Consider the following 144,179-nt stretch of genomic DNA (forward strand, 5'->3'; position numbering starts at 1 on the left):
CAATTTTAACGATATCAAGCATCTATCAATGTTCAAATAAGTTTTTATCATTGGCAAACTTAACTATCGATTTTGTACCTCAGTGATATACTGTATATAGATAATACGCGTACATAAGTAATTAAAACAGATGTGAGCAGGATAGTACCTTGATGCTGAACAAATTCAAGAAGTTGTGCCCTACACGTGACAGAAACGATTCAGAAATCACTGGAAATATTTTTCTTGTTACTCAATGTGACCTACAATATTTTTTGATAGAGTAAATACTAGTGTACAGCAGTGCTTTGCAACTTCCTTCATATCCAATCCGAAATCTAAAGTCATTACAGCTCACCCAATCTGACTCAAATCCTAGATACGGGCTTATAGTATTTTCACTATGAAGACATTTTAGAAATACTACTAGCCGAATCCGCACACCTCGCTGTGCATTAAATGTATAGGCACCATAAATGAGTAAATGTTATGCAGACTTAAGGTAACGTGCAGTATACATAGTACGTAACTAGATAGGGAAATATGGATGAAGGTTTTATCATAAAAAATAATCATTCATCAATACCATAATCCGTGTATACATCTTTTATACTATATAAAGTAATAAAAGCAAATCGATCGTTCGTCATTAGCCAAGTAAAATGGTGATGCAGGCATCGCCATAGAAACTAGCTTTATGAAAACTGTACGTCAATAGACAAGTTATGTTGAATGCTGACTTTGTGATAGAAAACACGTCAAATAATACTTGCTAATCAAGTGAATTGATTATAGCAATAAAGTCGTGATGGTTACTGATAATACCAACATTTTGTTGTAGATAGAGAATATCACCAAAATTGAAATTACGTTTTAATTCATAAATGAGTGAATAGATAAATAGTTTAGCATCAGGAAGAAAATGCAATTAATTTGTTGTTGATGGGGTATAAATCCGATAGCAATAGATGTAGAATAGGTAAGCCCCATCGTTTTATTTATAATTCTAGCGTAATTTCAAAGCCTTCAGCTGTGTTAAAGTGCTACGAGTATCTTTAGCCGAATTGATCAAGTCTGCTAGTGCTGCTTTTTCCTTCTCCTGCAGTTCTTGAGGAGCGTAATTCTGATATTTTAAATCAGAAATTTTTCGCTGCAATTTCTCAATCTTTTTCTCGACAGGTTTTAGCTGTTCGTTAAGCCGATGGATTAATCTGTTAAAGTCCACAATCGACTTGATATCTTTAAAAAAAGTTATTTATTGCAATACAATTAAATAGATAATATTAGAGAATGGCAAAACTGAAATCTAAGATCATCAATAATAACAATGATATCATTGTCATCAAATGTTAATTTTAATCTTTCTCTTACCAGCATACATACTGCAACTTTCGTCAATGCTATGACATATGTACGTTTCCTTATCGCGTAGGTCATCTAGGGATAAATAATTTATGAGTAGCGAACTAAGCTATCGCAATAATAATTTAAAATTATACTGAGGGAATAAAGCGATAACAAAAAATTGGCTTTATATTTTTTGCACTGTATTACTGAATTTACCGCGGTATTCATCCAAAAATCAACCATTCAACAACTATACATATTTGTAAAGATGACACTATATGGCACAGTAGCTATTCTAATCTAGCATGATATAATGAATCATAAAAAATTATTACTGTCTCAGTACCTATAGAGTTACTATCAGTAAAGTCATGACAATATCTTATTTACAATTGGTACAAGGTTAATACTGACTCTATTGCAAAGGTTTAAATAGATATGTTACATTGCATCAAGACCACTACGTTAATCTTCAATACATGCATATATACAAAATGGAAGCAGATTGAAAATTTATTGCAGCTTGTAAATTATAGTGTTCGATTATTGTATTAAGATGACTTATGAAGTATTCAATGCTAGTATTATAGAGTAAAACATACAGCGTACTTTATTAATACTTTACCTATAAATTCAATACTCGATATTTTCAATAATTTCGTTATAGTGTCAATATGTTCTTGTAGTATCGATTGAACAGAGCTGTCAGTAAAGTCACTATGAAATAATATTACCAACCATACGTAATTAGATAGATGGCCATTTCTAGCAAGTAATTCTATAATTCTACATACGTATGTAACTGTAGAGAGAGAAATACGGTACCACAACTAGTGTTATTACATAAAACTTTAATAAATACTACTATTATTTTAATGTTGCACGACAAAATCGGGAAGGCTGTAAAGGTAAAGCAATTCATTGAATCTACCGTATCTATAAACGGAATTGCGGTACATTGATACCTTAAAATAATTCTGAATGGAATTGACCACGGCAGCTCGTATTCGTTTCTAATATAACGTCCAGTTCTAATTAGAAATAAAACAGTACACAGATAGGAATTAATTTAATTATATCACACTAATCCGATGATAGAATGATTGCTGGAAGCCTAAAATTATCATTACAATGCCTACTTGAGAACATTTAATGCTAAGTATACATTCTTTTCTGCGATGTCATTTCTAGTAAAGTTAAAATTTTTCACATCCGGAAAGGGAGCCAAGGTAATAGATTCCTGATGCATCAAACAGTTAATTATTCGTCAATTACCGTGTCAGTATTGCATAAATAAGGCAATACAGCACTGTATATAGGTAAATCTTCCCTTGGATGCATAGATTTACCGCAGTATTAGTTTCGCTATAATCTATCATACTGAAAATACTAATTACAAACCGAGATATTACAAGCGTTAGGTAAGAAATGCCATAGTTCTTCCGTAATGTGAGGTATTGCTGGATGCGCTAAACGTAGGATATTGCTTAAGATGTGGTATAGAACGCATTTACTCCAGTAGCTACGTAGAGGAAAGTTAAACAATGGTGCAATATATAAATTAAAAAGTTAAATTTAAAACAAATATTTAATAGTGAAATCGTTACCTGGATTCAGAACTTGAATCCCTAATAATCGAATACTTCATAAATTCAATATATACATCACAAAGCTCATTTCTGACTAAGCGAATTAGACTTTCAGCATACAAGTCCTAAAATAATAGTGCTAGCATCAAGCAATGATATTATACAAGAATCAATAACAGAAAAGCGCCAATTACTGATCAAGGTATGATCGCACCATTTTAAAATTCTGTAAGCCATGTGTGCAGGCTTCCGTTGCTACTGTTAGCCGGCTAAGCATCCATAGATCGAGTTGGCTAAGATATTTCGAATTAGATTTTAGTTCCTGCAACAGAATCATTTCGTTTGACGGGCTGGCTTGATGTAGAAAATACAAAGCTTTGAGCTATATGAATTCTAAATTATGATAGAAACCTGAGGACGGAAATCATCTCCCCATAAACGACTAGCAAATTTGGCTGCATTCCATAACTTATTACAAAAATTTCTGTTCGAAATGAGTTGACTATTGGATAATTTTTAATCAGTTGTGGTCAGTTTCTAAGTTTCATCTAAGAAAATACGACGATATATTATAAATAAATAATTGTCTTACTTTATGTTTAGATTAATTCCTGACCCTTGTTTCTAGAAAAAATTTACAAATCAGTAAAATAAAGTCATCGTGTATTAATATAACAAATTATGCCGGATAACCTACCATATACAGTAGCAGAGTCAAACGTAAGGCATCAGCTCCACATGGAGCAATACCTTGGGGAAATGCTTGGCTTAGCTGTTGTTTAGATGTTCGAATTTCACTTGGAGGCAGGCTACTTTTGTCCAGGGCTGACTGTAAGGTATTAAGGCTGACTCCATTCTGAGTGGTACATAGTAAGACGAATTTTTATACATAAGATTTAAATTAAATTTTTTTGATATAGTTATAGTCTTACGATAACATGCAATGGATCGATTGCATTTCCAAGGCTTTTAGACATTTTACGGCCCTAACAGATACAGTAGCGATAAGTATGCTATGTAGATTTAAGTTTTAAACTAATAATGTTAGCATTGATAGAAATGTTACCAAATAGAGTTCTAAATTTATAAAGCTACGCACTCTAGAATCGCGCACGATAGGGTGTAAATAAACAGTAGGAAATGGGGAATCATTTCCATCAGTAAGTTCACTGCACAACATAACCATTCGAGCCACCCAGAAATATAAGATATCGGCTCCCGTTTCCATAACTGTATAAAAATATTATTTAAGATCTGATACATCCGTGGCAAGTAATAATTTTGAGTAATTATGATTATTACTAAGGCTTAGTAAAAGCAATTAACTTTATCGCAGGAATCAAATATTAAAATCTGCGCTTGTAAATACTGCACTTTCAGTATGGTATGTTGTAACAGATTAATAAAATAATTTACCGGAAAGAGGGTATTTGTTCATTCGCTTATTATTTGGCCAACCATCAGCCGATAGCGGAAGTAAAGCAGATGAAAACCAGGTATCTAAAACGTCTATGTCTTTCTCTAGCGTAAACTACAAAAAATACACGTAGCATTCCAATGAGAAGACTTATAAGATTAAATACAACCCTTCTTTGTATGCTATCAGGAACCTTAGAATTGTATCCCTTTTCCTGTAAAAACTCTTTAGCTTTGGTGTAAGCTTCACGTTCACTTCGCGCAATAAACCAAGATTGCTGATCTGAAATTTCAAGATCTGGAACTGTTAGCCTCCAAGCTGGAATTTCGTGTCCCCAACACAATTGACGAGAAATGCACCAATCTCGCGAGTCCTCTAACCATCTTTGCAGTCGGAAATTCAGGCAATAGTAAGTGGATATAAAACAAAGTAAGATATGTAAAAAAGTATTATTCTGCATACTTCGTAATGAACATTTAAAGATCTATTTCTAAATCTGTGTGATTAATTATATCGCACAAATTTGTTATTATTGTTCGTGTAAATAAAATACAAGGGGTAAGTTTATTAGGCTTAGTCTCTAATGTGCATTTTGTATCAGTTACATGTAAATGGGATTGTTTTAACCGAAAACGGTATGAAATGGTTAACCTGTTCCATTCGTTAACGTAATTTCTCGGTACAATATTTAAGAGGCCGTCCCTGACAAAGTTCAGTGCCCGAGTTGACATGGTATCACATTTAATGTACCACTGAGGTTTCAACATAGGTTCAATTATATCGCCAGATCTTGAGCATCTTTATAGTATATATAAGTGGTTCAAATGGATTAATTTGTTTAAAAATGCTTAGCATGATTATTAGCTTATTTTAAAATTTTTAGGAATTGAACTATATTAATCCAAGTACTGTTCATATTTACCTGAAGACAGTTGAAGGGTAAGATATACATTCAGCATATAAACCTTTTTCTTTTAACTCAGAAATAATTTTATTTCGTACTTTAAAACGGTGTTGGGCAATAAAATTTTCGCAACCACATTTATCATTCTACACCAGAAAATGCGAAGACATTCGATTATCTATTAGGTATTCCTGTATAAACAAAATGAAATATCCACCTATATGACACCATGAAACATCTGAAGCCTACCATAGTTCCGTCTTCATTCAAAATTTCAATAATTGGAAGATTATGTCGTTGACTACAGGCGTAGTCGATTGGATCATGAGCTGGTGTTATTTTTACCGCACCCGTACCTTTCAAGTCAGGTCATAATATAGATTTATATATAAGAAATAAATTATTTCACACATATATCTATCAGGCAGTAACAACCTTTGTTAATGTCGACAAGCTCGCGGTCGCATATGATAGGTAATCTTCTATGGTTGAACGGGTTTATTACAAACTTGCCGTGCAGGTTTCTAACAACAAATGTTATATTCTGCTTATTATCTGGTTTGTTAACTCAATCATGGAAATGTTAGCAATATCCTAGTATAGATTACGCAAGATACAACAGCATTTACTTATATCGATCATCGTCTGGGTGCACAGCTACAGCTACATCTCCAAGCATTGTTTCAATACGAGTAGTAGCAACTGGAATACTACATTGACCATCTGCAACTGGATAATGAAAGGTATGCATTTCACCGACGGTGACACTTTCTCCCAGTCCTGGAACTGCAATTTTGGTCGAACGTTCAACAATATCGTGGTCAACCTGTAATAGAATGATGAATATATAACGACGTAAAATCAATTATTACTGTATTATATGAGTGCTTATAAGAATTAAACCTCAATATCGGATAACGCAGTCTTTAAGTGGCAACTCCAATTAACAAAACGTAAATCCCGGTATATTAATTCTTTCTATAATTGAGAACAAGTATTGGCATAAATAGGACAGATATAGTGAGTTACAGTAAACTTTAACTCAGCACCAGTTTTAAATTATAAATATTATAACAGCTTTTAAGGCAAGTTTACTTCATAAAGTTGAACAAAAGCTTCAGTGACTGCTTCAGAATGATTATTATCCAGTGTAAAAATGAGTTGACTCCTAATTTCGTATAATTTTCAATTTGAATAACAGGTTATACTGTAGATTAAATTTTCACAAACAATTTCAGTATTTTCGTAACTAACCAATCTAGGGAGCCACCTAGGTGAGAAAGTTGCTCTAGAATAATATTTCTATGCTTATCTTTCCATTTTGTGATGGCTTCAACAGTATCTTGTCTTGTCTAAAAATGCATAAGAATTGATTAGAACTATGCTTTATGATTGAATAAATTAGTAGTTGTTATTATAGCAAAGAAATAAGAGTATCGTATTATTTCTCGTATGTATCTGCAATTCATTTTCGTGATGAGATCGTACAAACCATTTGGTGAAGATTTTTGCCCTGAAAGAGTAAAATAAAATGAGTACGAAATCAAATAACTATGTCAATGCTATCCGATATACGTAGATAACATAATCAGACAAGTTAGCATTGTTTTAGCATAGACGGAGTATCTTGTAAGTTCTATATTTACTACACACATACAACACGCGGTTGTAAATTGTGAATAGAATATACGTACGCATTTACTACAGTATAATAATGTAGAAGTGGTATCAAACTATTAGTTAAAGCAAACTTTGTTACAAAGTATTTATGTCAAAGCTAATAAGAAATGCCATATACTTGTGCGCAATCATATTTTAATACAAAGTTCCTAATAACAGAATCAGTGATATAATTTATACCTCTTTCATGAGATCTCTTTCAACTACACTTTGGGTAGCGATACCGGCATGATCGACGCCAGGAATCCATTGCGTTCGCTCGCCCTTCATTCTATGCCATCTGACGAGTGAATCCTGTATTGCTACTGTTAATGCATGGCCTACGTGTAATTTGCCGGTCACGTTGGGTGGAGGAAGCAACATGGTGAAAGATTCCTTACTTTCAGTTTCTATATAAATGTTTAATTGAAAACATGGCGTAGGATAATTTAATACTAGCTATTTGAGAATTGTAATCAAGGCTAAGAGCCTACAATCTAAAGCTACTCTTAGTTATCATATACTGGAATATTCATTGCAGTTATAATTTCCAATTAGTCAAGAATAATAATAATAATGTAAAGATGAATCATTTCTAGAAGAAATAACTAAATTATTAATTGATAATGTAATGTATCAGTAGGGCAGTCAGTAGGCCAGATTCAAAGCTTAGTAAACAAACATACGGGTACTTGCATGTACATGATGTCGATATGAAAGCAGCAAGGTGATACAAGTATGCATATGCGTATACCACTGCAGGCATTATTACATTTGGTTTAGCGGCATATTTTTTAAGTTTTGATTGTACTAACGTCGATATCAAGCTAGTACGAATACAAGTATACCCATGCAAGCTTTATTGCGGAAGAGAAACTTTTTAGTACACACTATGGCATCTAATGTTGATGTGATGGAAGTGTGCAAATGCATCATCGTCACGGCGGTCATAACTGCATGTTTAATTAATGAATATTGTGTATATGCATGCCTGAATGCTTGCATTTTAGGGATATACGAAAGCAGTATAAATACTCATAACCCACTACAGGTATTGCATATGAGCAATTCCTAGATTGCCTGCTATGGATATGATAACATCAATATTATGCAGATTGATCCTATAGTAATTATTTATTATTGGATTTTTAATATAATATTTCAGGACACTGACGTATTCCTAGAGGTAGAGTAAGTGCTGTACCATCAGCTCGCCGTTGCATATTACCTTTATCTTGAAATAAATTTTTCTTGATCCACCATTGGTACCAAAATTTATCCCTGCTAGTACTATCATATTTATCAGGTAAAGAACAGAGTAGTCTAGGATAAATTGTTCTCGATATTGACGACAAGGTAAATCTTTTGGCATAAGACAGCATCATCTTCATCTTGTTGTTAGCCAGTCATTCATTCTTGAAATTGGAATTTTTCTTGAGCTCGCGAGGATACAACCAGTATCAACATCGAACAAAATCCTACATATCAGTGGAAATACAGTAGACTAATTTTAGACCTATTAGCAAGATCTCATCAGGAAAGCAACTCGAAAACTAATTCTAATTCATTATATATAATTAAAATTAAATGAATGATGTTGGCTGAAAGCGTAAATTTCACAACACGGTTGAATGCATAAGCCTGATGCAGGCCTAATACCTCTATCTTTTCCTTCAAATGGCTACCCTTTGTGGCATATAGCCATGTAGTAGCTCTGTCTGCAAGGTTTTAAGCAAGAAAACCGCTACGAGAATAAAAGCTGGATGATTAGTGTTAGTTTAAAGCTGTTGACGGAACATGAATTGAAGTTTACCGAGAAGTCTCTGCTTTAAGGTTTAGTAGAAGTCCTCTAGCTTCTGCAGGCTGTTTTCGATCGCATGCTCCCATCCTGTACCAGTACGCTTATACCGCTCATTCATCCTACCCGTAGTAGCTAGTGAATGTATATTACCCTTCTCTAGCGTTTCAGCACTACTATCCCGTATGTATACATTAGTACCTGCTACCGCGCAGGTACATTTCAATCTGGATAGTCTTGCAGATTGTTGTCCATTTATCCACTTTATTATCATTTTAGCTACAGGATAGCAGGGGAAAATCGATATAAATATCAATATGATGGCGATAGCCAGCCGTATTTAGCATAAGAGTTCCCTTAGATCAACTTATACCTTTTGTTATTATAGTAGATCATATTTAATGACAGTAATTTTGATACATCAGTGCATTACAATTAATTATTATCCATGAGCAACGACGATACGAGGTAAGTAAAGAAACATTTCCAACAAGGATGTATTTCGCTCAGATGACATATATATATATATAGATATCAATTATAAGGGCGAAATAGAATTATTGGTGTTGCCATGATAGTAATTTATTTTATCAGCCTGTTTTTTTTTTCTATTTAACGTTGCTACAGTGAAAGGAAAGAGCTCCAATCGCAGTTTAATCGGTTTACACAACAATACAATTTCTTACATCGAGCAATTGTTGAAAAAGAACGAAACATCGCTCAACTTCTACAGGAGATTGATTTAGTCAACGAGGTAATAATATTACACACTTAATGTTTAAGCAATGCTATTAGTGATAAGGCATCTTAACTGAAGGATGGCTATCAGTTAACTCTTGTTTTAATTATTACCTAAAATTATCATGGAGAAGCCAATTGACATAGTGCATGATTTTATTATCATGCAATGGATCGAAAATCTTCAAGCCCATCAGGGCTATGAAGTTATATTATTATTATTATTTATATACTCTTGGTTATCATAGTAATTGAATACATATGAAGTTATTAGAAAATGATATAGATATTATATCGATAAAGAGTGCAGTAAGCTGTACAGTAAATAGTGATAAAACAATTCTATATTAACTTTAGTTAACGGACTAAAAATGAAACGCCTTCTTGGATAGGATAATCAGAATCTAGTAATTGAACACGTATGAAGTCATTAGAAAATGATATAGATATTGTATCGATAAAGAATGCAGTAAGATGTACAGTAAATAGTGATAAAATAATTCTATATTAACTTTAGTTAACGGACTAAAAATGAAATGCCTTCTTGGATAGGATAATCAGAATCTAACGGCTAAGAAGCAATGGCTGAGTCAAGGCAGGGATTTAGAAAGAGAAGCGAGAAACATTGCGGCAGAAATAGATGGCGATTATTTAAAGTCTAAAGGTATCATATAGCATTTTAGCCTCGCTTTTACTTCTGTATTGACATGTACGAATTTAGTAAGTACAATATTTAGAAAGTTATAACGTAGATTGTCGAAATTGCAATTAAAAAGCGAATCAGATGACTATACAGTTTCCATTTCATAGTTTATTGATTCAGTAATATCTTACTCATCTATAATTCTACAGTTTTTATTGCTGGGATCCATCAACTGACCTAGTAATCGCATATTAGTGTAACTGGCTAATTAAATTATTAACGGGGTATATTCGTTATGCTTTCTCGGGCCACATTAATAATGTAAGTAAATTATTTCATTTTCTTATAGACGTTATGGAAGAATTAAATCGTACCAAAACAGTTTTAACGCTGGAATCGAATATACTGATGGATAAATTACGACTGCAATTGAAATCACAAAATACCTAAGAAAAATACTACTGTGAATTATGCATTGTATTATAACCTTGCTACGTATGTCATTGCTACAACCTATAATTCATGCAAAATGGTACGTAGTCTTGTAATTTATTGAACAATAAAGAATATTCTCTTAATAACTTGTATCAAAATGAATGGGTCATTGCCCCTTCCACGAATTGAATAGTAATCCTCCGCTTATATCAGGGACTTCTTCTTGAAGTCCTTGCTCATACATATAGTGATAAACTATTAATTATTAATTGTTAGAACATGTTGGTATTTTTTTATCACATGCTAACTAAGACCAAAACTTTAGGCACAATCTTTAAATCATTTGCAAATTGATTCGGTATTTATTTAGCTCAAAATAAATGTATACAACAACGCTATTTTGCATAATACAATGCAATACAAGGATCGAATACAGTCCATTAACCTCATTCGTTTGAGTAAGTCTGCGCTATAATTCGTTGATAGAAACGATCCTTGATAAATTGTTGAGCTACTTAAATATTTTTCCCTGATTGAATTTTCTGCCACCGAAATCTCCTTCCCATAACAAATACTCGTTAATCAGCTTTTTGTCGTCTGACTTGTCAACATCCAGTTTAACGAATTCGTAAGAAGGAGCATCGATATTCCAATCTTCGTCGAGCTTCGCATTACAAATATTTAAAATACATTACGTTACAATAATGTAAGCTAAAACACAAAATTGTAACTCCTATTAAGATCGTATTTTATCGTAAGTAACTTACATTAAAGATTAATTCTTGTCCGCGCATTATCCAGATTCCTGAAATAGTGCTATCACCGTCTTTACCGAAAATGCAGACACTGCCAAACGCATGCTTCTTCAACTTTTCTATTCTTTGAAACATACCGCTAACTAAATTGCAAGACATAAATATCTTCTTGAGATCTTCTGGATATTTATATTCCCCCTTCCAAATTGAGAACCCTTCTTTGTCGAAATTTTCCCAAAAGTACGGAATCGCAACTTTTTCTGTGTCCTCGTTGGAATAAACTCGTTTGAAAGCATCAAGTACGAAGGCACTAGATAAGTATCAACATACGTTAATTACACCATTTCAAAACTTTTCGTCATATTGAAGTGATAATTTAGGCAGAGAAAAAATAAAAAGTATTATGATACCTTTTAGCAAGATTGGCAAAAGGATCAGGTTTCTTTGATTCTTTTGGTTTTTCGTCATCATCATCTGCTTGTGGCTTGGGTTTTGGTTTCGCGGCCTTTGTCTCCTCTTTCTGCTTTTTCTCTTTTTTTTGGTCCTTCTTATCTTTTCCTTGGTCCTTCTTGTCTTTTCCTTGGAGCTCTGCAAATCTTTTAGCTATGTAGTTTCGACGTTATTTTATGTAAGATAAAGAGTACGATTAAACAAGCAGAACTATTATCAGGGAGTCAAATTACGTATAATAGACTACCATCAAATTGTGCCATTTTTTCACAGAACTTGAATTCTCCAATCACGTTACGGAATTGAGGTTGATTTACAAGCGTAGTAAACCATCGGTTAACGTTGGGGTAAGGTGCTCTAAATGCAGGATCAAGGACCTACCAGTGTATAGCATATAACAATCAATTAGCGGTGTGTCCATTTTGTTTTTACTCGTTCTAAACATAAATGATGTTTCTAAATAACCTGTTTAAACAAGTGATACAGATTGCACGCCAAAGAGATATCAGCCAAGGTTACTCTTTCTCCGACCAAGAAAGTCCTTGTGGACAAGTCATTGTTGAGGACCTTTAAAATAGATGAGATCACTTCCTTGGCTTTTTCGGTATTCTAAAGAGATAAATCAAAAGTTGCTATTCAGCAAGATAGCATGAAATCTATAGACTTTATTTCATCATTAAAAGGTAGAGAGATGTTATTTTTTAATATAGCAGTCTCTAGCACACAACTACAACGATTACTTGAGTTAAATGATTACTGATATGAAGTGAACTACTAAGACTTGCCTGTTTATTATACTGCATTATCCCGTAAGTTGGAAAAACCCAAGAGCAAGCATGAGGCAAAACTTCATTGTCAGCTAGGCTTATATACTGCATAATTTTGGCAGCATCGGTTTTGGTTTTGCCATGTAGTTGTGCATTTGAAACTAGAATATACAAAATTGTTTCAATTTTTGGAATTATATACGAACATAACTTTTTAAAAAAGGACCCATCATCATGATCTACTTGAAATTTCGTTCCATGTCAAGATAAATCACTTTCCAATTATAGAGTTGTTGAGAAATTGAACTTGTACTACCATTGCCCTGCATCTGTAATGGCATTACTCGTATTAAGGAGAGGCTGTTACAGTAAAGTATGAACCTGGCAAACATGGCCAATACTGTACTAGCTCTTTATCAAAAGGTAAGTAGGTTAAGACGTTAACAAGCATCTGTTTAATTCAATTTAAATCTCCCTGGAATTGTCTTATTGAGGTCTATACAGCAGCATGAATAGTACAGCATGAATAGTACAGCACGAATAGTACAGTACAAAGTAAGTAAATAACAAAGTCCTATTAGGGGGTAATTCAAAAGTAGTCGCTGAAAGTAACAAATCCTATCAAGCTGATCGGTGAGAGATCGAATCGATCAAGTTGAATACTGTACACATACCATAGTAGGCAATAGCGTTAGTTTCGTAAATGCAAGTTCCATCTGAGCCTTCGAATGCAGGTACCTACGCAATGTATTTTAAGTTCAATGATTAGAAATGTTAAAGAATCGATTAATATGAAGTTGTAGATGACTGCTGTAATAGTAGCTCATTAATTCCATAGTTGCAGTGTAAAATATTGAATCATTATTGAGTATCAATACTATACGTCCATAGTGCTCGATGTCGCATCAATATCAGAAAATACTAAAGTAGAATAGCACTGAGGCATACATCTACAGAGATACTCGTATCATTTCTTTCAACTATCCCAACAAATTACAGTATATTACGATCTATAAAGATATACAGTAGGTCCAATGGGATAAGCACATGCGTCATTTGATCACCGTCTTGGGAGACGAGATTCGAGAGATGCAGACAGAATGAACTATGGCCTTTACGTAGCCGTATAGGCAGTTATCCAAATTATTCTTTCATTTTTGTATCTACACTATATCCCTAACTCTAAAATCATTTAATTGAACTACCTTTCCTAGGGGAAACTTTTCCAAGAATCCAGCGCTCTTATTAGTCTCGCCAAGGACAAATTCTGTAGGTTCGGAAATCACCTTGATATCTGTATTGCTGTATTGGGCAGCAACAAGAATTTTGTATGCACGGAAATTATCCGGATAGGTGTACAAAACCTATAAATATGATATAAACAGAAATTAATTTACACTCACTAGTATGCTGTACTGTATACTAAAATGTTAGGTAGTTGAAAAAAATAACAGTTTAATAGAATAATTTGCAGATGTAGACGATAATATCATGATTGGAGTCGTAGTTGAAAACTTACACCGGACGCCATTGTGATTTATCAGAAAAGGATCGTACATGCGCAAACATACGTGACAAATACTTTTGCTTGGCTATCCACTGACAGCCATGTAAGCGAATAGAACAGTTTGTACCAGTTTGATAGGACTGTACAGAACAGAGGTGTAAAAAGTATAGCCTACGGCATAACAGATATACTGTACAGCATAATAATCCCTAGTAAACGCTATATTCTGTACACGTATTACTTGTATTGAGCAAGACCGTCGTTACTTTCTTTTTACCTGTATGGGGCCTAACAACCACTTATTTATACTTTACTATGAGAGGATTCAGCTAACGATGGACCGTAGAATATATATAGTAAATCATTATTAAATTACCGTACTCACTTCTTTTTCTCTAACATAAATTATAACTACATCAGAGTTAAGAATAAAATTTTTCAACGTGGAGTCATACTCGTAGACGCAAGATATTCTAATCGCTTGGATGCTCATTGCTAACTGTATTAATTATAGATGATAAAGTAATGATGTAGACTTTAGCAAAGAGTAAAAACATACATATTTATTATCTAAGAATTGTCATCTCAGGTTATTATCAATAAATATCGCTACAGTTTACAACATAAACTGATTACAGACGGTGTTTTTAATCAGCATACAAAGAGTAACTGTACTATTTAATTAACAACGCGGTATGTCATTCCTAGCCATTAAAAGTAACTTTACAACTGTTTATCTCAAACCATCCAGTTATAGAGAAGATATTTTAGCAGAATATTTCTCTTGAGTTGCATAGTCTATAAATTGTTAAATCCTATAGCATTTTGCCAAGTATTCGCATTCATCAAATTAGATGAAATGTAATATTGCATGAAAACAAGATTGCCAAACTTGTATACTACCGTATGTATTTGTGACTGAGAACTTTGAATCTGCTATTGCTAAACTTAGAGTATCGGCATTATGATAGATAGTACATAAATTTAAAGCGTTGTTCACTTTATCTGACGTACATACTGTATAATATATATTTAACCTTAAAGAGCAATTAATCGAATAAATAATGGAATATATCTTTTATCATTTCATTCACCAGCGCAACAATTACTTTTTAAAAGACATCATTTGTCATAAGACAGATACATATAATAATTTCTTGAGATATTTAAGACGCTATAGTATTTACATTATTATATTATAATAACTACATTTAATATTTATAGTGGATATTAACATTCACAGGTTAATAAAGGAATATTCTTATTAATTCGTGAGTATTCTGTTGTGGTATTAGCCGTTCAATTTTAATAAATTTAAATCGTCAAACTCCATGTCGACTAAAATTTCTTAAGATTACATACTGTAATATCAATTTAAAGTCAAAACATACGTTTATGATTTTTTCTGCATAAATCCATACAAAGGCTAGCAGGTTAAGTCATATGATGACAATATATACTGTCATTAATTTTTTTTTACATTTGGTACTGCACTTTATTCATAGTCCATATTGTCTTTGTTAGAAGAGATCATCTTAATAACCGGTAAAACTCGAAGCACCGTCTCTGCAGGTGGATTTCCACCAAATTTCATAAAAAGGGATAATAAATCAGATGGATATCCTAGAAATAAAAACCGTTTATTTTAGATTCATAAAAAATAAACTAATTAAACCAAATTAGCATATAAATCAATTAATTTTAAAAAATACATATAAAGAATGAATCAAAAAGATAAAATTGCAGGATAGACTTAGGTATACCTCCATCTTCATTTATGCCAAAAATCTGGTATGCTGGCGGTACGTCATACAACTGAAGAAAGCTAGCTAAATGCTCCAAGGTGCCTAAGTTGGCCGTTATCAGCTTAGCGCCATCTTTCACGTATTCTAAAAATGTATCGGGCTCTTTAAAAGTACCTATAAAAACATATTTGCACATTATGAAACACATAAAGCTAGCAATTAAAATATACGAATTCATAATTATATAATAACTTCATTTTACTAACCTGTAATATCATCCAACATGTAGCACGAAACGTAAGATTTTATGTACTCTAATAGTTCGTTGCTTATCAATGTTTCCTAAGACAAAATCATAGTCCATAAGATTTATTACACTCTAGTTAACGTAAATTTTATAAAATAATATTAGCTAAAAATACCGTAACGGATTGCTTTATCCACATTTCATAGAAGGATATCATGAGATTTAATTCTACGAAATTCAACGGATTATATATTTTAGCACTTAGTTCGTGCAGTATATGATATATTGTCATGCATATGGTTATGATTTCGGTTTTTTCTTCTTTTACACATTCAAAAAGTAACGATGAAAATAATGCCTTTAAATGATATTCTTGATCCTGTGAAAAGTCATTTATACAATATCTAGCTAACATTTAATCTTGAATTTCAATTAGCTATTACTTATTAGATCTAAATCAAGGGCATAATAAAAAGGAGTTCACTTATCATACAGTATCATTCTTAGTATTATTGCATAGAAATTCCGCAAAAGCCAACAGGTTTTTATTGGAAGTTAAAGACTTTATCTTGTTTATCTGTATAATAAGTGAAATTTAAACACAATTTATCAGTTTTATGGTTATAAAAGCAGCGGTAAAGGAGATTGAAAATATTACTTTTGATGGTTGACAAAATAAGCTTTCTTTTTCAATGGAGAAATCTCGTGCCAATGCATTTTGTAAGCCCTGCAATGTGAAGCAACGATTATGAAAATTAACAGTTGATAACTGCGATAAATGAACTGTATTAAAAATATCTAAGATCTGCCTACCTTTGGATCAGACTTGTAATTGAGAAACCCAGCCCGTCTTTTAACAAAGACAGTACCATGATTATCTAGTAATGCTCTAAAAGGAGATAGAAATTGCACCGTAAGATATATTTAATGTTTTAAGCTACTATGTACGGTATGCACTCTACGGTACTTTTGCAATTTCGAATCATTTTCTAATTCTAGTCTAATTGGCCAATATCGAGGTCCTTCGATATTTATCTGAAAAGCAAAGAAAGTTAGTCAGTGATCTAGGGCGAATAGTGGCACTTACTTTAAAAGGCATTTAAATGAGTACTGATGACAACTATTGGTCTTTACTTGTTCGATTAGGTGTAACTCAGGAAGCAGACATGGGGTGGTTAAATTCAGCTTACATCGTTGATAGTTTTCAGTAGCCTTATGTACAAATAAGATGAAATCGTGTTCAGTTTATATAAAATAACATAGATGGAGCTCAGATATATTACACAAGGCGATCATACTTTCAGTGTGACTGATATCGGTACGTATACTGGGTCTCCATCGTCAATATTTCGTGTAACCATAATTCGTGGTTGTGAGGCTAACGCATAAAGATGACGAAGTGCTTGAAGATGGTATTTATTGTCACAGCTGTTGGCTGGAAAATAGGGATAGAGAGAAGCTACCAAATATGCTACAGATTCATTTGTTGTATTTAACGTGTATCTAAGATATGGAAAACATCAATGGCTTGTTTAGTCTCAAACATAACGACATACTGTACACATTTCGAACAGTGAATAGTTCCAATACCGCGAAATCATAAAAATTACAATACTTATTTCGACTGAAGTACCGTACTGCATATTGACTAAAATTATTTACGGTAAAGAATAAGTAAGTTATGGCGCCTGGACACTGTTATATCATTCCAAACTTTATAAAGAATCAGTCTATGATTTATCTATCGCCATTAAAATATGATTGAATTCAGTACGTACCGTCCTCCACCAAGAAATAATAATCCTATAGACATATGTATCGCCATGTGTCTACCGTAGTTGATTTCGGTCGATCCTAATTGAGAATGTAATTTTCGTAATGTCTTTAAAACCGTCAAATTGCCTGTGCCAGACATAACCTGAATATCAAGTCATAAAATCGTTTAGAAAAGATTGGACTTTGTGCGAAATGCCATTTCAAAAAGCAAAGATGTCACTAATTGTATGGCAAAAATTTATCAAGTTTACCATAGCCAGCGCTAAGCATATAGTCCCAAGACACATTTCTATCGTACACTTTCCAGCCTCTTCAGATATCCTCGGATTTTGTTGTAATTTTATTACAAAGTTCAGATAATGTGTCTAATTCAATGCATAAATATAACATTAATTTCAATCAGCGTCATTGATAGCGTCAACTTTTATACGATAAGCAATTCTTGCCATCTCATGAAACACAAGGGCTACTAAAGCAATTTTAGTAAAATAGCAACTTTTGGCAGAGTTAGTTTTCATAGAATGTTCATTAAAATATATCTGAACGTATTCGCGAAATGAGCTATAAAATATATTACATATGCTTTACCAAAGTAGAGAATGCTTCTGCGTTAGCAGATCCTGCAAATCGAAATCCAATAGCCATACAAGCTCCAGCAGTAATATATAGCTTAACTTGACTGATCATATTTATAACCAAGATTAAATTTAGTTTATAACAATGATCATAAAGGTCTATCTTAAAAATAGTTACACACCTTAATAACTCGTAATCTAATGTTTTATCAACCTTCACATTAGAAAAGCCGTGCTCTTGTGCGATCTATTATATTCAGAAAATTTAATGAGATAAGATAAGGAAGATAAGTTGTTCATACTAGCCTTACCGGCGGTATTTGATTTTCAACCCAAGCTGTTGTTGGAAGGATCGAATCCCACATGATCAAATACCTACTCCAGGTCTGATTTACGCGTGATATTATTAAAATGAAAGCTGTAGAACCTAGGCGACTCGAATCACTAATTGCTATGGAACTGATCTATATTGCCTTTACCTTTAAGAGCAAGAAATCTGGTCGACTGGCCTCTAGCAAGGTTTGAGTTTTGGGAGCAATAAACCAATCGGCAATGGATCTATATACAATACCGAGATAAATTGTGTTTACGAAGGAGATGACTAACGATAGTGAACAATTTTCAAGCAAGTACTTTTACCGATTGTTTGTCTTCAAAAACATGAGACCAAGACTTAAAATTGCTCCCGGCGCTGTTACGTTCACGTTGATATTTACACCCTCCTGCCGTTAAAATTGAAACCTTGATATGGAATCATTTTAGCAAATTATTGTTATTCCAGATTTTACCTTAATAAGATAGCTTGACGGCGAAGATTTTTCATCGATAGCGCGTTTCTGAAAAGAACATTATGATCGTTATATGCTTATTGCTAAAAGTTTCACATTATTATGTAGTATCATACAGTGACATCTTTATTTCCGCCAACAATATAGTTGTATAAATAATCCGATATTGTCAAATCAGATAATCCAGGAGAACAATCACCACGCTAGTAAACAAAGAAAATGCCATGTCAACTACATAGTTAATGCGAAGCATTTGCACGATGTATAAATTTAAAAATATCTTACACCCAATGTGATCATTCCGAGAGCTATTCCAGCAGCAACTGAATAGGATTCTCTATCAGTACAATTATCCATCTCTGGACCTGGTCCACGCCCTATCAAGAAGACAGTTTAAGTTCGTAATTTCTTAATAGCTTTCATTTACTTATTTATGATAAAGAAAATCACACTGAAAGTTAGAGCAGACCTATTTCTATTAGGAGCATCTTGACCATACTTCTGTGTAGGGATCCTTCATATAGTAAACCGATACCAATCAACGATGCAATTTGAACGTCTTGTGAGATATTTAACTCCGCTGAAGTAGGTGGGAGAAGGGCTCGGATATGAACACTGAGCATTTTAGTGACAGCCAAATCCATCGTTCCACGTCTGTAGTAAGATTAGAGTTTTATAACATCAAATGACTAAACAATATTATAGTTCGATTGAGTTTTAATATTATATTACTTACTTTGCGGCAGCTATACCTAGTAATAAGCCAATGCTAATCATCGAATGTCCCTAAAAAGTAATTGTGTTGTTATATTTTGTATTTACAAAATAGATAAAGTTACTCTTACCATTGATAAATAGTCATGAATACTCGTAGCTTTTAAGTTAGATAAGTGCCCACTTAGTCCCAGAGCCATAAGAAAACCGGCATGTTCATTTGTTGATTGTTCGTTTTGAGGTTTATTGTAAACAATCCATGTTGAGTCGATCTGAAATAATCATAAAATAAAGCCAGTGTGTAATATCGTAGACGTAAAAATGATCATAAGGTAGAAGTTATAATCCATAGCATATTCCAAAAACATACATTAAACAATTGATTTACAGGCAAGCGCAAATATTAAAACTGAAATTGTTACCTGTGAGAGACCAGGCATAATGCTTATACCAGCAGCTACTCCGTTATGAAAAAGTGGCCAGTCAGTTAAACCTGGATAGTTACTCATTTCCAACTTAATGATCGCATTTCTAAAAGAAATAATTCTCTATTACGAAATTTATATGTTATGGGTTGCGCTCTAGATTATCTTAATCACATCGGTAGTTTATTTACTTTGGAGGAATTCGACCAGTTAAATTTAGAGACGGAATTGATACAACTTCAGCGACGATAGGGGAAGACTTGAAAAGAGTCAGCATACCCCTAATAAACATTTACAGCATACTCGTAGATAAGACTTTCAAATCTTTAATAGTATCAATAGTTTCTATGTGATAAAAATAAAATTTTTGAGTAACCTTCCAACTGGTAGTGCCATAGTTCTTTGACTGATGGTGTACAACCATTCTTCTTGTTGTTCAATGTACTCATGATCGCTAAATTAATATTTTTATAATCTTCAATCAATATACATAAAATATAAATGAATTTAAGATTTAAATAGATGACGCAACAGTAAACTAATAAGTAATCAACGGTAAATGGACATTAACCTAGATTCAGGTTTTCTAGCTACCGACACTGGTACTGGTTTTGATGATCTCAATAATCTGCCGACCTCCCTGAGCCTAAGATCTTTGCCGAAGATAAGGTTCGTTACCTGCCATATAGTTGTTATGATGATAAAATATTAGTGACAATTCGAGGCTACTGCTGGGTTGTACGTTACTAATAAGGAATAAAGCGAATATATAACTTTTGCTATTATACAAAATCAGATAAAAGTCTACCTTGTTGGATACAGAAGTACTTTCGTCAACATCTTCTTCTAATATTTCATTTGTAGCCTATTTTAAGCGTAATAAACGTTAAGATTTTGCCAAATTTAATATCAAAACTAGCAAAGATTAAATAACATCACACTCGTAGGTCAATAGTGTTGACTTATCGTAATGTGATTATTTAAGATATTTTTGCCCATCCTAACTTTCGTTTGGTCATCGCTGAAGCGTTGTCTATTACTACGAAGTTTAGTTTGTCCTATTAAATCTTGTCTATTAATAAGTTCATATGCTAATTTTGGCCAACTTCCAGATGGATTACGGCGACAATCATTTAAAATTTGATGAAGGATTATCTGTACGCCAAATGTTAGCGAATGCAATTTCCACGATCTAAAGTCTTTAAATTTTGATTAAATATTACTTTTATTAGTATTGTACAGTATAAAAATATTACTTGATATCTAGATACAAACCATATGCGACAAGCAGCATTAAGCATTGTTCGGAAATCGTGTTCCCACTTTGCAAGTAGAGAATACGGAAAATAAATTCAAGTCAATGACAAAAATGTAACATGAAATGGTCTTCTAGTTTGCAGCTTACATGTAAACATCAGATGAATTCAAAATTTGATCGCGGTTGTTTATATCTATCGTGAAAGAAAGCAGTGAATATAGTTTTGGGGCAATAGATCTTACAATACATTACGAAATGCATATACCAAATATGTAGTATTCATAACGGAAAATAGGCTCAGCAATAGCTTCTTCATTGCCAGTAAATTTGGTACAGATCTTTAAAATAATAAAAAATTTGTTTATATCTGTAATCTCTAATTAACTAAAAGCTACCAAATTCTCGAAACCTTTCCAATCAATTCTAATCGACTGCAAATCCTGGGTATGTAATATAATTTCGTATCTTGCTATAAATTTTAAGAAAAATCTTAGAATCATATTGAGAGAAGTACGGTATATACAAACACGTTTGATGAATTAATTTTACGAGCAATTACCTTCAATCGACGGAAACACTGGATCATCCAATTTCTGACATTGATGGGATACGACGTAATATAAGACGGCATTGTTTGTGATAACCGCTCTATTAATCAAATGCAGTAACAATAAGAAGGTTTACTCATTACTATCCAGTACACGAACAAAGCATTGTCATTTTACAACTTTGAAATAATTGATAATCCCACCTGTAGGTACTACTTCCTGTAAGTTGTAAGTAAATAATTTAGGGAAGTCGCGGCGGTAGTAATCAAGATAAAATTTTGCGTCTAAAATACTAATGTAACAGAATTATAAGTAGTTTTAGAAGTTATTTATACCAACTTTAAAATAAAATTTATTGATAAGACACTTGATTACCTGGCACAGAAGTACAAGAATTGAGCTAATGGATAAAGTGAAGTAGCTGCAGTACTATCTAATTTAAATTCCTAAGGTATCGGATATCAAAACAACATACTTAGGTAGGTGAACGACCAGCATTACCGTTACCATTAACGACGAAAAACATAAATGATATGATAGATATGATTTATAAAACTAACCTCATAGATCAGATGGAGAGAAAATAAAATAGAGGGCAAATGCTGATAACCGATCCAGTTCTTATCAGGTCTACGATTCCGATGGATTTGTTAAGTAAGTTTTTTGAAATTTTAAATTTAAAATAGTATTGACATAAAAACTTAATTGCCCCTAAATGTCTAAATATATCAGTAACTAACTTGATACACTTTGTTACTATAACGTCAAGCAGATCTTCTTTGGTATATCGAGCATGAATTGGTGTTTGGAGGACCGCTGACCATATCTAATAAAGAATTTTTGGATTATAAAACTGCAATCTAATTTCAAAAAGCACCTTAGAAAAAGATGATTTAATTCAAGTTATCAATATATTAGATAAGAACGACTTACATCAGTTCCAATCCTAGTGCCAGTGCCCTGTAAGGTTGTCATCCAATTCAGGCATGAAATTTATCAGTTATTAAAAAAAACCAATGTCGTATTTATGTGAGCATATCAATATACATATGTCAATCGAATCTTAATTAATAGTGTATATTGCGCACTGTACTTACGCTTACTTCTTCTAGAGAGCCTTTTTCAGATATAAGCCATAATAGAAATCTTACAAATACTTCCAGACTACATTCGATATTGTCATAAGATTTGTTGACAGATGCTTTCAAGTACTGAGCTAGTATTGTAAATCCAATTTCTTCCGGTAGTAATTGATGCAAAGCAGCTAAGGACGATTTAACTGCGAGATTTTATCAAAAATGTAAAACGATTTTTAATTTGTTGACTACGATCTGCTTCAGATCTCCTGTATTATCGCTACGATATGTACAATAGCACGCTCTCACCGATAACATTCGATGGCAGCTTCAATAAAGGTATACGGAACATTTTCCCGTAGTTATTAGTCTATACAAAAGATATAATACATTAGTACTAGATTACACGAACTAAAACTTCGTACTACCGTATCATAAATTGCATTCATTATTCATACCACTATAAGTGTATCAAACGCCCATTGATATAGGAACTGAATCGATCCTGTACATATTGTTAAATCAGTTATTAATTCTAAGAATCAGCAGAATGTAGTATTCGTAATATTTCGTCATACCTGGAATTTTCCAGAGATCGAAGTTCAGCTGACAAATCTAGCGGAATCGAGTAGTCAATTAGGACAATGTCAGATAAAACTAACTGAACTTGTGAAATCTACCTGTAGAAGGCCGTTATAAAAGTAACCATTTGATGCATTATCTAAAACAGCAATTATACCAGTTTCCTATATAAAAATAACGTCGATGAGTTACTTATACCATCAATACCGTTTAGCTACTGCATTGTGTACATAAAGTGCAATCTGTAAATCCATACGTAGGCAAGCATTTACCGTCATGCATGCGACATCCTTGCTCTCTATTGTTAGCTTATATTCAAAATTCATATCATGATATTGATAAACTCTAGAGAATAGAAAAGGTGGGGTTAAAATTACGAATTGAAACTAACTGATCATTCAATATTTAATGACAGTAATCATTTTAACGTCGCTAAATGTACCTTAGCTGATCTCCTACAAGACAGTAAAAATATTTTCTGCCGTAGAAATCAGTAGCGAAGAAAGCTTTCTTCGCAACCGAAGCCAAGCAGCTAAAAAAATTTGATTTCAAACAACAACTATATTAATATGTATTTTTTAAGGCCACTGATAGTATAATGAACTAACAGTTAATTTATTACTAATACATCATTTAATACACACATGTCTTCTTCCCATATTTTAGATAAACATATTTCCGATAGTACAGGTTGTAGAGGCTCAGTACTATATATATTTGTTTTGACGAAAGAAAAATCTCGACCTTGGCGATTTAGTGAAAGTTGAATACTGGACGCGGTTGGCGTTTGGTGTCCGATGGTCGGATGCTGTTGCAAACGGTTTATATCGTCCCTGCCCTGTAGAGGATGAACTTGTTGAGCAGGCATGTGTGGTATTAGCGTAGAAACTGGCGTGTTTCGATGATGCGAAATTATACTAGAATTGACAGGTGGAGGAGTATAACTTCGAAAAGGTGATAGGGCTGCGGAATGATGGAGATTCTGTGATTTTGTCGTAAGATTATGCAGTCGCTGATCGGTAAAATTAACGGACGCTAATGGGTCTGTGTTGAAGGAATCAGATGTATTCTATACAACAATAACGAAGATAAATATAATTACATACTATATATAAATTTAAAGAAAGGCAGAATTACACGCGCTAACCTCAGTTTTTAATTTTCGTGGTTGCCAAAGAGAATGCTTATTTCTATTTTTATCAAAAATAAGAATGAACTCAGGTTCTCTTATGGTGGTGACGACTTGATATTCAGGACCATAAAAATATTTTGATTCACCGCCTAAACAATAAGAGAATCATCAATAAATTTAAATTACTTAATTTTTTAGCCAGAAAAAATTTATGAAATACACTTGTACAAAAATATAAAGTTAATACAGGGCATTGTGATAGCTGCAAAAAAGTTAGCTTACTTTCAAGATTGATGAATACCGGATGAGGTTCGTCGATTGGATTTGAGATCGTGTACAACTCGGGTATTCGTTTACCATGTCTATGATATAGTACAATAGCCAGATGTATTTGCATTATTATAATACGGAAAGGTTAAATTGGATAGTGAATAATTTTAGCACTCGAGCTACAGAATGATGTATGGCTAAGACTAAAGATATTGAAATAAACAGTATCTATATTACTTTTCATATTCTGATTCTGTAAATCGTCTTTGTATTAAAAGGCCGGTGGATATATTCCAAACGTGTTGTACCTATTTAAGTGTTGAAGATTAATGCTTTAAATTGTAAATTGATGTACAGAAACGAATTATAAAATACCAAATTGGACAATTCACAAAGACCTTACGTAAAATAAATACTATCAGCTGCATAAGCTACGGTAAATCGATAAAGTTTCTGTCAGTTTTTATAAAGTTCCACAGAGTACTTACCGGAAAAGGCGTTGAGCTGGTAAAGAAAGATCCATCCTCTGCGTAAAAACTTATAAAGTTTTGCTCAATAATGCATAATTTTTGATTTTTAGCCCCATGATGACCTAAAGAGAAGTCATTCAATAATCGTTTTAGCTATAATGATACAGTTCATCAAGTATGATCGCAGTTAAGATAGAAATTTTTCATTTAACTGCAATATATAACGTTTATAGTGATAAAGTACAGCTATTCATACGTTTTGTATTTGTGTCTTCTGAAAAGGTACACCAAAGCACCTATTGAATATAAAATAGTCAAAGTATCAAATGTAATAAATTTAGCATACTTAAAGATAGCGTCTTACTGACGTCGATTATTGGCGTTTCCACGGTAAAAGTTTTGACGATTTTGTTCGTATCGCCTATGCCACTAAAGCTTAGGACAACAGTCTTATCGCATACATAGATCTAATACAAGTATATAATAAATTTCGTGACCACATTGCAATATATTTGCTGAAGAGCTTTAATTTGATAAGATCACACTGGGATGACCTAATAAATTTTCTTCTTGATTTAGCATCATAGTATTTTATTTTAACTACTATTATATGCAGCTTTAATATTTGCATAATTCTTTCTTTTAATATTGCTTCTAAATACATACGTGTCTGTAATATGTGCGCACATGATGATATTTTTAACATTACAAACGCTATTCTCATAAACATATTCATTAAATTAATAAGATTAGATTATATCGATGACGTACTTCCTTCTCTGTAGCTACATTCCCTCCATCTTGGTCGTCTGCGTAACATGTAACTTTCCAAAAATCCTAAATGAGCGTTGTATATTGATAAATTGACTTTACTGTATATATAATATTAGACTATGGAACTATCATAAAAAAAATTATCATGGTTTATGGTAGCCAATGAATCTATTTCCATAGCTAAGATCGAAAACAAATAACTTGTAAATTCCGATTAACAGTAGATTTTATGGATATTTTGATGGGTTAAAATGACCTTCACTGCTTGTGACTGGTTCAGTTGAAATTTGTGCACATTTACTTGAATAGTACTGTAACGTACACGAATGTGGTTTGAATTATAATAACTCAGATTGATCGTTTGCAAATAATGGGTTAGAAACTCTGAGATTCTAGATAGAGCTATAGGGTTCAATTATATTATTGGGTATAAAAGTCATTCGCCGTACGCATGCTGTGCCCATAAAATTTATTATACGAGTATGAAACTATAGTACGCAAATATTTTACTAATCTGCAAACTTTTACAGAAAGATGAAAGATTTTTTCAGCACTGTACAGTATTACATTCAAGTCTTTCGATAGCTATATTCATTACTTTCTGGACAGTGTCCGAATATTGCAAAAGTACATATCAATATTGAATCGGTATACTACAAGAACAAATGCAGATGCAAACATACACGTACATTATCTTATGCAAGTGATGAATGATATGTTAAAAATAGTATCTATCTACACTATATATACGTCATATTTATTTTGGTAGAAACCTTCTGTTCTTGGTGACCGTTTTCATCGTTTTTACCAAGCGGATGTCGATCTCGATAGTAAATCTTTCCATTTGGTATAAAGTCTTCCATCCTCGTTAATTCAAGCACAAAGGTCTATTTGTAATGGGGTATTTCTCTGTTCGAGATTTAAGAAAGTAGACAACAGAAAATAGCTTATTAGTGGATTAGCATTAGCGCAATGTCAATATGCTATAAATGAAATCTTGCAGATAGAGCTTGCAGTATAATAGAAAAATAGGAAGTCTAACCAGAGCATAGAGTACCATTACTGTATCTATCAGTATACAATACTGTAGATAGTATAGTACAAGTCACTGCTGGTATTTTTTCTACTGTGCAAAAATCTAGGCAATCATGGATGGTATAACAAACTTCTTGGAGATTCAGAACAATGATATGTAAATGGATAGTCAAACATGAGACACCTCCATCTTTCAACTTTACGTATTTTTATGTGGTAATATTTTATAGTCCATCGTTGGGAGTTGGGATCAACTTATGAATAAATTGGGAAATTATCTCCTACATATTGACTACTATACAAGTTTGACACTGAGGTCAAATGACCTCATTGTGTTTATAAACTCTATAAAGATGTCTTTCTAGCTAGTAAAAAGACATTAGCAGATATCTAGTAGGAGCATTGAAGATGTAGTACAATTACAGGTTGATCGAGTTCAAGTGAAAATTTCGATTGGTACATGATACTAAAAGATTGAAAGTGCCCATTTATGTATGATTCTAAGAAGGAAAGGTAAAGATCTTATTGAGTAGTCATTAATAATAATATATTGTACAGTACTACTACTGTACATTGGCATCTATCTGTAAGATAAGCAAAAACACTTTCTGCAATGATTAACTTGGTGGTGCTCTATCCAGATAGCTCAAAAACACAAATATGATTTCAAAGTGGTAATATTAATCTACAACTGGGTAAAAACAGTAGAAATAGCCAAGACATACTCTAGATAATACAGAAATAACAGTCATTTATTTATTGTAATCATGGACTATCTTAAGTTACATTGAATTTTAGTCAATAATCTGCACAGTCGCACAACTCTACTTTCTACTGCTTGTAGGTAAAACGTTGCCAATTTGCATCACAAGAAATCAACTCATTGGATAGTTGATATACGTACCACGCAGCTAGTCCCAATTTTTCCGAAGTAGTTACGGGTTGCCTTTTAATTGAATTTTATGTTCTATGGCAAGGGATTCAATTTGCATTCATACCAAGAGCAATGTTATAACCTGGAAAATGGATCGATTTGGAAGGCGAGAAAATCAATCTCCATTCACAGCTCATTGGTCGATCTAAAGGACGATACTGTATTCTCTACCGTACTATACCGTAAAGATTGGGGGGGGGGTACTGTACCGTCAGTACAGTATAGTGCACTGTTTCAGTGAGGAGTCTACAGCTAGTACAATAGTACAACAGTCAGATAATTTGATTTTCGCGCCAGATGCAACCTTTCAGTGTGTACAGTACTCTCTTACGATGTATGTACTGTGAAGTAGTACTGTACACTGTACTGTCCACTGCCAACAGGTACAGTACAGTACAGTACAGTACTGTACTGCATTGTACTGTACTGTACTGTACTGCATTGTACTGTACTGTACTGTACTGCATTGTACTGTACTGTACTGTACTGCATTGTACTGTACTGTACTGTACTGTACTAGCATGGACCTCTACAGTACAGTACTGTACTGTACAGTACTGTACACTACTGTACTGTAGGTCTACAGTACTGTAGCATGGGCCAAAGGCCGTATCGGTACTGTACTGGTACCGTAAATACGATACAATTTTAATCTTCAAGGTTAAAGCGGAACCTGTACTGGCAACGATGAGCAACGATGAGCTCTAATGTTAATAGCCCAAAACCCAAGATGTCATTTTTCAGGTAAGCAAAGACATATTATTCTACCTCTGGCATACTGGTCTTGTCGAACAGAAGTACAAATTTCATTAAAAACTGCTACAAACAAGCACTACTTTCATTGTGTCTTGTGTTAGCCTGAAGCAATGTCTGTATTGTATACATTATATATGGATATACGAGTATGCGGGTATACAAAGTACCAGTATGGACTCCTACTACAAGAGCACGAGCATCGGCCATTGCAGTCTATAGCTAAGATGAAATGAAGCATTTAGGCAGATATTTAGCCATAGTTAGCTAGATACCATATGATTACAAAATAGGATACTCAAGCTTGATTGTGATAGTAGACACAAACATCAAACTTGTAGAAAGGATGAAAAGGAACCTGTTGGCAAAGTAGGCTGTTTTGAGATATCAAGGATGCGAGCCATTCTCTTGACAAATTCATTTGCAGAAGTACAGTGTTAATTAATTGTAACTAGCATACAACCCACTCTCTATAATAATTAGAAAGTAGTAAAATGACAAATCTATGACTGGTGAAATGATTGCATTTAAAAAATATGTACACAACTTGAATAATACAATTAGTCGGGTAACAGGATACTTCATGCAGTGATCGTCAATTTGTTATGATGGAATGATCTAGGCCTTGCAGTCGTCATCAAATCTTTCCCATCCTCTGTGGGTGTAAAGGCTTTATTTACACCTAATAGTAGGGATAAGCGTGGTAGTAACTCGTTCTACACATATTTATTTTCGTAAAATTTTGTTAATATTATACTGTACCAATAAATTTCCTGTTCAGAATTTTGCTCGTTGCACGCCCAATACCGCATCGAAAGTGATGACTATCATCATTTCGATGAAATTATTTACTGTACTTTGGCATCTCGCTGATTCATTCCTATGACAATAATTAATGGAAATTGACAATTTACAATTCGAAAACTCATCGTTTCTTTTCGGACTGTATAATTTAATGTGCGTTAAATTATTTACAATCAGTAACCAAGATCTGAAGCTTTATAGTCATAGTAAACTTACTATTGATATACGAGTATTAGGGACTGCTAGAGGTTGCTCGAGTATATTGCCTCTTAATGATATGGTATTTATTGACTTTTAATACGCATTGGAAGATTAATTTAAAAATTTCTTAAACAGATATATAGGGTTGGGTATCGTTCTTTCCTCAGCCGTATTATTCTTACTTGTCAATACCGGAAGTATCGTCAATAAGCCAAAAAATTCGATTAAATCTACAGTAAGAAATTTATTGCTCTTTCCCCACTAAACGTAAATTGCTTTAAATTACTGAAGATGTAGAGATGAAAGCCATTAGTTAAAACCTAATTAAAATATTTTAAGTGATAATATCCACAATCGTGCTGCTGTGTTAATGTATCAAGTGCTTAATTATGCTAACTATTTAGTCAGTTTTACTTTCAGCTTTATAGTTATTCATTTCTTTCTTTCTTAAAAGCAAAATACTTCAAGATGGGATGAATAAATCATTGGATCCTTCCTTCCTTTCAATATTTTAAATGGAATCACTTAAGCTTTCTTCTCCGTATTGTTTGAAAAAGTGTGATACAGAAAATGAATTCAATCTATAATTTATCTGCTCTCACTTTTACGATATGAAAGCTATTAGAGTAATGCATTTATCTTTGATGTTATCCGCTATCTATCTCTAATGTCTTTTTATTCCCACTAATTTATAATTACATCGCTGAAGGCTAAATGTTGTAAATACTTATTGTATTGTGTCTTCAATAAAATGTGATAACAGCCCTGCAACTAGTGTTCCACATTCTATTCGATTTGACCATTTTGACATAAATTCGATTCAATTCGAAATTTGTGCAAGTAAAATTCGGTTTATTTTTACGTGAATATACAATAAATAGTCATTTGAAATTGTATATTTGTAAATTTATTGGCGTATACCATTATAATATTAGTTCTATAGAGAGAAAATAAAGAATTTCATATCAAGCAACTAGTAAATAGACATCATTTATGACAGATGTTAAAACGTTCATTTGCAAAATAGCCAATGTGCCGTGTTTGGTAAATGCCCGTGTATGTCAAAACGCTATTAGGACCACTATAATTTATAATTGCAATATAGAATTAATAACAAAGGTCAAAGATACAAATACAGGATAATATGTTTAAATCTTGTTATGTAACAGCGATAAATACTACGATATATCTAAATCTTGCTACAATTCTGATATCTTAGTATGTTTCAGTCTTAGCATAATTCATAATGCATGTTTTATTTGCAATCTTAGCTTAACTCTTATACTCTATGATGTGTTGCAATCTTAATACTCTATGATAAGTTGAAATCTTTGTGGAGTTCTAATACTGAGCGATATTTTGTAATCATTGCGCAACTCAAATTTGTCGCAATCTTAGGGTACCGTACCCTGACACTCTGATATGTAGCACTATTAGTGCAACTCTGATGTATTACTATGATTTAGTTCCAATTCATTTTATTTCAACTACTATTACATGCAGCTTTATTATCTGTGTCTTTCTTTTCAATGTTGATTCCATAACGTGCCTATCCGTGACGTGCACACAAAATTATAAAATTCTTAATATTAAGAGTAGGATTCTCATCAACATATTCATCAATAACATTAGGTCATATCGATCGCGTATTTCCTTCCCTATAGCTATATTTCCTTTATCTTGGTCGTTTACGTAATATACCCTTAGCTTTCAAAAAAATCCTAATATATTGTACATTTATAAATTGAGTATCTTAATATATGAAAAATTCACTTTATTGCATAAAATAGGTTCGTCTTATAACTACCAAGAAATATCTGGCTACAATCAGATTATCTAAGTTACTACAGCAAAATTCATCATTGATATATGTTACAATCAGCTATAGAATTTTTTTAGCAACACAATGAATTTATTGTCATAGTTAAGATCGAAATAAATAACTTATAAATTTTGATGAATTGTAGATTTACGTATATTTTGATAGATTAAAACGGTCATTAATGTTTATGAGTGGCTTAGTAGATACAACAAGAGTATCATTAATTGAGGTTGGTGTACATTTACTAGAATAGTATTGTATGTGTATGTGGTTTGAATTATGATAACTCAGATTAATTGTTTGCCAATAATGGGGTAGAAATTTACGATTCTAGATAGAACTATAGGGTAATAATAGCCTCTGTGACAGATTTATTGCATTACATCTATCTAAATGTGTCATATATGATATGTACAAGTATGCAATCAACGCTTGTAACACTTCTATGTAGATCTTTGCATCGTTCTTAAAAATGATTGCTATATGATGAATGCAAATTATTGTAATCAGTAGCTTTCACTTTACAAATAAGAATTACTATTTCAAGTCAACAATATCTTTAATTAATTAAGCATGTACAATATTCTGCACTATATCAACTACGCACAATTTTATTATAGCCAGTTAGAGGTACAACTACAGCTCATCTTAACACAATCTGACTACATTTTACAGTTAATTTCTCATAAAAAGATTTTTTAATTAATAAATTAACCCAACTTCCAAATAATAATAAACAACAAAGCAACTTAAAAACACGTTTGAGAATATGTTAATTAAACATAATGATTGAGCCCAAATATTATTGCAACAGTTACCATGTTCATAATATCAAATTAATTAATAAGCTATATGATTATCGTCGCTCAGTAGTAATATAATTTAGACATATACAAGTACTAGAATGCGTATATTAGGACCGATTGATATCACAAGAACAGGGACTAATTGAAGTTTTTAAAGTTTAGTTATAAATTTGGATATTATTGCTATTAATCTCAGATAAATTTATCGCCCAGATTTCTACAAAGTAGAAAGACAGTAACAACATACTGCATGGTCCTAGTGCAAAACAAGATTTCATTAATATTTACATAGCGCTAATAAGTTATTTTCCTTCGTCTTGTTTCTAAAATTTTTAACAGGAGGAATACTCTAGCTCTACCTTAAAGAATCGATTGTTGCACCTAAATTAACGAGGATGGAAGGCTTTATACTGAATGGAAAGATTTACTTTCGAGGTCAACATCCCTTTGGTAATGCGGTGAAACTGTTCAACAATGTCCAATAAATTATGTAGCGCTACAGGCTGCACCTTATTATTAAGAGATAGATTTCTGGACGATAAACTCCCAATAAATAGCCCTCGATGAATCTTATCTTCTGTATAACGAATTACAATTGGAAATTTAGCAATAGTATATACTGTACATATAATTATAAGATACAATAGATACAATTAACAAACGAATTATGTATGACAATGAATAATGCATACATATTTTAGGGGTTAGTATGTTTATTTAGGACTAAATCGTTTGAAACAATTCATGATTTAAACAGTCGGACATCCTCTTAATCCCTTTGGGTGAATTACATGTCTATGAGTATTTAGAAAAGAAATAGACTAGAGCCGAATCTAGAGTTAGAGTTGCTACGACATGTGCCATATATCCATGAGAATTAAACGCTTGCTCGAACTGGGAGCTAATTATACAGTGCACGATACGTAGTTGTCAATCATTAGGAGTTCTCGGCTTATCAAATGTCAATCATTTATTGACGCCTTTATGATCAACTCTAAGAAGCAATTAAGTATGATTATTAAGTTAATTGAGTCTAAACTGCTATCTATTAAACATGATTGTACACTGTTTCAGTTAAAAGTCCATTAATAGAGATTGGTACTTATATTGGAAAAATCGAAGAAGTTTATTTAAGGGTTAACCGATAAGAACTCGTTAAGATTGGATCAAGATGAGTAGAATGGCTCATATTTTGATAAAAGATCTCACCATGCAGGCCTTTGTTGGTATTCGCGAAGAGGAATTTCGCAATCCTCAAACTGTTGTATTATCCCTAAAAATATTTACAGATATTAATTTAGCACGGCAAAAGGATGATATTCACTATACTCTGAACTATGTCAAGGTGATTGAGGAAATTAGATTAATAGTTAAAAGACAACACCATAAATTATTGGAATATCTTGGGGGTGATATTATCTCTCATCTCTTTGCTTCGTTTGATGCAATCCAACATATTGAGCTAAAAGTAATAAAACCGAAGGTTGTTCCCGATACAAAAGAAGTCGGTGTTTTAATCAGTCAAGATCGAAGCTCATATGAAGCGCAGTGAAATTTTACCACGAAAATCATAATGGTCAAATAAGATCAAGTGCAATGCAGAATCTATTATTTGCTCGATTTTAAGAAGTTTTGAAATAATTTTTTGCTATTTAGCATTGAACCTCGTTTTCAAGTTAACATTAGAAATTAGAACAAAGGTAAATTAAAGACAGAAGTTATACCTCCTGTCATACGTAGAAAATAGCAAAACAAAGCTAGATATTGTAACATAATATACAATCACATTCTGTTTAGCACTGTGTTACGGTGTTGCCTTGTCATTAGGATAGTTTAATAAGTACAGTAGTAGCTAGTATGGAGAATATCCATATTTGTAGTGCTAGGTAGATAAATAATGCCTTAACGTGGATGTTGGTTGTAATAGTTCATTACATACTTGATATTGATTATTATTGTGTGATAGATAGCAGTAAGATGATTTAAGTTCTTGTTGATGATAGTTGAATTAGACAACCTACGAGCTTAGATTAAGATTAAGCATGAGTAAGAGATTCAAAATATTTACTGATAGAAAAGCTATGTAAGGAACATCTCAGTTCGAGATGTTTCTCCTAGTAAGGTATAATAATAATACTGTTGTTGTTTAAAAATTAGACGGTTCCTATATAAACGGGAAAATTGAGTTGAATGGTGTGGTAAGAAGTTGTAGATGTATCTTTGCTAACAAAAGTTTCATCTTTACAGTCCTTTGCTTTGTGTGTTTAACGTTAAGTAAAAGGGCGTTTAAGTCAGTAGCTACTTATAGACTTTTACTGTACGTTACCTTGTCGCAGAAGTGAAATTGTGACACAATGATACCATATTAACTGTAAGTAAGTTATGTGATAGATATATTATACCAGCTAGCCAATCACTATGTAGCATAGGCAACTATAAAAGAAGACTGTCTAGCGAATATTAGTTAGTTACGCATTACACATGAATACGGGCGAGTTCGGCTAATAAATACTTTATATTTGTATCTATTGACTCCTTTTCCTGCCTTTAATTTACAAAGCCAGGGAATATCATTACAGATATCGAAGAAAATCAAATTATACTGTATTTTTAAGACGGAACGAGATAAGAAAGATGGAAAAGCTGGAATATTCCGGATGGTTACGATATCTACAATTCCGTGTTATATATATTAATAAAGTTTTTTCTTTGAGATCGTTGCATTGGGAAGTGATACCTTAACCAAACCATCGACAGGTGTAGGTGTGGTACGGTTTGGTGAGCCTTTGAGCTAAATATGGTCCTTGCAAGAACAGTTCGATCGAGACAATGTATAATCGATTGCCGAATGTGCTGCACACTACATATACATTACACACGATATCTATAAATCAATGTAATTTACGAGGCTAATTATAATGCTATCTGTTGTGTATTTTCGTGGGGAACAGGTTCGAACTCAAAGAAATACACGTGCTTCTTTTTCTAGGCTACAAGCTAACTTTATTTCGCATTACTTCTGTATACATATTATCGTTTAACAGTATCTATAGATACGAACCGAGTCAGTCAAACAGTGCTACCTTACTATACTAACATTAACTAAGTCTAAGATTCAGATATATGACACTATCCTGTAGCTAGCTAACATTCACTGTCCTCGTCCTCGCCAGTACCTTAAAACAAAGTTATGACTATTTTCTCTAAACACTGATCCAATCATTGTGTGCTTCATTCTGTTGGATCTATTTCTACTGAGTAAGTAAGTACAAAGTAGCGATCTCTTTTAAAGAGGCATTAATCAAAAACAATTTTCTTCTGAGGATATAAAGTAAATCTTAAAACTTTACTATCTTTGGCACTATGTGGCGAACAACTCCAATTGGGCAAGGTTATTATAAGGCTCCGATCCTAATAATAATACAAAACTATGAGATCAATTTATCGGACTTGCATAACGTTTTGAGTAGGATTAAGCGCTTGTTTTCAATTATGTGTGTTAATAATTTTCATAAACGACAACAGGTCATTATTAGACTAACAAAATCTTCGTAGATCAGCATAAAAAGCAATTAAATTGCTGTGCTTAAATACATTACATTCATCTTTATGAATACAATAGTTAAAACAAGGCAGAATGGGGCATATTTTTCACCTGGAACACAGAAGATACGTCATACTGTACTATGAAAAAAAAAGGCCTAATCATTTACGTCCTAGAGATATACTATCGCCGTGGCAGTGCAAATATCCATATCTTGATAACAGCAGTCCCATTCTTCTCCAGAAGTAATTGCACGTTTGATGTATCGTTTTAAATATCATGTATTAGGGGAATATCTCTTATCCGACTTCAGTTTTGCAGGCCAATAACTCATTCTCTAATTGCAGAGAAACTTCCATATTTAAACAGGATATAAAAGCTCAGAAGCGAAAAAACTATAAAAATTCAGCTGTTATATTTAGAGATGGTAGATTGCTTAATACGATGAATGATTAACATCAACAATTTGCAATCCAATCAGCAATTGTTTCTTTTCAAAGAATAATCTGATGTACGATAAATGAATTATTTACAGTCAGTAACTAAGATTTGAAACTTCATAGTCGCAGTAAAGTTGTGTCTCGTATTATTGGTTAATTGCCATGCAATGAAATGATCTATTGACTCTATGCTTTGTAAGCTAATTTAACAGTTTATTAAAGATAAATATGTGGAATTGGATATCGCACTTTTCCCAGTCTTTATTATTGCTTATCAGCATCGAAAGCACAGTCAGTAAACCAAAATATAAATAAATAATGCTATTATTTAAAATCTAGCTAAAATAAATTATATGATGTGATAAAATTTGCAATCATGCTGTAGTGCTGTAGTTCCAGATACTTAAATTTTTATTGAATTATCATTGCTAATTAATCGAAGTTATTTTTTAGCTTTATACTGTAGTCATAAATATGTTTCTTAGTAGCAAAATACTTCAAGACGGAATGGATAAATCGTTGGATTCTTCCTTCCTTTCTTTCAATAATTATAATAAAATGAATAACGTAGGCTTTCTTCTCCGTATACAGTAGTTTGGAAAAGTGTGATACAGAAAAATGAATTTAATCTATAATTTATCTGCTCTCATTCTTACAGTATGAAAATTATTAGAGTAATGCATTTATCTTAGATGTTATCCACTAACTACGAGTATCTCCGATATCTTCGTATGTGCAGCTAATTTACAATTACTTCCTTGGCAAGGTAAACGTTGTAAATACTTATCGTATTGTGTATCCAATAAAAGTAATGACAGTAATCCTAACCCTAATGACACCTTATTTTTACGCGAGTGTATAATAAATAGCCATTGAAATTGTATATTTGTAAATTTATTGGCCTATACCTCTATAACATTAGCTCTATGGAGAGAAAATAAAGAATTTCATATCAGGCAACTAGTAAATAGGCATCGTTTACGACAAAAGGCAAAACGTTCATTTCCAAAATGGCCAACGTGCCATGTTTGGTAAATGCCCGTATACGTCAAAATGCTATTAGGATCATTATTATATATAATTGCAATATAGAATTAACAAAGGTTACAGATACCAATACAGTATAAAGTATGTATCATTTAAAGGATTATAGTTACAAATATAAACTAAATAAACTGCGTATCTAGTCGGGAGCTGATGCATACAGTCGGTTTAAGAGAAATTACGTAGATATTACAGAAATTAATTCTAAGGAGATTTAAGATATTACATCATTATTACCTGGAGCAACACTAAAATACAAATTCATAATTACTTTTTATTTAACATTTTACCAGTAATATTTCCTACTATGAATAGGATACGATATGATGTCTGATAGCGGTACTAATAATTAATATAATAATATTAGTGATATATTTAGAAGAAGCGATTATACAAGCATCATAAGCATACAAATGCATTGATTAGACATCTACAACCATCTTCTTGTGAATATCTGTTGAGGCTACGACCTAAGACAATATCGAACAAATGAATAACAGAAGTCAGTACAAAATGTTTATTATTAAAATAGAAATGCACCTTTCAAATCAGACTTATAACCAAAATATTACAATTAATCATGGAAGTGACAAAATTTTTACTAACTTTGCAAAATTCATCGAACGATATTTTTCCATCTCCATCCGTGTCGGCATAGATAATAGTTTTGTCAACAATTTGTTGTAACTGTGTATCTTTGAGGTTGCTACCAACCATCATTTTTAGTACACGAAATAATTCAGTATTCGTTATGTAGCCATCTTTATCCATATCATATATTCTAAAGGCAACTATATTGTATGGCAAATTAGTATCATTTTGAATCAAACTCGCTATCTCAAGTTAACAATGGGAGTGCATTACTTTAATGTAATCGTAAAATATCTTAAGAATCAATAATAAATCGTAAACGCTGATATACGAGTATATTAAGAGTGCCAAATATACAGTACTTACACTTCAATTTTGATTCCCTGTCGCCTTTAACGCTAAAGAGTGAGACGCCGTGGATAAATTCTACCAAAAGTTAAAATAAAAAATAGACAAATAGACATGACAGAATTAAAATTTCTTATCTGGTTGTATTTGATAAATAAGCGAACAGTAATCGATCTTATTAATTATTATTATGTGATGCATTTTTGCGGGATGCAAATTGTAATCTAAAAGGAATTCAAGGCCTTTACTGTACAGTATGTTACGGAAGTATCTTTGGATAGCTTTTGTACAATATATACAGTAAAAGAATCATCAACTACTTTTTAATAATTACCATATCGACGATTAGATATGAGTTCGTAAATGCATTAATAGATAGGGCCACTATTTTGAAGACAATGGACAAATTTGTAAATGCCCCTAAGTTTGACGTAATATTTTTAAACCATTTTGCTATTGTGATATGAGCGTTATATTTAAACACGAAATCCTGCAAGTTTGCATATATTTTACAGTAAAGAACACAAATGATCTTTCATCATTACGTTTACAAGTAAGTTACGAAGCTGAGATTAAAGAATTTTCAGACTATAAATCCAATCAGGCTAAGTACTACATACTGTATAGCTGAATGATATCAGTTACGATTCTACTGTATGTAGAAGTATATACAAATAACACTTGCTTTGCAAAGAAAGACTACTACATGTATGAATTTGAAATTATTGTCTAAGTGAAAACTACGTGTGTGGTCAACTAAGTAATGGAATAGGCTAGCTCAATAAAATTCTTGAAAAAGGTAATAAAATCGCTAGAACTAAGGTGGCTGTTAATATTACTATAATAGCAATAAATTCCTTTAGTAGCAGAATAATAGGTTTAAGATATAGCGCATCGCAAAAATGTGTATACATTTCATACCTTTGAAGTCTACTTCACCATTGCCATCTTGATCAAAAATATCTATCACTCTTTGTACTAATGGATTTTGCTGCAATTCTGGTAAATTCATAAATTCATCAACCGATAGAGATCCACTGTTATCCAAGTCCATCTTCTTAAATCGCTTTCCCAGACGCTTGACCTCGTCAGCGTCAACTACAAGAAAAGTGATTGTGTATATTTAGCAAGAATACTGAAATGGTGATCATACGGGAGATCGAGGACTTTTTAACGAGAGCTGATGCGCTAGTTCACAAGTGTTTTAACAATAAATTAAGAGGATTACCCTCACGCCTATAATATATCGTTATAATATACTTTATCTATAGTAATACATGTCCTTGATTGCACTTTCGCTTACTCGGCTACGATAATATCATAACTGTACGTTTACAATTAACCAGAGGAAAGAGTATATCTATATATACATGCATCCTTAATTAAAGCAAAAACTTTACTACAAGTAATACAGTCAAGTCGGTCGAAGGTGTTAGCTAAACTGTGTATTACTTTATCGACTAGGACACTAACGATATTAAATTGGTATACAATGTATATGTCATGACATATATATATACAGTAACAAGTGTTGTTTGTGACTGTGTCAATGATTCTCTTCAAGTATGGTAAATGTTTGTACAAAACTAGTGATCTGTGGCTACGGCAATTTGCTCATACTTAGATAGACAAATAGTAGAATTAATTCAGTAGCTGGCACATTCTGTACTGCTATCGTTACAGCGAAATGTAATGATTTATTAAGTCTTTTTCACCCACGTACTCGTGTTTTACAAGCAAAGTTCGTTACAAGTGCCAGCTTCTTTGTAGCGATATAGAACGTTATTAAGCTAATGATATTAAGTAATTTGTAACTACCATATGTAAATGAGTTGTTGTCCACAGGGGACAATGAATAGTTTTTTAAAGACTATTATAATGAACTCATGAAACAATCAATGTAATAAATGGAATGTTGGTATCGCTGAGATCAAATGTCTATTCAATACGATGGGCCGGATCCTTTGTGAGATAGCTCAGTTCGTCTATGATTCCGTTTACAGTTCATGCTATGCACAATTGACATGGCTATGCACCAATAGTAACGTAATCTCTCGAGTACAACAAATACTAGTGTAAACTCATCCACTGCACATAAACATGTACTATACAGACTAATACGATAGTAAAATAAAAATAAGCAAAAAGCTATACTATACTTACAATTAGTGATCATCGGTATCGAAGCATCGTTTCCCTATCATAACAAATAACAATAACGTGAGGAAAATTCAAAAATAAAAGTTCTATCGGTACTTAATATCTTTTATAGTATCAGTATGTATATATCTATATCTATATAATACATTGTCCAGAATCTTTGAAAGGAAGCTGATATGAAGGAGGGTTTTATAAGAAATAATAAACAAACAAATAACAGGCAATAAGCCAGTGCAATAACACGTAATAGACTGTCCATCATCGTTCACTGGTTTTCTAGTACCGTTTGTCATCCACACAAACAAATAAAATAAATATCGAAAACAGCCACTTACCCTTGTGACTAGGTATAGTTTAGACTAGAGCAGACTGTTCCGTTCCCATACAGGGCTGTATGGTTCGGGTTTTGCAAAAGGCTACAGTACAATGCACTGTAGTTTACAGTGTTCAGTAAAGCTATCACGCGAGCTACGCAAGACATCGTGCAAACAATTGTACAGTAATCGAGTATGAGGCTAGCAGAACTTCAAGCGTTACAGTTGCTATTACAGTACTATATTCACGTTGCATACGCTTGAACGGAACACAATACTGTACTGTACTATGGATGGACTGTCAGACTATGAGTGTGGGAACTACTGTATTTGGCTGTCGCGATCTGCACGGTAAATAAAAAATAATATTCTTCATTTCTGCATGCATGTATTGAAAAAAATTTGCACCTACTTATAACTTTTAAATTATCAACAACAAGAAATAAGCATATCAGAGATATCATTATGTCAAATAGATTGACTCAATTTGATGTTTTGAACAACAGTAGTATAGTATCGTGGTTTGCTACTCATGTAAACGGATAGACGGGCAGCACTCCAAAAGTTAGTGATCGTTCAATTATTGTACATGGCTGTAACAAAATTTGGGTTCATTTACTTTTTACACCTATTATCAAGAACTGGCAATTTCTTCTTTTAAGCAATGAAGAAAATGTTATATTATACTATCATAATTTGACATTCAAAGTATTATGCCATATTGTGTTGTGTAACCTATAGACTTGTCGATAAAGAACGTTAATTAACGTTCTGGCTAGCATGTTTTTACTGCTTACGTCGACATCCTTCATATGTATTCCCACAGCATTCACCTGCAAGCAGTAAGTAAATGACTGCCTGAATTGTGCAAATGTGATTCTATAAATTGAAATGCCCTAGTTCACTTCATTGCATAAAACAAATAAATTTAATGTTTAAATCAACCATTTAAGCCACATCGAACGCTTTAGTCACTGTTACTCAGGTTCCGCATAGTAGGCTGATCAATATCAATGCGTACTGTAAGGTACTATGAGCATTGTAACCATTGACACGCATAATGACTAGGCCTAGCGACCAGTAAGTCGCATTAGCGATATTGTCAATAATAAGTTATGATTTGGGTAATGGCTACTTGCAATTGCACGGCGATAACTTGATAGTGACAAGAGTGATGGTGTAATTTCGATATTAACGGAAGAAGATACGCTGTAATGAGCCAACGCCGATTCAATTTTACAGCATTATATCTTATATCATACGTCTGATGAGTTAGTTACATACATTATCGTTACTGTACTCTACTTGACTACAGTATTCACAAGTCAAGTCAAGCAGGGTCAAAACCGTGTAAAGGAAAGAGGCGAAATAAAAAGGACAACGTATGCAAAAACGGAGTAAAAATTGGCAACCTGACGATAAACTAAATAATAATTTCTTTTACAACTCTATACGACAGTAACTAGGGTATTATACGTTCTATGTGTTACCATCTTGCTGATTTCTTCTAATTTTCCTTTCTAGTTCCGTTAACATACGATAGAGAAAAGCCCACTGGAAACGTCCACCGCCTGTAAAAGTAGTCTTCGATCTTAAAATGCCACTTTGTACTGTAAGGTACAGTGCAAAGCAGCGTACAGTACAGTACTGTACTGTAGATGTGTCGCCAGCATACTGTACTGTACTGTACACTGTAAAGTACTGTAGGCATACGATACGGTACTGTACTGTAAACTTTCTTATGGTTTCTAGTCTTCCTCTTTCTTAGTCCCGGTCCCGTACGGGACCGTGATGCTTATGCTAGCTTACGGTTTTGAATGGTATCAGGATCAAGGGCTATTCGAGAACAGACCAAAGTCTCAATTTTGGCTCATTTCTATCACTCTGAATACTAGTGAATTGCATTTCCCAAAGTCAGCAACTTTAACCCTAAGTAGGTACTGTGCTAACGGTAAATACCCAATTATTGAATGGATACATCAAATATTAAATTATACAGCAGTTGTCTACGAATGCTGATAATTATAGAGGTGATAACTGAATACAGTATTGGAGTGTGGCTACTATATTTTCATATGTATGCATATTATTTCATTTTTTTTACTAGCTTAACCCGCACACCATGCCGTGCGAATGAAACTTTTTATACTACTGTATATTATGTGTAATTTACAGGCGATGACTTATGCAGAATTATACAATAACAATACGGTATGCGCACAATGTATAGCATATATAAGACAATGCGCGGCCACAGCACTGAAAAAAATTGAATTGATTAGCTCAGCGATATACTGTACTAATTTACAGTATTTTAGATCATCGACTACTAAATACTGCATAGTCAGATATACATACAGCGTATGTCTTAACCAGTTGATTACTACTTCCTCGCGCTGTAAGAAATAGTCTTATACTACTCGGTGGGCTCAAAATTAATAAACTTGCATTTCTTCATTATCTATAAACTATATAGTATTTTGGAAAGAAAACTTTGAAGCACTCCACTCAAAATTTCCTGTTCTACACTAACTAGTAGCACTGTGCCAGTTACATAAATTGACTATACGTACAGTATAAAGCCATTAAATAAATAATTCAATTACTAATTGCCTGTACTGTAACTGGTAGTCAGAGTGTGTGTGGCGGCAGCTGCAGGGTACCATCAAAACAATGTTAAATTAGCACTCTAAACCTAGCACAAAGGTGTTAGGATATGGTATTACTCGTTTATTAGAATAATTAAATGACATCGAGCATGAAAAATTGTTCAAGACACCCACGTGTTGACAACTTTTAGAACAAAATGGTACCACTTGTACGTATGACTCGTAATTGATTACGCTACTGAGTACACTCTCTTCATTCAATCCTACAAATAATGATAATTCACAGAGCACGCAAAAATGCACAGAACTAAAGCCCAAAAATCAAAACACATAAAATATTATATTGAAATCCATTAAAATTTAAAATTAATTTCCCAATCGTCAACTATATTCACTTCAGGTTTCTTTACAGTTAAGCGTCTATTTTCGCGATCATATTTAAACTTCAATTTACGAGGTGTGGAATCTGTAAAATTATAAACGAAACTGTAAATGACAATCTGTTTTGATACTGCAGTTAAAATTTTGACAGAAATTACGGTAAACTTACTTTTTCCAGATACAGATATTTTAGACGGTTTATTTTTCATTCCTAAGACAACAATTTTCTCTAACCAGGAATTTGTCTTATAATTCCCATACGCACTGCCAGGCCTACAAAGTTAATGACATTGATATCACGAACATAATTATTATTAAATATTTCCTCTAACAGGAGAAACAAATTCGGATCTTGATATCAAAATCGCGAATTTCTCTTAATATGTAATATATAATTCATCAATTTCTGATGGTATGCGAGGATTACCTCGAAGAGAGGACGTTGTCCTCATACGTAAATTTTCGTAGGCTAAATTCACCCTTAGAATAATCAAAACTATGGCCATCATCAATGTATAACTGTCCTAAAGCTTGAGCCTGCCAAATAAATTTGAAAGGAATTATTTCACACTGAACTTAACGATAATACTATGCCACATAATTTTAAGGAAATTTTATTTACTTTTCTATTAAGCGCGACTGTTAACGTATATGGGTCGTCGTACATCAAGGACGAACAACGCCGAATTCGCTCTTTCCGTGGAACAATACTTCCGCCGCGTTGAAAGACTGGAATCTAAATGGAACGTATCAGGATTTGTGTTTGCATTAACGTTACTTTAGATATTATAATGTTCCAATTTCGGAGATCACCCTTTATTGTACCGTATCATGATGACAGAAAAATAAACCCATACCTTATTAAGCGAAACACTCATAGAAATACTACGAGGACCAGTAAACCATTTATAATTTTCGATATCGTACCATAGCTGTGATCCATATTAGTTATATATTTTAAAATTAGGTGCATTTAGAGATAAAGCATTAAGCGATGGCCTTGTATCATTAATTATAGATAATACGTGTATACCTCGTTATTTCCAGGCAAGTATATGCTAGTACTAGATGCACTGGCATCAGTAATTGGTTTTACTAATAGATCAGATCCTGCAATATAATGTATACAGATAGGAAATTTAAATCAAAGCTAGCAACTGTAAAATCAAGTTCAATGACTACATTACAAACCGATTAGATACTCATCAGACATCGCAAATGTCGACACATCTTCTGGATACTCGGTAAACAAAGGTCTAAGATGGTCAAAAATTTCTTTAAATGTCTTGATTTCTAGTTAGCTAGGCAAAATATTGCGAAATATATCCAAAACTTGTCCATTTACATTAAAAAAATGATCTAACCTTATTATTGTTCCTCCCTTGACAGAAGCTTGATAAAAGAGTGTGTACCAAAACGGTAATAATGCATATCTAGTACGGATTGCATCACGTACGATATTCATATTCGCCTCAGCTAGCAACCACGGTTCTCTTCTACGGGTATCAATGTGTGCATGTGCACGGAAAAACGGTTGATAAGACGCTGTTTGATACCACCTGACAAGAAGTTCTTCATCAGGATTTTTGAAAAAGCCACCGACGTCAGCTAATAATTTAATGTTAAAAATTAATAATTTAGCATAACTTGCAATATTTTAATTAATTATATAGTATACGGTGTATAATTTTCGACAACAACGTACCACCAGCAAATGGTAATCCAGCTATACTGATGCTCATAATCATTGGGAGTGAGATTTTTAAGTGCTCCCATGAAGCGGTATTATCCCCAGTCCAAATAGCACCAAAACGCTGAGATCCGGCAAAAAAAGCACGCGACAGTACAAATGGCCTTTCTTTGAATCCTGATCGGGCAATTAAACCATCAGCCGTGGCTTTATGCTACAATATTTACAGATAGTAACAAAATAATACGATAAGCCGAAAGTATAATTAGGATATTAAACACTAAGGCTGTGACGCAATCAAATAATCAGATACCGCATAAAGTCCAAATATATTGTGGACATCGCGATGTTCCCAACCTCCAAAGTGCTTTGCATCTTTATGCATAGTAATCTCTGGACCGTTAAAAACTGAGGGCTACATTAAATTTTAAATTATACCGAAATTCATTCAATCACAATACACTGTGCTAGCGTTTTAAACTTTACGTATTTCATAAGTACTTGTAGGTAATGTACATCTATTAATGTTAGTAGACTATAGTCATACTTCATTCATATCGTTCCAGATGAAAAGCGAATTGGTTGAACCCTGTTCAATTGATCAATTAAGAGTTGCTTAAAAATTTTGCTGCTTTTCAATATGCAGTACCCTGTATATGACTTCACTAGCTAACGCATCAAGTTACGCTAAACAAAATATTTGCTTGATTCCCTCACAAAATAATACAAATATTTACCGGGTAATTATCAAGATTAAATCTGGAGGCCCACCAATCTCGATGTTCAGGGTTTATAAAATCAATCCACGATGATGATCCTGGCCAACACCAGCCCTCGTAAACGTTATCATCTTTGTTCTTTACATAACGTCCTTGATTCGAAGCATCCTAACGAAATCAATGATAAGTAGTAATCCTTTTTAATAATTAGAACATACGTTTTAATCGAATTACCTGATCAATACCGTAACCACTATCCCTTTTAATATGTGGATCGACAATTGTGACCATCTAATTAGTTGAACGATACATAAAATTACAGAAATTATTATGTTGAAAAGGCAGTTCAAAAGTCTATTCGTGATTTACTAAGCTGTGAATAGTAAAACTTCGTATTTATGTTTCAGTAAAGAAATCTTTATATGGTAGCTAACCTTACGCCCTTTAGCTGCAAGACTTTTCTGCATATCTTCAGGGTTAGGAAATTTCGTAGAATCCCACGTAAAGTATCTATGAAACAGTTTGTAGAATTGATTAGTTACAAAATATTTCACTTTATACTATCTGAAAGACACATTACAATACAGTCGCGCAATAATTATAGGATGGTTAATGCAGCGACACTACAAAGTCTTGGTTTTTTAACCCACTTTTTTCCATCGGTATGTTCGATATCAAGCCAAAGAACATCATATGGAATATCATGCTCATCAAATTTAGAGTCCACACTTGAATAAATTAAATTATATCAAACATAAGCATGATTATTAAGGTATAATTTTTGATATTGTCGACTAACCTTCGAACATCTTCTTCATCATTATAGTTCCATCTTGACTGGTGATAAGCTATAGCAAATAACTATAACAAGCATAAGTAAAATTACGATACTAGGATACCGTTGATAACATTTATAATTCATAAGCTACTAAAATATTATTAACCGGAGGTAAATAAGTTGGTCCAGTCAAGCTTGCATACTGTTCAAACACATCATTAGGTCTAGGTCCAAACATAAAAAAGACGTCGATAATGCCACTTTCAGAAAACCAATGAGTGTCAATTTGTGGCATTTCCTCATTGCCTTTTAGCATAGACGCGAAGCGGCTTAGGATCGACTATGAATTCAAATTAAGAATGAGAGAAATAATAACAGATTAAAATAGGGATATGCACACTTGCTGTAGAAAGATACAATAGCAATATGGTTTAGCGTGCGAACATCTTTGGCTTTATTTGAATCGATATCAATCCAAGTTTCGGCGGCATTCATCCAGAAAAGTCCAACCGTTGATTTTGCACTAAAATTATCAAAACCCTAGTCTAAATATCTTGCCCTGTGCAAAGCAATAGTGTAATACAACTGCATCTCACCAATGGGCTAACATAAAAGGAATTGATCCATATAATGCCATAGGATTATCGATCTCATATTCAAATACATCCAAGTTATACAATCGATAAGGATCGCCACCACTAGAAGTATACAAATAATGAAATGTTCTTCAATTACGGCAATTTATACCTATTACTCATGAGGATATTGGAACAATCTGTAAGGGCACTATATGGAAAATAAATGTAATTTAATACACTGCATATGCATTAACGTACGAGGTCGATTTCAGCGCTAGGCTATCTGCATGTTCAGGAATTCCATATACGTGTTCGACTCCAGGAAATGAAAAATCCAAACCTACTGAACTGGGACCTAATCAAAGTATAAATTAAGATATCGTGAGTTTTGGTACGATTATCAGTTATTATTATGACGGCAAACGATAACTAGCAGATGCCATAAGCGTCAGTATAAAAGCTAAAATGATGTAGAATAGCATTTACCCTTCGGTTTTGAATCTGAATGGCTTTTAAAAGTTTCCTCCCACAATCCTTTCAATTCTTCATCTCTTTGGCCAACTTTATCGGCCAGATTCTCATCTACAGCGGGGACGTCCTCAGTTTCACTTGAAACTTGATTTACTGCCTCACTATTTTCACTACCTTCCTTAGTGCTTTCATCAGCTGGTTTACTCTCCTCCTGAAATGCCCTTAGTGCATGAACATAGATTTAATAATCATTATTATTTGCCTTATACGATCTGTCTAAAAATAATATGATTTTTGCAGATTTGCATGACGTAAAAAGTAGATTAGTATTAGCAATTGACACAAGCGCTACAGATTGGGAATACTCGTATGAACGATTATTTACTAACGGTATCATCAATTTCATAATGTACTTACTGCTTTTTTCTATAGTTTTCAAAGTTCATTAAACCACGAGAGTTGACACTTATGACCAAAGTGTTATTAACGAGAAAATCGATTCTGAAGGGTTTCAGTGTCAAAATAAGTTGTTTATCTCTGAAATTAAGCTGGATACCCTGATCATCGCGATTAGCCAAGACCCCGCTGTTAGGATGAAAGATATAATTTTAGTTATTAAACTGCTTATACGTATACTGTAATTAATACTCGTGACGTAGTAATATAATTTTAATATAAGTTCATTACCAGAACTATTAAAGAAAAATAGCTAATACTATAACGATGCATCACGTAAACGTCATTTACAGACAATTACTTACGTCTCTTCGTCCGGTTCTTTAATTAGAATATCTTCTACTTCGTATCTCGGATACATAGGATTCTTTTCCTTGATCCTTAATCTAGCCTTACCATTACGTAATACAGCAACAGTAGCTGCTAAAAGAGCATCATTTGCCTGGTTTTTTATATCGAAGCTTATTTTAGATCCCTGAATGCTAATTGAATCATCTACAACATTGTATGGAGATTGATTAGGGCTAATTTCTCTGTTGCGTCTATTGGAAAAATGAGTAAGCATTTAAGTTCACGCTTTCGTTAGTCTTTACGATACAAGCAAAAATTGCAACAGCTCAATATCTTTATTCGGTTCTTACTTGCAAAAACTACTATCGTTGCACGTTTTGAAATTGCTCCGATCTACTCCATTAACAGCAATGATTACAATAGCGGTAACCAATAATAACCTTAATTTAGAATTTAGACACAGAAAAAATAAAGATTGCATTATTATTTATATTTTTTCATACGAAATTCGTAACTCCTATTCCTGTTGAGATCGGGACAAAGTTCGATTGTGAGCTCATATATAGCATAATAAGATTTCCAGCCCATACCATGAATTACAGACAGTTATTGCGTAAGACTGGGTTTTAAGTAAAGTTTGTGCAGAATATGGTGTGAATTGATACATAGGAATTTTGATAATTCTAATAGTTATATACCCGTGGAAATGTCATTTCATCAGTTAATAAATGCTATAAGCGTATTTACTACAGAGTCTACATCGTTAAAATCAACTTAAAGGCTGAAAGAAGAAATTGATGTCATTGTTTGAGTAACTAATGGGGCTAGCCGAAGTTTATATTTGACATACGATCATTTATGTTCAAATTTAATGATTTAAGAAGCATTGTAACATTGAAGTATATTGTACGAGTATTTGATGTACTATGGCTGCAAAATTTCGCGCCAAGTAAACGAATGTAGTGCTGTTTTGGTGAATAGTAAATACACTATGAAAGGCTGCGTGCAATTTAGCGATTTCAGCTTGTATGTTGTCTAAATTTGTTGGAATGTAAATTTAGTCAGTAGTTATAGTTAGCAATGATTCAATTAATTCATTTTAGTGGTGGAAGTTGTACACTGGAATCACTAAGTAAAATTCGGCCTTGATATAAAACTTCAAAAAATTATAGAGATTGCGTGTTTGTATACAGCACTACTTTCCAGTTGAATGGTAGTGGTAGTTGTACCTTATATCATTAATTAATTCATTACTAGTATAACGCGTATACTACTCTACATATGATAAGTGCAATTCTAATACTGTACGCGTATATACCAGAACATAATTCAGATGTGCATGTAATATGCTCAGTCGGGGAAGTATCGTCAGCGAATTATAACGAGCGAGGGATATCTATGTCACGGTCAATGTCGCGATATGTTCAAAGAACTACAGGAAGTATTGCCTGATGAAAAGTTACTGCATACGTGAAGTTTGCACAGCTTATGCAACATTTATTGTGACATTCATCATATGCATGAACCTGAAAGCAAAGTCTGCAACTTTTATATTAAAATGTGCTAGATTTTCAGGGTATATATTAATTTATCTATAAAATGACACATGAATACAGTGTACAGTACTGCAGTAGTACGCATATATGGGTTATCAAGGCCGAGCACATGTATATTCGACAATGGCTATAGATAGCTTGTGATAGAAGAGCGGCAAAGCATAGACTACAAGAGCATACAAGTATGACGGTGAACGGCTAAGCTACAATCACAAGCAGAAAATTCTTCGATCTGAGCTAGATTAAGTTAATGTACAGTAAAATATGCATTACCAATTTCAATCTAATTTATTAAGGATGGAATGATAACACATCATACCTTATCCCATACTGTAAGTATTCACTAAATACGTCCATTAAGCCACTTGACTTAATTCATGATCAGAAACAACGGCAGCCTAAGTGTGTGTCTGCCCAATACAAGTTTACACTCTTTCTGACAAAGATACCAATATAGTAGACAATAAACACATAAAGTTTAATTAAAAAATAATAATTGAATACAACTACAGTATACGTACGTTAATCTGATCTTAATGATGCTATCTAGCACTGCATAGCACGTCTTGATGTTGATGTGCATGCCTTCAATATTTATCAATTGACCGAGCTCTGCAAATTTGTGAAGGCAAGAAGTAGTCTTTACGCTCGCTATTCTAAAGCGGTAAACTGAGTAGCGACGTTATGTTTAACGGATACCGACTGATACCTTTATCAATCGGAGCTTGAAATAAACAGTAAGATTACAATATCAGTAGATGCCTTAAAATTCTGGCTTAATTCTACCTATTTATAATTCATCATTATGGCCTAATTGTATTATTAATTGATCCATGTCTTCTCTCAGGCAATCAACGTAGTTACCTACGTCAATTAATTAGCTCCAATATGACAGTACCACACACACATACGAGACCCTAGTTTGCTTGTTAGTCCTGATACTGTACAGCGACGTTAGCGTTCAATCACACTGTAAATCTCATAATATATCTCAGAAGTTTTGAATAAAGCTGGTAATCATAGCAAATTGTGGTAAGAAATGGTCTTCAACGTGATGAATAATCACGATGTATAGTCGATTAATATTGATTTAAGAATGGTTTTAAGTTAATTGACTACAAATGCTGTTACGGTCAATCTATAATCTGTGTGCAAACGTTGTAATTGAATTTAAATCGCAGTCTACCAACGGGACGCGGTTGCTGCATGCTAGCATTACATCTACCAATCCATCGATAGAAATGGATAGTAATAGTGTTGCTTTAATATTGATCACTAAAAATTGACTTAAAATGATAGCTTCATGTTTACCTCATTGCTTTATGATAGGGCATGATGGCTTTCATCTCTCTTACAGCGTTGCTTTACTAAAACGTTCCCACTTAGAACATGAAGGAAGATCCAAACTGTAGCTTATTTTAGTCAGTACCGTCGCGGTACAATACACATACAGTGTAGGAAACTATCGTGGTTGAAGTGGATACTGTACTGTATGGCTTCTACTGGTTGAAGCGTTCACGTCATTCCTTCAACAAGTCCCTGATAGACTGATTGATAGACAGTGTCGTCCGTCCAGTTGTCTGGCTATCTGCAGCAATGAACATTGAACACGTATGCAGGGTGGCATGAACGCTTATGCGTTTGCGCAGTGAGGAAGCTTCCAGGCGGTACATCAAGGAGATCGAAGAAAAGAAAAACAACCTGCTCGAGTCGACTCGAGTTGGTCAGAACGAGTCAGAACTGTCGCCAGTAATGACTGTAACCAATTTGAATAAGCAGTCAGTTTAGATAGGTTTATTTTATAAAATGTATATTAAATTTATGAGTTTCTGTATCAGTGGATATCTTCTATATGCAGCAACTATCAACATTGGCAATGACAAATCTTTTCACATTGTCCGTCTGGTTTATAATGAACTAAATATTACATTAGTGTTCTATGGATTTGTATAGAACCATAGCTGCATCACTGGTAGTACAGTAAACTAACGCAATAGCAGTCAGTGATTAGTGAGTGACTGCCGCTACGAAGTAGGCTGTTATTGCTGTTTTGCATTGCAGTATTTCATCGATAAATATGATATTCTGTATGTCTGTATGGCTGCTGTATAAACTGTAAGGAATATCCACGACGCTAAGAATGCTCGAGGCCTTGGAGAAACTCCTACTAAAAGTAACAGCAGGGATTTCTACCAAAGCCACAAGTTACAGGGCTTTCAACTGCGCATGTACAGACACTATTCTTCACATCAAGGTTACACTTGGTTACATTAACGGGTATAATAGTGATGGGATACTATGTACTGTATAGTACTGGACAATGCACATCATGTTGCACTATCAGTAATCAGCACAGTACTGTACTGAGTATGACTAGGCGTGTGGAGCCTCGTTATGTCAACTAAATAGCTAGCTATTGTCTTATATTCATGACGTCATATCATTGAATGAAGTAACTCTTATTGTTATTGAACAAATGCAAAACAATAGATCGATTGTATGAATTGATCCGAATCCGTCAATACAATCACAGCAAGCGTTTAGGCAGTCTACGACTAAGAATGAAATTAAAGCAGCGTCCCCAAGCTTCATTACGTTTCAAGAAATAATCTCTTCTTTTATCTACCGAACTTACTTCATTTCCTCCAGGTAAGACTGAATTTTTCAACTTATTCTACCGCTTGATATTTTGTATTGGATAGGATTAACGTAAAATGGCATCATTAGTTGTGTATAACTTGGATATCGCGTTGACATCATTACTTATTCTCCCAAAATCAAGTAGGCGTTAATATTTTTTATTATTACCTTGTTTCTTCCTCTGTGAGCGTTCTATGTTATTACCGTAAATTAGCCACCTTTTTCCCCTTTTGCTATACTGTAGCTTAAAATGGATAAAAATATCTCCCTGATTTAGCACGATCTTCAATCATCTTGTCAAATTGATAATCTACTGTATTTTAAATACCATGCAATGGAGTATTACACGTAAACGTTACATCGCTAATATTAGAAAGAGCGTAGTTGATATCGTATCCAGTTCTAAAGCTGTTGTAGGTGTATCATTTGAAATCAAATACTCGCATTTATACTTGTAGTGTCGTGAAGAGGGAAAAAATACAATATGGTGCAAGATTAGCATGATTTAGAATTCTTTTCACTAATTTCCTACACCAACCCTATCGATCATGTATTGTTGCTATTACTCGTATTCATGTAAATTCAAATTTCGAAGAACAAACACACTAGTTTATTATCGATTTACCTTCATATTAGCCGTAAACTTTTTGACGAGGTTCTAAATTGCTATTGATAATTATAAAATTGTAATCTATTATTACAAGTACTCAAAAAATTAACATCACGATTGGATCAAATTCATACTCTTCGCTATGATACTTTACTACAAGTCTGTATTTTATGGCCGCACTTGATAATTCTACAAAAAGTAGTTGCGTATGTTATCGACGATTGCAGAAAGCGTATACAGTACAATATAAAGCTGCATTCACGTTCTGCTGAGGTAGAGGAGAAAGGTGTGGCCATCCTTTCTATTTCTTATTTTAGCATTGCTTCACTTGACTGTAGACTGTGTGGTGGTGCTAATGTATAAGTCACCAAGCATCACGGCATTATGAAAAGTAGCATTAAAGTACAGTATAGTATGTTAAATCAAGATATTAATGGAAAGGTGACTTAATCAGCAGCAAACTCATACAAACTTGGGTCAATGTTTACACACCTTCTACGCGTATACTAGCACTACATGTAATGTACTTTGTATCACGTAGATTTAATTACTATAGGCCGTTATTTATTATTTTTTGGTTACTTTACATCTATCTATCTTGCCAATCAGTTGAAGTGAATAGACTAATATCGACGATTTGTATGGCCAAATAACGAGTACAGTCTTATTTACTGTTAAAACTAAGTTTGATTGAAATTGAGATCAATCGAGCGGGCGACTAGATGGAGTATTATTGGCGTTTGATTGGTGTTGCGATAGGGTATTTGTATATTACTATTAACGAATTGGCTAATTTTTTCGAGCATATAACCGTGGTTGATAGCGCGGGTTAGCCCCAAAGCGACAAGAAGCATTTTAACCAGCTTAGTAACAGCGGGATTCCTCACTGTTAAAATAGAAAGTCCTAAGAGATTACTCTCTCAGTGCATGTCGTGCACGCGAGATGCCAACTAGTGAAAATTCACCGTACAGTGCGTACAGTACAGTACTACAGTCGCTTTGGCATATGAAATCCAGACTAAGTTAGTTTGCAATGCGAATGACTGGTACTCTTTATTTTATTTTGATCCTATTTCACAGATACAAATCGTATCCAATTTCTGTATCTGATTGGATCTCATTTTATTCCAATTAGCAGTATTTTTATTGATTGGTTTCATCGAGTTTTTTCCTGGCTCTCCGATCTTGCAGTCCTAGGTAATGGCGGTAGTATTAAAGAGCCACGGTACATACTGTACAGTGTACAGTACAGTAACTACAGTATAAAAGACATTCAGAAAAACCGGTTAACAGGTTATACTGTACTGCTTCATACTGCACTTTCAGTACGGCACGGTACGGCACGATACGGTACTATAAAACAAAACAAAGAAAAGCTTGATTAAACTGCCTTGACAGGGGTCGCTAACCATAGGGTCTTATTACCCCCCCCCCCTTTTGGCTTCCATGCAAAAAATATCTTCTACTTTACTTTTGGAGCAATATGCACTTGTGTAGTCCCTCGAGAGACTCTTACCGCATGGAAGACACTGTAGTAAATACATTAAGACTTATCCCAAGTTTAAAAGAATTGGTCATTCTGCGCAAGCTATCATGCGTCTAGCATCGTTATAAAATACCTTCGTTACAGTCCATCGAAATGAAGAAGTTATTACAGTAATTCAATATTTTAAAAATTAAAATTGATTGACCGAGTGTTATCCAACCTTAATGCTATTATGTACGCTAGCGATGACATCACGCCAAAACAAATCCCATCGCTTGCAATCGACCAACCCAACAAATCACTGTGGGCAAGAACAACACATCATATTGATGTTATTCGCCTTTCCCACTGCCGAGAGTAAAAATACTCGATGCGTATGGTGCAGATAATATCAGACATGATCACCGATAGTTTGAAGGTCATGATCGAGTAGTTTAAGATGATACTGGACCATGGACTACTACTAGGTATCAAGTAGCTTGTAATAATAAATACAGTATTCTCCATTCGTTCTTAGTAAAACAACATTAAACTGAGCTAACAGTGTACAAGCTGACTGAGGAAAAAGTATGCGACAATTCTAGTATTACAGGATAGCGAGGTCAATATATATATATAGTACAGCAGTACGGCAATCATGACTGATGTGCCTCAGCTAGATGCGTCTTTATAACTGACTGTAATCGTTGCAAGTAGTCATTAAAATTGAATTCTACCTTGGTGATCACTTCAGAGATTGTCTAGAGACCAGCGATAACCTGATAGATCATGGTAAAGATATTATTCAAGACATACAAGTACTGCCCATTGCACATTAGCAAACTTGGGCCATAATATGATACAAACTAAACGCTACTGTAGGAGATTATAGCTGTCCTAATTTTACTTCAATTCTACCAACTTCATTCTGCTATTTGCACATCGATCATGTCTCTCTCTCTATTCATCGTACAAGGTGTAACAATGTATTCACAGTTTATTTCATTTTTGGGACTAGGTGATCCAAAAAATCACAAATTGACCTACAGAAGGCTAAAATTGGCGTTGTTTTCGTTTTTTCTATTTTTTCCATCCAATACACTAGGTAGATGCTAAGCTACTGCACTGTACTGTATATGATAGATGTAGTAATACAACTGCGATATGCCCATATGTTGAACGGCATTAGCCGAGGGACGATAGTATTTCAATACATTACTTTGTAGGAATTAATTTCATTGTTTGCAACAAGATTTCTCAATCAGATCGTTTGAAACAATCAATCCGATCATGACAATTGCCCTTTATTGTTACAAAATTAAATTAATTTAACTAAAAAACAATTCATGAGCCTGAAAGGTCGCTGTAGATACAGTACTTCCTAAAGTCGTTTACTATCTCACTATCTACTGTATTTAATTGATTTTGTTTACGGAGTGCATTTGAACCAACTTGCAATGGATAGCAAATACAGTAGGTGTAAATTGATTATAGCTCTAAAATACCATTCTACTTCATAAAGAACAGTATCACTAATGGTAGCTACGTAACGTGGAATTACTCGCGATATCAAAGTTCTTACAGTTTCAGCTAATACAAACGATTAATGCTCCTCTTGTTGATGTGAAATTATAAATATACCTTACACTTCAATGTATCTAGACTGTACTGTAGGCAATGCCAGGTAATATAAGTGTCAAAATTTGGAAATTATCTTTCAACAACTATTGTAAGATGAATCATATCTTGCAATTTATACTCGTATGGAACGCTTTACGTACCAGTAACATCGAGTCGTGTGTACATGAATTCAATTCAATAGCCGTCAAAAGTCAAGAATATTCTTTCACGGAATTCAAATTGTTAAAGTTACAGTATGAAAGTACAAATTATTAAATAATGTCAACAATAGTAGATTATAAAATACATGAAACTTCCAGGCATACATTAATATTAGACCACTAAGGCTTTTCTTTTCCCTCTTTCTCGTCTTACATAAATAGATACTGCATTTCTTAAGCATCTGGATTATATCAATGAATACATCAACTGTTTCTTTAAATAATCAATTTTTCCATATTACTAGATTCAACTTGGTTCTAGTTCGACTGCCACTATGACTTCTCCAAGCGGTACTGTCAAGAAATACCTCAATCAGGATTACCAGAAAATTAAGCTGGATTGCTTAAATAACGGACAACTATTCGAAGATCCAACATTTCCTCCTACTGATGCCACGCTATTTTTCAGTCAAAAACCACCGCGTCGATTTGTATGGAAAAGACCAGGAGTAAGTTGAGATTTATATCACAATTGATTTAAGCCATAGAAATTGCAAAACAATCGATAAAATACCTCTGTGCTGGGTAAACTTATAGCCATTCTATATTGTCCCTACATAAGTAAAACAGCCATGGATGCATAAGCCATAATACTTCAAGTTTCATTTCAGCTGTTAGATAATCGGTGATATACCGTAGATAGCTATTGACTATATTAACTGTATTATTGTTAAAACTCACTATCTACTGTATCAGATATATACTATGGTCTAGACCTGGCATTTATTTTTCCAACTTAGTGAGTATCACTTTTTCAACGTTGCAATACTAGTTAGCACGTAGGGTTAATAGCATATCACTAAAGAGTTCGTTTCCTCATAAACATATTTATCTCTATGAATAGCTCTAATTCGACCTAATTAAAAGATACATCATTGCATTTTTCTATATATTTTTAATTACTAATTCAGCACGCTATGTGAAGATTGAGGGTTTATATTGTCAATTCTATTTTCATATTAAACATGTGTTCTTTACTAAACATATGAAACGATATTTTTACGATACGTGATTGACTACAATAATATAATATACTGTACTTCTTTCAATCTTGCATACGGTTGTTACCGGTATCATACTAAATACTTGCAATGATAAGCTACAGTATACTAATATGGAATTTGTCTGATAACAATAGGAATTGAGCAAAAATCCCAAATTGTTTGTCGATGGTGCAAGTCGTCTTGATATTTGTCAAGGAATGTTGGGCGACTGCTGGTTCTTAGCTGCTATTTCATCATTGGCAGGTGAAAAATCATTGCTCTATCGTGTTGTACCACCGGATCAATCTTTTAGTAGGAATTATGCCGGCATATTTCACTTCCAGTTTTGGAGATTTGGTCAATGGACTGATGTGATTATTGATGATCTCCTGCCAACATATAATGGCAGATTAATTTTTGTACACTCTGCTGATACGAATGAATACTGGAGTGCGCTATTAGAAAAAGCTTACGCTAAGTGAGTTAGCAATATAACCCATCTTTCTCTGTGTGAATTACCTTTTCTTTATTATAATTATAATTAACGTTTATTAATTTATAATTGTTAATCTATGATGTATTAAGATCATCACGTAAATACAATATACGCGTATTAATAATTGCAATCATGCTACAATATTCCTGTTTATAAATTGCAAAAGATATTATCGATTGAATGAATTTATTTCTAAACTTTTTGACTTTAATCTATACTTTTTCATGTATCACCGCATAGGTTGGCTGGTAGTTACGAAGCCTTGAAAGGTGGTCATAGCTCTGAAGCCTTAGAAGATTTTACCGGTGGTGTAACAGAAGTTATTGACCTGAAAAAACCTCCAAATAACTTGTTTGATCAAATTCTGAAATCTTTTGAGCGTCATTCATTAATGGGTTGTTCTATTGAGGTAAGAAATCTTGCTAAGTGTGATTCCTAGCGTAATTGTAAGCAAAAACATTGTGTAATCCTAACTGTTATATCTCGGTAGCTCCAGTAGATTTACTATTAATTTAGGACTTAAACCATTTGGAACTATCGTAAACTCTTGTTTACACTAGGTTTTAGTATTTAATCGCCGTCTTTAGAAATTCATGAACATTTATGACTCTATCTTGCAGGCATCTCCTAATCAGATTGAGCACAAGCTAGATAACGGATTGGTTATGGGACATGCTTATAGTGTCTCGAAAGCTGTTCGGGTATAGATAAGTCTTGATAATTGTCATTAGTTATTACAGTAGCAATTGATACTAATTACTTTTAAGTACCGCAACTAAGGTATACCTATTTGCGATAGGTTAAAGTTCGTGGTAGAATTGAGGAAGATCTTATCAGAATTCGAAATCCTTGGGGTAATGAGAAAGAATGGCGAGGAGCTTGGGGAGATGGGTAATAATCTCACGCAAAATTTACCCTTTAAATTCATACTTCTATATGTGTGCCATCCATTCTTGATAACACCCACAGCTATGAGACTTTTCCGAAATTATGCATAATAATATTACAATATACGAGTATTGCTGTATAAATGTGCTTTAGTTATCTGCAGCAGTAACATTTATGAATTATGGAAAAGTTTTCAAATTGTACAGCTGATTTCAACAAACTGAAAACTTAATATAAATTTAGTGATTATTTTACTGTTACTAAGATTGCCTAATGGATTTGACTGCTACTTTTATTTCTGTCTTCCTTGGTCTTATCTTGTTTTATACTCACTTCTATCCAATGTTAGCTCACCGGAATGGAAGACTATTTCGGAAGCAGAGAAAGCAAAGATGGAATTGTCATTCGATGATGATGGAGAATTTTGGTAAATATGCAATGAATTTTTATTATATATATTATCTACAGTTAATATTAATGAGATTACGACTGAATACCATATATCATAGAATATACTATATATCAATCTTTCAATATATTTAAATAGCTTTGAAGCATATCCAGCGTAGAAGTATTATCATATTTCTCATTTTCTCTAGGATGGCATTTAAAGACTTCTGTGCAGAGTTCTCAACTTTGGAAATTTGCATGTTATCACCTGACAGTGCTGTTGATAGTCGAAGTAGCAAAAAAAGATGGCAGATGCAAAAGCATAACGGCGCCTGGCAAAAAGGCGTATCTGCTGGCGGCTGTCGTAATTATCCTGATACATTTCATTATAACCCTCAAGTTGCCGTAGAAATTACGGTCAGTAGTATGAGAATAAATAATTATGTGCGCAGATTTAGATACCAAGTAATCTTATCATTTTATAGCAAGCTTTTAGTTAATTGACATCTACAGGCATTTTCAGTTTTTTTAATAGAAAATATTGTATCATGTTAGGATGAAGATGACGAAGAGGGAGCATCAGTCTTTATATCGTTGATGCAAAAGAATCGCCGTAAATTGAAATCACAAAATGCTAAGATGTTAACCATTGGATTCGCTTTATATAAGCTGGATCAGCGTGATGCTAGTAAAAAGCTAGATAAGAATTACTTCTTATACCATGCTTCGACAGCCAAGTCTAAAACCTTTATCAATATGCGAGAAGTAGCAACTCGATTTAACCTACAAAAAGGAACTTATGTTATCATGCCATCTACTTTCAATCCCCACGAAAGTGGTGAATTTTTACTACGTGTATTTACTGAAAAACCGGCTACTTGTTCAGGGTAAATAGATTGCACTTTGAAAAGAATGATTATTTCGTATCAGCTTTAACATTTGTTAAAAATTTTAATTAGGAATGTCTGCATTGAATTTTACAACGATATTTATGAGAGATACCTCTGTTCGAATTTATAATATTATCTTTGTATGCCACATGTAACTTTTAGCGAGGTAGATGATGACTGCCAATATGTTGCACCGGCTCCACAGGTGAGTTACTCAATTGGCCAGAATTACAGTAACTGTGCCATTGTACTCAGTGCCTAATAAACGTTGGATGCATATAATCCTGTAACATGATTGTACAATTTATAGGTTCAATCAAGACAAACACCTGAGGAAATGAGACTTGAAAACGCATTTCATGAAATTTTTGATCGTGTAGCTGGAACGGTAACAATGCATACCATTGTATATGATGAAATTCGTCGTAACGTGTTAATATAGTAATCATTATTATGTATTGTGTCATCGTGATTTCAGGATGAAGAAGTTGATGCTTTTGAATTACAACAAATCCTAAATCAAGGCCTCGTTAAAAGTAAGTTTGAGCTGGAATCTGTTACTTGCGATATCTAAAATACTACCACGAATTCGTCATGAGACACACATTATCTAGAAATTTTAACTAATGAAATAAATAATCATACGCTGTACAAAGCTGTTGAATCAATAACGCGACAATTGCGGTTTCATAACTTATTGTCATTTATGTATATGCGTGTATTACATATAGTGTTCGGCCAAAGTTCAGCAACATTTAGCTTGGAGGCATGCAGATCTATGGTCGCTATGGTCGATGTATCCTTGTCGAATCTTTAGCAACTACCATTTATATAATTTCTTGTTATTATCATATCACCTCATACGAGCAGTTATTTAGTGATTCTCAATATTAAGAGCTTCAAAAAGCTTACTTTTTTTAAACTCTATAGAAACTTTCAGTTTAGTTACAACTTAAATATGCTAGATAAATGCGTATTATTTATATTGAGCAAATATTGTCTACAATACGAAGGTTTGATTCCTGAACGTTCAAACAAAATAAATATAGCAAGACCGATCCGGAAAACTTAATTACGATGAGTTTAGAAATCTATGGCAAACTATTAAAAGTTGGAAGGTATTTAATCTATATTTTGAATAGAACATAATATTCCAGATGGATTTTATTTTTATAAATTCTTTTGTGTATGCTGATCTGTATGATTGGGATAACTGATGTGTGATTACGTTTTGTTGTCAATTCAGGACAATTTCCAAAAGTTTGATACTGATAAATCTGGTTCTTTTAGCTCATATGAACTGAGAGCTGCCCTTACTGCTTCAGGTACTATTTCTGTCTACTTTTATTTATTAATTACTGCTTCATTCATGTCTGGGCATATGTACTAAATTATGACAATGGTAGACTAGTTACCACTTTAACTTTTTCAGTTGAGTTTGTTCGATTTGATAGTTTTTTTGTTGAATTTTCTTTAACCTTATTAATGTCTGATAAAGAGTACAACAAAGTTCTCTCTACAGATGCCATTTTAATATTATTTCAAAAATCTTAAGTATAGCACTACATTTACTGTGAATACTATCTACAATTAAATATTTAATCTTGAGAATTTGCACTATTAATTTATTTTAGGATTTAGGCTTAGCACTTCTGTTATGAGATCTATTGCTTTGCGATATGCCTCCAAGGATGGTAGTATTTGTTTTAATGACTACTTATTGTGCATGATGAAAGTTACCACCATGTTTGGTAAGCCTTTGCATAATTTTGTTATTGCTTTTGTAAAGATTTACTTGTACATGGAACATTTATGTTTTTTCGTTTGAAGTAGATATAAATTTATCGCCTATTGTCAATATTATAGATATAAGATAACGAACTTGGTGTATTACAGTGATTCATCAACGTAGTGATAAAGCAAAAGACGGTAATATAGTGATCACAGTGCAGCGTAACAGTTACTGCATCCTGAGTATTACTTAGGTTGGGTCGATAGAAAGTACAAGTGTACCAACTCATTCCTTAGCTATTCTGACACTTATGATACTTGATTTAACCGTATCTCCAAACTATACAAAGCTATTATGCTTTATAAAATGCCACAAATCATCACAATGAAGACTGATTCTTGCAATGGTCTTTACAAATTAGCTGATTTGTAGTTAATAGAGTCTATACTACTGTCTACAGTGCTCGTAAAATGTGACTTCATGCCTCGTAAACCAGTAGATAATTAATTAATAAATACGATAGATTATTCAACGACCTGTGCTGTTCCGCAACTTATAGCACTTTGATATAGATTTATTAGCAAGTACAGCACTGATGCTGAACAATTCGCTACGGCAGGTATCATGCATCAAATAAATGTAGTGCTGCTGTGTCTCAGACTGGCATTGATAATTTGTCACACAATACAAATCCAATTTAAAAAACTTCTAGTATGTTAAGTGTCGATAAAGGATCTCTTATAACTTCAGCTTGTCTTCATTTTATTTAATTGTGAGACATTTAGTAATGCTATAACAACATCTAACCATCTGTATTCTTATGTGATGTACGCGTACAGATAAATTTATCGAACATGACGCATCCAAACGTGGGAAAGCACAATTTTCATTAGATCAGGTTAGTAAACTGATATTACTAACCACTTCGTAGATTAATGCGATCAATGCTTATGATAAAGCATTTTATAAATAATGGTTATTTTTTCTTCAATAGTTCCTATCGTCTACCATGCTGTCTTAAAAACAAAAACTGGGCAAACGTACATGTTATAATGCTGCACTTATTACGGTATATTTAATGAACGTGACCATAACACCCAAAGGCAAATGAATTACCGGACTTTATAACTCTATTCATGATATAAATGATATGAATTAAGATGCAACTTCGTCCTGATATTTCTTTGTTAACTGTAGCTCAGTAATTACTACTGCATTATGGCATTATTAAAACAACGAAGTAGAACAGTGTGTTTAAGATGGATGCATATATACCGATAATCATAATAGTATCTAGTAAGTACAGATTTTATTGTTTTTGTATACGGTAAAAACGAGTGGTGTTGAAGTGAATAGTACATACGCTACTTATTTAAAGGATATTAGTGTACTTGAAAGTATCGTAGTTATAAAAGTAAAATAAATAGCCTTTTGTTCACTTTTTTACTCTAAATTTTATGTTTGTTGGTAGTAGCGTTAATTTATAACATAACCGACGGCACATGCTTATATCTGTAATGGAACTACAATAGACATTATACTGAAATGTTACTTAAACAAGACATACAGTATCACGTTAACTCATGTTGTTGCTCTATAGGAATGCAGTTCTTGCATTGCCACTAATGGAGATGAGGGAATAATATATAAATAATTTGCTTACTGAGGATTGAATTATAATTGTGTATGTGTACTCGTTTGGCAATAATAATCTGTTCGCCTTTACGTATATAATAAATAAAAATATATGCACCAAGGGTGATGGCTAAGATCCAAATACTTTTTTAAGCATTCCATAACAATTTTTGACAAGAAATCCGTACGAGTTCAAGTAGTTTACTAACAGCTGAAGGATAAATACAATTGCAAAAATAAGTAGTCATTTACCTATACCAGTAAATGGGTGAAAATTGGAATTAGTTTAGCTTACAAATACAAATACTAGCTGCTACTGGATCAATCAGGTCAACTTAAAGGTACAATACTAAGCTGTACAAAAGTCGAAAAATCGTACTGCACCCATTGCTAATCAAATTACAGGTGTGCTCATTTGTAAACGGCAACATCACTGTTACATATTATATCATAATCACAAGGTAATTTTAGCATTTTTTAGCTAAGTTTTTAATAAAATTTGCTAACTACGTAATAACTATGTTAGTCGACACTATAAGTGTAGCATCATCAAAATTTGAAGTCTTTATATTTTTTATTTGTTTTAGTACTATCCGCTGCTTTCTTGCGTTTCTAAAAGTGAATTAAAAGGAGTATTATCATATTAGAAATTGAATATGAAACTATACACTTTCTATAGGCTAATGTACCACATCCAGAATACAACAGGACACTACGACACTCAAAACAATCAAAAATAGTACAGTCAAATTACCCTCTGCTGTCGAGCTGCATGCTCAGCAACCATATCACTAAAATCTTCTTTTTTCGCCGAATCATTTTGCTCACGAAGTTGTTCTTCATACCTAAGAAGTTCAAAGTATAGATTAAAAAGCTTTTAGAATAACAAAAAGTTAGATAACATACATACTTAGCTGTCATAGTAGCTTCATCCAATTCTAGCTCGCTAGGATCAAGTGAGACTTCTATACCATCAGCTTGAGTGGTACTCTTCTTGGGTGCCTTAATTGATATAAAAATATTATTGATAATTTAACGGCTCTTGTTCACTGAGCAAAAAAATCACATTAAAAATAGTTTAAAAAGTAATGTTTAAAATAAATTATTACCGCATTTATATCGTAAATATGTGCAGAGCCCATTATGGCAGCGCCAACTGCAATTTTCTTTTCCGGAATTATAGTATACAATTGTGGGGTTTCTTCACTGTAAGCGGTGATAATTCATAGATTACTTTCAAGAATTTACAAAAGTATAAAGATTAATTTAGAAGACTGGACTTTATCTAACCCTTGCTCCATTGCATCTTCAATATTTTTCTTTTTTCTATTTTTAAAAGACAGTATTGCAAAAAGCTATTAATTCCCATCATATTTAGCGGAAGTAGTAAATTATTATGTTTAATAATTTGTAGACTAACCGGAGTTCGATACTTTCGGGCGTTTCTAAGCCAGCAGAAATAGAAGTGAGACCGCTAGGAGTGACCAATCTTAATAAAGGTGATTTACGTATTAGGATATATAATTCTTAGGAATAGTGGTATAATTAAAAATAGAGATAAAATTTTAAATTAATTTCACCCTTCAGCGGGAGTAACAAGTCCAGTTTCATCGACTTTTTTCTCCGTTTCCTCACCCTGAGATAGCATAAATACTAAATTATTCTATTTGAATAATTAAAGGACAAGACCAGCCAGATAATCGCTATTAAAGTCATCTCCTTTATTACCTCTTGGCCTTCTTCTTCTTCATCTTCTTCTTCTTCTTCTTCTTCTTCTTCGTCTGAAACTAATTCTCCCCAGCGAGACTTTTCTACTCCCTCATCTTCCCCAGTAAGCTAAAATTTATCACAATATTAGTAAATCTTTCGAAACGAGAGTAGGACAAAGGTGTACTTTTTTACTTGGTAGTCATATGCTTGAGTTCCAAATACGTCTCCGTATAGCGGACGCCCCGTTTCATCTACAGGGGGTTTACCCCATCCACCAGGATGATAACCGAATGATGCACCTTCAGGGATTGGCGCATTCAAACCAGATATTTTCAAATTGGGGTATGAAGGCGGAGGGCCATATCTTTGCATAGCAATTAGCCAAGGGGGAGGTATCAAGTTTTTACCCTAATATGCGTACATACAGTAAATTACAATGCTAACAATCAAGTCTCGTAACAGCTATCAAATATTCCGGTCAAGAAAATTACCTGGCCTGTTGGCATTCCAAGAGCGAGCCTCAAGTCGTCCGATAAGTCCCCAGGTTTCTTTTCTTTCAGGCGAGTTTCAAATTCTTTTCCCTTCAAATTTCAAGAGTACAATTTTTTTCAGGTTTTTACCTGACGACTCTTATGAATATACCGACGTATGTATTGAATACTTACTTCGTAGTAAAGACTTCCGTGCATAGTAACTTTTGGCTTAGTTTGCCACTTAAAAAATGCATCATGAAGTTTTTGGTAATCGATTCCTAACTTTCCCATTTTAGGGCGTATCTTTTCTCTCTGTTTCGCTTTCATGGTCTTTTTATCCTCCTATGAGACAAGATTAAAAAAATATAAGGATCGTCTTGCTAGTGTGTAATCTAATAACAACCCAGCACATTCAATAGGAATAGTTATGTTTTGTTTTCAATTATCAAAACTAACTTTTTCTTGTAAGGCTTCTCTCATTTCCATAATTCCAGTTTTCTGCATACAAGGAATCCCATGTCAGTACTTTGCAGAATTATTGTCATGTAGTTTAGAAATCTATTAACTAACGGATATAGACGTATCACCTTTATGAAATCTGGTAACTCAAATGGAGGTTTCTCAATACCACGCTTCCCTTGCAGGTATTTACGTTTGAAACACCAATGACGAGGTATAGGCACTGTATTTCGTGTCGCCTAGGAGACAATTATATCAGTAACCAATGCTAGAGGTGTTCGCTTTATATATAATTTATACAAATTCTCTCCCTACTTTCAATAATAATAGTAGTTTCGGATCTCTTGCAGTAACATCGTGCATTTCTACAAGATCAGGCCTAGTAACCAGCTATCGATATGATATGTTTTATGCAAAAAATACTTCGATTAATAAATTTTCTTATTGATTACATTGGTTTAGAATTAAAGACTAAACTTCGAGTACAAATCAACCTGCTTTAGTTCCGCAACTGTAAGTCGATGCAATTTACGCAATTTCTTCTTCGATATGGCGTCTTTAATCATATCATCATCCAGCTAATAAATTAATCAATGAAAACATTTTAATTAAGTATTCTTATCGATCTTATTTATTAATTTCGAAAATATGGCACAACTTTTACCACGTACCAATTCCTCATCAGACGATTCAGCATCTTCTGTTGATTTTTGCATGTCCTAACAATTATAAAATAACGTGTAAGATATTCGTCAGTGTAAATAATTAGATATACTGTACATAGCTGTTTACCTTGTTTGCTACTTGATTTTCCATTGTGTCTGCTTCAGGTGCGTTCTTTACACTTTCAGACAACTAATAAGATAATTCAAGATCACGTTTATTTAATCTCAGCAATTTTACAAGAAACTATATCCCAAGAAGAAATTAACCTTAAACGCTTCAAAAACTGTGGAAAAAGTACTTAATACTGGATCTGATAAATCCAATGTTTCTGGGATATACCTATTAAATAAAACAATAGGGTTTGTTTTATAAACTTCATAATGTGCATGGCTAGACAACATAAATGAAGGTAATAATTACTGCTGATTGTATCTTACTCGATATCAATTTCTTCATTTTCAGCGGTAACATCTGCTTCGTTTTGCTAATCAAGATCATTTAACAATATTACAAAACAACCACTACGTGAGTTGATATTAATGTAATGAATATTACCCTTTCATCAGGCTGAATATGTAATCTTCTCTTTTTTTTCTTCTTTTTATTTTTCTTCTTGTTCTAACAGGTACGAGATAAGCATGTTATTCACAGTTCATAGGAATTACTAGTCTTAAGTAATTATAAATTTCTTAGTATTTTAATTTAATTATTAAGTTACCTGATTGGATTTATTATCTGTAGCACCATTAGTAACATTAACTACCTCTTGATTAACTTTGTTTGTAGGAGGAGGCGTATTGACGCGATGTGTAGGTACTTCTAATGATTTAGAAGTATTTGATGTCGCCTGGTTATCAATTTTTGAAAAAGGTAATGATGGATTTTCAATAGAAGGTGACGCTTTGGTAATTTGCACTTGAGGGATTTGAGCATTAGTTTCAATGGTTGGTTTATCAGATGTTTGTTTATTATCTATAATTTGGTCGATCGGAGAAAGAGTAATTTCCACTTTGCTCCCATCCTTTACATTTTCGTCTACAATTACTATTTCTTCCGTTCCTTCTTGATTTATCTTCTCATCTTTCACTTCTTGCGATTCTGTCTCTGCTCCCTCTACTGTTGATGACGCTTCCTTTGTTTTCTAAGGTTTATTAAAAGATTTTAGTAAAGTTTTAATTCTGTTATCAATTCCATTAGAGCATTTAGAACAGGCCAATTCTCGTCTGATAATCCAATCGCAGTAAAACCTACCTGATAAAATGCTATCAGCCTTTCGATAAGTTCATCTTTACGACCTATTAATCACAGAAGAAAGGTGTAAGTATTGTTAATGTTTTTGGCCCAATTTTTGTCATTCGGAGGCTGTAATTAAAATAAATTAAACCCTTGCAATTAGTTTGCATAAAGGTACTGATCAATTATATTATACATGTAGATAGCATCGACTATACACAGTACGCATATCAACAAGATTCTGCTTCGGTAATAAGAGCTCATCATATAAAAATTGACGTCTAGCCAATGATAATTACTGATAGTGAGCAGTTTATTATCTTAAAGTACAAGAACTACAGGTACAGTGTACCATGGAAATATTACGTAGTCATATTCATAAGCTACCATAAAAATCCAGATAATTGCAGAGACAGCCAATAGCAACAGTCAATGAACACAATTTTCATGCATTGGTTAAATTTGAATCATTTTAGCAAAGTCTTGACATACGTGTATTGTCATATACATTGCCACCAAGTACAATAAAAAGTTACATGATGCAATACATTGTTGATTGGGCATTCTGTAATCTTCTCATATTAATATTTTACTACAATTTACAGTACGACGTAAATAGTAAGCATTTGAAGTCTTGAAACTTTAACTTTAATTGCTATCTAAATTGCTTCTAAGCGTAATCCAGTATATGGCTACTTGATGTAATCCGTAGTTGATTGGATAATCTGTGATGTTCATACAGTACTACTTTGTTGTATTTTATATTATTTACTTCAGTTTAAGCATATTGGAAGTCTTAGAACTTTGACTTTAATTACCATCTAAGTTGTTTGTAAGTACAATAAAAAGTTACAGTTACTTAGGACTTCAAATTCATTGTATCAATCTAGTAGTAATGTAATCAATAATGTATAGCTTTTTCTAACCTAATCGACAAAATATTATTAAGAGGATAGTTACTAACAGCTCAGTTGTTCAGAGCCTATACGACATCTCAATTAATAATTATTACTTAAGGTAGAGACTCACTCTAGAGAAGAGCATGAATAACATTTTAGCGTCCAAATAGTACGGATGGACGTAACCTTGTAACTACTGTACATTATTATTTTCTATACATGAGACGGAAGCAATTAACGGCACTGCGAGTATTCCTACTAGAAACCACGAATACAGTAAATGCTACTAACAACAATAATACTGGTATAGTTAATTGAAGCAGTATCATATCAATCAACCAGAAGGTAGAAAATATTCACTCTGTTGTACTGTGTCATCGTAATTTAATCATAAGATACTATGAATAATAGAAAGTAGCCAACGCTTATGAAATAATTCCATAACAATTGACTAGTACAGTAATGTTAGTCATGAATTGGATGCAATAAAGACTAGCAATTTTTGTCTACGGTAGGATGAAAAGATCACCATCCGTTTTGAACTCTCTGTCGATCTAAATTGATATAGGATAATGCTGATAGTTTAAGATATGATCACCACTGCACGTTGTAGCTTAGCAATGAACTGTTGAATCTATTCGCCATTAATGTATTGTTGTCCCTTTAGCAGATAGTATGATCAAAGTCGAAAATACGTGTCTCCGTCAAAATAGATAGAGAGATATTTGGAAAGGTAGGATGATATGCGATATCCACTTAGCCATTACGGATGATATTATCCATGAGTTTGGTAGAACTTTGCCCGTTTGTAAGATATCGATCCGAATGGAAAGATTAGTTTATTCTACTGCTTGGATGAATTTGCAATGATGCATGGAGAGTACAGTAGTATAAGAATAGCCATATCAACATGATTGACTGTAGTATGGAAATGCTTGTTCTCTTGATGACTAGCACAGATAATGCAATAATTTTCATTGAAAGTCTACTCAGGATGTAAAATAGAAGAAGAGAGTCATTAAGATCACTTTTGAGCTACGATATGCTGAAAAGGAATGCAAGCGATGACAAGACCGTAGGTCAAAATTTTACTGGCCGAATTACTGCATGTTATGCATACAGTAAAAGGAAATAGTATGTAGCCTTATTGCTTCAAGTAAGAAAATTAGCTTATGATAGGATATATCTGGATGATGATACGTGATTTAGTCAAGTTGATGTAATGTAATCTGTTGTCGATGAGCAGTTTACGATGATTGGATTGCCTATGGAAGGGAAGGGATCTTGAAAGAGATTGATTGCATTTGAAAAAATGGACACAGCCAAGCGAGTTGAATCATTGTACAACAGATCGAAAATTGAATTATTGCTCAGTTTGATGACTTTCTTTCAACGATAACCCTTGATGGTAGGATAGTAGCTATGTAATACCTGATAGTGGTAATCCATGGCTCTCTAATTTTCCCTTTAATTCGGCTACTTTAAACTTGGCCAAGCTGCTTGGCGTTATCGATGTATCCTCCATCTTTGTATCGAGTTTTGCGTGCCTGCGCAGAGAGGTCCAACGCTTTTAGCGATAGGATCAAGCTGGTCAATGATTTTCACTGGCTTTGGAGGTATGTTTACAACACTCCTCTACTATGACACTGGCACGTGCGCGCGACTCTGGTCTACTCCTATCACACTACCTTACCATGGTTGAGTTTGTACCCCAATGCTATGACAACATCTCGCTTGGATCATTTCCTATACTGTAGAGTATAGCGTTTTGGCTCATCTTAGCACTAGATGAGCACAGTGGTAGGAATATTTGGTATAGGAAAGGAAGGGAAATTTAGAAGGCCCAAGAGATGGAAAAGAAGAGTTATCCGATAGCTTTGGAAATCATTTCCACCTATACAGTCTACTCTTTCTTTCCATTTTCTTCTATCTCTATGATTGATTGATCCTACTGTACAGTAGGTCTACAATTTGTTGGTGGTCCACTCATTCAGTACAGTAGAGTACGGTCTCGCTTTTCCTAATGCATTACACCACAAGTTTCTCGATGTCGTGCCATAAAAAAGTTTGCGTTAGGGTCTCGTCTATGTCGTTCTCGACTGTATAACGAGCACGTCATCACTCAGGCAAGACTCCATTTTCCAATGGAAAATAGGAGAAAAATAACGTGCCATTGAAGGGCAGTTATTCATGATCAGTAAAAAGCTTGCTTTACCAAGCGTCATTGAAATCAATCTCGAATCAACGAGTAATGATGCTCAAACACTGGATTGGTGATCGCCCTTGGCTCGATTGCCAATTACTCATGTTAGTTTGATTGGTTTTAATATTACGATCGCTTGGCACAGTCTATTCATGGACCACTAGAAGAATACTTGTCCGGCTGTCCCTCTTTCTCTTCTTTACTGTACTGTATTGCTAGTAATACTGTAATACATGCGTATGGTGCAAACGGTTAACCGGTCGACCTAAAATTTGTAACCGGTTAAGTGACCATACGCAGTAATACACTAGGAATACGCAAGATGTCATACGGAGCACAGTAAAACAAGCTACGCATGCGGACAGTACTTTTATGCTCAGGTCCCTGCCAAACAATGAAGGGAATACGCAAGATGTCATACAAAGCACAGTCAATAGGTACGCATGCGTACAGTACTTTGACGCTCAGGTCCCTGTCAATCTTTCTCTTCTTTACTGTACTGTACTGTATAGCTAGTAAATTAGTAATACAGTCCAGTATAGCCAAATAGCGTAACCTGTCCGTCTGTCCCTCTTTCGCTTCTTTGTCCGGCTGTCTCCCTTTCTCTTCATTACTGTACTGTACAGTACAGTATTGCTGTATTGCTAGAATGCTAGTAGTACTAGTATAGTAGTCGCCGGTTATTAAGCCCACGGTTAATAAGCCCAGCCGCGTATTAAGCCCAAAACGGCTTGGTACGGAATTTTACTTAGCAAAATCCGCCGGTTATAAAGCCCAGTTCGCCAACAGATTAGAGCGAGATTCTCATCTCTCTGCACCCCAGCGCCTGGGAAGCCAGTTGTGCGTGTACATAACCAAGCACTACACATATATGTTGGTATGCGTATGTATAGTGCTTATCCTGCGTTTGCGTTTGCACTCCGGTTATTGCGCCCGCCGCTTATTAAGCCCAATTTGGTCTGGGCCCGAGGTGGGCTTAATAACCGGCGACTACTGTACAGTGTACAGTACTGTATAGCTAAAGAGCGTAACCTGTCCGGCTGTCCCTCTTTCTCTTCTTTGTCCGGCTGTGCCCCCTTTTTTCTTCTTTATTACTTTATTACTGTACTGTATACTGTAGTACACTACTGCTAGTACAGTATAGCCGTAAAACCTGTCCGGCTGTCCCCCGTTACTGTACAGTGTACAGTGTACAGTACTGTACGAGCGATGCCAACCAATGACATTCTGATTGAACCGTTTTGAATTTGATCTCAACAGCACGACGGTTACGCCTTGAAGCATAGTACTGTAGTTTAGCCTACACAGTACTGTATAGTACTACACTCTTAGCCTTATACTACAGTACAGTATACTGCACTGTATATCACACTTGACGTCGTGTTGTAGGCGGCATTTTCGAATTCTACCAAGACTCGATAGAGCTGCCTAATTTCTTCAATAACTTTTGCTCCATTTGATGAGTAAAATTAAGAGAGAACTCCTGCAAAAGCCACAGAAATAATCAACTACAATTGTGTAAGTATCATGTACAAATGGATCAAGAATGGCAATACTAATATGTCTTTGCTATCCAATGAATTACGTGATGATGATTGATACACTTTCAACTCCATGCAGTCATACTATTGGATTTTAGTTCAATTCATGCCTACAACATGTTATTCAGGCTAATTCAGCAATGTCAGTATTCAACCAGTGATTTTCAATCTTTTATTTTAGATTATGCAATTCTACAGTTAACGGTGTTTTAAATCGACTACTTGTAACCTGAATTGTTTTTGTTCTCTGAACGATCAGCTACAGCAGAACTTGAATAAATGTCAATGCATGATGTAAACAAAACCAAAAAATGATTTCGCTAGTGCAAGTAGCCCATTAGTTTCATGAAATGGTGTTGTTTTTTCCCCAGCATGTATACAGATGGATGTGTATATCAGCACCAAGATATATATGTAGAATAGTATTATCCAAGTTGTTATACAACAGTCACTAATCAAATTTAAATTATTTAAAATTAAAATTTGAAGAATTGGAAAATGCCCAAGAGGAAAGCCACCCAACAAGTTCAAGATGTCTCGACAGCACATGAAAGGCCCAGCTGCACTCAAAGCCAGCGCCAAAACGAGGTTTTGTATCCCTGCTACAATGAGACTGCTTTATTAGCATAGCTTAATCAATCAATCAATGATCAGATAGATGATGCTTGTATTCAATCTTGCTAAGGATATCATTATAATCCAATTGAATACCGATATACATATTCTATAGTGTACCATTTCATTGAGTAAGACCAGTCTCTCTACAAATCATGCTAAATCTACTTTATTGCATTGCATGTCTTGATACTCGATTCAACTGATATAATACAATAATATATTCTATCCAAACTCTACGTACGCCATAAAGCAATCTATAATTCTACGATACATAGTTGTAGTTACAACTAAAACATCGATAACTATCATGGCTGTACATGATTAAGAAGGAGCTCATAATAGAATGGAAATCTCCTTATCATGAATCATAAAGCGTATCTTAATCTGAGTAAGAATGATGCACTTACATTGGTATTCTAATGCTAAAAATTTCTAGGCCGGACTGTTACTAAACGTAACGCTAAAGCAACGGCTGCATCGACAATAATGCCTGTTGCCGGTGGTCCTTTTATCGATAGCCCTCCAAAACTCCCTACAGTTGAATGTCCTAAACCGATGACAAGACCAGTGGCCAAACGCGCTGTACCTACTCAAACCAAACCTACCTCGGTCAAGCCTGATCGTGTCAAAACTAGCAAGGCTAAGATTGCTCCTGTTAAAACTACTAAGGCTAAGCCTGCATCAATCAAGGTTAGCACCATTACTACCAAGTACTTTGGAATCCTTTTAGCCTAAGTAATGCGTAAAAATCAATATATATCGTAGTTTGTTATCCAATATCAGTAGCAACCATCACACGATAGTGTAATTTCACAAATATGGATACATACAATAGTATTGCTTGCTCCATCGGATGTGCTTCCCCCAAAATAATTGTTTTATATTAATTTTCAACTTGTTTGCAAAGTATAATATACTGTATCAATCAATATCTTCCTAAATCGAATCATTACTGTCATTGCGAGATTGACATTAGGATTAGTATTAGTTTCTAGCCATTGACAGAATATCGGTAGGCAATGATTGGCTATACTATCAAAAGCTCAGCCTTTTTAAAATCGACTGATATTTACTTCTTCTTACAAGAAGAAAGTTTGTAAAGAGCGTAAAAATAAGACTGGATACTATAAAGCGGAACTAATGCCTGAAGGTCTCGAATTAACTGACTTGCATAAAACCAAATGGAACTTGGGCAAACAAATTGGAATAGGTGGCTTTGGAAGAATCTATTCAGGTATTTGAGCAAATAACACGTACGGTATTGGTGTAAACAATAAATAGATGTTCAGAAGGCCAAATTACTTTACATACTGTAAATAATAATACGTTATACAGTACTCGTATAGAAATAATTAAACATTCGTATGTTACGAATAGCTTCAATTAGTCTGCATATCAACCGGTATCGTTGTCATATTGTGAGTATAAATTAGATAACCTTTAATAATTAATTGGTCATCATTTGAATGCCCTATCTTAAGCCTCGAAAGCCTGTGACAGAAAGTTGAATGGTACTGACGGACAATATGTGATAAAAATCGTAAGCTTACTGCCGACATTTTTAATTTTTAGCTCTTACTGCTACGTATTCTTTTGTATCACAGTTATAATTACGAAAAATATTCATTTCGTAGGAGCCTAAATCTAATGGACCCCTATTTGTAGAAATTCATACTTACTTACAGCTTATGCTCAAAAATGGTGAGTTGAAAAAATCTAGTCAATTTCTTCAAGTATTGACTTTTTACTCTTTATTAATATGTATTCTTGCTTTCAATACATGTTGATATTATTATTAGTAACACTAGAGCATAAATTTTAAATGTGGATTTTGTAAAAAGCTCACACTGTAGTCATTGTACATTAGAATCATGTATTCTGTATTTGTATTTTTATAGTCGACGATTGGAAAGAGTATACTGGACTTAGTCATCTTGGGTTGCCTCGCTTTGTTGGCCATGGTCGCCATGTTTACAATGGTACTGAATGCAGATTCTTAGTAATGGAAAGGCTAGGAAATGATTTAGATTTATTATTCGAAAAAAGGCGAAGTGATTTCACTCCATCTACTATCTATAGTATTGGGATAACGATGGTAAGCCAGTAATCAATTCTTGCCAACAACTGTTATCAATTATCCTGTTGGGATATGTAATACGATGAAAGTTGGAAAGCATCGCACTAATTGTCTTTGATGGTCTAGTTGAATGCTTTAGAGTATATTCATAAGCATGGATATATACACGGAGATATTAAAGGATCTAACATTCTTCTTGGATTTAATGAAGAAAATTTAGATAAGGTAATTTTGATTAACGATTAAAAAAGTGACTTGACTTGCTATCTAAGTAGTCTAGTTACATAGTCGTTGATGAGCCACTTCGTTGTTAAGTACTGAAAGTCATTATTTATTAGTTCTGTAAGCTTTATAGTATTCTCATAGTAAGGTAAAATAGCTAAATAGCATTGCAAAACAACTTGTACAACATTGCGTTGATTTTATGCAATTATTCTCTATTCCCACTGCAATTCTACTGATGGATGTTATACACTGCATGACGATAGGATTACGTCCTTAAGGCTCGTGCTAATAAAGATAGTATTAGGGCAAATAATACATAATGACAATTGTACTATCATTGATATCTCAATAACTAAATATTAAATGCACCAAGACTGTTAACACTGTCGCTATGCTGTTAATCTTTCAGTTATACAAAATGAAATTTTGTTATTTTATCGTCAGGTCGTTTTAGTCGATTTTGGTATCGCTCAAAAATTTATTCATAATGGAATACATAAACCTTACATCGAGGATAAAAAAAGGGCGCATGATGGAACTATTGAGTTCACAAGTCGAGATGCGCATCTTGGAGCAGGTACTTGGTCGGGACGGTATCTTAAAATTATATTACTGTCTTGCTTTGCTATCTACGTTATCATATTTTGTGTCTGCTACCTGTAATCGAATACAGCTATAAGCTAATTTATATTCTTACTCCACTAAAACCAACTCTTTTGTAGTACCATCACGTCGTAGTGATTTGGAGATACTTGGTTACGTTATGACGAGATGGTTATGTGAAAAATTGCCTTGGGAAGATAATCTTACAAATCTAGAATACGTAAAAAATGAAAAGTTAAGGTAAGGTAGCAATATAAAATTTTCCATGGTTGCGTGAAATTAGAGTTTTGGCGTATTCAATTTATACAGATATTGTAGAGATATCAAAGTTTTCATGCGTGATTGCTTTCAACACACCCAAAGAAAGAATGAATGCCCTGGTAATATATGTTTTGTTTATATTACTCTCCTAGTTCACGCCGTAATATTTAGTACTAGCTACGATTTAGTTAGTCACATTTGTTTTATCCCTTAAATTCAAGTTTATGCTGTAGATTTACTTTTGTCTTTGGATATGTTATCTTATAGAAACTCTTGAGCGGTATATGCAATATGCAGTAGGTTTAGATTACAAAGAAGAACCAGATTATACTTATGCAAGAAATATCCTTCAGAGTGGAATGAAGAGGAAACCCGTCAAAGGACTCTCAGCTCGTCGCACGAAAATTAAATAGCCTGTATTAGCTTAACTAAAATCTGTCTTTTGTTATTGTAAGATAAATGGTTACTGCCGCAACCTCACGTAGTTGTCACTTACTTTGAGCAACATATATGTTATACAAGCTAATATTTACGTCAACCAGTTCACTACCACAAATATTTAACTATTGCCAAAATAACTAATATAGGTTGTATTACCGTACATGATAACGGTAAAGAATATATAGTATCTTATTCCGTTGGTTTCTAACAGTTCTAAAGATGTTTGTTATTTTAGCACAAGTTAAATAATATTAAATCTTAATAAAACGATTAGTTATTTTTGTACAAGTAGAATAGAATTCCATTATTTACTTCCTCTAATTGTTAAATTGCCTTTCAAAGTGTCACTTAATATTATAAGAGAAGTATTCTAAAGTTCGTCTATCCCAATCAACCGAGCTAATTATCAAATCTTTTCTTTCAATTAATAAAATTAATAAAAAATTTCAAATTTTAGCATATATATTTGTAATTTTATTTTGGGGACTTTGGTATTTAGTAATCAAATATAAGGCGATCCAAATATCAATTTTACCGGAAGCTATTATACAAAGGTCAATGTCAATATAATGTTTTCTTACCCGAAAATTTACAGTGTAAATTTAATATAAGCTTGTATGTCCGTACCTTATATCTCTATGTAATAGAATTTATACTATATATTCATGAATGATAATATAGGCGATCTATTTTTCCATCTTTTATATTAGGAAACATTTATAAGCATAGATATAATTCTTTAAATTCTTTTGTACTCTAATAGTTCATACAGATTATAATTTTGATAAATTTTAATAGTCTGCGAGGCCGGTTCCTCTGTATCAAGTGGGTAAATAATGACTGATTTTCATAGATGTAAACATTCTGCGATAAATAATCTTAGAATTTTGTTCAAATTATCAATGGTATTCCAATCTAAAGCGGTTGCGTCATCTTCGTAAGTGTGCCATGCATCCGGAAAAGGTGTAGAAATAAGATGAAGAGCAGGTACGCCTAGTAATGCATAGTACATTGTATGCATATTAAGAAGTGATACAATTTCCGAATAAACATACAATATCTAATTTTGATTAAGAAATAATTTTACTACAAGTTAACAATCTAATCAAAGCTATTGATGCAAGCGATGTTTCTATTAATATATTTCAATTAAAATGAGCATTTCGTATGTGCGAGTAATACATAACCTAGAGTATCAATAAAGATCACTTTCGAAAACTTCATAAAATAGCACGATGCACAGTAAATACTGTAACTACGCTGGAGCAAAATGAATAGCCGTAATCACGAAGTACATTAATCAGCTATTTTATAGTATAAAGTTACACAATTATTATCAGCTATAAGGAAGGTAACACGATAATACTCGAGTTTAGAGTCAATACTAGACACTAATTAATTTTTACTATATACCTAGTTATTGTAGGTACAGTACAAGACATACATATAATGTTATTCGCTAGTCATACCTCGAGATACGAATGGAGCATGATCGTCTGCAACACCTAAGGGCCTATTAAGCAAGTTGCCGACAAAATACTGTGGATGAGGATATAACTGCTTCCGTAGGCGTTTTTCTGGTATAAAATAATTATATTTTATTGATATGTAGAAATTGACATTACTTATAATAAAGAACATTCATATTACCAATATTTTGCATCTTTTCAAAATATTGCGAAGTAGCTGGATAACCGTTATAAAATCTCATCTGTTTGCTTCCAATTAAATCGAGTAATACCAAAGCGCGGATAGAGTCCAGCTTTGTACCAGTGGCCTCTTCGTAAAATTCAGCTAAATGACGGGAGCCATACAAGGAATCTTTATCTGACCATTCAACAAAGGCTTCCTCACCATCGAAAAAGATAAGCTCCAAAGTGACATCTTTGTTCTAAAGCAGATCAATTATGACAAAACCGACTTCTTCTTAAATACACATGCAGCAAAAATATTAACAATATTGCACCAAGACCGTAAAATATCAGGTATAAAATATAACTTTTCAGTTTTCGATGAGGCATAAACTTACTCTCTTTCTCGCTTTCAGATGACTACTTAAGGCAGTAGCTGCATCGATCATCATAGCACATGGAGCTGCAGAGTCGATAGCACCCAAAAACGATTTTCCGGTTGGAGATATTTTAAAATATTTCGAGTCATAATGGCAGGCAAGAACAAATTTTTCCTTCGCTTTTGGATCTAGCGTGGCAATAATATTAGTAAATTGTACAGTGCCATATGGGGTCTCATCTTCAAAGCGATCCAGCCGAACGTTCCAGTCTAACTTGTTCATCGTAGTAGCTATATACTACAGAAAGTTTAAAAACAATATTATGATTGGATACGTAAATATGCACTTTACGGTACCACTAGATACAGTAAAGAAATGACATAAAAGATGAAGACATGCTTTATAGGTACCTATACAGTACATATATACAGACATGTAACTGTATATAAACAAAAATTAGTATAGTAATTTTTGTTTTAAGGTAATAGTATACCGTAATTTAATGTTACTCTTACTACCATGTTAATAATTTTTTAACTGTTTTAGTATCAGGTTTATTACTTTATGTAGATATAATTAACCTATTTCATATGAACGATTGATTTTAGTTTAAGAATTACGAAACCTAGCCTTAATCACCTCTACATCCCCGATCGTTTGATATTTTTGTTATTTGATAAATAGTACAAGTCTTAATAAGGTCACATTGGTGATGGTAAAGCTGTACAGTGTTTTAAATGACAAGAAGTACGGTTTTTGCGATTTTTACTAACTAAGTTGTAGCATTCATATAAAACAATAATTTCTTATAAATACTGTGATGGCTATATGGACTCCTAGAAGATCTAACATAATGTAAATGTCCAGTTGTTCCAGTACATTATTCCTAAAACTGTATATACTATACAGTAATTCTGGGGGTGGCGGTACGATAGGGTTGATGCAATCTATGAATATGCCATTACAGCTTGTAGTATTATTAAATTAAGCTAAGTTAAGTTCAGCTAACTAACTTAGCTTAGAACAAGTTATAATTAATCATTGAGCGTAAGAGTCAAAGAGCGCTTTGAACCCCGCATATAATTAATCTGGCTTTTTCAAGATAGGATTAAATAAGTTCAGTCCGATGTTACAATAACTGTTAGATACCCTAGTTAAAATCTTAAAAATATAACAAGTCAGGGTTAACAATACACGTTATATACGAATACAATTCGGAAATTTTTATGCCAATCATCATTGATCCAAATTTTATTAATAATTAAAGTTATCAACTGTAGATAATTAGATGAATGTACTAGATAGCATTTTGTGCACTAGCATTGTCAAGGGTAAAAAGCCGTGTGTTTCATCGATGAATAAAATACCGTACCATTCTTTCTCTTTTTCATTAATTTACAACAGCTGCCGTTTAACAATACTTGATAAATCAATAATGATATTAAGTCTAACCATTATTTTTACATCTAATATATTAATATTTATTCATGATATTATTATTATTGTTATTTTTAGCACAGTGTCGACTGCGATTCCAAAAAGGACAGGCAGAATGCACAACGCTGTACTGTGGTGTACTCTTATTGTAAATATTATGACCGTTATTTAAATATCAATCTAGAATATTTGTTAGCCCACTGCTCACAAGACGTAGAGTCCAGTGGTATTTTGTGGTGCGATAGGTAGTACAGTATAATATTGACTGTATAAAGAAGTAAATTAAAAATCGCCGACAAATCATTCATTCATTACAAGTATTGTAATTCGAAATTACTATACAATATCGATAGAAATTTATTTCTCGTACTGCACTGCAATACTGTACACAAGTGAGTGTATATCCTGTTACGTAGTAAACAGAACGGAACAGTATTGTTAAGTGTATGATACTCTAAAGTAAATTATGAGTTTGGAATATATCAAGAATATACAGATAGAGTACTGCACGTAGATACTAATTAACAGTATTCAGTAAAATATCTTACAACTTTTGGCATACAGCTAGAGATGCCCAACTTTTATTAGCGATCTAAATCTAGGTGGGAGAGATGTAACGAGGTATAATTTTATTGTAAATTTGTTGATGTACATCTACTGTACTACATCACGAGACTGTACCCGGGATTAGTGTCTTCTTTTTTTCCTTAATGCAGTACTACAGTGTAATATAGTTGTCGGCATTCATTAATAATTTATACTCGTGAAATAGTCTATTTGATAAAAATGGACGGTATATGCCGGAACAAATTTGCGTATCATAACACCGTCTAGTCTACTGTATATAATTATTTCCAATTATTATACCATTATACGATACATCATGATTGACAGATGGCTCGTCAAGAGTCGTATCAGCTTTAATGAGAGGGAGAAATTCTTAACATTACGGTATTTTCCTAGTACACCCCTATTTTAATTAATTGCATTACTTTATAGCTGAGAATACCCGTAAGTACTGAATACGAATACTCGCACTTGAAATTGAATTACGTTAGGCAACACTTAGAACTGCCGTTTTTAATTCTAACCCTTAATGCATGGCTTAATAATTATAATCTACTCTCCCGTTTAATATATAACAAAATGCTATCGAATAATCTATTAGTAATCCATGTACAAAATACCTTAAACTGGAACTAGCTATGACTTACAGTTAATTAGAGTAATATTATACACGTAGCTTTCCCCAGACATAAGCTAATCCAAGTCTAAATATCGAGGTTACATTAAGAACCGTTGTTCTTATCGAGATTTGTAATAGTAATGAAGTAGTATGAATGTGACCTAGGATATTGCCACCATTCATTCAAAGGATCGAATCTTTATAAAACACTAGGCTAATCTTCAGTAGAAACTATCGTAGCAAAATATCTATTGATTTATAGCTTTTGATGATTTCTAAACGTTAATTTTGATCATTAACTAAGTCAGGGACTACTGTACTGACTAAAGGATAGATTTAATAACGTTTGTAATTTATAAACTCGATAATATGTTTGTCATTAATAAGTTTGATGATAGTAATTGATATTGAAATAAATTTTCATTTGTACATGGGACGAAGCTATCAAGCAATCCATTATTAGGCTATTATTAATTTGCGATAAACCCCCCAAAAAGAAGGGATTATACCCTTGATTTCTGTAGTCGAATTAGCAATGACCGTATTAGAAGATCAGTATTGCTACCATCATCTTATGCCCTATTGGCAAAATGCTGTACTTGTCTTAGAAGATTTTTAGTAGATACTCGGTAGAATATAGTACTCGTATATGGTATAGAAGTATCGTCATGTTGACGCATCAATATTACCAAGGTACGATATTGAAATAACGTTGGATGTGACTTTTTAAAATAAATTTATCCTACATAACTTATGTATCAAATTTTTACCCCTGCTAGCAGCAGTAAGTAAGAAGATTTACTACTGTAAGTAAGATTTTGATAATCATTTTTCTACTTCCTTTGATGTCTATTACTCTTTGATTCTAACCTTTTGTACAGCCAAGTATTGATTATTCGGTACCATCGATATTGGCAAACCAGGAACGCGAACTTTCAAAATGTTTCGTAAAATAGAATTGAAGCGATTCTGATCGGATAAATCAGCAATTCTCTGTGCACGACTGGAGGATAGTGTTGCCATCTTGTAGCGGCGCTGGTCCCAAACAAAAATCCCCTTATCAATAAGTCATTTTTAACGAGCATCAAAAAAACAACTGGACCGAAAAATTGAAGTCCATCTAAAATATTTCTACTTCATTCATTCATTGTTGTATGATGGAAATTGAGCATGAAATAGTTTTACTTTCAATAGAGTAGAGTACAGTATGCTTCCATTTCGTACCTGTGTAGCACCAGCAGCATCTCCATCGATAACGTAGACGAAGGAAAGTAGGAAGAAAATACATAAAATCACGATTATTGCCCTTGCCATAATACCAATTCTAGTATGCTTTTGATTGCAAATAATTATAGGTAAACTGATAAGCTTGATCGCTTTCATACGATATATATAGAATATATAAATATCTCGCTGTATACTGTATATAGAAATTAGCTCCAATTCGTCATATCCTGCTCTGTATCACGTCACAAAACGTCCAAGAATAATCGCGTTATTGCAGTATTGGGTGTTTACAGTGCAGCCTATGTCTGTCCATACTGCAAGTCCGTCACAGTTCCAGACTTGCTGTCCATCCAGTACACATCAAGTTTTCACCAGTCGTTGTGTACAGTATGACTGATTCTAAAAAAAAATGATGCGTATCCTAGGGCTAGCGTACAGTACTGGACTGTATGCTCTGATGAGGGAAAGTTGTACAGTATGTGTAATATGATTTCTTGCAATACACAAAGATGGATGTTCAAGATGGTGAGAGGATGAAGAGCAGATTTATTGGTAGATTGAGAATGAACGCACATAGGTAGAATGTTCGAGAGACATCGAGGAGGAGGCTACGACCTGATGGAACAGAATATGAATCTATCTATATCATACTGTATAATTTATACGTAGGCAGCTAGCATCTTTCAATAAATAATCTCATTATCATTATGATCGCAGCGCTTTGCAATATCAGTCTAGTGATAGGCATTTAGAGGTCATGTTAAAAATTTCATTATAGCGATTGGAATGAAAATAGGATCATCAAAGGCGATGATTATTAATCTCCAAATTTCAATTTACATCACGCTGAATTGCAATTAATTATAATGTGAGTGAATACTACGATAAGTTGATGTTGGTTACATTGTATATTCGACAATCGAGTCGTTATATGACAGTTTGTAGTATACAGTGCAACAACAGAACTATATTCAGTATGGATTGTAATGAACAAAACTTGGAATTTTTCCTTTATTGCATGAACTCACAGACAATTTCTTGAACACATATTGAACCGTGCAATCGCTTCTTGTATCAACTCTGCGCTCATATCCTACTAATGATCGGTATTAGAGGACATAGTAAGCACGTACGAGCAATTATTAGTTCAATTGACGTTATTTCCGGGATCGTAGAAGCACACCGACTACGAATTGACCTAAAGTTAAATGATTTCAGAATCGGTGTTAAATTAAGTTTGGAGGTATGCATGTCCACTGTGCAGTGTACAGAAAGCTCCGCGCTTCAACTTAGTTAGGCACAGGATACGCCATTCTCCATGATCGCGATCATGGAGAACGGCGATTGAAGGTAGCGTGCAGTAAAGGCCTGTGAAAATGTCATGTCTTACTCCGAAAAATAGTGTTTTTCAATTTCTGATAATTGTGAAATGCCTCTGACGAGTATAATTAATTAATTAATTAATTATATAATTATCGAACAGTCACAAGAGAGAAATAGACTATGCTTATGAAATTGAAATTTGAACTAATTTTCGAAGCCACTCCTCGAGATTGATCTGTCCGGATATTGTACTGTACAAGTGTACGTTAATGTAGGTGCTCCATAAACGACATTTTGTATTGTACAGTATGAATAAAATAGTGATATACAGTGTACTGTACGCTATTGGTATAAATCCTTCCAGTCCACAAGGGTAATTTCTCTTTCTTTCTGGTTAAGCGAATTCGCTAGTGATACCAGGGAATGACATGCTCGTAAACAGGGTATACTACAGTATATCTAGCAACTGAATAAACATGGAAGTGAATTGTGGCTGCATGGAAAGATTTCGGTCCGTTATATACGATATATATGAATGTCTAAAACGAATGAGTGAACTTGTTTGCCTCCACTACGGTATTATTGCATTCTGAAGTGCACTAACTCATAGTTAGTCATAAGAGGAGCACGTGGCGGCAGCGGAAGCAAACACTACTTTAGAATCTTGAGATACATATAAAATGCCGCATTTTTACGCCTACGAGTATATCAAATTCTCTGATCTACACTACTGTACTTCAAAAATTTTCACCAAGGAATCATCCATTTTGATTGTAAAAGTGTACTTCATAAGAATGAGCTGCAGCCTGCAGCTGTCGATAGCGCCATATACATCAGGGTTCTCTGCTAGAAACAATACAATTACGCCCATCAAAATCATATTTTGAAATACATGATGATTTTAATAGCAAATTCATATATACTGCTAATACAGGAATTAGCCACTTGATAGAGTGCTGTTTGCCTTATTATATGAGATTGAACGCTGCTAATGGGGATGTAAGTTGAGATCATGTAACTGTAATAAATTACTCTGTCAATTCATAAACACTAGTAGAATTCACGCTCATTCTACTGTAATTCATGCACTGTGTACACTTGCACTTTTTACGTTAGACGTAAGCACGCGCCTATTTATTCAATCCGTCGTAAATGTAGTAATTCATTTCATAGACTATTTTATTATCTAGCGCCAAAACCCTTGATCTAATAATGAAATATTCTAATGTTATTATCTTTTAGTATTTATAGTAAGAATTAATACAATGTAAATTTTCTCTTTATCTAACTTTATTAAAATTAATGGCATACTAATGAAATACTGCAACTGGTTTAAATTAGTCAGAAATACAGTAATGTCAGCGTAAGGTAATACTATAGCAGTATAACGAAAAGATTTTTAGATTGTAAATGCAATTACCGTACTAATGAATTGTACATATGGCTATACAAAGTTCAAATGAAAAGAACTACCAGCTTCTAGGCGTTTCCTTTTTTTATATGATAGTGATGTTTCTTTTCATAGTAGTATTTTATTCCTCCTCCTTCGTCCTAGTGAAAAATTGACGACAATGAATAGTATATATTATCTTGACATCTTTTACATTGGTATCAATTGATAAAGAAGGATTGAGCTAATAATAACTACCATGCATGAGTGATGACAGTATCACTATATTCACCACAACCCAATATTCGATCAAGGGTTCAAGTTGACAATTTACATGCATACAAAATTGGAGTTTATTTGGAAATTGTAGTGTGCCTTCATAGCAGACAATCAATTGAGTTACTGCTCAGTCTATGCGTATGGACTTTTAGCGAGCACATAGTATACAGTACAATGATAATGATGATCAATCTTCTAATAATAGTTACGAATAGCCTCCCGACGACACCATGGAAGGGAAATCCGGAGTTCTTCAAAATAATCTAAAATTAGTTAGATTCTCCAATGATTTTCATTGTGATATGTAAGTCAATATTATTGAGTGATTATAATTTTATAAATGAAGTATTATAATAGTTGAACAATAGGCGATGTGGCTGAATATTCTCTATGAAATCTCGAGCATGGTGATCTTTCTTATTTTAGGATTGATATAAAATATCCTTATGATGATGATGTTGAGTGAAACAGCAGATTCAATTTAATTTAATCATCACGCTAAACTCTTCCAACTTGAGTAAGCACAATTAGTTATAAAAATGAAAGATCCTATTTACTGGAGCGACTAGAATTATTAACGAGTTTTGTACATGATGTCTCCGATTTCTCAAATGAATGCACTTCAATGAGGCATAGTCGGTCAGCAGCGCGACGGATTGTATACTTAATTACTAAAGCATGAAGATAAACAAACAGATACGATGGTTTACGTAGAGTCTGTATACAGTACTGTACAGAAGAGACTGGTGTAAAATGTTGGGGAGTTTCAAGTGGGAGCGGTCTCTCTCTAGATAGAAAAGTCATTACCATCGATTATAGCAAAGTAAACTGTATTCCAGTGTAAGGCTGGGCGTACAAAATGCATTCATTAAGGGAGGAGGGATTTAGTGGGAACTGCCTAATCTTCAGACGTACAGTACTGTAGGAACTTTCAGTGCAGTTGTTCGTACAGTACTGTACAGTATAACACTCTACAGTCTACAGATCGTAGCACTGTACTGTAGTACTACAGTGTACAGTACTGTACAGTACCGATGAAGTTTGGACAGTCCTGGACTGTGCTATTGGCCTACAGTACAGTACAGCGGTACCGTACCCTACTGTAAAAGGTACTGCCTATACTAAACACTTGAAATACTGTACTGTACTATATGTGGCTAGTCTGTTCCACTAACGATTGGCAAACTTGCACTCCCTTTTGGTTGGGACGTCGCGTTATTGACGAATAATTATCATTTTATTGAATGCTATAGTTGTATATTGTAAATATAAGTGAAATCAGTTTCAATTGTAGTTCATCGTTATATTGTATACAAGGTAGGTTAGTACAACCCCTACTATTGGCAACAAGCAGCCGATGAAGATTGTCAGGTAAGAATCCAACGCTACCCTTGTTGATTGGTGAATTGTACTGCATTGAAAATAATCATAATATTGCCTGGCATATGCGACTATTTCTGCAGGTTCTTGTTAGTCGATGATACTAGTCATCATTTTAACATGCTTCCATTTTAGTCTCATTTTCTTGTTGGTATCATCAACGTCCATCCTAGAGGTACTCCATTGATGTTAGACACTTTTACAATACGGATATCATCCATAGTATCGTTAATATTTAGAATCAATACGGTCGGGATAAGCGTACTTATCGCTGGGTCAATGGACAACGTTTGTATCATTCATTTCAAGTAGTAACAATTTGGGGATAATTTACAACGATAAACATAACCAACAAATGGTAGAAGAGATCTACCATACTATACTACACTTCAACATGAACATTTTTCATTATAAACAATCGTCATAGTCTACTCGATAGACTCGTCACCAATGCTCTCCACGCTTTCTTCATCTGCTTACAACATTCGATGCCTTCGTCCACAAGGTCGATATGTTTACAATTGTAAGATAATACAGTATACCGTAGTATGACGACTGTACTATGTTATAACGATTCTAAAAAAATAGGAAATTACTTATTTAAATTGATTCATTGAGTTAAAGGCATAACGCGATATCAATATTATAGTTACTCCTTGTATCACTTGTTCGCCCGACTTGAAGACCACATGCTAGCTGCATATCGCTTTCCTACAGGACAGTACAGTCAAGTAGATGTTGCTCCTACGTATGGTACTGCCAGTATACTGTCTTCAGTAGAAAAACATGAATATTCAGCATATTGATTTGCGATGACAGGGATTCTTGACCATAGTCTACGAATCTTATAGTTTAGGGATCCTGTATGTACGATTGATCAAGTGATGACTAAAGGACAATCTTCGTACTGTACAGTACTGGACGTCAATAATGTTGATAAAGCATTGTATCAATAATTATATATTGAAATTATTCATCACTTATTCAATCATTACTGGATGATCTTAATGTAATCAAGTACTTTTCTACAAATTGACAATGATCTACAAGCTGTACAAACAAGAATCCACCTTCAATGGTGCTCTAATAATCGACTGCATATTGTAGAGTAGACTTGAGTAGCCACGATTAGAATCGCAATCTACCACCACGGCAATTTTAGACCTATACGACCGTCGTATTGTTACTTAATTATAATTAAACAGCCTGAGGACATACCATTGAATGGAAGAATTAATTGATTACACAAATTTGTTGATCTATGATATAGCGGATAGTCTTTGATACTAATGATAATTATTATTCGATCGTGCATATTGAATTTATTTTAGCTTTGATTGAAACTGAAGCATTACGAAAGGGATATAATAGCCCGACTAAAGAGAAATTAGCCCACTTCTTACAGCCTGCCAATTAGTCCGCACCCACAATGTCAGTCCTACTTAATGGTGAGAAAAGCTACGTCGATGAGAAAAAAGAAGATGAACAGAGTACTTTATCTATAGATAAAAAACGCCAAGGAAATAACAAAAACGAGTTTAATAAAAATGTGGATCAAATCGCTCAAGTTAGCAATATTGTTATCAACTCCAAACAGGAAGAGAAAATCTTACATTCCTTGGAGCAGTCCTATTACTCAATATTAAATACTATCCCTGGTGAAGATGTCACTAGACAGGGGATTTTGAAAACACCAAGTCGTGCTGCCAAAGCGATGTTTTATTTTACCAAAGGATATAGAGATAACCTGAACGGTAATACATATTAACTTGAAAAATCACCTCTTACCCAATGCTAATTACTATCTCTTTGTAACAAGTTAAAATTTATTTTACCACAGATTCGAATCGATCATCAATTCAACAGTGTACGGTAGCATAGTTCAATGATTTACATTTACTATCATAGCATTGATTTCATCATAAATTTTTAATTTATTACATTATCGTCCTTCCTCGCTTAATAATGATAGACAGCGTACATTCTCATCACTATTCATATAATCATTCCTACTGCACAGCGCTGATACTTCGATATGCAATATGCTGTCGGAGAGGTCGTAAACTTACCTCTACAGTTGATTTATATGTTGAATTACCGTCATAACCTATCTATGATGACATTAGCTATGTGTTATTACTGATATACAAATATTTTGAATTATATCATAAACAATATGATGACCTACCTTTTTATGCAATCATCAGCTAAATTACTTCATTTTATAATTTGCGTAAGGTATGTTAACTACACAGCCTATATTGTTGCCAGTAATTGATAGGCTATCAAAAATTATCTTTTACCATCATATTTGCGCGCTATGATTATTTAAGGCGTAAGATACAGAATCATGTTAATCTCTCCAAAAGCTGATAACTACCAATTACTATCCACTACTGTGTCTTTACACTGCATTAAGAGTAGTACAGTAGTAAGTTACATCTTATATTAATTATTGCAATACAGTGCCAATAATGGAAGTAGCAACTTTGCCATACTATCAAATTATATTATTTATGCGACATTCGGATGTGATCTTAGAATGTTCATCTACATGTTGCAAGTTTGTATTGTCTGTATTCACAACTTTCATCATATAAAAAATATGAATGGCGATCGAATCATTAATCTGCCATGCTAATCTCTAGAGTATGTCATGCTTGATCGCATATTTGCTTGCACGCTGCACAGGCTACTAACAATACTCGTATCTATATATGTGCAATGTATTGATAGGATTAATATTATCTAATTATACATAAGCTTGGTAAAATTAGCTTCATTACATTCATCTTTCGAAAGCAAACCTAATGATTCAAAATTTATTGAATGGAACGTTACGTATTATCTTTTACTAAATTTTAAGACTAAAAAATATTTTGAAAGTGATCTTCAATAATCTTCATGTATATTTATTGCGTTACTTGCAATTAATGAGACTAAATAGAGGAACTTCTAGATAATAAGGTTGGGAGAATAGCTTTTACAGTGTAACTATTAAAATTATGCAGCAAGTTGATTAGTGTTCAGTATTATATCATATATGCGATCGCAACGTAGCGATACAATGTGAAGAGGATGTTGCCTATTCATTGTTGCTATCAATGAATTTTAATATTACAGACGCTTTGCTCACTAATGAATCCTTATTAATTTTCTTTTATATTTCCATTACATGATCTTAACAGAGCTGATTAATGATGCACTATTTAATGTTGATCACGACGAAATGGTCATTGTTAAAGACATCGAATTTTTTTCATTATGCGAACATCATTTGGTTCCATTTTACGGCAAGGTAAGAAGGATTATTCTAATTACAGATAATTATCGTCATCAGTGATTAATAGCTACTTGGATCGTGCGTTATGCATCATAATTAGCAAAGTGTACTATTCATTAACGCTTGCAAAACAATAATTTTTCTATCTGTAGAACTATACGTAAAGATTTTGTTTACTACATTTATTTACATAACTTGCGACTACGCTGTATAAATAAATAAATCATCCGTAAATGTACGACCTTATTTACTTTATCATTTGAATATTGTACAATGAATGATATGCGAACTCTTTTATTATATAGCTTAGGAATAATCCTTCTCTAGCATTTCTAAATCATCACTTGCTCATCATTGATATCACCATTAATTGAATTACTAACATGCTCGATTATTACCAGATGCATAGACCTACTACTTAATACTCCGTGAATCTCGTTTCTATCGTTTCTCAATTGGCCAATGTTGGCGTCTCACGGTCTTTTTGTATAGATATGCTGCATCTTATTAAACAGTATAGTATACATACTGCATCAAGCACGATCTTTATTACAACCAGTACTGATGTAATATTTTACTTATTAATAACCTGATGGTAGCATTACTTAGACAAATATCAAATCTATAGAAAGCTTTATAACATCTTAAACTGCACATCTTGTTTTCAATACCAAATTGATGGCCTACGCATGCAACAAATTATGTATTGTAAACACCACTCATGGTTCAGATCTGTATTTCGCCAATTGGGTCCACTATTAATTGCAAACAAATTATTGTTTTTTTATCGTAAGAATAGCAAAACAAATCACGATTTCTATGTATATATTCCAAACCTCATTTATGTAATAGTAGAATACAATGAGAACTCCTTTTAATAACTGTAACAATCTAGTAGGCGTAACGAATTCTAATACAATCAAAATTAGATTAGACAAGCCATGAATGTTAAAACAACCAGTAATTTCAAGTATTTCATAATTAATCCTAGCAATTTGAATAGGTGTTTTTGGCTTTTTCTCTCAAGCACGACTTTTTTTCCTTCAATGTTGTATCTTTTGCTTCAATATCATGTAGAACGAAGTTTCGATATTGGAAATTATTAATTTAACCTGCTACATTTTAATCCTCTATACGATATGTTTATGAATTTTTGTCATGGTTTTGTTTGTATAGGTTCATGTAGGCTATTTACCAAATAGACAAGTTGTTGGTTTAAGTAAAATTGCAAGGTATAAACTCAAAGTATTATCTAAGACCGAAAAAAATAATCCTACGTAGCGACACTGGAGACATTTAACTCTTCAGTATGATAATAGCGCTAACAAATTACATTAAAAAATATTGTTTTATTAGCATATTCCGCAAATCGTATGTAAACAGTACTCTAATTTCTTCTAAGTTGATACTATAATTTAATCATCCTACACTTGATTTTTCTGTCTATGTGATAAAATGAAAATACGAAATGGGTAGAATCATTGAAATGTATAGCAGACGATTACAAGGTAATGTAAATGTGGTACTATTTGTTTCTATGCATATGTGATCCTTTAATTAATAGTAACATTTTAGTTCAAGAAAGAATGACGAAGCAAATTGCTGAAGCAGTAACTACCGCGATCAATCCAACAGGCGTTGGTGTAGTTATAGAAGGAACGTGAGTATTACAAAGTTTTTCTATCGTATTTGCTTTATTTCCTTCTTTAGTGTAACTCTTCTGTTATATTCCAGTGATTACAGTTGTAGACATTAACGTCAACTCTATTTTTTATATCATTTACAATTAGTCACATGTGTATGGTCATGAGAGGAGTTCAAAAGACCGGTAGTAAAACAACTACCAGTACAATGATTGGAGTATTTCGAGAAGATCCTAGAACAAGAGAAGAATTTCTATCCCTTATCAGACACTAAATAAATAGCCATACTACTACTGGTTTAGCATTTTGACACTGTTATTTTAGGAAAGTCTATTTCAGAGCACTTGTTATATTTTATTTTTACCCTTTGAGTTCATAAATAATAAATTTTTAGCTGCTTGAAAAAACGTCGTGATTCATCTGAGTTTCAAGTCAACGTAGTTTCCGTAAAGTACCTAAAAGTTATGCGTGATTTTATACGCAAAGCTTTTCGAAGCTCGATTTGAGAAAGTAATGCGTAGTATAACAAATAACAAGCCTGGGTTAAGGTAATATAGGCATATACTCGCATAATCAGACGCTACATATGATTCTAACATCCACGTCGTTAGTCTATAATATTATTAGGCCTTGCAATCTCTAGTCAGTACACTATATGGTTACCATTTTAAAGCAATTATGCTTCTTTAAGTTCACGTTAAAAAATTTGAAAATAAATTGTTACAGCATAAGAAATGAAAGGACTATTCTGCGACAAATAAATTTGTAGCATTTTTGCTTCGTAACAAACTACTAGGAAGTTCATGATTTTACAGCTTAAAGGCGATGTAGCTTAAAATATTAAGTATACTTTAACATTTACCTTGGATATAAACAATCCATCAACTAGTATGACAGAAATACATTACAGAGTAGCACAACCATACGTTTATGCCGAAATCTGCAATAGTATCCTGCATTGCTTTTTTAATACTCATTTTATCGGGAGTGATATCAGATAATACTTCACCCTGAAAGCATTGTATCCTGAAATGTTCTAAAGAATCACTAAAAATGTAGTAATAAATATTAGTGCTAGCTTAATACGGTATGTGAATAGCTAATCCAAATTCATGTAAAGTTTGTCATCCATCATATAATTCATTTAACTAATCCTAATCTTTACAGAAAGAATATCAAACTTATTACCTATTTGGAAGGGCTATTAATCAATTAGTTATATTTTTTGAACATGAAAGGGATTATAATTATTATTCGGCGTTAATTAAGTAGCAGTCAGATTAAAATTTTATGAAAGATTTTTCAAATAACACTTCGAAGTCCAAATAGTTAACAATAAAATTTATCCGATAATTTTAGATGAGAAATCTTCAAAGTTAGTAAAATCAGCTCTTCAGATTAATGACAAGATATAGTTAAAATCTTATTTATTTATTTCACGACTGCAATAACGGCTTTAAATCTACCATTCAATGAACAGGATTGTTAATTAGCTCATCCCTATCTACTAATAAGGTTGACATTCGAGTCATTATTTGAATAAGTAAATTCCAACAACAGCTTAGAAACAAGTTTATGTTAACAGGATAAAGTAGTTATAGAATGCTTGGATTACAAACATTAGTTTTTGTAGATGAAAGCGTATTTACAAGCTCAATAGTGATGAAAAAATAATACTTAAAATGAATACAATATTTAATAAACAACGTACAGTATTACGATACTATAATATTAGACTTAACTTGAACTCTCTTCACCCAGCAGCATGTTTGGTATACCATTACTAATTTGAAACTTCTTTTTTGAAGTTGGACAAATTAAGTGGCCTTCCTTTACTTCCACCTGATGAAATAGCAACAATAAAGTATACAGTTAGAAGTATGAATATTGCTAATTAATTGCACGTATAAGGTATTCAGAATTGACTACATCCAGTTATTCATTACAAAAAAGTGGTATGACTCAAACGATTAATAGGCTATCACAACCATACATACCATTAATATAAAATGTTTGATGTTATTTTACCCATGCAATCGATCAATGCAACATAAATAGAATGAAAATAAATTTCGTCTACAACAGTCTCAACCTTTGGCATTATTAATGTACATGTGAGAATTAAGCAAGCATACTTTAGATAATCCTACTGAAATTTCGAAAAATAGAAAGCTATCTCTAAATAAATATACTCTAATAAATCCATATTAAAAGTGAATGTTTACTGATGTTTCGTTGATAGCAGATGTAATGTACTACTGTATAAAATATATAGTACATACTTCCAATAATACATGGTGTGCTTTTCGCAAGAATTCTTCATCATTTTCTACATTTGGTTGAAGTTGCTCGGGTATATCATTCAAATGTCCGATCTGTATTGTAACATAAGGGTATATCGAAAAAAAAAGACATTTTTTAATGCCATCTTCATATCTAAGATAGCAAATAAATTTATACATAAGGGTTAGTACTAAATTAGTACGTAGATCAGTACAGTATAGATGATACTGAATTTGGTTGGATCATTTTTCGAAGTTATACAGTTTGGAGGATATTTTGCCTGCTATTTCTGTCAGGCTGTATAAATTTGGAAGCAAAACTTCTACAACAATGAGGGTATTTATTCCATTCCATAACATATCATCAATAATACTACAACAATTTTTAATTTAGCAGGAGTCATGCGTATTTAATGAAAACTGTTGACCTGGTTCCTTCTAACGTCTCAGACGTAAATCAACGATTGGTTCATGCTAAGAACGGTATGTTATTTGATATTACAATTTACACAGTTTGAATAGCATTTCCTTTATCAATATTGTCCTTCCGTATACGAGTAGAGTGCACAACAGGATTACACGTACAGTAAAATGTTGCTTCTAATGATAATTATGATTAATGTCACAGTATGCGATATTGAAGGATGACTTACAGCTTTGGCAGTTTGATATAAAACATCCCAATTCACTTTGGAAAGCATTCTCTTGATAAATTCAGGATTGAAATCGACATTGCGTAGAATAACTTCTGCAGCCTAACGATGGATGATAATAATAATAATATGGATTTATAAGGCAATGAAATACCAATACCTGCTTGCACTATCTCATGTAGTGATAATACAGTACTTGTCAATCTGTTGGAGAATAGGCGATACAGTCATTGGTACTAGTGGGCACACTGAGATTGAACTAGGGCTAACGCATAGAATTAGAGGAATGGCTTGCATGGCGTGTAATTGAGGAAGCCAATATTAATGGGGAAAAAAACAGAAATCGTTGAAATTCACTTCAATTAGCTCGCTATGGAAAAATTTTATAGCAACTTGCAATAAGCTGTACTGCGCCATCGATTCATTCCAAGAGGGTTATCGTCGATACAATCTAGTCTGTATCACTAGCTTAGACATGAGCTACTGGAAGAAAATCTAGGTTATTCTTTTTAGTAGTTTATGGCCATTGAATTAATTAATCAGCTCTCAGCTCCATGTACGCGTATAGTGAGTCGGGAAGGGACAGTACCTACTTACTGGCTGTAGGACAATTTGACATGGACAACTTACCGCTAAAGGCAGGGACTATTCGACTAGTCCCTGGTCTAGGATGAAAACAATATCAATATCCACTTGATATTACGAGGGTGAATTGAATACTTTGCGGTGTAAAGTTAATCGAATGCAGTAAAGTGTCTGTTTTGATATTACTAAGGTGGATTTAATATTTTGCAACGTTCAATCCTATACAGTAAAGCTTAAGATGAATTTAATGCAGTAAATTATCCGGTTTCGCTCCGTACTATGACAATCGCAAGCGGGCGTACAAACATGGTACACTTATAGTTCAATATTCTACCTCTAGAATCAATGGATAGCCTGATTCAGCACCTTTAACGTGCGATGTGAGCATATTATGTGTTAGAAGTCGCATCCTTCAACTCTTTTTCCGTCCTCCAGTAAATAAAATTGCAATGCAAATTCTTGTTGGAATTTCAAGCTAGCTTTCAAGCAGGGTTGATGAGAACAGGTTGACAATCGATCGAGATTTACATCATGTGCTGATGTATGCCACGATGTTGAACAGTTCTGTACTGTACTATACGATGTACAGCATTGTACGATACACAGCCACAGTATGGTCCTAAAGTTTTGACTGCGCATGTCTAGTCAACGGTAGTTTAATCGAATCTGGTCGAATGGATTTTATTGATGCTCACCAAATGATCATCTATCGGTCCTGTAAAGTTAACTGTGTGGAAAAGCCCACCAATATTGAACTATTTCAGTTTTATAGATAAAGAGATATGGTTACCCTTTATTAGAACGATCCTTCGATCGAATACTTCACATACTACTCGTATACTTGTACCTTTTACTCTATATTATCATTAAATGGCCACCTAGTAAAATGGAATTTACTGTATTATTGAAGCTACATTAGAGTGCATGCAGTACAGTACTGTACTTCTTATAGGAATATGAAGTGAATTATCACCTTTGACATTATTTTTGAAGAATTATCGAAACTACTGACAATACAGAAAATGCCTCTTTTTTCCCCTATTTTTCATACAAATTGTAATGTATATCACAACAATGCAATCTTATATTTTAGATTTTGCCCTCCAATCAAAATAGTCCTTGATTTATTTCATTTTATTGTTATCTTTGTTAAAATAACTATATTCATTCAAGAATATAGCTAGTAATAGTATATTTCCAAATTTCATATCAGTAAAATAGAAGGGTAGGCTTAAGAAAAATGATAAATTTTTTCCTATCGGTTAACATCAGTCAAAGATAGAGATCAACTCTATGGAACACGTAATGCTTAAAAATGAACATTTCTTATAACGAAAAGAATTCGTAGAAGCTTTGCTTCCATTCCATAATGGATATAATATTGATATATCAGATTCAAGATAAATGAAATTTCACTTTTCGCTAGATTTCAGTGTTATCTTTATCGCTAAAAATTTTCGTTTAGCAACAGCCCATAAATACTATAAAAGGCACAAATTTTTACGAATGTAAAAGGTAACAAATATAGAAGTGTATAATTAACTACACAACAGTATGAAATCGAGCAAATACAATAGGGTTCTTTATTTCGGAACTGTGCCGAAGAAATAAGAATAGCGCATTATTCTTTCAATATTTTCTCCTAAAATAGGTTAATTACATGATGGAGATAGGTAATTTTAAGCTCTACCGCTCAATTATAGCTAATAATATAAAAAGCTTCAATACAGGAGTTGTTAAAAAATTTTCATTCAAAATTTTCATGTCTATCAAAAGTTTCTGAAATTCGAAAAATAATTCCAATTAGTGTACAATAGTTAAGTGTCAAGATAGCATAGAATATAACACGAGCATACTTAATCTTATTATTATCGTGGAATTGTATTGTAGAAAGTAATAAATTAAATTCAATTATCAAAGTTTGCTGCGCTCATCAATTGATTAAAGGTTAACATCGTTATCATGACAAAAAATTTACTCATACTCGTATTACTACTAGCATAAAGTGAAATAAATTCTTGTTGCAGTCAATAACAAGCTAAACACTTCTTTTAAGTATAGGTATGGTTACTGATTGATCTACCATAAAATAATACAATGCATGACCGAATACAAGCAGCGGACAATATATAGAATTTTACACACATTTATATCATACGGTAAGAAGGATAATAAAAAAATTATCGTTAGCCTGATACGCGGTGACATTTCATGTAACAATGTCAGTATTAAGCTATACTTCATAGCACTTTTATGAATTAATTAAGTATTATAGGATACCTGATAAGGCTAGTTCGGTTACGCTTAAACTAACCGACTCCAAGTTATTTAAATCTGATGAATTTGTTGGGCCTGTGTCAGGATATGAACGATCTATAAATGTAAAAAAAGGTACTGTTAAGAAACAAATTATAGAAAACCTAAGTAAATAATCTAGATCGCTGATCATGCAAACCTTGAGCAGAAATACTTTCATCAAGATTGTAACTTTGATGAGGAATATATAGTTGATAGTTACTATCATGACCAGGATGAATGTGAATTTGTTGAGGAGCTTTACTCTATAGAAACAACAGGCAACAACAGTATGTATAGCATTGTATTCTCCATAGCTAGGTACCGCATAAAAACCCTACGCTTGTTATACCAAACTCAAATTATTCACCTGTTTGTATCTACGTTTGCTATTTCCGTTACCACCCAATCCTATATTATTCGAAGGTAGTGCATGTAAGGACTTACTGCAAGCAGGTCGTGGAGAGCGCCGCCCTCTAGATGGACTACTGGATAAAGGTGCTTTGCTGCCAGAATCTAACGATTTGGTGCTGCTAGAATGCCAACTGTTTCGGATAGAATATTTCATTAAGAATTCGAATGCAGCCATTAGCAAGATAACAAATAATCGTCAATGTAATATTTTTACAAAAAACATACTGCCTTCCGTGAGTCCCTCGACGAGACATATTCCATTGTTGTAATAATTTTGAACATTGCTGCTTCCAAGACATCAAACGCTTCTTCTGCGTATTAGTAAATGACTGCAAAGAAGTTACAAATTTCGTTGTCAGTATATTTGTGGTAATAAAGCCCTTTACAAATATATATACACACACACTATATATTCTACACCGTACATATGTTTACTGCCGAACAATTTTACCTCATGAAGTAATGCTTTTTCAATAATTGACAGGTAATTATTTACGATGTCTTCATCTGCCTGAGAGACCAGGATATGTGCACAAACTACGTATAGTCATGATATTGTAGTATTACTTGATATTGCATTTGAAAGCTCGTTCAAAAAATGCCATAAATAGCAAATACGTTTATACATTTTGCACACCTTTACCCATCACTTTAGTAAAAGGACTGGCAATGTCATCAATTTCTGGATTATAATCGATCGCAGCTTGATAACTTTGTGACGACCCATTACGGTTACTGCTTTTAAAATGAAATTCTGATTCTAAAGAAATATTATTATCTACTAGACATTCCATTGAAGGCTTCATTGGAGTAGCTACAATTTGTTTTAATTCAGCCAAGCATTCCTGCAAGTTCCCAGAGTGCTGGATGCTCTATATAAATTGCAAGAAAATTAAAGATGACTATTGATCCACTAGTTAATCAATCAATTATTGAGTATAAGGAATACCTCCTCAACTCGTTGCAAACACATAACACGATCCGGAAGTTTCTTAATGTTGACGAGAATTTTATTTCGAGCGCCTTTTGTAACGTTCTATTAAAATAAAAATAAGTAAATTCTCTTTTCCAGCTAAAGTAGAGGTATTTATTAACAAACCTTTCTCTCCAGTTCATCTTCGGTAAGATTAAGCATTTCAGAATAAGAAAAATGAGCAAAGAGGTGAGAATACTTGTGAAGTCTAAGGCTTTTCAACCATGCTGGCACACCTGTAAAAAAGCATTATTTAAGTGAAATGAGTATTATGTTCTCCTTCCATTTCCGCTTACACAGAAATTAGATGGTTTTATGAAATACTGTTTAAGTTGAATTTTATCTAATATTCCTAGAACTAAATATACCTTTCATTCCAGTAGCTAAATCGTCAAATGCATTCATTGTTTCACTTTCATAATCATTAAAAATTCTAGCGTAATCCCTAATACCACCATACGACGATACCATTGTCTCATTATTGCCAGGAGTAGGCCTATTAATTCGTTCTTCACGGCTATTTGTATTAACTTCATTCTCGTTACTTGTTTTCGACATAGCTGGCATTCCATGAGGATCGCTTGATCGAGGTCCATGCATGCCATGATTAGCAACTTTACCTTTCATTTCATTCAAAGCAGATTCAGATGCAGCAGTATTCCTAATAAGAGTAGAGCAATTGCGCAGATTTGGCATCGATTCGCGAAGTTCAACCCCATTCCTGTGGTTATGAATACTGTTAAAACTATCGAAAATTGTTGATGCAGTCGCATAGCCTTGATCCATATCTACAACAGTGAAAATCAAGTAAATTATTTTAAATAGTAAATCATAAAATTTTGTATAAGACAAGTCATACTTAGATAGATACAGTATACACATACTGCAACATATGTTATATAAAGTTTTTACGATTTTGAAATTTCAGTTAGCTCTACAAAAGTTGAGCTAAACTTTAACATTATAAGGCATATTAAGCACTAATTCTTCTAGCACGTCTAGAGTGCGAACAGCTAAAAGATACTACTTACAATAAACTTACCAATAAACTACCTATAATTGATCATTATAAATAAACTGTAAACAGAGTATTATAGCACCAGTATTAAACAGTCACATAATCATTATCGTAACTATTGTAATTGGTTAACAATGAAGACATTTTAAAGTACGTACTAAAAAGTTGTTTAAATCAATCGTATCGAGAATTCATGATAACTTTTTCTCATTATGGAGTTAGTATTCACCTTGGACTATCTGTAAACTTTTATTTTCCACAGAACTTCTGTCAAGCCTGTCCAACCAATACGATAAACAATTTCTTTCCTCTTTAAGGAACGCAGGATGTACTGTTGCAAGTGATAATAATTGGCGACATTTTGGCAAATATTTTCCTTTTTCTATTGAATGTAAGATTAGTCTTGGTATAATCCGTAGATATTCTCTTCGCACATCACTTGCCCCCGGACGTAAGAGTGGTAAATGGGCAAGTAACTGGTTCAAGGCATTTTCCATTGTTTCCCGACGCAATTGGCTTAGGAATTCTAATAGCAAAAAGTTCATATTGTCAGTTACACTAATGTGAAATAGTAATCCTTTATTTAGAATACATGTATCGCCTGATACGTGTACGTTAGATGATATATTAATCCAATCCTGCTATCCTAGTGATTACGAAATTTCAAAATCAGCTAGCCCAAGGCATCAACAATTATGCTACATTACGTAAGACATTGTTCTTCATGATTAAAAATAGGTTACTGTTAACCCTTAAAATATTCATCTATGGCGGCTACATTATTAGGAAAGCTGAGAATATCAAAATTTAAGATGAATAGCAACTTTTACTTCCATTTATATAACTAATTTGCCTTAAATCACATTGCCAGTCAGTAACCCGACAGCCATTTGACTAGCCCTAATTTATTATAGGCAAGTTGACGATGTTGCGTATTGTAAATTACAAACGAATGTGCCACCTTGTGTAGCATAAAAATAACTTCCTCTGTTCAGTAGTCTTTGTCGTTTAGTATTCCATAAAACTACGAATCACAATAATTTATGCGTATTCAGTCGTTCCAAAGTCTTGCACTATTCGTAAATAGCAAAGTAAAATGGAATATCGACATTGGTGCAATAGTGTCAGCTACAGTAGTAATGTATGTAGAGAGAGAGATGCTTAAATAACATATACGCGTATTAGCATCAAATTCTTCCCATTATTACAAAGAAAATAGACAATACTAAATGTTGAAATATTTTTTTCGATAGCATAGAACTTCTTTAATCTTTAAAAAGAGTTTATTATTATCGAAAACGGTACCCAATATCTATGATAGAAACCGAGAGCCACTAACTCTATGTTTTTATTATAATTCAAGAGCATTAGCAATTTAGAGAATAGCTAAAACTTCTTTCAAAAATGTCCAGCAGTTAACAGTAATAGCAAAATGACCGATGACAGACTACAGGACTGGACGAGAGTTCTTTACGTGAGTCATAACCTAAATTAACGATTTTAACCCCCGTTGAGAGAGTCAACCAATAAGTATTGTATAGTATAATTAATGAGAACTGCATTAGTGGATAGCAATCTTAGTAAGTGACGATGGAAATAATATTATGCACATCACACCTAGCAAATGTTATTTAGATAGCTTTTATATGATCTCAGTTGTCGTTGATAGATTTTTTATCATCACTAGGATGCAAGTAATGCTGGCATTCTGATCTGGTCAATAACAAGATTACCATAATTCATCGTAAATTGCTATATGAGTAGAATCTAACTTTGTCATAATCAAGTTGAGCAAACTGTGATTTGATTAACCAGATCAGCAGGAAGCCATTATGAATATGCGTTCTGCGTATACTAGCATTGAATGCATTTATCTTTTCTTTTCCCTCATTTATCATCTATAAGGATAACTTGCTGTCATTGCAATTAATAAGTCTCGGCTGCACATAGTACAGCCGATTGTTAGGCCAGTTTACGTGAACTACATACTAATTACATGATGCTACATCGTGCAGTAATTTTCATGATGTAAAATTATAAAATGTACGGTATATTTTTTGAAGATTGTATAGTATCTGCACTGCATTATATGAAGGTAGAATTTTCGTTTTTTTGTCTGACTATTACTGCATCCTGTTCAAAGTACAAATTATGACTCATGCAGTTTCAATATAAATGCACTCGTATCAAGTATCCAACTTTGAACTCATAATTACTAACCCCTACAGTAGGTCATCAAACTTTTAATAAGCTCGTTCATCCTCATTTTAGAGCAGTTCTTGATATCGACCAACTATGCGTCCATTAAATTATTACCATTTGTCAGTAACACAACTAGTAGACTAGTTTACTGCAGTACGTCCTTGCTTCGTCAGCATAAATAATACTGCACATCCTGCACTGTAATAATAAACTCTTTTACTGTAATGTTCTTAGTTTGTAGTAGTACCCCAAATGAAAAAGTATTCTACTATAATACAAAGTTTACGAGGGTCAACCGTGTGTATAAGACTTAAGATTATAGCACAATTTGGAAATTTCAGTATCTCAGGGAATAAATACAAATTGCATACATGAAATTTACCACAGCACAGATTCATATCGACAATAGTTGTGATTAATTTTTGCTTTTACAGTACAGCGAAGGTAGAAAATTTATTTCTAGTGTGTGGCATGTCAGGTGGTGCATGATCATTAACATAATTATTATATATTAATAAAAAGCAAAATTAAAGTAGAGATACACTAGATGACTGCTATAGACATATGCAGACTTCAAACTTTAGTCTTGACTGTAAGGTCATAATTGTTTTCAAATTATCACTCTGGTAATGTGTCTAATGACCCGCAATTTGTCAAAGAGCTGCAGAAAACACTATATGGCAGAGTATGGTGTTTATTTGTGCAATCTAAGTGCGCCACCGCATCTTTTGTTCTAACCATATGAGATTGGAACAGAAATACGAATAACACAGCATCTGTGCGGTATGGTAGATGTAGTCGTATGTAAATACGTAACTGTCTACGAATCATGACTGAATCTAAGCAATTTTTATAGTCCGCGTATATAGTCTAATCCCTGTACCATCACAATATACAGTAGAAATCGATCCTAATCTTGATGACAAAAGCCACTGAGTGTTAAAAGGCAGCGAAGGCAGTTATACTACATTACTGTCATAGCACTAAATCGCAATGACTACTAGATCATTGAAGCGCACTAAGTTCAAGATTTCAAAGGATAGTCGATATTTGCCATATATGTACACTTCAAATCTATGTACCGTCCAAAAAAGACTATATGCAAAGACAGACACAGTATTTTCATACTTTCAGGCAAGGTAAATAAAAATAAATAATAATAATAATTAATTGATAAATACAGTACTGTACATGTAGAATGGGACATTCTACTAACAAATGGGATCCAATACTAGGATCATCGTCTATGACCGCTATTATTCAATAATCATAATATTATCAAGTGAAGAAATCAATGGAAAAAAAATGGAGAGAATAACCCTAGTGTAACAGCTAGTAGCAACGAGAACTAACCGGTGCTATTGGCTTCGCGTTCAAGGCACTGAATTTCTATTGAATCTTCGAATGTATTCTGGATGACCAAGCTAAGGAATCTTGCCTGCGTTGAAGTGATACGGGTCAATAACGAGTAGAGGGCTATAGTTTGTTCGCAGAGGTTCCAATTGGAAAACCAGCCAGCTAACATACTAATTTGATCGCCAAACTGAGAAGGATCCATAACGACTGTCATTGAAAGAGAATCCATGTCAGTTAGTTTTCCAATCGCCACTAAGCACTGCAAAGCAGACATTAAATAGAGGGTAACAAAATTTTAAGGGGTTGTCAAACCCTAGAGGTTCGAGTACAGTGTACAGTGTACAGTACTGCACAGTGCGTACTGTAGCTAATGTACTGTACTGTCATACTGTAATCGTCGTCAAAGTGGAGTTGACGAGTACAGTAGTAGTACAGCCAGCTAACATACTAATTTGATCGCCAAACTGAGAAGGATCCATTACGACTGTCATTGAAAGAGGATCCATGTCAGTTAGTCTTCCAATTGTCACTAAGTACTGCAAAGCAGACATTGAATAGAGGGTAACAAAATTCTGAAGGGTTGTCAAACCCTAGTGGTTCGAGTACAGTGTACAGTACAGTACTGCACAGTACGTACTGTAGCTAGTGTACTGTACTGTCATACTGTAGTCGTCGTCAAAGTGGAGTTGACGCGTACAGTATGTGTCACATACAGTACAACACAGACAGCTGCAGACTCTGAGTGTGGAACTGTCGAAAATTACTGTACTGAGGAGATAATCTACTCATTTAGAACGTCAGACCATTCTATAAGGACAAACCTACTGTATGGGTACGTTTGCCTCCAATATTGAAAAAGCAAATAAAGGAATTATTGAAAGCTCGGCATGAAAATATTATACTACTTGCCTTGACGGTTGAAGAACTGTGAACTAATCAAGGAGGAATATTTCGGTTTTAACTCTTGAAAAAGGATAAAAGAGTAAAGTTGCTATACACGCCTATGCCCTATCAACGACAGGTGATTTACGACCGTGAAATACAGTAGTTTCCAGTCCATGCTATGCTATGATACTGTGTTGAAGTGACGTAATATCAGGCACCAATCGTTGGGTCAACGTTGATTGTATATTTACGAAACTACAGTATCTCTTTCTTGGTCAGTCGATCAAATCTCTACTAGGCTAGTACCATGCTAAACAAACTTGCCAATTTATTTACGTAGTACAACATAAATCATTTTCTACGCTTGATCAAGACAAATATCTTTGCAGGAATGGAACTGATTTTAATAATGGACAGTACAGTGTACTCCATTGAAAGTATGACCCCAATACTGTATGGCAAAAGTAGGCAGTGCCAGCAACTGGCTTAACACAGATACTGATTACTGATTGCTGTAGTTCATTGATATTTCAATAAATGGAACTATTGAGGGTAAAAGACTATACATGATAACTTCCAAGCACTCCTAAATTGATCCACTTTAATCCTATCCGGTCGCAATAGAATCTTTCAAACGGATGATCTATGCTCACTGTAGGATTAGGATTACAAGATTTGTAGTACCTGCGTTCCAAAACTAATGATAACTGCATATTGGAATTATGATTGGAACAGTTAACCTACAGGGTTTACCAAAATTTACCTGATAGCTGACGTCTGAAAGTTAACCTGCAAGAAAGGAAAATATGTTCTAGTCCACAAGTAGCGACCAGCTAGCAGATCAATGCTATGGCACCGTAATATTGTATTGGGTGGTGACCGGCGCTGGGCGTTCAATATCCAATTGCTTGTCCAGTAGAGTGCATCTACAGTATTGTTAATGAAAGTTAATTTATCCAATTCGTATTTAACGGCAACTCTTTGAGGAGATACTGGTAACTTTTGCTTTGGTGTCCGTACAGTTTGTAGGTTGCGGCGTTGATTAGTCGACAGAATTACTTCTATACCGGCACTTTCTACCCCTTGTGTTTTAGAATTGAAGCTGTCGGCTTCCTCGATTTCGCTGAGATGATTTCATCTCGGTATAGTATCGCAATTTTGTACGCTAAAAGGCAGCAGGGTCAACACTCCACACTCAATATCAGGTCAATATTATTCTGATTCGAGGGTAGTACCAGGTACAATATGTCCAGTACAGTGTACAGTATTGTAACCGGGTACAGTTCATAGTACTGTACATTACAGTACACTTTACTGTAGTAGTCTTCTGTAGTTGTACAGTACAGTATACAGTATGACACAGTCCAATGGAAGCTTTTGTCATGGACTTCCAAAGAGAAAAGAAATCAATTTCACCAAATTTTACACAAAAACGATACTTTTATTCTCTGATGGGAATGACAGTTATGACTTGGAAGAATTTCCTTTTACAAGTCCTGCTCTATTTTTATGTGTGAGATGCAGAGAACTACTGTACTGTGCTTAGTCATGGACTACTAGTATTTTTTTCCAGTAGTTCATGGCTTGGTGTACTACTACTGGATGTATGAAAGTGAAATACCAACACTGACCCTTGTCTTTCAACAAAACTAATGCAATACCAGTATGCGAGTTGGTATTTGGAACATATCGCCCTTTACCATTAGTCTGTTACTCAGTTTTGTTACACTTTATTGTTGAATCTCCTAATCCGGAATGAGGTAAAGTGTTCAATACAAATTTAGCTTTATGGTATACGTAATGACGAAATAAACTCATTCCATCGATTAATGCACTCCACGATAAATAGAAAAAAGGCAAATTCCCGGTGGGCGTCGGGTATGGGGCCCTGTGGATGAGACTGATTATAAACTATACGTCTACAATACGATAATTAGAATGATAGAATTGCGCTGAATGGTAACAGTACGTTTTAGATACGTTTGATGCGATTTGATAAAGTAAATGGATTATAAGTATGAGCAGTTGGAAGTCAACACTGAAATATTTGATTACTGATAAGTATTCTTATTTACCGGTAATAAATTGAATACATTAGCCGAAGTATCTCATTAAACTACGGTTACGTGTCCAGATGTACGCTTATAAAATATCCTAACTAATATACCACATAACATTCTTGAATTTCTATAATATAAATTGTAATTCAATTGTAATTTTTAACGGATATGCCTTTGTTTAAAGTATGCTATTTTTAACAGATTAATATAATCGATCAATTTAAATGAAGAAAATATCATTTCATCCAATAAACAGTACTCATGTATAAAATATCTCAAATTACATTTATCGGCATTATAATCGATTTGCAATCATCACTATACATTATACAAGTATGTTTACAACTAGTAATGATAGGGTCGCCAGGCATAGTAATTAATAGTTTATTTTTCAAGATGCGACATAAAGTACAATACAGCGTTATACGTAATTATTTTGGGTATTTATTTCATATACAGTGATACCTCCTCAAAGTATCTACAGTAATTAGTATTGAGGGTAATCATCAAAAATTGGCAATGACGTAATCAAAGATTCATCATGAAACAGTTGAAGAATGGTACACCATTCCTCAACTCAAGCTACAACAGCATAAACATTATTATTATTGTTAATGATATAATTACCAGTCGTAATAAATGATACGAGGAACTGTAAAGCTTACTGAAAACCTAATTATTAGTAATCAGAGACTATGAGAAATTGTCTTCTCATTACCGCATACATTTTTACAATTCACAAATTGAAAAGTTGCGCCTTTCAAAGCTAGATAATCATAGCTATATCTATCTCCTTTTAATGTTATACACGTATAGTATAATAAATCATATAGAGGTATTATACCGCCTTATTATAGTGATTTTATCATCAGCTACAATAGTATCACTTTGGCAGACTTTGTGATGTCACGATGCAACAGTCGTATTAGCACAATACTGTATTTACATATTTCAGACAAACAAAAATCACACACTAAGAAATTTCTAATAAATAATAAATCTATCAATAATAGCAAACATAGCAGGTGGCTAAAGATTTGTCAAAACTGCGAAACTGGGATGATACTAGCGAGAAAGAAAGCATCAAATTGATCATTTGAGTCTTTAATATTACTAATTAACGGTAGCTATTTTATCAGCTGACAGCTTTAAATGGAAAGAATAACTTGCTACAACAGCCGGCAACACTGAATTTGCTCCTGCTTTGAGTTATAACTTTCAACGTTAACTTATGCTTTATAAGTTCAGTAATAAAATTGAAATATAATATCACCTATTCAACGAAAACAATTCCTTATCGTGAAATGTTATAATGCAGCAAAATGCTCTTTTAACTGTGACAGCAAATTTCGAGATTCAATATGATCCGTGAAGGAAGTAAGCGCCTTATTAACCGATACATAGCTGCTATGCAAATCGCCAGACTACAAACATTCAATTAAATAAGAACAATATGTTGATTAGCAATAAAATAAATATGCTTCACGATACTTCTTACATTGCATAAAAATGCTTTTTTAAATTTACTGTATGAATAAATACTTTAAATTACATACCTTTTCAGCAAGTACACTAAAATTGTAATGTGGCTCGTACATATGTGATCCCAAAGAGGCAGCACTCTGAAAAAATGCTCTTGCCTATAATTATTTAAGATATTATATAGGTTTTACCGGTATATAAAAACCATTCACTGCTATTATAACTTTAATTATTTAAGTAAAAAACCATGCATATCAAATTCTACTAAGTCTACGGTATCTACTGTAATCATAATCGATAATTACTCGACCTGCTCATTATTTGCTTTTCTTAATTCTAAAACTCCAAGATTGTTATATGATTCAGCATGATTGTTATTCGATGTTAATGACAACTTAAAGCACTGATATGCTACAGTCATATCACCTATTCCCTGTATTAAAAATAGAAAGAAGATATTGTATTATAATTGCTAATTTTTTGTTTTAAATAAATGTATCACTAGATACTAATTAATAACTAACACATTAATACGTGCTTTTTTCGCTATAACTGATATGCTAAATCTATTGATGCCGACGGATTCATTCTAGTAGCTAAGTAATAGCATCTCAGCCACAATAGTATTGCATTCAATTATACTACTTTGCAAAGTTTACTTTCATATCACGTAAAAGTAAATTTTCGCAATACTAGGATTTTAAAAGTAGTTTAAATTTTAGCAATACAAAAACGATATCATTAGTGATAACTTATAGCCCAAATTATAGTTACATTCTGTATAGACGTTTACAAACTATATTTGGATCGCATTTTTAAAAGGCGAAAATACAGCCGTCTAAGAATCATGATATTTGTATATGATTCGTAAAATGTAATTTTATTAATACTACACATATGATAAGATATCGATCTTATCTTTAGTTTTGTGGTTGAATTTTCGTACCAAGGCTACATGGCCAAGATTATACCAAACATCATCCATTTCTTCATCCGATGCTAATTGTAGTGCTCGCTCAAAACAATTTAATGTCATATCATATTGTTGAGCATAAAAGCAGCACAAGCCAAGATTATTGAAGAGTTGTGTATTATAAACTCCCATTTGTAATAACCGTCTGAATGAAAAGACAGAAAAATGATTATGAACAATTTTGCATAATGGGTATAAAAGTAGCTTTCAGTAGTACTAAGATTCTTAATTAGTATACTGATATGTTTATAATTTTATGCTGTTTCAAAATGAAATATACCGAGAGAGGTAGATCAACACGCATATAAACATCAAATCTTTATGTCTGTCTCACGCAAGTTTAAGTAAAGCAAAGAGACTGTAGATACAAGACAATTTGAATTATATTACAATAAGCTACTGCTAACGCCTTATAAACTACCCATCTATCCGTAACACTAATCATAATCTTAACACATTACGGCATCATTGATATTGCTGCTTTACAAGAGTGGAGTAAATAACAAATTGCGCTATTGCGGTCTTTAGTGTTATCGAGCTATCTATAGCCATAATTTTAAAACGATATAAATAAATTAAGAATAAAGGGCCATGATGGCTATACCTGAAAAATCTTAACGCAATTTCTGGTTGATCTGAGTAAAAATGATTGGTAGCTATACAAGCAATAGCTTCGACATGGGTATTGTCATGATGCAAGACTGATTTGTAATATTTAACAGCACTCGTCAAATCATTAATTCCCTAAATTGAAAAATAAATTGATTCTATGTAAGTAAAATCAATCTTTAAAGCTCATGACAAACTTGTGCTCATTTTACCTCATAAATTCGAGCAATTCCCGTCAATAATGTGCTTTCTCCTGGAAAAACTTCGATTCCCTATTCATTAAGGAAAATATATTAAATTTTACGATCCCCGTACGTAAAACATGTAATAAAATCTTGCTAGGCAACATTTTACTGACCTTATTAAATACTTCTAGAGCCTTTTGCGGTTGATCAAGACGAACATAGACCTTGGCCAAGTATAAAAATGTATCTACCATATCAATCATATTTAAAGCCGACTTAAATTGCTTTTCTGCTTCACGTAACAATCCTAGCCTATTGCAAATAATAAAAAAATTTCATTAAGATAGATCTCACATTATTTAGCGTTAACGCATTAATAGCATCTTTGATTTCTGATTAATTGACATGAAAGTATATTAGATATGAAAGATACCTGTAATAACACTTTCCTAATTGGACTTTCCACCACCAATCCTTAAACTGGCATGCCTCAGTGGTTAAAGCTGCTAACTCCAAAGCCTATTACAAATGAGACAAAATTTAAGTTCTTTTCCTTTATTATCGTCCGCTAAATACAGCATAAATCAATATGAAAACTTACGCTACGTATATCGTTCTCATGATGAAATAGATATTCGAAAAGAACCTATAACATAAATATTTAGATACACCATGAGATATAGTTATCGTTATGTATGAAGCATTTCTGAATTATATCTTTATCAGATTGCTTTACTTTGCTAAGATTTGGTCTGCTTGCATATTTTGATAAATTCAAACGAGCTACATTGATAAAAGGCCCATCCGGTTGTGATAACATTGATGCCTATGTGTGACCATAGAATAAAATCGTAGATCGTCAAATCATTTCATATGTCGCCATAGGTTCTAAAATAAGCTAATAAACGTTTACATCTAGTAATGATATTTTCGTACCGTTCCAAGCCTTACATAGCGACCAGAAGCACTAGTAACTGGTCTAAAGTATTAGTCATGTATAGGAACTGTATTAGTCGATCAAACGATACAGCTAATAAAAAATATCAGTAATAAATTATAAACAAATCTATAAGAGAGACCTTGCAGTATGTGCTGTTCTTGGTGTCCGTATTGCTTGTTCCATTGTGCCTGGTCGGCCACCTTGAGTACCTGGCCTTAGAAACCCACTTAGTGGCCTACCTGATTGAGTTGTCGGCCGTACGCTTGGGCTCGGGCCACCAGAACTTGTTGTAGGTTTATTAAATGATGTCCCTGGCCCTTTTAATTGCATAAATTGGAAATTATCCATTTTTGAATAAATTAAGAAATTTAACACACTGACCTATACGATGACTAAAATAGCATTACAGTAGTTATCGAATTTTACATTAGAAAGAATTAATTTCAACTCTACGATAATATTCCAATAAAAGTAGCTATATTTCTCGTTATAGTATTCTCTTGTTTACAGCTGAGATATAGGTATAACATAATGTAAAAGTTTATATTACTTGCGACTTTTGCTATAGCATTGTCATCCATTAACATCTCAGCGATTCCTTCTTCATCATAATCAACTTCATCTACATAAACTTGTTCTGTAAGCGCGCGGGCCTTTAAATACCAGAAAGCCTTTCAAAAATCAAGAATAACAGTCCATATTTCATTAAGTGTTCACTATGTACGTACATAAAATAAATGTACGCTTATAATTTCCACATATAGTAAATATGCATTAAGAAATTATATGAAGTGATAATTAAACCTGCTTAGCTTTACGAAAGATAATCTGTTAATTAGGTTTACTGTACGATTACATCGTCAAGCTACATAGTTGCATGCAAACTAGATTAATCAACAAATAATATGGAAACAAGCGTAGATACGCAAACTAAAGGCTATGATATACTTCTAAAACCGCGTTTAAAGAACTACTTCTCTGTTCTTCTTACTGTACTGTAAATGATCTACTAGCACCTGATCCAACTATTATGATACAGTACTACTCAACATTATGAAGATTTGAATTATTTGGATATCGAAATTCGTGTTTATCACAGCTTTATTCTCAAATTGTCGCTACCTCATAGACGACGATTACTGATGAACTCAATACAAAATAACAAACTTAAGAGCAGATTTTTATAGCAGTATTATATTATCTCTATCATAATATCCCTACTTGTTCATACGGATTTTTTTGCAAGACTTTATTGCAGAGTTCGACGCAATCATCAAAGCGTCGACGTCGAAAGTAACTATTAGCGAGAAATAGCGGATCCATTTTTTTTTTTTTTTTGATTAACAGTTAGTATCTAGGAAACCAACGGAGACTAAAGCCAATCAATGTACAGTACTGTACTGTAGCATGCATTTAAATCAGCGCAGTATTTTTCATACTGTACCCTGTATATCTTGCTATACGCCATAAACTGTACTAACCCACTGTAAAATCCCAGGTTTGTTTGGCCTGTATTGTACTGTACAGTATTAATGCACTGCACTGTACTGTATGTACTGTACAGTACAGTACAATACAGTACTGTACTGTACCAAGGACTACTAACACTGTAAATCCCGCATACAGTATACTGTACTGTACAGTGTACAGTAAACTTTAACCTTATACACATACAGTATTACTAGCTAACTATTACTAACCATAACTTATACAAAGTGAATAAAATTTGCCCAAAATCTTGCATTTCCAGCTCAGTCATGGATCCTGATAAAGCTAAGAGCTTATTTGAAGAGGGTGCAGTTATCATCGTAGAAGATATGCCAGTTGGTAATGAATTTGGGATTGATTACAACTGGTGGAACACCGGTCAAAAATTTCAAGGATTGAAAATGATACCAGCTGGACTTCACTTTATTTTTAGCCGAGCTTCTGTGACGTCGCAGACGAACAAAACTAATAACACACTTAATGCTAATATCAGTAATGCAGATTTAGGATCTCGCTGTGGCTTTTTCCATTTTTTTAAAAAGAGAGAGATTATGTGGCTGCAATGGCATAAGCGGAATGAAATATTAGTTCATAAAGATAGTAGTCAAGAAGACTTAGAAAGAATTAGGTGCAATTTGAGAGATTTAGATCAAAATCTTGGACCCTATCCATTTGAAAATCATGAAAAATGGCGTTGTCTGTCTGATCATATTACTGAAGAAATAATTCTTAAAATGCAACCATTGAATATCATGATAACCTCAGTATCACAATATTTACCAAAGTCTTATAAATCATCTAGGTTGGTAGTTTCTTGTTATGATATGCATGGAAATATACGTATAAACAATTAATTGTACAAATTACATAATACGTTGTATATTTGTTTATATTCTTCCTAAATTGTCAGTACTCTTCAATAAATGGAGATATAATAATCGTGAATTCATACTACTGCTTTGCAATATAACAGTCTTCGCTCTACTTATAATTATTATGATCATAGCAAACCCTTACTTGTATTTTATCCGTTAAATTAGGCAAAACAGATATGAAGCCAAATCAGAAGATAATATTGATATCAAACTAGATCCTAATTGTATATTAAGATTTTCCGATATACCAAAACGTAAATTTCCTAATTCGTCAACGCCAAGCGAAATCACAATTCACAGCATGGATAAGAGTTATACGCTGGATTACGTTATTGAGAACTGCCACAACAATAGTAAGTATTTTTATATGAATTTTTGCAAATTCGATTTATAGAATAACTGATTCCTTCAAATGAAAATTTGGCTACATTTAATATCGTTCGTTTTCGTAAGACTATTGCTGCAAGGTAGATTTCCTTTATATTGCAATACATGCAGTACGTATGCGGTGCTAGGTCACAGGCCTTCGTATACATCGGTAGCATTTAGTAATTTACTTTACAGTGCTATTAATTAGCATTAGGTGCGGCAGTAAAACACTATGAATTATCTATTAACAATTAGAATACGCGAGGCTAATAAGTAAAAACTACTGATTTTGCAATAGGATTGCCTGTATACTAGTAAATTTTTTCCGCTTATATATAAACACCATTCATTTAGAAGTTAGCCAGATCTATTTAACTGATACTATATTTTTTGCTTTACCAGATGAAAATCAACTACTTGGAGAATTACAATTATCGTTTATCTGTTTCCTTGTTGCGCAAGTTTATGAAGGTTTTGAGCAATGGAAACGAATTGTAGATTTACTTTGTTCATGTCAAAGTATAGTCAGTAAAAGAGCAGAATTATATAGGAGTTTTTTACGTAAGTAAAATAATATACATCTTCTACCTATTGAATATGCGTAAGAGTAAAAATTCTAACTTTTTAAATTCTAGAAAACGATGTATGTCCATGTAGAATCTCTCAATGAGAAAATAAATTATGTTCGCTAATATACACTTTCTCCTTCTCGTGGCCAAATAGGAATATTTAGTGATCAATTACGAGAAGTACCCGAAGATTTTTTTGTTGATATTGTTACGAGGGATAACTTCCTAGTTACCAAGTTGAATGAACTATTTTCAACTCTACAAGATTCCTCTTTAACCAATACAGAACTAATGACTGAGGCCAACGACTTTCGTCAGACTCTAACGGCTCGATTTCAATGGGATTTTGAAAGTGAACCTGACGAATTTGCTCCAATTGTTGTAATGGAATGACTTCATTGTCATGTTGTATTGTAGATAGTCTTTAGAGTAATTTTATTTATTGAAATCTTGGAACTAATAAAAAGGTCACAATTTTGATAAAAATGCGATACCAGAGTAAAAATATATGTTTCCCGTATCAACTATTTTGATGATTTATATACTATACGCGTAATTTGATAAGTTTTATACAAAGCGAATATATTAGTTGCTACAAAGTCATTACGACCTGAACTTCGCTATTGACTATTTATGCTAGTTTTAAAATAACCCCATCAACACGCGGACAGAGCACCTTCAGATAACGGTAATTATACTGACGATAATCATGCATATTTTTACGGGCTACCGATAAGGCATATTCTATTGGCTTCGAATTTACAAGTCTATTGCATCTCGAATGGCGTATTTAAAATCTTTGCATTTTCCTCTTTGTGTATTGCGCCGATGCCAACTGCGGGACAAGCAAGAGCTTCACGACCGGTATATAACAGCTAAAGAAGATGAATAAAAGAGAAATTAACAAGCAAACGGCTAATGAAAGAAAAATATTTCATGTACCTTTACGCCGAGTTGTTTTTCGAATCTAGGAGCTACAAAACTCCAGGGACCCATATTCTGATGTTCTTCTTGGCTCCAAATGAATACTGTCGTACACATCAATATTAATAAATTACCTCTAATAATATAATTAAATGCCTGCGTACACACTAAGCTACGTAGATGATCACATGTACAAACCTTTTGCGTTTTTGTAGCGGGATAATTCTTTCTCAATCAGCTGAGTCGGGAAAGGACACAGAGACTAAAAAAATTTATTTTAACAATAGACTGTGATCACAGGTAATTACAACGTTATCAACATCACCTTACGAATTAAGTTATTTTGCCATACCTCTAATCGGATAATAGCTACATTCTTAGCATCTAAACTTTGTCGTTGTTTATCAAGAGCATAGTAGTGCTTCCCTGAACAAAGTATGACCCTCTCTACTTTGTCAGAACTTACACTATGGTCACCCAGAACTGGTTGAAAGAAGGTACTAGGTGTCATTTCTGTCAGAGTAGAAACGGCATCCTAACAAATTATGGATCAAATAAGTCTTAGGCCGTATACACTCGTGTTAAATTAGTATAAAGCTAATCTCTATATTATTAGCATTTGTAGTAGTATTCATATTTACAGGATATCGCAGTAAGATTTTTGGAGAGGCGACGATTAGAGGCTTTCTAAAATTTCGAAGCATCTATGGATTTTGCAAGGACATGATAAGTTTTTAATAATATTTATTGACAATATTTAGGTAATCACCTCTATTGATTCTAATTTTTGCTGAATACATCATTAAGAAGTGACGCAAAAGTCTTTACCTGCCGTCTTAAGAGATGATAGTACTGTGCTGGTGTCGTTGGATGAACAATACCAATATTTACATCGTCTCCATCGATCTGATCCTCTTTACTGTCACATAGCTTGATAGGCACAATTAAAAAAATTGATTATCTATCTAAGGTCATTGTGTAATAGCTACAAAAATTGTCCTTCATTTGAACTCGTAAGTATGCAGTTACAGTTGTATAAGATACAAGATAAAATACCTGTAAAAAGCGTTCGATCCGACAGGAAGTATGTTCAGGCCCAGCACCATCATATCCGTGGGGTAATAACATTACCAAACCACTTTGTAATAACCACTTAGCTATTAATAGTTAGTAATTAGTTACTGCTATCATTTCATTTACATATTGGAATAAGTGTAATGTTTGCTAAATTAATTATTTTCCTCTGTAGTTTCGATTCTCATAAATTAATTGGACGATAGATAAATACTTATGGCCATATCATTATATAGCGTTATTTTTTACTGATATGTACAACGTACAGTAAGAAAATATTACTTACTTTCACCAGATGTGATGAAGGCATCAATAATTATTTGAGCTCCGTTGAAAAAGTCGCCAAATTGAGCTTCCCAAATGACCAAATTTCGTGGTGATTCTATACTCATACCATATTCAAAACCAAGGACAGCTTCTTCTGATAGTGTACTGTTAGCAATCTGCTTCGACACATAAACCGAAATGAATTAGGCATAATTGAGTTTTACAAAAAAAATCTGAGAATTTCAAACCTCGATAAATCCTTTTTGATCAGGTGCAATATTATTAAGTGGTATATATACTTCATCTGTTTTTTGATCTACCAACATCACATGTCTGTGACTGAAGGTACCTCGACCAACATCTTGTCCACTAATGCGAACGTTATATCCTAACACATATTTAAAATAACAAATAGAAAATACGGAAATATAAAATATCAAGCAATTAACGAAAACAAGCAATACTGCAGTAATATACCCTGAAATAATAAAGTCCCAAATGCCAAAGCTTCTGCTGTAGCCCAATCGATACTCGCCGAGGTCTTCAATTTTTCAAATCTATTTTCAATAAACGTTCTTTGCAAGCGAGGGTGCACCGTCTAAAATGCGATTATTTCGCGATTTAAAAACGTCATTATTTAATGGACTTATTATATAAATTATCGTTATAATGAAAGGATCTACAACAATACCATAGATTCAGGCACTTCAACGGACTTTGCTCCAACATATAATAACGTATTTAGATCACAGCCTGCATAGATTTTAAAAGAGTAACTAATTTAGTGATGACTGTTAAAGGCCAGTGACACAGCCAGCATCAAAATTGGGAATAGTTTTTATATCGTCAGGTTGATTGCATTGAATTTTAGTTAATACAAACCTGTATCCCACGTTGTATTTTCGTGAGACGCTTGCACGTATCCAGACCATTGCTTTTGCAAGTGAGACATCTAGAAAAGTTTCGCAATTTTATAAATTCAACAATACTCTGAATAACAATATTTGATATCAACAATTGAGGGCAAAAATAATGAATACCTCAATTTTCGAGATCTTTTCTACATTTTTTAATTCAGAATTTAAAGTAGAAGTATATTCATTCTTTAAAGCGGTTACGCGATCATTTGAGATAATTTTATCATCCTATATAATATAAATGAAATGATTAGAATTTGCTAAATAATGAACAGGCCGAAAAATCTACACAAACTTCTAAATTTTCTGCGTAAGAATCCGGGACACTCTTTTTGGAATAAATTGCATTATACATAATCGGCTGAGTGAAAGCAGGTTCATCCATCTCATTGTGACCCCTATTAACAACATTACAAGTAACTAAGAAATGTACGTCTATTACAGGCAAATTGGAACTTAAATTTGTAATATCTATTTGGTAGTACAGTATGATAGTACCATAGTCTGAAGCAAATTAAATCAATAATGATGTCTTTGGCAAATTTTTGCTTATACAACAATGCTAATTTTGTTGCGCGAGCCAAGTCCTAATTTCGGTAGGTAATAAATGATTTACAATTTATATACATATAAGATGAAACTGATTTTTTACAACTCAGAAAAATCGCTAGCTCTCTATTATCGTTATTTACCTCTGGATTGTCACCGTTCACATGTATGACTGGACAATCGATTATTTTACCGACGTCACTTGAGTACAGAGATGATCTATCACGGTATAAAAAATATCAATGGAAAAAAACGTATATCGCCACAACGGCAGCATCGTTGATAAAAATTTTAATACCTTCCTCTTTCTGGCTCTGTCGTAAAACCAATCTGGTTATTTACAATAAGATGAATAGAGCCTCCCGTTCGAAAATGAGGTACTTCAGAAAGCATTAATGTTTCCGGAATAATTCCCTGTTGTTTGCAATAAAATGAAACAAATAAAAATTAATGATTTACAACATAAAGTCTAAGATCTAGATTCTAAAATTATAGTAAAATTGTATAAACAGAACCATTCATTATGTCACTTATACATAAATTTATATGAAAAATCTGCATATTATTGCATTGTACGAGTTCTGTGTTAATAGGAAATAGCTTCTACGTCCTATACCTGTCCAGCAAAGGATGCATCTCCATGTACTTGCAGGCACATCGTCTAAAATTAAGTAGTTAATATACGTACAAAATATCTTAGATAGTACTTTAATATCATTTTAATGTACATTCTTTTCATTAAATTTTATTTTTAACCTTATTAGATAAGCCACTTTCACTATAATCGGCATCCCCTATTGACAGCTGACGAGCTCTAGTTTTACCACATGCAACAGGATTGCAAGCCTTTCGTAAGAATTAAAGAAGTAAATATACAACACACACTTGTCATTCTTTTATGCGGAAAAAAAGCGTGTAAAAGTATTCTCAACCTAAACTCGTGAAAGGCTACAGTAGACGAAATCTTAAGGTTAAATTTACCTCTAAATGAGAAGGGTTCGGTAACAAACTAAGATGTAAGTTACTATCTCCCATAGTTAAGTCTATTGTCTTGACTGCGTAGGAAAAGAGCATGTTAGTTCAAATAAAGTGACAATAACGATGTCGCTAGAAACACATTACTAAATCTGAGGGATATTGCATATTACCACTTGGCAGTAACAAAAAACCTACTACTTACATAAATGAGACAACACATCTCCAGTTCCTTTCGCTGAAGGAGGTAGCTCAGATCTTCCCATCATCTATGTTGACCAGAAAATTTCGATCTAAGACATAATATTCTTTTAGATAGCAACGACAAAACATTTTCGAAAGACTCGAACCTTGGAAAACATAGCGGCTGGTTGGTAATGAAGAAGACCAGTCATAAAATTTAATCTACCCCGATGGGGCATGCTAATAATAACATTCTCAATACCGTCTAAAATTGTTAAAAGCATTTGATGACCTTAGCGTTAGTTCACTTCAGTACATACAGAACATGCAATACTCTCCTGGTGTTTCCAGTATACTTTACTTATACGTATATGCACTCTAGCATATAATTTATAGCAAATCTGTACATTACACAATTCGTTAATTGCGCATGTAAATAATGTACTATAGTAACAGCAGGAATTAAAAAAATATAATCAAGAATTATTTGTTTCAATCTGGGAAAGCATACACTAACCTTGCATCGCGTGATTAAATACTTCATCAAAAAATACCATCATACTTTCTGCACCTTCACCTCCGTAACGTTTAACAGAGGGAAATTTCTTAGCCAGAAATTGATCAAAAGTCTGTACAATTAATAAAAATAATATCCACATTTGTTAAAAGATCTGGCAAGTAAAGCTTGTAACATTCGAGCGCATTACCTGAGATTTGATAAGCATCTCCATAATACGACATTTATGCTCTGAAGAAATTTCATGTTTATGCCATTTTTCGTAGTTGCGCCTAAACCATTCTTTTTCTTCGTTATCCTTCATTGAATATAAAATTAATACTGATTTAATAACATATAATAAATTGTATTGTTTTCAACAATTTACATATTACAAAGAAATATGTCTGTTATCAATACTCAATCGTGTGTTTTAGGCAAACCTTGATATAAGTAAACTCAACCGCTACAGAATTGCAGTAAACTTCTTTTAAGTAATCAACAATTTCTTTAATAGTGGCCTCTTGTTCGCTAAAATCGATAATACCTGCTTACACATAATCAGTTTACATAGTTAGCTTACTATAAGTGCAAAAGATATCAGGATATAATGTAGCATTATCTATGTGTTTCTATCATCTGGTTAAGAAGCATAATATCTTTTACCAGTATTTCAATTCCGTCATGCATATCATTATATGGAGTATAAGAGAAAATCACATCTAAATTTTCATTTGCATTATGTAGAAATAACGTTATATAAGCCTACCGTTGACGGAATATTTAGTTGAATCTTCTAAATTCAAGCCATAGTTTTCAATGGCTAACTCGGATATACTATAATGGATTGTGAAATAATATTCAATAACGACAGAGTCATAATTTTGGATATAATCGACTATACAAGTTTTAAAGTGGTAATTGTTTAGATAATCCTATTTTATGATTGTTTGACGATATCTATTTCAATCTACGCATGGGAATATAATACCATATTAAGTCAATATCATAATTGCAGTAAAGGTTCTACCAACGTCAGTTCCATTAAAATAAATTTTTTAAACAAGAGCAAAGTAGCAGGTAATAAGTAATTTATTAAAATGGCCTGATTTATGTAATAACCATAATTATAGTTATCATTATCAGAATCGGCTCCAGTCGCAAGATCAAATTCGATTAACCATCAGTTCTACTCAACTTCAGTCCTCAGGTAAGTAACTTACTATATGAGAGCATCTTAAGCACTGAAATACGATTTCTATCGTGTTTGAAAATATCTACTCACTTTGCTGCATTATTATTTGTTAGCTCTAAAGGATCTAGCTTAGCAATACGATGTCCATGATCATGATAGGCGGTAACAAGACGATACAAGTTGCTATTTTTAATTCTGTTGTTGATGACATCAGTAGATTCTATAATATTGATTATTAAAATTTAAAAAACAGTTATTAAATTATGAAGAGGTTACAGTTTAATAATACAAGCTCACTAAACTTATTTTCTATACGATATTTGATTTTAAGAGAAATCCTTTTATCAAAATGAAAGAAACACAATATCAGTAGTCTCAGTGAAGACTATTAAACTGCTACAAGGATAATCTCTGCGTATATCATTATAATCGTTCCATGAACGAATAAAAGTCAACACATCGGATAAAGCGGCGAGTGCAATAAGGTTATTCTATCCGTATAAAACATGGAGTGTTATTATCAATACAGAAATAGTAATTCATTTGCTTTACTCATGCAAATAAATACCCAAACATAACAGTTTTATACGCGTATATCCAACCAATTAAAAGACTGGACAATTAACTTTGAGAATTACTTTCGATACATTTAATTAATTAACTTATCAATAGCAATATGACTATACAGGTACAGAAAGATCCTCTAATAACTAATAATTGTTACATGGACTATTGATTCACGCATTGATTCTTTCAGAATTACTGTAGTTGATCTATCCTGTACAGTATGCATATATCAAACCTGTTAAAAAAATATCATGTAAGAATTTATCATGACCGCGTAGGCAGCTAACAGTAGCTCTACTGTATTCTCAGTTCATATGAAACTAATCCGTAATCTATACATTTGATTCATGATATGGATCAAAGTATCAATTATAAAGTAATATGCTACAGAATAATAGGAGCGTACAAAGGCCATCCGTTTTTCGTTAATATACGAAATCAGCTACGCTTTCTGGATCAGTCTATCATGTTACCATTTTAGAAGTGACAATTTAAGTTAACAGTTTGTAGGTTAGATTTCACTGATAAATGAATTGATCGGAGTTACCTTTTGTACTATATAGGCAATACAATATAAATCGAAGATTTACTATTTATCATAACTGAACTTTCTTTCCAATTTTCATTACAGTATACGCGTAGTACTAACACTGTTGAGGGCTACTTGAGCCATGAAAAGAAGCTGTCCTAACAATATCGTTGTCTATTTTGGCAGTCTACATTGGTAATCAGTCATGTTTACAGTATGTTACTAATATACTGTAATACTGTTAAATTAGAAAAAGAAGGTGCCTTGGCACCATGGTATCTTAATCTATTTTGACAGCGTATATAGGCAATCAATTATATTTGATTATCTTTAATGGTATAATATAATCTTAAGCATACGATATGAAAATGACTTCATAAATTGATATGGTGATAATCCTCTAAAAATAAGATATTCTACGTACGCGTTAACAAGTATATCATGCAATATAAATTGAGATTTTGCTATTTATCATAACGAAACTTGCTCTCCAATTTCCACTACAGTATAATACTACGTAATAAAGTTGAAGTAGAAAAAGAAGCTGTCCTAACAATATCTTATATCTATTTAGACAGCATACATTAGCAATCAGTCATGTCTGACTAGACCATGATTGCATAATCATGACCATACGACAAGCTAATAGCATCATAAATTAATACTATTACATAGGTTTACAACCATACTAGTAAAGCGTTGTCTACCACAGCGTAACAGATTCTCTTATAAATCTATCGTAAAACGTGTTGGTTAATACTCAAATAGATGACGATTACACTGTATTTCATAAAGTATGGCAGCTGCAACGACAAGGTGTATCACACCAGTCGACAATATGGACAGACAAGTTAGTACTGTACAGTAGTGTATTCGTTGTGGAGAAACTGCTGTGTATTATTTCAATTCTGAGCTTTTAGGCTATAATATATTACGTCAATATACTGTACATTGAAAAGGTTTCAATGATATTTTAATTCAACATTAGCTCTACTATTCTATTCTTTCTTGGATATCTTTCGCTATCATAGCAGATTTTCAAGCCATTTATTTCAGCCATTCCTTACTTTCAACAACAGCAACTTAACAACACTTGATCCCTTTTTTTACCATACCTTGAAATGGTTTTCCTTGCCTATCAACAGGTTTATAACCGAAACATCCTTGCCTTGTATGATAGCAGCGAAAATTGAAAATTTTACCGCCGTTAGGAATTAATTTTCTATTTAAACGCCACATATCCAAATTTTTGAAAATTTTTTTTTCACTGAGCGCTTTAATTTCCTCCACTGGATGTGGCGAATCGAGCAGTGAGCGACACGATCTCAAACAAGTGTAACGTTCAGATGAGTGTCACTAGTTATTAAGTGTCACCGCATCGGTGTGTCACGCTTCCTGTCTGCAGTATTTGCATAGTTTGACACTGTTTTTAACCAAAAGTTGCCTCAGCAATAACAGTAAATAAAAACAAACAATCAACATTTCTATAGAATATGCGCTTTGTTTAAAACGCTCTACTACCCAGATGAACACTAGTTACAGTACTATATTAAAGTAACTTTACTTTACTTCTACACGTGTATGTATCCTATGGTCAGTATTAAAATAACTGCGACAGCCACTGCCCACCAAGAAATGAATGAATGGAATCAAATTTGACTCGTCCCTCCAATCCTCCATCAACAATACGATGGAAATCAAGTTGTTGATCATGGCTGATCAAAGACTTTTAAACATCTTAGGCACTCTAATACAAGGAATAACTTTAACTGGTAGTCAAGTAATCGGCCAGAGGACTGGCTGATCAACCGTTCCAATCAGAAAGTATCTTTTCAAATCTTTTAGCCAATCAGGGAAATGCCATGCAGCCAGGCAGCCACATTTCCCCACCTAAATAACCTCCCTCTGGTCGAGTATTCTTATTCATTTTATTATAATTTCTTGATACGTATCGGCACATACCACATTCATACGAGTATGATCAATTACTTAGTATATAAAAACAAAACCAACAATGTTTCAATCTTCCAAAATAAAACTTTCCTAATATAATTATATCTACAATACACCATGATAAGCATAGAATTTGTTGAATAACCGATACTGTAGGTATCTTTAAAATGTTAAATTGTATTCTTTATCAGATTATACAGTCATACATAAAAACATAAATATTTTCTTGGCTGTATCTATTGAAAAGCTTCTATTTATAGCAATTGAGAACTTTCCATTAGTCAAAGATTTGGCAATAAACCGTTATAATTGCATAATTTTCTAAATCAAGCACAGGAATTATGGTCGTACAAACATTTGAAGCATCAGTTTTATCTGTTTCTTGGAAAAAATCTTTAATACCTATCGCACGGCATCAAGAGAAAATAGATTTTAAAAAACTTAAAGTCACTTTAATAGAGCCAATTAATTAATAACAAAAATTCAATTAAATATGACTTATAATACTTTGCATGTATTTTTAGTATATTGCTGTTATAGGTAGCCATAATACACTTTCATGCAGATAGACATAGTAAAGTACATCGTCAATACAAACCTAATTGGATCGATTTTTCTTGTTCATCAATCTCGGACTTGTTATAAAATATCTTTACACATAAAATTTGTTGCCAACTACGATGGCTCTGCTGCAATGCTGAATGCAGTTGACGATAGAGAGCAGAAGTGATTTTTCTAATATCAAACGTACACGTCCCGCTATCTTTTTCTCCATTAAAATCTAAATAATATATGCATACACGTACCAATACATAAGGATCGAGATAATCTATCATCCATTAAATTTAATAATCAAAAAATAAATCAGCAACTTACATAAAGAACTTAAGTATAGGCATGATTTATTGTAATCATGCATATAGCTCTTTGTGATAATCTTGAATGGTTCTATTTTGCTATCCAAGACTAATTTCACTATTTTCAATTGACAATTAAAAAGATAATGAATTCACGTATATGCTTGCAGATTAATTAATACTTTAAACAAGTTTAGCTATTATATATGTAGAATATTAACTTCGATAATTTCCTTCTCTGCAAGCAATAATTTGCCATTCGATATTGGCATTTTTTGGAAGGTCTGGTATAACAACAATAACCATTGGACACGTAGCTTTGTCTATATCCACCTAATTGAGAATGAAAACCATTAACTGATATCAAATAAGACAGATATGCACATCATTTATCCTTTCAGTCAAACCAACTAACATCTTTTAGATACTTCTCTTGCATAAAAATCCATATTTCACGAGCTATACGCATATATCCAGATTTAGTTACATAACAAATGGCAAAGACTACATCTGCGAGTGAAATATCACTATCGATCTTGCCAAGGATTTGATTGGTATTATAAAGTGACGCGACGCCTTCGTCCCTAATATCTCCCATAATCAATTTCATCGATCCTGGCACAAGACCGATTTGTCCAGCCACAAATATTGTATTACGGAGCTAATTAAAAGAATTTAAATGTTACGTTAGTTCATAAGATTATATATTTATTTAGAATTCTCTACCATTTATGTAATTCAAAAAAACTATGCATCTTAACCCTATGAGCTTGACTATATGGTCCAATATTTGCTGGTGCCCAATGAGAAATACTCTGAACATGTAGAACATCATGGATAGCATTCAATTCCGAATTATCATCTTTACTCGTAAAGCTTGAATCAGCTAAATACTTGAATATCAAACATTCCAAACTTAATTTTGCATCCATCAATTCAACCTCTATACACGCTCTAAAATACAATTAGAAAAATCAGTAAGAAGTTTATTTCAATTATCAACTGAATAACAGCTATACCTTGCTGGAGGATTTAAATTGAAGAACTTTTTGTACGTAAGATTGATACTTCCAAATTCTCTCATGTCACTTGTATATAAATTAACAAAAAGGATATCATCCAGGTTTAGATTTTGTTTCTGTAATATGTCTTTAATGATTAAAAAAGAATAATACAGCAATTAAATCCTAGCTTTAACGATAAACAAAGCATTACATTGTATTGTATCAACGCTATGTTCTGGCATAGTTAACTAACTAATCAGAAGTTCCATGACTCGCTGCGTTTCCTCCGATGCAGTTCCTCGAATATCAGACTTTAAACCGTGCACATAGTGGTAACACCCACAAGATTTGAGGGCTACAACATATTTAAATTTACCACAGTTATAAAATCAATCAAACTCCATGCTCGGCAACCAAAAACAAAACCATGCGATATGGAAATGTACAGTAGTATAACAACCTGGGAAACTGCAATTCATAACATTCACATCACTTTCAACCGCTCTTAATTCATGATACTCGCTCTCCAAATAATTATTCTAGTATGTAACATCAAATGTGTTAAGTAACCATATCAAATTATAAAATATCATCGTCCTACTGGAACCAATCAGCAATCGTGCTATTGCCATAAAGGTGTACAAAGAATGATTTCAGAATACTCACAGTGCTTATTTCGCAACATTTGCGTAAATTAGCAACCGCTGTAGCCCAGGGATTCTCTTGAGCCGAAACCACCGGTTGTGGTATACCCTAGTAGTAGAAAGTCGAACGCGATATCATCAAGGATATTCTTTTATCATGCAATTATTAAAAAAGTCTTACATCTTTAGCCTGCAAATGCATTTCCTGAAATCTTAAATACCCTACAGGCGCGAAAGCATCATCTGAATGTATCAATATTTCCTGCCTATCACTGTTTATTAAATTAAGGAATTAAGCAATACAACTAAAAAAGAATATTTTCCTTTCCTATGATGAAGTTATTGATGACTTACATAATAATTTTTTGAGTAAAAAGTGGACAATCCAGTGTAAATGTTTCATATTCTCCACCTTCACCACATATGTTTAATCCATACTTTTGATTCTAAAGAAGTTATCGTTAAACAATCATATCTAGTCAATCTAAGGAGAGAAACAAAGCGACATAGATAAGCTTACAAATCTTCTCATCACTGGAGCTATTTCTTGAAGACTTTTACCAAGGTGCTTCTGAGGCTCTAAGCCTAAAAAGTAGAAAGTCAAACAATTTATTTAAATAATCACATCTTTTATTATAGTTATCAGAAGGGTCAACTGAGACAAATAATATGAAGAAGTAACATTAAATTCATTCATAGTTAAATACAATAGCTAATGGAATGTTTTAATTCAAAAATTACTACTAGAATATTTAAGAAAACGTCATAGTTGTCAGATTATGATAATTTATTATTTGTATAATGGTATGAAGTACCACGATCTACTGTACTTCTTTAAATACCTAATGCTGCAACTTTGATTATTCGAGCATCTATGCCATCGTCGATCATCTCCATAAGAAGATCTTGTTGGTCCCTTTGCCATAAATATGCTAGACTAACTAATCCAAGTCGGGAACACCTATGCGGAAGTGATTTCATTACGTGCTTACCTAACATTTCAAACTATCACCAATTACTTATTCCAATAAATTACACTCACACATTTTCTACTCTAACCCTTTGATAATTAGATAGTATGGCACCAACAGAGACTGCTTCAATTTCGATATCGTTCTTGTTTCGGTTAAATAAAAGATAAATGCAGTCTGAAATTATCTAAAGTATATATATCCTAATTTCGTCGAATATTACTCGAAAAGTTGCAATTTACCTAATAAGGTACAGTAACGCTTTTTTGCTTAACTCAAAATACACGATATCATAGATAAGAAATTAAATTGAAATTTCATATACTGTCAGTAAATTTGAATAATTTCCAAATGCATTGCGAATTAAGAGGTTGACGGGCATCATTACGCAATAGATACCAGCAAAAATTTTTTATTTATATACGTATGTATAATGTACTTTGCACATACTACATATTGTATTTATGTATGCGTAATAGTTTGCACAGTTGTGTGCGCGTATACAATGCGCTAGCACAGAATACTCTAAGCTTTGTAATTTTTTATTTTAAATACTTGTGCACTCAAGGTTTCTCCGTATCGTATTGTACGAACAAATGACTTTACTATTGCTTTGCAGATTACTAAATAACTACCAAAGCTTACAATTATTCTATAATCCAATAAATCAGGTAACCTATTGAAGCAATGACGATCAATATATTAGTCATTATAATTATTTTACATACTTGTACTTCTTTCAGTAACTCATACAAATCTTCCACTTCGTCTTTTGCAGTAGGTGAGTAGTAACGATCAGTTGCAATAGAGGAACCTTTGAGAGGGTGACGATACAGCGGTAAATTCATTGCGTCGGCATATAAGTGGATAGCTTGATGACCAACCGTTTGAAACATATAACTATCTAATTCATCTAAGAGAAAATTTCACGAATTAGGAATAAATCGGTGGTTGACTATTCAACATATTGCGCTCATTATTGTATATTATATTTTTTACCTTGACTTCCATCCGGGTACAAATTAGCTAATGCAACTATCTGATGACCATGCCGTACACATTCTAGCATGTTATAGCAGCTATCTTTACCCCCGCTTGAAGTGTAGTACAAAGAATGCAATATATTAATTAATAAATAGCTAGTATTAGACTACCATTGAACCAAGTAGTATAGTACATTCTTTGTACCGTGTAACTCAAATGATACTGCGGTATCATAGTTTAAAAAATAGCTAACACTTGAGTAAACTCATCATAAATATAGGAATACGGCAACATGTCCGCAACTACAAGTACAGTGGGCTAAGAAATCCATTTTATGCGAAACTGATTAACTCTGTATGACATTGCAACATCGAAGTTTCGGTACTAAGTACTATGTTTTAATAAAAATAAGAGTAAATAAATATTGTAAACAAATAGTTGGACGACTGAAGTCGTACGAATTATTAATTATTATTAATCCATACCTTGTATACTATCAATATTTTCAAATCATGTTTACTACCGTTACCTTATCAAGGCTACTGTTTTCATCTTAGCACGTTTTTATCCTTCTTTTACCTATATACAAATATATAGAGAGTGGATGTATTCAGCGCTTCCGTTGTCAGAGTTTGCAGTTTGATCATAATTTTACGGGACCAATCAGTGTAATAAATTAATAGCTAGTAACAGCGTTTAAGGTTATCAATATACATGTATATATGGATAGTTATAGTTTATAAATTATAGCTAAATGATCAACAGTAACCTCTGCATTGCAATAATCGTATTTATTAATCGCATTTAATCGTATATACGCACTAAAATGAAAGCGAGTAAGATTGAGCTTTCTAACTTAGCGGGTATTACCGATGAGATAAAAATGCAACTGGTTCAATAAAAAAAATTAAGGTTATCAAGATGCAGCTAAATACGAGTAGTTTGCAAATTGCAAATAAATGACTAACAGTAACCTACACATTACAATAATGGTCCTTAGCACAGCATTTAACTGCATTCGATGCATAAAGTGAAAGTAGTTATAAAGCGAGCCTCTGGTCGAGTATCAATCAACGAGTTAGGCGAAATTACAAAATACTAAATGATCGAATTTAGGTTATCAAGGTGCAGCTAATACAATACGATTAGTATCGTTTGTTTACAAATTGCAACTCTATGATCAACAGTAGGTTATACGTTACAGTAATCATATTTTAGTATCTATGATCACATATCCTCACTAAGTGAAAAGGAGTAAGAGTGAGCTTTCTTATCGATTATTACCAAAGTGAGTTAAGGAAAAATTACAAATTCCTCTGCTGTAGTATGTAATCCAATGTCCTGTATATCTAAAGGTTATCGCGATATGACGATGCAGCAAAGTACGGTGAGAGTTGTAGTTTGCAGATCATCGTTTGCAAATACTAGTTTAAATATTAGTTTACAAGATTGCAAATTTAATTCATTATCAACAGTAGTCCTAGAGATTAGAATTACCGTTTTTAGTATCGTATCTAATCGCATATACTTACTAAATGAAAGCGAATGAGAAGAGTTGCTTGGTATTGAGCAGCTGCAATAAGCTCAATTGTGATAGCTTGAATACTGTGCTCTAGATATAGATACTATCTAGATAGGATACGTAAATCACTCACTAGTCTATAGTGGTGTATTATGACGCTTCCTGGATTGTTCTAGCGGTAATTGTTAGTCTGTCATGCGCAATAGGCTAATCTATCAGTACTGTAAGGAAGCGATTATAGTGACATTATTTTTGCTAGTGACTCATACTATACAAAGTATAACGTATATTCTGTGGTCAAAATTAACGATTATTATAGTATTAAGCAATAGATAAGTATATCGTGGCAAAAATAGTGTCACTACCGGAAGACCATCCTGCTATACGTACTGATATCCATACAGTACGCTTAGACCTGACGTACGCCACGTCAGAGTACAAGAGCACAGTACTAAAATCACAGTATTGTACATACCGTACTGTACACTGTACACTGTACGGTACAGTACGGTACGGTATAGTACAGTACAGTACTGTACTAACTGTACTGTACTGGCATCCTCAGTCAACAAAGCTACACTGCCAGCCCAAGATGGAGGAAAGGCTTTCACTCTGTGCAAGATAATCCATCCTATATACGTTTGAGAGCAATTTCGTACTGGAAATTACTGCAACCTATCCATTAATTAACTCTACGTTGGAAAGATTAATTGAAATTTTGATGATCGTATTTGGTATTCTCTTCCTTTGATTTATAGACGATTAGAAAAGCTCAGTTACGTCCAAACTTTGATCAAGTTTTCATCTAGTCTTGACACCAGTCTACGTTCATCCATAACCTTAAAAAGCCAAGATGTCGTGGCTTTCCGGTTTAGCTGATAAAGCCGAAGGTCTATTAAATAACTTAGATCAATCAGCAGCCAGTGCATTAAATGAATCTAATCTCAATCGATCTACTGATTCTCCAATGGCTAAAAATACTGGCAATCAAGATTTGAAATCAGGCGGATTTCAATCTATCGGCCTCAATGCTGGTATGACTTCCTTACAATCCAATGTACAGCCAAACGTGCAGTCTGATCGTGCAAAGGATGCGAATAATAGCAAATATTTGTCACAAATGAGCGCACCTCGAGTAATTCGTCCTGGATCAAAGAGTAATATGCCAACTTCCAATAAACGCAAAAGTGAAGATAAATTATTCGAATTTTTAAATAGTAATGATACTGATGTCAAGTCTAATGTTAACGTTCTCAATGATAAACGTCATGCTAGCAATAGTAGTATGAATAGCAATAGTCGTAGTACTTCTCCAAATCCTGTTAAAAACAGTAAAAGTAGCTCGCGAAGAACGAGTGAGGAAGATAATAACGGCATTACTTTTAATGCTGATGGTAAAGCTAGTTCTGGAAATGATCCTATAACTGGTAAGGGCATGAGTTCAATTTATCTTCATTCAAGTCTTGACTTCAATGTCTATTTCAATCGTTATATTTTCTTGTATTAATTAAGAACCAACTAAATGATAATAACTGTAATTTGTGGGATATAATATATAGCACAGGTACAAGTATGATCCTAGTAATGGGCAATTCTTAAAGTGAACTATATTGCCATTAAACATGAACTGCATAATCATGCTTATACATTTGCCATACATGATATCCTACAAATTACAATGTATTGATGTTAACATAATTATGCTATCAAGCAATTTCTTGCTATAATTTACTGTAGGCTTCAGTAAATACCATAGAAGCAAAGTTTAAAATACGTTTTACAACACTTAAGAGCTGGTGATTCTTTAGTTAATATTATCCATTTGATTTGATCATATTTACTTATCTTATAATTACGAAAGCTGCCATTAAGACTATCAAGTAATATAGTCCATGGGAAAATTTATGGGATTAAGAAACTGCACTTATCATTTCATACATTTTCACGAAGAACATTTACCGTCAATAGTAATCTTCACGTTATCATGTATACAAAATTTTAAGGCCCTTTGACGTAATGATGGTCATACTGTATTACACTTACCAATGGGATAAAAAGTAACAAACATATTTCAAGAAATTGCAGGATAGTTAGTATTGTAAGACTAAGTGCAGTATAATATGTTCTGCAGCCATTCGGATAGATTTACCATCATGTATTCGGTACGTTTGTTATATTATGAATAGAAGAGCGCCTATAAAAATTTATATCGATGCCAAAACTATCAAAAGTGGCATCAGTGTATTCTAAACGCATACAGTATATTTATAATGTTATAATGGTATGATGAACTGCAGATTCTCAGTTATTAATACTATATCATTTCGCTCATTCCTCAAATTTTACTAACTGTAGACTTATATTCTTACGTATCTTTAAGATCGTACTAAAGATACTAGGGCGGATAATGTGGATAGCAATGACACTAATAATGATGGCCACACCATATCTGGAAATAATGATCGAGCTCGTCGTAATAATCATAATACAGCACAGACAAAGAAAACTATAGAACGGCAAAATGGTATGGAATTGGAGATTAAATTACTAAAAAAGGAAATTTCGTCACTAAACGAAGAATTACATGGCAAATCTGAAAAGTTCAAGTATAACCTAGACTGTACGTAACTAACCTTATTCTTAGTGAAAAAAGTATGTTCCGCTAGGTAACCATTTACGATTGTTTTAATTTATTAGCCTTAACTAAAGCTGAGAACGATATCGAACAATTAAAACTTAAGCTGAAGGAAGCCGATAGTAACTTTAATCATTTAAGTATCAGTAATCATGATATGAAGATGAGTATCGATGCTAAAGATTCGCAATTAGCAGTCTTAAAAATTAGATTGAAAGAAGCTGACGATGAACTACGGAAGAAGAATGAAACTCTTGATAAAATACAACAAGAGAGAGACAGGTACTTCTGTAAAATAGAAATTGCTGAGTATAGTACAATACAGTATATTCAATCTTATTATTGGTCTGTGCGATCTTGTACTCAAATTAACTACAGGCATTAAAGTAGCTTTTACTATTGTTTGTAAATAGGGTTCTCCAGCATCACAATAATTCAACGGATGCACATAGTGAAGCTTTGGAACTCTTAAAAGTTAAGTTAAAAGAAAGTGAAGAAATTTATCAGCGTGAAAAATCTGATCATGACGCACTGAAGGTATGCAAAATTAAATATAGACAATTATAATCATACATAGTAGTGTGTGTTTAGGATATCAGAAATAAACTTGTAAAAAATTAATTCTGTATTGATAGAGCGATACGATGGAGAGACAGCATCAACTCGAAATGGAGAAAATATCCCTAGCCGAAGAACTTACTGCTTTACGACTTAAAATAGATGAGGGCCAAAGTAGGATATAACCGTACGAACACTGTAATCATGTGATATATACGGCATAATAATGCATATCCTGTATTACACTTTAGAGAGAATTGAAGAATTAAATGGTCAATTGCGAACATCAAAAGCTACCATAGATTCAATTCGTCAAGAAAATGCTGATTATAAAGTTAAAGCCACAAGAATATTACAAGTAAAACACCTCATTGTACTTGTGTTATTCATAATTTTATAAATTATTAATTATAATTTACCTTTAACAGTCCAAAGATAAGGTCATCACCAAATTACAGGATGGTATTGACAGTGATGACAAAAATGCATTTATTAATCTTGGACTTGAGGAAATGAGGAAAGAAAAAGACATGATTAGAGAAGAGCTAAGCCAGCGTCAAACTGAAAATGATGAACTTAGACGTGAATTACAGGTATTACAGCATATAAAAGGAAATTTTTTCTATTATTATACAAATTAATGAGAACTACGTAATGTTGTAATACGATAATTTAGGAAATCGAGCAGAATTACCAGGATGAGCTCATATCGCTACGTGATCATATTAGTAGCCTAGAAGATAGTCTGAATGAAGAAAAACAGAGACGAGATGATTCTGAGCAAGATGCTGTTAAGCTACAAATGGTAAATTAGACTACTCTAACAGAACTAATGTTCTTCAGGGTTACAGCTAGTGATAACGTCTCTATTGCACATTTTTATAGCAAGTTCAGTATCTTCAAAATGAACTTATGGTTCAGAAAACAAATCTTCATCAACAGAAACAGGTATTGCATACCGTATATGCATACAATATAATCTTAGTATCAGTTTTACATTTTACTTTCCACTTAGGCGACGATTATCATACAATAGTTAATACTTCTATTATTTTTTTTAGAAATATGAGGATGAAATTGAAAGGCTAAAACTTCGTGTAAGACGCTTGAGAGATAACTCAGCCTTGGAATATAGTTAAAATATTCGATATCTTGTTGTAGAATGTAGATTCGCCTAAAAATCAACGAAAGGATACTGAACTTGAGGACAGAATTAAAAGCTTAACTGAAAATCTAATTCAGAAACAGACTATTATTGAAACTCTGAATACAGAAAAGAATTCTCTAGTATTACAAATGGAACGATTAGAGGTATTATTTCTTTAGAGTAGACAAATAAAACTAATTAATTATTAAAGTCGATCCAAATCGATACGCACCAACTTTCAGAAACAGTACCGCGACATTATTAAATATAACGAGGGGCAAAACAAAATTACAATTGAAATGCCGGAAGCGCAAAATGACGTTGTAGATGAAGGAGGTGAGATATTTTTGATCTTATTTTAAGCTGTATAGTATCCATTACACCAATTTACTTACAAATATTGCTATACATTAGGTGTCCGTATGAGATCAATATCATCAATTATACCCGGAGATGATTCATTTTCTGCAACTCAAAGCACAATTTCGCATCGTGTTAAAAATGCTGCTAATGCCTTAGATAGCGCCAGGTAGGTTTTATCAATAAGATTAAAAGATAACAGCTTTTCTAAATTTTTAACTATGCCTTGCCACTACCTCTAGTGCCAGAATTGGCCGATACTTAAGATATTATCCTGTAGCTCGCCTTTTCAGTATATTCTATGTGGTAAGTACAATTCTCCATATTTGAAATGAACTTGATCTAATGTTGTCTAATCGTTTATCTTTACCTTTATTTCGATAGATTCTTTTACATCTATGGGTAATGTTCGTATTGCTGACGTATAGTCCCGAAATACATAACGCGCACAATCCTCCGCCTAAATCCAACTGAAAATGTACTTAGCTTAATTTTTACTGTAACTAAAAGCTATTTCTGCATAATTTATACCAAGATATTAAAATACCCTATAAAAAATTTTATGTTGTAAAATATTTCAAAGATCATTTACATTTTAAAGAATAATATTGAATGAAATTCACCTGCTTACTAGATATCTTAAGAATATTATCAAGATTGTTTGATAATGTTATTTGTTGCATATCGAATCACTACCTAAATATGAATATCTTTGAAATTAATTTACATTTAAAATGTATATATACCAAACGTACATATACACTTACGTAACGTAGTTGAAAGCAATCTCTGTGGCGCATATGTTTTAAATTCAGTCTAATGTAATCTGTGATCGTAGAGCAGTAACTAAAGTTATACCATTTTATGGCGTCATCCTGTAAGATACGAAAATGAATGCTGAGTATTTATGGCCTGAAAGATATAAAATACTTCAGGTTTTTTTCATCTTATGGTATTAAACTTTCGAATATTTTCGAAAAATTATCGTATTTAGCCTGAAAATCTGAAAAGAAATCCAACCGTAGCATCACTATATTGTCAATATCTCCAGCGTATGCTATGTTTTTGCTGGTTGACTTTAGGGTTAATTGGAATTATTCAGACCGTTATTACTTGACTCGATTCAACACAGTATTATAACTTCATCTTTATTGAATAATTTTTATTATTTGCCGAAGTTCTAAGATATAGCATTAGCATTTGTTGACTATTCATGACAGAATGTTGCACACCGTCATATCGTAGCTAAAATCCACTGAGTGTGGCTTCGTCCAATAAAAACGCTAATTGTTTGCTTTAACAACGTAACTGCAGCTGTTACTGGAGCAGCGTTAATAAAATTAAACACTATTACTACTATGTGAAGTAAAAGACGATTCATTAGTTATAGGTCTTTCGATTATTAATTATTAGCAATCCAATGGTATTAAGATAATGTATATATAATTAACTGTGAGTACATAATTTTAAGTATTGCACGTAAATTTAGTAATATTTTTCTACCATACATTACAGATACGTACATATAGCAATGTTTACGAAGGGCAATATAGGTTTTTATATGTCCTATTATACATTCATGACTTTCGAAACAATCTGGTCAATGATAACTTTTTCGTTAGCATTATACTGCATATAAAATTTTCTGCAATTTTTTAGAACGATTAAAATTTCGTAACTTTTACTGCATAACATGAGCAATATCTTAAACCATAAAGACAACAAATATAATGAAAAAAATCATTAATACACCAAATATCTTAATCATTAGCCAACGATTAGACGAAATGGATTGAAAATATTTTAAAATTTCACTATGAGCAGCTTCTACATTTGCTTGTGTATCTTCAACGTTTGCATCGATCCTATTGAAATCGTAGTCAATTAATTCTATTTATAAGTGGGAAAAATGACGGTATCAAATATACCTCAGAACTTGCTCTTCCTGCTCTTTCACCATAGTAGCTAATTGTTGAAATATACCACCTAATTCTACAATAGTAGACTCAATATTTTCCATCGTTTCAGCCCTGTCTTGTATGTAATTATCCTAAAAGAGGTAGTAGAAAATATAAGATGTTCCAGATGTTAGCTGCGTCGTAGCGTATTATCATCGGTATTTTACGCTAATAGTAAATACCTGTTGATCTATTAACTGCATTTGGTGATGGGGACTATCCAATGAATCCATATTTATGGAAACTGACGAATTATTTCTTCGTAGTAACACTATAAAAAAAATAATTGATGAAAGACAGATACGAATTTGCTTACATTAAAAAAAATATTTATATCTACCAGATTGTTCGTTATTATCCGTTGGTGTGTACATTGGTACCGGAGCAGTAGAGAATTGTTCACGTCGCTCCTTCTGTTGTTTTAGATTCTAAAAATTGATTATATGTGCCTAATTTAAATTCTAATCGACATCCTTTTTTAAATCATAAATATATACTTGTTCATTAATTATTAATTGTAACTAAATTCTACTTACGGCGGTACGGATCTCTAAAACACCTTTAAAATCTTTCGACATAGAGGCTAACCTAGACTGTTGACAATCAACAAAATGTAATTAAATTAAGGGCTACATTGATATAATACAGTTGTTTAGTCATCAATAAGTATATCATAATACTTCGTTATTAACCATAATATCATGATAGCACTTAAATTTTGGAATACATACAGCTTCCATAATTGAATGACTATTTAATTGTTTGTATATAAATTTAGTACGATAATGTCAACAATGTCACTACAAGGATTCTGTATTTTATTGTGCCCGTACTTTTACTGCTAGATATTATAAATTTTAACAACGAACCTGTAAAGAATATAAAACGGAATTAGAGTGTGTTTGTATATGCCGACCATTATGCATGTTCTTTAACCTGGCGATCTGAAAGGTTATACGTTAGTTAACGATTGAATAGTAATTGTTAAAAGTTAAAAATTACAATCAAAATCTATGAATATCAATAACAGAATAAGAGAGTTGAACTTTGGTTCTACACTTACTTCTCGTAGTTGTGCTATTTGTCTATTTAGGTCATTAATATCCTGTCAAAACAATTACGCTCGTTTATTTCAGAATAAATCGCTTCCAAGTCAGTACAAATTAAATGTTACTATATTATTGTATCATGTTTATAACTGGATTAAACATATAAAAATAAGTACGTTTAAGCAAGAATTTAACTTGATAACAATTATACCACTTCGTATATTAATACATATACGTCTATATCCTATAGCTAGTACAACATACCTAAACATGTTACTAAGTTTATCAATTATTTCATACATATGATAATGAGGAATGTCACAATGTAGTTATTTTACCTGTTTAATTATATTAGTTAGCTGTTGTATTTCTAATGGTTTATCATCGAATAATGACATCTTCTTCGCCACTATGAATAAACAGAAATCAATGCAGCACAATTATTTATAGTCTTTGGCTACATGTGCAGTTAAAACCGATACAGTGATCTCAAAACTTTACGTTGCAGTAAAACTATACAATGTCAGTAAGGCAAAAGGACTTTTTTTAAGATATGTATAATAAAACATATCCTTTACATACAAGGAAGTTATTCATAACACATAACAGGATGCACATATAATTCATTGATTCAACAGTTTTTCTACATATAACTATCTTCAGTATTTAGTGGAAAACCATTACGCCACTATGATTATGTTGATTCATATACTACTGTGACTACATACTATAGGCAATAGCAACGGATAAGATTATGTCTGATTAATCTAATACCACTTCTTTACTCGATTTTTATAAAAACCTGATATTCAATTTTTAACTATCTTGATATTATACGATTTTCAACAGAATTATCGACCATATAAGAAAAATTTTTTCAATTTTTAAAAAAACTATCAAGAGGAACAATATGAGAACATGAAACCGTCCATTTGCCAACATTATCTCTATCGTAAATGCTTTTTAGAAATGATACTTACGATTTGCTAATTTCTCCAATTTTTTAAAAGTATTTGCGATATCGTTGCCGATACGCCTAAAATAATATACAGACAAAGATTAATTAATAATAATAATTAATGTATATCCAATAAAATTTACTGCTATTGAAAATAAAAATTATTGATGTTTGTTTAGAATCAACGTTAAATTTGAAACGGTCATTCCTAATAGTATCGCCAATGATACGGTATTGAAATAACTAGTCACAGTGAAATTCAATACTCAGTTCTACCTAAGTGATGAATACGTCTGTACTGTTATGTCAGAAGGTTAATCCTTCTAATTAATCATCAGCATGAAATGGGAATTTATAATGACGCTTCATAAATTCAATTAAAGCTATACTCTGCAAATGGCCTATAATGCAAACAACAAATCCTTACTTTGCTACAATAGAGAACTCGCTAGGATTGGCATGTCGTGACTGACTTCGAGAGTTCATTCCATCTTTATTCTACAAATTTCAAGCCAGATCAAAAAAATAATAACACATTTTTAGAGAACTGCGTACAGTATGTGTATATCAGTAGACAGTAAACAGTCGTGTAATATAAAATTGGAAGCTAGAACACCAATAGTAAAAAGGATGATACCGTCGTATTATTACCAACTTCTTATAACCGTATTCTGCTGTAGTTGCATACTGTACTACCGTACTGTACATACTACAGCTTCCAATTTTAACAAATTATGATGTGGTAAAATTTTCAATGAATGTAGAATACTCAAGGAAATAGTACCACAATTTATCTTTTATGTCACCGAATTTCAATGAATCAATACTGATGTATTGATACAGTACAATTTTTTTTTTTGAAGGGGGGAGGAAAGAGGGATAAATGCAGTTGTTTCATGATCATTTAAAAATTTCAGTCAAGATATTCTACCAACTCTATTTACAACGCTATACAGGAGTTGATTCATCATCCTATTACCTGTTTGTTTTGTAAGGTCTTGGCCACTAGCATGAATTCGGCAGTTCTATCTCGACTGGATGAGTTGGAGATTCCGGAGAAGAAATTTAATGAATTTACGCTTTGATCTTTATCGTTGGACATCCCCGATGAATTTAAGTTACGCCGACGAGCAATTGCTAATGTAAAGTAATAGAATATTAGTAGATAAAATGACTTGTTCCATCGATTCAATATCATTTACTGTATGTATATAGTTTCTACCGTCGCCTTGAAAATGAGTGGACAACGGCAATCGGTTTATTTATGAATATGATCGATTGCTATACATTCATGCATGTCTTCCACGATCTGCCCATCCTGAATAGGCATTGTACAGTATTTTGAAGATATAGTTGGACCGATCGTTATGCCGTACTACCAGTAATTTTTATTGTAGCGATAAGTATAATCTTCCATTCAATTGAACACTATTAGTCCTTTCTTTCTATACGATGAATCACTTCTAACTTGTTTCAATTTCAAGAAGAACATTGATTGAAAAAATGGCTACCAACTACATTGTAAAATGCACTACTGAAACAGTGCAGGCTGTGTACTGTACAGTACTGTAGTACACCGTTGAAAATCTTATCTACCATATTCTTCCTACCCTAGCAGCAAGGTTATGACTACGGCTAAAGTTGCGAGTTCATATTCAATTCGTTATTAATTCAATCTTACCATCCATAATTATAGTTGATCTCTGTTAAATAGGATATAGAATAATGAGATGAAACCACTACTCCCAACTGCTTACGGCTAATCAAAATTTAGAAGCATATTTTGGGGGAACAACACGCAGCCACAATGACGTGGAAGATGCAGTATCGTATTGGATTGCACAGCGTCTGGTCATCCCGTCCAGTCCAGTCCGTTTTTACAGTACATTGCACAGTAGCCGTACAGTACGGTGTACTGTACTGTAGTGTACTGTACACTGTACTCTTCTACTGCTGCTAAATCGGTGCATACTGTACTGTGTCATTCTAACATGGACTACTGTACTAAAAGAAGACTTGGACAGATCACTTGAGCGGATGGACATTTTCGGCCTCATCTCGTTAAAGTAGAGTATGTACGTATTTTGCCAAACACGTCGTTATGGCAGTACTTTAGTATGCAGACGGTTGATTTGAATTTGACAGATATTTTCTCAATTAAATAATAATAATTGAATATTACATTGAATCTTATTCTACTATACACTGCACAGTGTACAGCACAGTGGTTATTTTCCCCTATTTGAATTTGACTGATACTTTCTCAATTAAATAAATAATATTACATTGAATCTTATTCCACTGTTCACTGCACAGTGTACAGCACAGTGATCATTTTTTCCTATTTAAATTTGACTGATATTTTCTCAATTAAATAATATTACATTGAATCTTATTCTACTGTACACTGCACAGTGGTTATTTTTCCCTATTTGAATTTGACCGATATTTTCTCAATTAAATAATATATTACATTGAATCATGGTCACTTTTCCATATTTACGTCCTCATTTGGTAAGAAAAGTCCGTCTGTCTATAAGACAGTCTGTATAGTGTACCATAGCGTACTGTACCTACTGTACCTACTGTACCGTACGGTGCACTACAAAGTACTGCAGATTACAGTACTCTGTACTGTACTGCATTCAAAGAAAGAGTACTGTACAGTACTACTGTACAGTACACTGAGTGTACAGTCTGTATCTGTGACTCGAAGCGGATGGACAGAGCGGACCGACTGGATTTGGCGCCAACTTTGAATGACTGATACCCCTTGTTCAGTCAGCGAACAGGAGCAAGGCAGTTGCCGCGGCCTATACTGTACTGTAGACGAAACCTTTCCAAGTTGGCAGCCTGCTCACGGCCTAGGACAATTTATAGCCTGTAAAAGATTATGTTTCATGCAACTTTATCGATTCCTCGTTCACTGGATAGCTAGCTCAAACTCAACCATTCAAAATTATAGAAAGAATTGAATCAAAAAATTTCTTTCTACACGCGTATCTTGGCCTTGCAACTTTCTACGAAGAAGCGAACGAGAAAAGATGGTCACCGATGCAGAAATTCTATCACAGGTTCAATTTTGGGGGGGGAGGGTTATCTTGATATTGTTGAACTACAGCAAATAAATTAAACTATCTTGACTGTCATCGTATAGTAAGATACAACTCTGAATATTCAATTTCTGATCTTGACACAAAATGACTATTTATACTCAACTTAAAAATAGGCAAATAATAGTGTAATCATGATGATGATTTTTATTAACCAGGCAATACAATCCGAACAACACTTAGATGATACTGACGGCGAAAATGTCAGTACTCCTCCACCACAGAGTAGCCCTACTACACAAGCAAAAGAAGACAACAACCTCCAATGGGATGATCAATGGCCTGGTGAACATGAAAGCGATTCTGACGATAGTGAAGTGAATTTCACAAGAAAGAAAAAGATTCAACGAAGTAAAAAATCACCTGCTAAAGAAAATACCAAGTCCAAGGTAACGATGATGAATTAGCCTGTAGATTAAATTAAAATCGAATGATCAATATCATTCGTAGAGTGGGAATACAATGTACGTGTATTAATTTAATAGGAATCTTTGATGGTATCGATTTCATACTAGTTGTATTTAGCGACTTTGAATCCAAGCAAAGATGAATATTAAGCATATGTAAAATTCAATTTCCAAATTTTTACAACCATGCAACATTTATTATACCACAGTACAGTATATATCGTACAAATAATACACTTGTGTAGAACTGATTATTTTACGGAATAATACAATCACGTATTCCTGACTGTCATTACAAGGCACAGTTAAATATTTCTGTACAACATTGAATTAAATGATATTTGTTACTGCATCCAATTCATTAGTACAGTGATACTATATGCACAAATACAACATACAACGGCTCTTAGAGTAAATATACCATATCTATATTAATTGCAATCATCAAAAGTACAGGAAACGCAAATTAATAGCATTTTATATTTTTTGATGTGACTATTTAACCAACTCAAGCATAATAGCTAATTTTTCACTTTCATATTTATTTAAACAGTCGCCACACAATCGGAAAGCCAAATTACAACAACTACATAGTCAATCGCAAAAGCTTATCCGAGGTGAGTTACAAGTGAACAATCTATTCATTGTATATTTGTGTAGCATCTTTAAAGTCCGCAAAGATTTAATACATTATGTGACTATAAATCTTTTCCTAAAACCCAGATAGTTTACATTTTACGTAAATTTTTAATAATACGATCAAATTATTGTATCTAAGATTTCCCTTACCTTATTACTATAAACTGAAGTTTTTCTATTGGTATCACACATTTAGAATCGGACTTGAACATTCCTCGCTATACACCAGCGGTAAAACCTTTAAGTGATTGTCTAGCTAAAATTCAGCAGCTTCAGGATCCTGAGAAGTATGTTAACACTACTTCATGATTAATTTAAACAATTAAGTAAAATATCTTCTGCAGCATTTTATATCATTCGCCTTATTTATAATCAAGTACTGTAGCACATTTCTTTATAAATAGCCATTATTATAATAAGGATAAGCTTACACTGAATTGTTATAAATTTACAATATACCGCAAATAATCTTCCATCATAGGATGCCGATTCAAAAATAAAATTAAATCATTGCAAAGATATATAACTACAATCAAAATAGTTTTAATTTTTACTAATAAATATCCAACTAAATTTGTTCGCTCTATCTATCAGGAATAAATCTACAGGTTTTCATCTCAGATCAGTCAGCCAACTCCGTAAAAACATCAAACTTGAGAGGATAGCCCCCAAAATTTTACCAAGTCTTACTAAGCCATCT

At 33.2% G+C, this 144,179-nt stretch overlaps 20 protein-coding genes across 20 annotated transcripts in view; 7 read left to right on the forward strand and 13 right to left on the reverse strand.

Moving 5' to 3' along the window:
- Nucleotides 1–2,739: 2,739 nt before the first annotated feature.
- Nucleotides 2,740–8,208, reverse strand: TRIADDRAFT_10625 (uncharacterized protein; the record flags this gene model as incomplete). The annotated part of the gene is made up of 20 exons (XM_002108995.1): nucleotides 2,740–2,848; nucleotides 2,934–3,040; nucleotides 3,130–3,290; nucleotides 3,359–3,417; nucleotides 3,508–3,539; nucleotides 3,613–3,771; nucleotides 3,848–3,901; nucleotides 4,015–4,145; nucleotides 4,332–4,446; nucleotides 4,526–4,715; nucleotides 4,984–5,130; nucleotides 5,255–5,382; nucleotides 5,486–5,592; nucleotides 5,669–5,760; nucleotides 5,866–6,062; nucleotides 6,140–6,214; nucleotides 6,332–6,404; nucleotides 6,491–6,588; nucleotides 7,097–7,305; nucleotides 8,100–8,208. Coding segments are annotated over 20 exons (2,352 nt in total), but the record flags the coding sequence as incomplete, so codon positions are not given.
- A 933-nt stretch (nucleotides 8,209–9,141) lies between these two features.
- On the forward strand, nucleotides 9,142–10,524 carry TRIADDRAFT_52654 (uncharacterized protein; the record flags this gene model as incomplete). The annotated part of the gene is made up of 4 exons (XM_002108278.1): nucleotides 9,142–9,161; nucleotides 9,321–9,447; nucleotides 9,984–10,095; nucleotides 10,424–10,524. 4 exons carry the CDS (start codon nucleotides 9,142–9,144, stop codon nucleotides 10,522–10,524), a joined length of 360 nt encoding a protein of 119 aa, XP_002108314.1.
- Nucleotides 10,525–10,868: 344 nt separating this feature from the next.
- On the reverse strand, nucleotides 10,869–14,012 carry TRIADDRAFT_63207 (expressed hypothetical protein; the record flags this gene model as incomplete). The annotated part of the gene is made up of 9 exons (XM_002108996.1): nucleotides 10,869–11,173; nucleotides 11,277–11,574; nucleotides 11,675–11,867; nucleotides 11,962–12,091; nucleotides 12,180–12,323; nucleotides 12,455–12,642; nucleotides 13,156–13,219; nucleotides 13,687–13,845; nucleotides 14,001–14,012. 9 exons carry the CDS (start codon nucleotides 14,010–14,012, stop codon nucleotides 11,021–11,023), a joined length of 1,341 nt encoding a protein of 446 aa, XP_002109032.1. The 3' UTR covers nucleotides 10,869–11,020.
- Nucleotides 14,013–15,483: 1,471 nt separating this feature from the next.
- Nucleotides 15,484–27,231, reverse strand: TRIADDRAFT_52656 (uncharacterized protein; the record flags this gene model as incomplete). Its single annotated transcript, XM_002108997.1, has 50 exons — nucleotides 15,484–15,611; nucleotides 15,752–15,907; nucleotides 16,000–16,075; nucleotides 16,474–16,557; nucleotides 16,639–16,707; nucleotides 16,794–16,869; nucleotides 17,068–17,192; nucleotides 17,279–17,483; nucleotides 17,759–17,898; nucleotides 18,008–18,121; nucleotides 18,345–18,435; nucleotides 18,514–18,578; nucleotides 18,643–18,717; nucleotides 18,811–18,889; nucleotides 18,971–19,053; nucleotides 19,120–19,167; nucleotides 19,236–19,322; nucleotides 19,405–19,496; nucleotides 19,589–19,773; nucleotides 19,856–19,905; nucleotides 19,965–20,105; nucleotides 20,256–20,364; nucleotides 20,450–20,539; nucleotides 20,635–20,712; nucleotides 20,830–20,936; nucleotides 21,067–21,123; nucleotides 21,264–21,450; nucleotides 21,664–21,709; nucleotides 21,782–21,854; nucleotides 22,076–22,164; nucleotides 22,268–22,356; nucleotides 22,440–22,510; nucleotides 22,625–22,694; nucleotides 22,805–22,890; nucleotides 22,998–23,024; nucleotides 23,162–23,343; nucleotides 23,450–23,510; nucleotides 23,599–23,645; nucleotides 23,719–23,755; nucleotides 23,821–23,886; nucleotides 23,995–24,067; nucleotides 24,165–24,254; nucleotides 24,367–24,791; nucleotides 24,870–25,003; nucleotides 25,137–25,216; nucleotides 25,362–25,432; nucleotides 25,613–25,716; nucleotides 25,959–26,061; nucleotides 26,366–26,431; nucleotides 27,142–27,231. 50 exons carry the CDS (start codon nucleotides 27,229–27,231, stop codon nucleotides 15,484–15,486), a joined length of 4,977 nt encoding a protein of 1,658 aa, XP_002109033.1.
- A 6,672-nt stretch (nucleotides 27,232–33,903) lies between these two features.
- TRIADDRAFT_52657 (uncharacterized protein) lies at nucleotides 33,904–34,275 on the forward strand (the record flags this gene model as incomplete). The annotated part of the gene is made up of 1 exon (XM_002108279.1): nucleotides 33,904–34,275. The coding sequence occupies one exon, from the start codon at nucleotides 33,904–33,906 to the stop codon at nucleotides 34,273–34,275; it is 372 nt and encodes a 123-aa protein (XP_002108315.1).
- A 3,898-nt stretch (nucleotides 34,276–38,173) lies between these two features.
- Nucleotides 38,174–40,866, reverse strand: TRIADDRAFT_49810 (uncharacterized protein; the record flags this gene model as incomplete). The annotated part of the gene is made up of 5 exons (XM_002108998.1): nucleotides 38,174–38,221; nucleotides 38,358–38,542; nucleotides 38,709–38,768; nucleotides 39,612–39,788; nucleotides 40,854–40,866. 5 exons carry the CDS (start codon nucleotides 40,864–40,866, stop codon nucleotides 38,174–38,176), a joined length of 483 nt encoding a protein of 160 aa, XP_002109034.1.
- Nucleotides 40,867–43,889: 3,023 nt separating this feature from the next.
- TRIADDRAFT_37096 (uncharacterized protein) lies at nucleotides 43,890–49,618 on the reverse strand (the record flags this gene model as incomplete). The annotated part of the gene is made up of 24 exons (XM_002108999.1): nucleotides 43,890–44,239; nucleotides 44,324–44,427; nucleotides 44,582–44,691; nucleotides 44,777–44,890; nucleotides 45,012–45,086; nucleotides 45,188–45,264; nucleotides 45,346–45,410; nucleotides 45,519–45,762; nucleotides 45,860–46,058; nucleotides 46,158–46,259; nucleotides 46,392–46,433; nucleotides 46,582–46,731; nucleotides 46,798–46,854; nucleotides 46,998–47,073; nucleotides 47,214–47,291; nucleotides 47,363–47,424; nucleotides 47,508–47,681; nucleotides 47,786–47,864; nucleotides 47,938–48,039; nucleotides 48,178–48,274; nucleotides 48,406–48,593; nucleotides 48,808–48,975; nucleotides 49,152–49,388; nucleotides 49,488–49,618. 24 exons carry the CDS (start codon nucleotides 49,616–49,618, stop codon nucleotides 44,127–44,129), a joined length of 2,844 nt encoding a protein of 947 aa, XP_002109035.1. The 3' UTR covers nucleotides 43,890–44,126.
- A 7,906-nt stretch (nucleotides 49,619–57,524) lies between these two features.
- On the forward strand, nucleotides 57,525–64,282 carry TRIADDRAFT_63582 (uncharacterized protein; the record flags this gene model as incomplete). Its single annotated transcript, XM_002108280.1, has 17 exons — nucleotides 57,525–57,698; nucleotides 58,388–58,710; nucleotides 58,969–59,137; nucleotides 59,349–59,429; nucleotides 59,528–59,619; nucleotides 59,966–60,043; nucleotides 60,216–60,423; nucleotides 60,562–60,893; nucleotides 61,059–61,101; nucleotides 61,207–61,284; nucleotides 61,375–61,432; nucleotides 61,628–61,692; nucleotides 61,946–62,014; nucleotides 62,143–62,221; nucleotides 62,531–62,647; nucleotides 63,468–63,526; nucleotides 64,229–64,282. The coding sequence occupies 17 exons, from the start codon at nucleotides 57,525–57,527 to the stop codon at nucleotides 64,280–64,282; spliced, it is 2,079 nt and encodes a 692-aa protein (XP_002108316.1).
- A 530-nt stretch (nucleotides 64,283–64,812) lies between these two features.
- Nucleotides 64,813–67,471, reverse strand: TRIADDRAFT_20192 (uncharacterized protein; the record flags this gene model as incomplete). Its single annotated transcript, XM_002109000.1, has 15 exons — nucleotides 64,813–64,875; nucleotides 65,018–65,108; nucleotides 65,174–65,265; nucleotides 65,373–65,469; nucleotides 65,554–65,589; nucleotides 65,684–65,752; nucleotides 65,844–65,884; nucleotides 65,992–66,099; nucleotides 66,166–66,381; nucleotides 66,465–66,554; nucleotides 66,639–66,788; nucleotides 66,903–66,944; nucleotides 67,034–67,144; nucleotides 67,221–67,295; nucleotides 67,400–67,471. 15 exons carry the CDS (start codon nucleotides 67,469–67,471, stop codon nucleotides 64,813–64,815), a joined length of 1,353 nt encoding a protein of 450 aa, XP_002109036.1.
- A 7,698-nt stretch (nucleotides 67,472–75,169) lies between these two features.
- TRIADDRAFT_19437 (uncharacterized protein) lies at nucleotides 75,170–77,644 on the forward strand (the record flags this gene model as incomplete). Its single annotated transcript, XM_002108281.1, has 9 exons — nucleotides 75,170–75,299; nucleotides 75,547–75,605; nucleotides 75,700–75,784; nucleotides 75,979–76,160; nucleotides 76,269–76,367; nucleotides 76,812–76,944; nucleotides 77,090–77,210; nucleotides 77,280–77,364; nucleotides 77,510–77,644. Coding segments are annotated over 9 exons (1,029 nt in total), but the record flags the coding sequence as incomplete, so codon positions are not given.
- Nucleotides 77,645–78,519: 875 nt separating this feature from the next.
- TRIADDRAFT_20276 (uncharacterized protein) lies at nucleotides 78,520–83,335 on the reverse strand (the record flags this gene model as incomplete). The annotated part of the gene is made up of 5 exons (XM_002109001.1): nucleotides 78,520–78,665; nucleotides 79,142–79,249; nucleotides 79,323–79,563; nucleotides 79,702–79,980; nucleotides 83,210–83,335. Coding segments are annotated over 5 exons (900 nt in total), but the record flags the coding sequence as incomplete, so codon positions are not given.
- Nucleotides 83,336–89,334: 5,999 nt separating this feature from the next.
- TRIADDRAFT_19344 (uncharacterized protein) lies at nucleotides 89,335–93,105 on the forward strand (the record flags this gene model as incomplete). Its single annotated transcript, XM_002108282.1, has 6 exons — nucleotides 89,335–89,659; nucleotides 91,094–91,203; nucleotides 92,365–92,420; nucleotides 92,665–92,696; nucleotides 92,764–92,848; nucleotides 92,979–93,105. The coding sequence occupies 6 exons, from the start codon at nucleotides 89,335–89,337 to the stop codon at nucleotides 93,103–93,105; spliced, it is 735 nt and encodes a 244-aa protein (XP_002108318.1).
- Nucleotides 93,106–94,568: 1,463 nt separating this feature from the next.
- Nucleotides 94,569–96,760, reverse strand: TRIADDRAFT_52665 (uncharacterized protein; the record flags this gene model as incomplete). Its single annotated transcript, XM_002109002.1, has 4 exons — nucleotides 94,569–94,673; nucleotides 95,114–95,206; nucleotides 95,767–95,868; nucleotides 96,686–96,760. 4 exons carry the CDS (start codon nucleotides 96,758–96,760, stop codon nucleotides 94,569–94,571), a joined length of 375 nt encoding a protein of 124 aa, XP_002109038.1.
- Nucleotides 96,761–99,442: 2,682 nt separating this feature from the next.
- On the reverse strand, nucleotides 99,443–104,811 carry TRIADDRAFT_20291 (uncharacterized protein; the record flags this gene model as incomplete). Its single annotated transcript, XM_002109003.1, has 7 exons — nucleotides 99,443–99,597; nucleotides 99,698–99,932; nucleotides 100,010–100,096; nucleotides 100,160–100,269; nucleotides 100,579–100,821; nucleotides 101,299–101,577; nucleotides 104,607–104,811. 7 exons carry the CDS (start codon nucleotides 104,809–104,811, stop codon nucleotides 99,443–99,445), a joined length of 1,314 nt encoding a protein of 437 aa, XP_002109039.1.
- A 4,050-nt stretch (nucleotides 104,812–108,861) lies between these two features.
- Nucleotides 108,862–113,066, reverse strand: TRIADDRAFT_49816 (uncharacterized protein; the record flags this gene model as incomplete). The annotated part of the gene is made up of 14 exons (XM_002109004.1): nucleotides 108,862–108,978; nucleotides 109,111–109,194; nucleotides 109,347–109,469; nucleotides 109,983–110,154; nucleotides 110,614–110,753; nucleotides 110,831–110,890; nucleotides 110,977–111,115; nucleotides 111,237–111,322; nucleotides 111,405–111,449; nucleotides 111,540–111,629; nucleotides 111,740–111,782; nucleotides 111,883–112,060; nucleotides 112,294–112,414; nucleotides 112,965–113,066. 14 exons carry the CDS (start codon nucleotides 113,064–113,066, stop codon nucleotides 108,862–108,864), a joined length of 1,500 nt encoding a protein of 499 aa, XP_002109040.1.
- Nucleotides 113,067–113,500: 434 nt separating this feature from the next.
- TRIADDRAFT_52668 (uncharacterized protein) lies at nucleotides 113,501–115,437 on the forward strand (the record flags this gene model as incomplete). The annotated part of the gene is made up of 4 exons (XM_002108283.1): nucleotides 113,501–114,033; nucleotides 114,272–114,459; nucleotides 114,878–115,036; nucleotides 115,199–115,437. The coding sequence occupies 4 exons, from the start codon at nucleotides 113,501–113,503 to the stop codon at nucleotides 115,435–115,437; spliced, it is 1,119 nt and encodes a 372-aa protein (XP_002108319.1).
- A 374-nt stretch (nucleotides 115,438–115,811) lies between these two features.
- TRIADDRAFT_19360 (uncharacterized protein) lies at nucleotides 115,812–120,980 on the reverse strand (the record flags this gene model as incomplete). The annotated part of the gene is made up of 25 exons (XM_002109005.1): nucleotides 115,812–115,919; nucleotides 115,987–116,072; nucleotides 116,167–116,230; nucleotides 116,321–116,503; nucleotides 116,610–116,672; nucleotides 116,797–116,898; nucleotides 117,025–117,125; nucleotides 117,329–117,485; nucleotides 117,558–117,697; nucleotides 117,787–117,907; nucleotides 118,001–118,062; nucleotides 118,192–118,261; nucleotides 118,350–118,454; nucleotides 118,522–118,624; nucleotides 118,725–118,813; nucleotides 118,919–118,994; nucleotides 119,074–119,189; nucleotides 119,392–119,436; nucleotides 119,532–119,621; nucleotides 119,757–119,830; nucleotides 119,956–120,019; nucleotides 120,101–120,198; nucleotides 120,451–120,562; nucleotides 120,641–120,748; nucleotides 120,873–120,980. Coding segments are annotated over 25 exons (2,445 nt in total), but the record flags the coding sequence as incomplete, so codon positions are not given.
- A 6,364-nt stretch (nucleotides 120,981–127,344) lies between these two features.
- Nucleotides 127,345–129,685, reverse strand: TRIADDRAFT_49818 (uncharacterized protein; the record flags this gene model as incomplete). The annotated part of the gene is made up of 8 exons (XM_002109006.1): nucleotides 127,345–127,450; nucleotides 127,533–127,624; nucleotides 127,699–127,763; nucleotides 128,021–128,139; nucleotides 128,221–128,294; nucleotides 128,878–129,062; nucleotides 129,149–129,243; nucleotides 129,663–129,685. The coding sequence occupies 8 exons, from the start codon at nucleotides 129,683–129,685 to the stop codon at nucleotides 127,345–127,347; spliced, it is 759 nt and encodes a 252-aa protein (XP_002109042.1).
- Nucleotides 129,686–137,060: 7,375 nt separating this feature from the next.
- Nucleotides 137,061–140,422, reverse strand: TRIADDRAFT_19936 (uncharacterized protein; the record flags this gene model as incomplete). The annotated part of the gene is made up of 11 exons (XM_002109007.1): nucleotides 137,061–137,220; nucleotides 137,284–137,405; nucleotides 137,496–137,584; nucleotides 137,654–137,741; nucleotides 137,850–137,906; nucleotides 138,183–138,257; nucleotides 138,377–138,418; nucleotides 138,701–138,771; nucleotides 139,343–139,398; nucleotides 139,748–139,818; nucleotides 140,300–140,422. 11 exons carry the CDS (start codon nucleotides 140,420–140,422, stop codon nucleotides 137,061–137,063), a joined length of 954 nt encoding a protein of 317 aa, XP_002109043.1.
- A 1,942-nt stretch (nucleotides 140,423–142,364) lies between these two features.
- TRIADDRAFT_52673 (uncharacterized protein) overlaps nucleotides 142,365–144,179 on the forward strand; it is a gene marked incomplete at both ends in the record, with an annotated part of 5,615 nt that continues 3,800 nt past the window's right edge. The window contains 5 exons of the mRNA XM_002108284.1: nucleotides 142,365–142,394; nucleotides 142,592–142,822; nucleotides 143,394–143,457; nucleotides 143,676–143,766; nucleotides 144,074–144,179. The exon at nucleotides 144,074–144,179 is cut by the window's right edge and continues 28 nt beyond it. Coding sequence (XP_002108320.1) covers nucleotides 142,365–142,394; nucleotides 142,592–142,822; nucleotides 143,394–143,457; nucleotides 143,676–143,766; nucleotides 144,074–144,179 — 522 coding nt within the window. The remainder of the gene's footprint in view (nucleotides 142,395–142,591; nucleotides 142,823–143,393; nucleotides 143,458–143,675; nucleotides 143,767–144,073) is intronic.

Source organism: Trichoplax adhaerens, genomic scaffold (assembly GCF_000150275.1).
Source record: "Trichoplax adhaerens TRIADscaffold_1 genomic scaffold, whole genome shotgun sequence".
NCBI classification, from domain to species: domain Eukaryota; kingdom Metazoa; phylum Placozoa; class Uniplacotomia; order Trichoplacea; family Trichoplacidae; genus Trichoplax; species Trichoplax adhaerens.